We start from the raw sequence: 144,179 nt of genomic DNA, 5'->3' as shown, positions 1-144,179 counted from the left end.
GTGGCTGCCAGCCAGCCAGTCTGCTCAATCAGTAAGCCCCAGGTTCAGTGAGAGACTCTACCTCAAAAAATAAGATAGAAGGTAAAAAGAAACACCAAATATCACCTCTGGCCTACATGTATATACATGCATACATACATGCACACACACAATCACACACAGACGAATTCCAAAAACCTAGAAATTCTCATCAAGCAGTTTCTCCAGTCCCCACAGACAGATAGATAGATGGATAGATAGATAGATAGATAGATACATACATACATACATACATACATACATACATAAACACATACATACAAAGATACATAGATAGATAGATATAGATAGATAGATACATACATACATACACATAGATACATAGATACAAAGATACATATAGATAGATAGATAGATAGATACACACATACATACATAGACACAAAGATACATAGATAGATAGATATAGATACATAGATAGATACACATACATACATACATACATACATACACACACATAGATACAAAGATACATATAGATAGATACACACATACATACATACATAGACACAAAGATACATAGATATAGATAGATACACATACATACATACACATAGATACATAGATACAAAGATACATATAGATAGATACACACAAACATACATAGATAGATACAAAGATACATAGATATAGATAAATAGATAGATACGCATACATACATACACATAGATACAAAGATACATAGATTAGATAGATTCGATAGATAGATAGATAGATAGATGGATGGATGGATGGATGGATGGATAGATAGATAGATAGATAGATAGATACACACATACATACATACATACACATAGATACATAGATACAAAGATAGATAGATAGATAGATAGATAGATAGATAGATAGATAGATAGATATTTTAAATTAATGAAAAGAAGAACCTGTTGACCAAACCTGAAGGTTTTACTTTGCTTTGCTGGGTTCTTATTATAGCTGCCGTTGCTATCTGTATTTTACTTAAAGACAGAGCTTTGCTACGTACTCCAGACCAGCTGCGACCCTCCATCCTCCTGCCTCAGTCTTCTGAGTGCTGAGGTTACATGAGCTTGCCCAGCTTCTAACGAATTGTAGAAGACATTTGTTCTCGTCTCCTCTGACGCCCGACCTCCTGGTTGATTACAGCAATTTGTATTTGCGAGATGATTGTCATGCCAACATGCAAAGACAGAGCATCTCATTTACTGTGAGCTTTATAACCCTCTTGTGTGATCCAGATCCTCTCTGCGACTGTTACCAAAGAAGGAGCTACAGCTCAGCATGTAGTGTTTGCCTGTAGTCACCCAGCCATTCGAGTCAAACTCCAACCTGAGTCCTCTGACCCTGGAACGGGGCTTTTCAGAAGACCATATGGAGATTCCATATGTAAAACCCTTTCCCAGATGGACTGTAAAGATGTTTAGTTAGTAAGGAGCTTGCCATACAAGCATGAGGTTCCAGGTTTAATCCCTAGCATCCACATAAAGAGCTGTGTGTGATGCTGGGCAGTGGTGGTGTATGCCTCTAATCCCAGCACTCAGGAGGGAGAGAGAGGCAGGCAGATCCCTGTGAGTTCGAAGTCAGCCTGGTCTACCAAGTGAGTTCTAGGACAGCCAGGGCTACACGGAAAACCCTGTCTCAAAAACAAACAAACAATCAAACAAAAAGCTGGGTATGATAGAATGAATTTATAATTCCAGGACTGAGGAGACAGAGGCAGGAGAATTCCACTAAGTCTAGCCTCCTTGGTGAAGCAGTAAAGAACCCTGCCTCAGAAAGAAAGGGGGTAGGGTGAATGATCTCTTAGGTTATCCTCTGGTTTCCCAATGCATGTGCACACATCCATACACTCACTCACACGCAGACACACACATGCAAACTAAAATGAACCACTGTCCCAGAAAGGCTCTTCAATTATTTAAATGAAGATGTCAGCGCATTTATTCCACCCCATTTACCAAAGTGGACATTTTCAATATGCATCTGGAATCAGGGAAGGCACTTTGTCTACAATAAATATACAATAACTCAGACCTTTAGACCAAAAGGGTTTCAGATGAGTGCTCAGTAAATGAAAACCAGGCACCCTTTGACTCCACCCCCATTTCCTGAGCCCTCTAGATCTACAGCATAATTAGTAGAATTTCAGTTTCTACCGAATGTGCTCCCTGAATCTTTAACTATTCCAGGCATTTGTCTTTTGGAATGAGGACTGCTTCTTGTACCTGCCTGATCTGACCACAAACAGCACCTCTCACATAAGGGAAAACCCTTCCAGACATTCCCGATTATCCTCCTTCACAATTTAACCCTCAAGGGAATAGAGCCAAGGGTCCCTTCCCTCCCTAGTGCCCCCTCACAGGGACTTCAGTAACTTATTTAAAAACATGGGCTGGGGCATGGCTCAGTGGGAGAGCCCCTGCCTAGAATCCCCCAGTGAGGGGCTGGGGTGTGGCTCAGTGGTAGAGTCCCTGCCTAGAATCCCCCAGTGAGGGGCTAGGGTGTGGCTCAGTGGTAGAGCCTCTGCCTAGAATCCCCAGTGAGGGGCTGGGGTGTGGCTCAGTGGTAGAGCATCCGCCTAGCACATATAAGGCCAGAAATTGAACTCACAGCTCGAACACACACACACACACACACACACACACACACACACACACACACACAATTTTTTCCCTCTCTTTTTGAAAGAGATCAACACAAGGAATAGCAAATTCCAACTGAATCTCTACAGCCCAGCTAGTCACAGTAATGCTCACCAGTAATCTTGTCACTTGGGAGGTAAGAGGAGGAGAAGCCTGAGTTCAAGGTCATTCTTGGCTACATAGCAAGTTAAGGGCCAACTGGTTTACGTGAGGTCCTAACTTTAAATAAATGGCAAAGAAAACCCTAGAGTGTGCTGCTGCACTTTCTGACATGCTTCTCTGCTCCTTGCATCTGAGAGGCCGTATGAAGAGGCGCTCCCACTCCCAGACCTGTCCTCTAGGCTGCAAGGAAAATCTCATGCAAAAAAACCCAGGCAAGGGGCCACCATGCTTTCTCTTTCTTTGAGGCAGATTAATGGTACCCAGGACACAGTGATCCTCCCGCCAGCCCTGGAAACCCTCTCAGGATAGGGTGAAGGTTCACTCCGCCCATAAACCTGGCTTCTATTGTGCCCACCACCTGTTCCTGCCAATCCAGGCACCTCTGTCCCTCAGCACTCAGAGGTGGCAACCTGAGAAGGTTCCTCTATCCACTGACCATCCAAGCCTGGCTATTAGGCTCAGACCTCCAAACTGCTGAGGAGAAACAGGATCAGAGCTCTGTAATCCTCAGGGCTCCATCCCATCCTGGGATTGTACAGCAGTTTCCTTTGAAGTGAAGAGAAAAGAGGAGGCTCATAAACCTCAGGGAGAAGATAAGCGTGCGGAAAGCTGTAACTTGCAAGATTCAAGATGTCCTCTTCCCGAGGTTGTTGAAGCAGTCAATAACTACTGGGAACCAAGACCATCCCAGCTGTCACGGGGAGAGGCCGGGGAGAGGCCGTCCTATCCAGACGCCTGTAAGACAGGCAGAAAGCTACATGCAGGGAGCTCCTGGGATGTAGTTTCTGTAAGTTGCCATGTTTTCCCTGATGCAGCTGGCTTTCTTTGAGTCATCTTTTTTTGAGTCATTCCTACTGCTTCTTATGAGTTTCTCTTCACTCACAATCCTGTAAGTAACCCCCTAAAAACCACTATTGCTTGAGGCTGGAGAGATGAGTCAATGGTTGAGTGCTCAGTGCTACTGCAGAGAACAAGAGCTGGTTCCTCCTACTCACATAGGATGGCTCGCACCACCTGTAACTACAGATCGAGGCTCTGTCTAGCACCCTCTTCTGGCATCTACAAGCACCTGCAACACACATGCACACACATACAGGCACACACACATGTATACAAACATACACATAATAAAAATAAAAAATAAATCTAAACAAAAACAAAGCCTCACAAAGTTGGAGTTTGGTAGAATTGTTACTTTAGTCTGTTGCAAGATCTCTGTCTGGGATGAATAGGTTTTGTGTGTGTGTGTGTGTGTGTGTGTGTGGTGTCTAACTAAAAGTCTCCTAAAACATGAAGGTTCCAGATGGGAGCCAGCACCTCCAATGCCCAACTGGGATCAATTTGGCAGAACCACACAGAGTGTGAGAAAGTAATGAGATCCGTTCAGCCGGAAAGTCAGCGGTACACAACTGTGCCCATTCCCGGGCCCCCAAGAAATTTCACACCTTGATGCCAACGAAGAGATTGTAGGAGAGAGGATTTAACATTAATTAGCCTTTCCAACCTCCAAGGGGGCAATGTGAAAATGTCCCTTCTTGCTCATTGGCTAAGACAGTGGCACTCTTGAGACACACAAAAGGAAACTTCCTCCCAAGGAAAATGTCTGCAGTGCACCTCAGAAGGACATTGGCCCTCAGTGACACCATTTCCTGCTTCTTGTGTCTCAGTCAGGATCTCATTATGGAGCTAGGGTGGCCTCCAACTCACAATCTACTGCCTCAGCTTCCTTTCTGCTGGGATTACAGAGACAAACCACCATGCCCAGAAGAGGTCTACTGTTTGAAGGCAGGTCAAGAACGCTACCTCCAGGTATAATTCAGTTCGTTCTCCCTCACAAGCACTGGCTGCCCACGATACACATTTGATGGCTGGGTGAATGGGTGGGTGGAGAAATGTGCTACTCAATGGTCTCGTCTAAAACCAACACCCATTAAAGTCTTGCTGGGGAAGGAGGGTTGTTTATGGAAAAGGGCCAGAACCCAATTTGCAAAACCCCTCTGTTGGCTTCACAATAATTTATGCTCATCTGCGTCTAATAAAATATGGAAGCAATTTTACGGGAACATTTTGTGCTTTAGCGATTCATTTAACCATTTCCTCCAGGGGGGCGAGGCTTATATTCTCATCCAGATGTGTGGGGAGTTCCGTGAATAAATCTGCAAATATCAGGATGAGATGCTCCCCCACCCCTGTTCCCACTATACCCACTGGGAGCCTGGCTGCGGTTAATGAGAGGACTGCAGGATTCAGCCCATCCTCTCTAACGAGTTTAGGCTGCCCGTTGCATTTGGCCCTCCATCCCTCAAGAATGACCTTGATGCTAGAGATGATTTGCTTAAGCTATTTTTCCTCAGAGAACTTTCCAGAACTTGTCAGGACCTCGGAGAGATGAACCACTTTCCACTTCTTCGCCTCCCCGCCTCCCCGCCTCCCAGCCAGAGAGATTACGCAAATGCTATGGTGGCTGCCCTTTGGCCCCTGCAGGGGCCTGTGCCACCTGCATGAGCTACCCCTAGTCTCCCTGCAGGGCTAGGAGTTGACGAACACCGATGAATAGCACCTGCCCCGAGCTGCCTGCTGCACCATTCATAACTCGATTTTCTGGGTCACCAATTCTTTTAATTAAACTTTTCATTTCGAGATGATTGTAAATTCATGGTTGTAAGGAGGGACTCTGAGAGCTCGTGGCTCCTTTTACCTGTTTGCTCCACAATGGTGGCATTTTGCAAAAGTGTAGCACAATATTAGGTCATCTGTGTGTGTGTGTGTGTGTGTGTGTGTGTGTGTGTGTATGTGTGAGGTCAGTGTCCAGTGTCTTCCTCAATCACTTCTCCATTTTTAAGAAAGATTTACTATGTCAAGCAGTGGTGGCGCAGCCTTTAATCTCAGCAGTTGGGAAGCAGAGGCAAGGGGGTCTCTGTGGGCAGGCTTGAGGACAGTCTGGTTTGCAGAGTGAGTTCCAGGACAGCCAGGGCTGTTACGTGGAGAAACCTTGTCTCAAAAAAAAAAAAAAAGAAAGAAAGAAAGAAAGAAAGGAAGAAGGAAGGAAAAAAAGCAAAGAAACAAAAAAAAAAAAAAACGAAGATTTATTTCTTAATTTTTATTTTATGTGTGTGAGCGGTTTACCTGCATATGTGAGCTACAGTTACAAGTGGTCTTGAGCCACTATGTTGGTGCTGGGAATTGAACCTGGGTCCTCTACAAGAACAAGTACTCTTAACTGCTGGGCCAACTCCCCAGCCCCGTCGTTGCTATTTTTTTCTAAGTTCAATCTCTGTCTCATAATGTTGATAAAGGTAAATTTAATCCAAAATGAGACAGGTTTGGGGTTTTTGGAGGCAGTATCTCTGGCCAAGCTGCACAGCCTGGCCTTGAACTCACTACTGCAACAGACAAGCTTTGAGTCTGTGACCTAACCTTGTGGCTTCCCAATAGCTGTGAGTACAGGCTTGTTCCCTGTGTCCTGCTTGCGGTGTGCCCTCCCTCTGCTTAAAGCTGTGCAGTATAATTTTCATGGATATTTCTGTGATTGTCCTTATGTCATATGGAGGCACAGAGAGTTCAAGCTTGTCCTAAATCACACAGCTTGTAAGTGATAAAGCTGGGATTCAGATCCAGGCGGTGTGGAGAGGGGTTAAACACTGTTTGACAACATGTGACAGTCACTGAGTCTCTACTGAACAATTGAATACCACAGAAATGTGAGAGGAAATAAAAATCAAGAAATCCGTCTTAGTTAGGGTTTTATTACTGTGAAAAGACACCATGACCAAAGCAAGTCTTATAAATAACAACATTTAATTGAGGCTGGCTTACAGGTTCAGAGGTGCAGTCCATTATCATCAAGACAAGAGCATGGCAACATCCAGGCAGACATGGTGCAGGAGGAGCTGAGGTTTCTACATCTTCATCCAAAGGAAGCCAGGAACAGACTAAGCATCCTCAGGCAGCTAGGAGTGTCTCCAAACCCACCCCCAGAGTGACACACTTCCTCCAACAAGGCCACACCTAATAGTGCCACTCCCTGGGCCAAGCATATGCAAACCATCACAAAGTCCCCTCTTATGTCTTCCCCTTACACACTGAATCACCCCAACACTTCTGCTCAAGGATTGGGGGCTCCTGAGGGATATATCTGAAAGAGAATCAAAGCTGCACCTCGGAAGATTCTAGAATGGGTGCCAAGTACTCTACCTCTCAGCTGAGCTGCTGGAAGGGAGGCTTCGGTGTCTCCCAGTACTTCCATCTTCCTAGGCTCTCTGCGCCTGAGCACCAGCCTCTGGTTATAGCTCTCCTCCCCCTTCCCAAGAGACTGACTCTCTCTCTCCTCCCTCTTCCCAAGAGCCTGGCAGCAGGCATTGCTGCCAAAAGGGATTCTTTTCTCTACCGTATTTTTCTGACGTGTTTGATAAATGTGAGCACTGTGACGTGGTGTACTGCAGTGGCCAGCCCTCCCAGGAACTAGAAATGAAGTGGGGAACAAGAAATCCTTTGGCAGGGAGATGAGACAGGATCTCACACTGTCCAGACTGGCCTCAAACTGACTTGTAGCAGAAGACAACTTTGAACTCCTAGTCCCCCTGCCTCCACCTCCCAAGAGCTATGATCACAGGCATGGACCAGCACGCCTAGCAAGAATACAGCACTTAAAAAGAAACGAAGTATGACAGCAAGCTACCCTCAGAAAGTTCCCAGAAAGGAAGAAATTAGAGGATGCTGGGTATGGAGCCCGCAATCCTAGCTCCTGGGAGTCTGAAGTAAGAGAGCCCAACCTGGGCTTCTTAAAGGGGCAGGGAAGAAAGGAAGGTAACGGAAGAGGGAAGAAAGACAAAGAGTAAAGGGGAAGAGGAACAAAAAGAAAGAAATTAAAGGAGAATGAAGTTAGGAAAATGCTTGGGGAAAGGGAATTTGCCTGGAGAATAGCAGAGAGCCCCTGCAGGGACAGAAGTCGCTGTGGGATGGGGGTAGGGGTAGAATGGGGGTCTGTGGGGGGAGGGGGCAGAGGGAACACCACCTCTGTCCCTGGCCAGCTGCCTCTGCATCCGGTCCTAGCAGCTCTCATCCCAGCTCAAGGCCTCAGGGTCAACTCCAACGTGATTCATGTGTCGATGGATTTTTTTTTCTTAAAAAAAATGTATGAAATAACTCCTTGGTTTCCTCAGCAGCCTTCTGCTCCCAGGCACTTGTCTCCGCCCCTAGAACGCTGTAAACACAGTTTATGGCTGCAACCCGGTCTGCGTTTGAAGTCTTAGGAGACTGCGGTTCCGGTTTGTTGCTAGGTAGCATTGAAGGTGAGCTCTTGAGCCGCGAGCCGCCTTGGTCTCCAGAGGTATCAGATGCCAGAGATTCGATGCTAATGGCAGGGAGTTTTAGAGAAATGATTCCATCCATCTGGGCCATGGATATACTACACAAGAAAAAAGAAAGCTCGCCCCTGGTTCAATTCCAGGTGTGTAAGGAGGTCTCTTCTACCTCATACATAGCTCCTCCCACCAAAGCAATGACCAGGGGAAAAAAGTTCCCCAACCGAAGAAATCTTCAGGAGTTTGCATTTCTTTTTCTTCCTGGCTCTTTTAAAACTCGGTCATTGGAATAGGAGTGTAATTAAGTGCCTAGACTCCTCCGGTGAGCATGGAGGTGTGGCTACATGTCAGAAACTTGCCTAGAAGCCCCCAGTGAGAAGACTGGCTGTGGCTCAGAGTAGAGCACCTAGCCGAAATCCCCCAGAGAGGGACTCCAGAGGTAGTGTGCTGCCTTAGCATGTAGGTAGGCCCTGTGTATAACCCTTAGCATTAATAATGATGATGATGATGATGATGATGATTACTATTATTATTATTATCCATCATCTACATTATTCTTTATGATTTATAAAGCTGTCTTGTACCTCCACAGCCTGCCTATGCTCAGGTCAGGTTCATTCTCAATGACAAGACTGCTTTGGCACCCACTGCCTAGTCAGTAGGACCATAGAAACAAAAATGCTACAGTGTTTTTTTTCTTTCTTTCTTTTTGCAGTGCCATAGATTGAACCCAAGATCTTGTATATACCATGCAAGTTGCTTTACTTTGGAGTCACATCGTCATCCAGCCCCTCACTGGGGGATTCTAGGCAGGGGCTCTTCCACTGAGCCACACCCCAGCCCCTCACTGGGGGATTCTAGGCAGGGGCTCTACCACTGAGCCACGCCCCAGCCCCTCACTGGGGATTCTAGGCAGGGGCTCTACCACTGAGTCACACCCCAACCCCTCACTGGGGGATTCCAGGCAGATGCTGTACCACTGATTCACACTTCCAGTCCTTGGTTTTTTGAGATAGAGTCCTCTTATGCATCATAGGCGGGATTTGAACTCATGATCCTTCTGCCTCAGCCTTGAATGTACTAAGACTATAGCCATACACTGATACTCTTGGTTTGAAGGCTATATGTATGTTCTTAAGAAGTTCTCGTCTCCTTTGAGATAAGCTCCTGTGGATGGTGTGGTAAATAGGGGCAGCCTAGGTCTTGATGAAACATGGGCCTGGTTAATGCTGTGTATGGGCTTCCTCCATCCTACTGTGATGCACAGAGGTCAAGCCAACCCTCTTTGTTCTTTCTTCTCTCCAGGGTCAGTTGGGCTTGCAGTGGAGTCTCAGATACTGAGATCATGAAATGGAAACGTGTAATTTCTTTGTAAAATCAGTTACGTGAAGGAATGTTTCACTGAAGCAGACACACGTGAAAGGATGTTTTGCTAAAGCAGGAACACGAAAGGACATGTGATGAAGGATTCCTCACTAACTACACACATGTATTGGTTTGCTTTGCATGCCTTGTTGTGTTCCATTTGTTGTGCCTCCGTAGACAGGAAAGCACCTCTTCTTGTGGTTTCCACGGACTTGGGCTGACTGGCCGAGTGATGTCAGCTGATATGGACTCACATGGAGTTTTGCTAAGACAGACTCACATGCTGAGGCAAGACACCTAGTCAGGCAAAACCAATGGAGGACACGCGATGTTTGGAGGAAGTATAAACAGGACTTAGTGGGCAGTAACAGAGGCTTGGCTCGCTTGCATAGCGAGCTTTGAAACGCTTCTTGGTCTCTTCACTGATCTTTGCTTCGCTGAGAGGCACAATTGAGAACTTCTCCTGGTGTCCCTGCTGGCCCTGGTCCCTCCTGCTGACTCATGCCAATTTGTCTGAGGCCTGCCTGTCTCTGCTAGGTAGTGCCACTGCTGCCGATTCATGTTTGCCATCTTGACTCTACCAAACTGGGCTGCTGGTATATTTGTGAAGTGTTGAGAATGGATGGAGCTACAGCTGCTGCCCTGTGAGCTGAACTGCTGATTTCCTCACAGCTCAGATGGGATTTGCTCCAAAGAACCATTTCTAACCAGGTCCACTTCCCCTGTATCCTAATAACCTTTCTTTTCCTCTACCTCTGGTGAGGGTGGTGAGCTGGATGTAGGATTTGAAAACTGAAAGCCTCCAGACCGGAATGTTCTGCTCCATCTCCATTTCTCTGTTTACAGCCATGTTAGGAGTCATTGGTCTTCTAACCAAAGTCCCTAGATCTAAGGAAATAAGGACCTTTGTGAAGTCCAGTTCAGACAATGAAGCTTCAGCACTAGGATTTAAGACCCAAGTTCAAAGACACTTTCTCACTTAGGGGCAATGGCAGGAAGATTGTGAGGGCCGAATAAGATGCTTGGTTTCCTAGTGCAACAGTCATGAAATGTTGGGTTATCTGCAGTAACAAATAGTGTCACAAATTTGAGTGGGAAAGGAAGAAAGCAAAAGAGAGAGGGAGCAGGGATGGAGGGAAGGAAAGAAAGAGAATGAACGAAGGAAGGAGAAAGTTTGATGGTAAGAGTGCTTGCTGTATATGCATGGGGACCCGGTTCAAATCCTTAGCACTCACATAAAAACCTGGGTGTGGTTTATGCACACCTGTATCTCCAGTGCTGTGGGGAATGGAGACAGGAGAATTGCTGGGACTTCCTAGCAGCCAACCTCTAGCTCCAAGCTTGTAAGAAACCTGACTCAAGAGAGTGATAGTATGGGACACTGGGTGCCCTCCTCTGGCCTCTGCTTGTGTGCCTGAGGCATGAACATTTGCTCATATATGTGCATATGTAAATATACCATAGGGGTGTTCAGGAGAAAAAAAGGAGAAAGATATAGAAAAAAAGGAAAGACTCAAGGATGGGAGAGGAAGGGAAGGAAGAAGAGAGGGAGGGAGGACGGGAGGAAGAGAGAGTGTATCCTGTTGTGTGCCTTTGTTACTACTGCAGGCCACCTACGGTTTCCTCTCTGCCCTCTTCATTCTAGGACCAGACCTCTAAATGACAGCCCCTGTTTAGAGCAAAGGTGGCTGCTCACAGCAGAATAAGACAATGGCTTATAAAATGTCTGCTCCAGTAGTACACGTGTCACTTCTGCCCCCATTGCTGTCTCAAGGCCAAAACTGTGGAGAAAGAGGTACAATTCTCCTGCAGAGGTAAGCTTCCAGGGAGCTGACTCTGTGGCCATCATTTTACTGCCACCCCTGGCCACAGTGCCAGCTCTCACTTGTGTGTCCACCGTAATAGCAGGAGACGCCAGGCTGCCACACAATAGTGGGTTTCCAACTTCAGAGCACAGGGCTGTAACCCTAGCACTCGGGAAGCTGAGCCAGCAGGATCACAAGTTCAAGGCCAGCCTGGGCCACATAGGGCAAGGGTGAAAATGAGAATAGAAGAAAGAAAAGGAATGGGGAAGGAAGGAAGGAGGGAGGGAGGGAGGGAGGGAGGAAGAGAAGGATGGAAAAAATCTTTTGTACAAATAATTGTTTGTGTCTAAATGCAATTTATCATTAATTAAAGAAAATTAACAGGGGCTGGAGAGATGGTTCTGCGGTTAAAGTACTTGCAATGCAGGTCTGAGGAGCAGAGTTTGGATCCCCAGAACCCACATAAATGCTGTGTGTGTGTGTGTGTGTGTGTGTGTGTGTGTGTGTGTGTGTGTGTGTGTGTGTGCCCATGTGTGTCTGTGTGTGTGCGTGCACACATGCACATGTGTATAGTGTATACACATGTGTAATCATCGCAGCCTCAGAAGGCTGAGATGGGATCCCTGATAAAGATGGCTGTTGTGGTTAGCCTCATCAGTGATCTCTGGGTTTGATTGAGAGACCATGTTTTGATGAATTAGGTGGAAAAGTGATCAAGAATGATTCTCTACATCAACCAGGGACTTCCACATGCATGTGCACCCACACATTTGTCCACATACATGAAAATACACACACAACAAAAATGGAAGGAAAACAAAACAAAACTATTTCTACTTTCTCATTCTATTGGAATCCAATAAAGTCAACAAATCAGATACTATGCCCCTTAAAGCTACGGAATGCTGGACCACACATTGAGAGGAACACAGTTCCTAGAAGGTTCTAGAAAGACCCAGCTTATCTACACCCAGCAACCTTCCTATTTTACCTTGCCAGCTGAGGTAGTCACTGTTAATTGTCAACATGACAGGACCTAGGATTATTTAGGAGATGGACCTCCAGGTACACCTGCGGAGGGCTATCTAGAGCAAGGCTAGCCTCTGGCGCTGTCTGTTAGGGATAACTGGTGTGGGAAGGACCCACCCACTGTGGGTGGCACCATGTCCGTGGACTGTCTTCCTCAACATTCTTCACATGAGTTTTTGAGACTGAGCCTGGAGCTCATTGATTGGCTAGAATGAGTGACCAATGAGTCTCAAGGAGCTTCCCATCTCCTGCTCTCCCAAGTGCTGGTGTCAAGTGTGTTGCTCTGCCTGTCTGCGTATGTGGGTCCTGGGGATCGAACTCAAGCCCTGTACTTATCCACAGAACAATTTACTAATTCCCTGGCTCCATCTCTGATCTTTCATGAGGCCAAATTTTTACCCTGCTCTCAATCGCCCGTTGGGTTTCCTTTTGACATCTAAGATTTCCTGTTTTATTTTACTTTGATATTTTGAGATAGCATCTCATTATATAGCCCAGGCTAGCCTCCAGCCTGTGCCCTTCCTGTCTCAGTCTTCTTGGTGCTGATGAATGGCTTATACATTTCCTCATCTTGAAGTTTGCTTTTTTTTAACATTCTTTTCCACAGCTAGCCTTCAGAATCTGCAAATAGCAGTATGGCTTCACCAGGTTAACAACAATGGCAGGGAATTACTGCCCAGAGATCCTTTGCATACCCTGTCCTTGAACCTTCTATAAAGATAACTCTTTGTGTTTCATTGTGTTAAAAAAAAAAAAATTACAGTGACTTGCTATGTTCCAGATTCATTCTGTGAAGAGATTTGACATTTGTCCTATGGCTATAAAAATGCAAGCGCTTAACTGCACACCAATGCCTGTCCTGTTTAAACTCCATTCTAATGAGAACGTCAGCCTCTGCTGTGTCTACCTAGGACGAAAAATCAAACTCATGGGGGAAAGTCTTCTCCTTAAGAAGGTTTCTTCAGACCTAGTTTATCGTAAGGGCCACTTCATCGTGAACTGTGCTTCCAGAAGGCATACCCTTCCCTCGCTGGCCCGTACTGGCTGTCTTTTCCCGTCACCTTCAGCAGAGAATAAACGGTGGTGGCCAGATCTCCAGGCTTCTCAGGAGCTGACTATGTGTTTCTATTTGATGGCGCCATGTTGCTAACTTGGAGTCAGCCGTGATGGGTGTGTCTCTGTCACAGCAACCAGCTGAACAGTTAAAGTGGTGTTTAGATGAGATGATGCAGCATTGGTTCAGCAGTGATTAAAATTGCATCTGCAGTGATTAAAATTGCTTATCAGCTTGACAGAGTCTAGAATTACCTTGGAGACAAACCTCCGTGAGGGACTTTCTAGACATCAGTCAGGGAGGAAGAGCTGTCCTAGAGGTGCTCAGCACCGTCTCATTGCCTGGGGTCTCAGACTACATATGAGGGAGGAAGAGCTGAGCACCTGCATTCATCTGTCTCTTGACTGTGGATGCAACATGACCATCTGCCTCAAGCTACTGCTACCATTTTTTACAGCACTGGGCCCTCAAGCTGGGACTCCAAACAAACCCTGTGGTCATTTCAGTGAGAACGGTCCCCTTAGGCTCATATATTTGAATGAGTAATCATCAGGGAGTGGGACTCTTTGAAAGGATTAGAAGGATTAGGAGCTGTGGCCTTGTTGGTGGAAGTGTGTCATTGGTGGTAGGCTTTAAGGTTTCAAAAGCCCAGTCTCTCTCTGTCTCTCTCTCTGTCTGTCTGTCTGTCTGTCTGTCTCTCTCTCTCTCTCTCTCTCTCTCATGTGTCTGTCTGTCTGTCTGTGTGTGTCTCTCTCTGTCTTTCACTCTGTGTCTCTGTATATATGTTTGTGTGTCTTATCTCTCTCTGACTCTCTGTCTCTGTGTGTATGTCTCTCTCTATCTCTCTAAGTTTCTGTCTCTCTGTGTATGTATCTGTGTATAGGGTTAGTGTGGGGTCCTATGTCTGCTCTGCACAGGGCACGGCCACTTGGGGAGTCTGAACGGAGAAGTTTGACCTATGTTGGTCGCCAGCTGGTGTCAGGCTGAAAGGAAGCCACAGGGCACACACAGCTCCAGAGATGGGGAAGCATAGTCCAAGGCATGCAACAGCCAGAGCTGGCTCAAAAGTCCCCAGCCTACGTCAAGGCCAGGGTCATCTCACCTCAGGTTCCCAGACACCCAGGTACCACTGGATGCTATAGAAGAGATGGAGTGGGGGCACCATGGGCTGGATCTACCTCAGGGCTGAGGGAAAAAGAGGGGCAGCAGCTGCAGCTGGTCCCTCAAGGGTATAATTTTTGGCTTAAAGGTGTTGGGCTGAAGGCTAGGACTTGACTTGGTGTTGGCTGCGGCTGGGAGTGCAGAGAGGCCTTGGGCTTCTCTATGGCTCCCCAAGGTGGATCCTGTCCATGGTTTTAAGATATTTATTGTCATGGAGGGAAGTGGATGGGTAAAATCTACCCCACTTCTCAGGGTGGGCCTGAAATTAAACAGTTTTTGCAGGGAGGAGTGTCTGGAAAGAAAGGCTAACTGGCTAAGCCCTCCAGGTCTTTAGTACCTCGTTATAATGGAGATCTGCCTTGAGCCTATGTGACCTGTGGAGGAGCTTGTGACTGATGACCACAAATCTATGGAGGGCTATAGCCAGTAATGAAGGGGCAGGGCAAACATCTACCATCCCTTAGGGTCACTGGGGTTTCTAGCCTTAGCTCAACCAGGAACCAGGCTGCCTTTCACGACCCAACATATGTGTGTCTCTGTTTCTCTCTGACTTTCTCTGTCTCTCTGTCTCTGTCTGCCTCTCTGTTTCTCTCTCCCATCCCTGCCTGAGAATCAGGATGTAGCTACCAACTACTGCAGCACCGTGCCTGCCTGCCTGCCTGCCTGCTGCCTGCCTGCTGCCTGCCTGCCTGCCTGCTGCCTGCCTGCCTGCTGCCTGCCTGCTGCCTGCCTGCCTGCCTGCCTGCTGCCTGCCTGCTGCCTGCCTGCCTGCCTGCCTGCCTGCTGCCTGCCTGCTGCCTGCCTGCCTGCTGCCTGTCTGCTGCCTGCCCACCTGCCTGCCTGCCTGCCCACCTGCCTGCCTGCCTGCTGCCTGCCTGCCTGCCTGCTGCCTGCCTGCTGCCTGCCTGCTGCCTGTCTGCTGCCTGCCTGCCTGCCTGCCTGCCTGCCTGCCTGCTGCCTGCCTGCTGCCTGTCTGCTGCCTGCCTGCCTGCCTGCTGCCTGTCTGCTGCCTGCTGCCTGCCTGCCTGCCTGCCTGCCTGCCTGCCACCAAGCTTCCCTCCATGATGATAATGGACTGACCCTCTGAAACTGTAAGCAAGGCCCGATTAAATGCTTTCTTATAAGGGTTGCCTTGGTCACGATGTCTCTTCACAACAAAGGAACATTGACAGAGACAGTGTTTTTTCACAGCAACAAAAATCAAACTAAGACAATTTTTTTTCCTCCTCAAGTGTTTTAGCAGAGAGAAAGGCAACCAACAGAACCCCCATTCCAGAGACACCTTCCTGGTGAGGTCCACAAGAGACTCCAAACAGAAAGGGACCCACAGCATCCCAGCACACAGCAGTGTCTGCTCATTCTCTTGAGACCAGGAAGCCACCACTAGATGATCCAAATCACACTGGCAATGGGCAGTACCCATGGTTTTTTTTTTTTTTAATGTAGGGTTTTACATGTCATAGGCTGGCCTCAAAGTCAGCTGAGGATGACCTTGAACTTCTGTCTCTATCTCCCTGGTGCTAAAATCACAAGCCTGCACTACCACATCCAATTTAGGCAGCTGTAGTGATTTGAACGGTGACAGTGGCCCCCATAGGTGCCTACATTTGAATGTTTGGTCCCTGACTGATGGTGCCATTTTGGGAAGGACAAGGAGGTGTGGCCTTGCTGGAGGTGGTGGAAACTCTCAGCTGCTCCAGCACCTTGCCTGTACACCTGTGTCTGTACCTTCAGTTACAATGGCCTCGAACTGACCCTCTGAAACAGGAAGCAAGCCCCCAATTAAATGCTTTCTTTTATAAATTGCATCTCTTTACAACAAAAGAACAATAACCAAGTCAGCAGTGCTGGGAATAGAGCCCAGGACGTCATGCAAAACAAGCAAACATTCTACCAACTGAGTTACATCCCAGGAGACGGGAAGATCCCCAAGGCTAGTTGACCAGACAGCCAAACCTAATCAGCAAGTCCCAGGTCTCAGCAAGAGAACAGCCAGAGGTTGCCTTCACATAGATGTGCACACACACACACACACACACACATACACACACACACACACACACACACACACACGTGAATATTAAAAAACACATACAAATACCAGTAGCAACAACCAAATGAACCAGAGCAAGGAAAGGGTTAGTCAGTGAAGAGGGGTAGGTAAAAGAGCCAGGACAAATGGAGTAAGGGAGGGGACTGGCTGAGATACGTTTATAGACCACGGCCAGACCATACAGGGACAGTCATGGGAAGAACTGGCTGAGTCACTGGAGTGTAGAAAGGTCACTAGACATACGGCTACCAGGTGATAAGAAGCCAGGAATAAAACAGCCCATCCAGAAGAAACCAGTTCAACAGCAAGACTTGGGGGAACAGCTGGGTATGAAACGAAAGGGATAAATTTAGATGAAAAATAGACAGTAATCACTCAGAATGACCACCAGTGTGGCTCAGGATGTAGATTGTTTGCTTTGGTTTTTGTTGTTTTCTTTCGTTTGAGACAGGGTTTCATGTTTGGCTTCAAACTCTTTATGTAGCCAAGGGTGCCCTTAAACCCCTGGTTCTCCTGCCTCCTAAGTGCAGAGACTTAGGAGTCTTACTACACACCCAGTTTAACATTGCTAGGGCTCAAGCCCAGGGGCCCAATACGCTTAGGCAGAAGCCCTATCAACCAAACTGCATCCCTAGCCTATGGTTTGTCTGCTGTTGGTTTATATGCCTATATATTTGGGTGTGTCTTTGTAATTGTTTGCCACATGTGTGTTGGCACTCTCAAAGACCATAAAAAGTTGTTGGATCCTACGGGACCGAAGTTACAGGATGCTGTGAGCCACCTGGCATAGGGGCTAAGCACTTGGAACTGAACTTGGGTCCTCTGGAAGAGTCAGTACTCTTAACCACCGAGCCATCTTTCCAGCCCTTCTTAGAATGAGAAAAGAAGGTGATGTCTTAGAAAAGACTGTGGGGATCAGGGAAGATTCTTGGTCCCACCTGAAGCTGTGCAGAATGTGGGGTATAATAAAAAGGAGGGACCTGTTGCAGTGTGAGGACTCCAATGGGAGGCTGATTTTGAAATCTGTACCGCTAACAGTCAAGTGGATGAAGGTGAAGATGACCAGAAGCTTAGCTAATCTATGTTGGTCCTACTGGGAATGGAAGGAGGGCCCGTGGTGCAGCGCCCTGGTTCTTTTGTCGGGTGGGAGTGGGAGTGGTTTGGCAAGTGGAGTGAGACATGGTGGGAACAACGCTGGGAGACCTCCGAGAGTCATTGCAACCTTTTCAACAGTGTGGGAACATCAGGTAACTGTGGAGCCATTGTTCCCCCTGGTGGTCAAAGTACGACATGACAGATAAAAATTCTGCCTCTGCCTTCCCCTTGCTCATCACCCAAACCCAGGTGCCCTCTGCCTACGGCTTAACAGCACTAGCCCCAAAAACACTGTAACCCATAGCTGTGGTCATGGAAAAATCTGAGCCCACAAGTTTATTGTGAAGATGAACCAGGTCTGGAGTCACGCACCTGTCATCATCTGAGAGGATCAGGAGGATCAAGAGCCCATCTCTAGCCTCTGCCAAATGATGAGATGCGTCCAGGCTATATGAAACCTTGTTTCAACCAAAACAAAATATAAAGAACACAGAGGCTTTGTGAATGGCTCAGTCAATAATTGCTTAACGTGAAAGCATGAAGACTTGAGTTGAATACACAAAACCCACATAAAAACAAGAACAACAACCCAAAACAACCAAATAACAACAAAGAAAACAGTTTGGACCGGAGAGTTAGCTCAGTAAGGCATATGCCATGCAAGTTGCGAAGACTTCCCAGAATCACATAAAAAACTAGGCAAGCATGGAGGCTGAGGCAGGAGGATTCCTGGGGTTCACTGACCTGTCAGCCTGGCCTGGTCGAAGAGCTCCAGGTTCACTGAGAGACCTCATCTCAAAAATAAGGTGAAGCCCGGCTGAGGAACACACACACTTGCATGTGTGGGTGTGTGCACACACACACACACACTCTCATATACACACAGCATGCGTGGGCATGCAAGTGAACACTCACACAGAGAGACACACACAGTCCCACGCACACAAATTTTAAGAATTTATGAATTAATTATGACACGCATTAGGAAAAGAGCAAGCCTGTGCATGCTTATCATATGTTATTTAAACTGCTTCCTCTGTAAGTCAATATAAGTTTAAACAAGAAATTGATTTAAACATCTAGTGTTGACAGGTTAATAAAACAGAGGCTCAGAGGGATATGGGAAAGTCAAGGTGTATGAGCCTGACTGAGGTTTGGGAAACCTGTTTCCAGGGATTCCAGGGTGGGGGGGAGGCTGGGGAGGTAAAAAGACTGTGTGTCTAAACAGGAAACCATGAGCCAGGGCGGTGGTTCAGCAGGTAAAGGGCACTTGCTGCTGAGCCTGGTGACCTGAGTTTAACCCTGGGAACCTACGTGGTAGAAAAACAATGGACTCTCACAATTTGTCCTCTGACTTCCGTGCACACATTGTACGCACACATGCACACATAAAATCGATAATAAAAAAAAAATCCAAAGAGGAAACTCACACTCTTTTCTTCTAAGCTTTAAATGGTTATTCCAGGACATAAACTCGATGTTTTTCACTTTCTTGCTTTGCGACTTATTTTGCATATTCTTCTCAGTACCCTACCGTAGAGCCTGCCTAGTTCCTTTAAAATATGAGAATTTATATAAGCGATGCATTTTAGAATGTGATTTTTTACAATGTTTTGGGACTAATGTTCTTTCTCCTAGAGGGACTTATCTTCAATTTTATAATGAAAGTCAGTTGGAATATGAGATTCAGCCTATATAAAATTACCTTTGAGGCAAATTTTCAATATCTTTTTATTTATAAATGAGTTGTGTTGTTATTAAAAAGCAATTTTATTCAATTATGTTTCTTTCTTTTTCATCCTGTCTCATTCCATGTAGATTTGAGGCAAGTTAAAACAAGGAAACCTATAATAGAAATAAAACTTAAAACTGTAGTTGCTAAAAGTTAGAAGCTACATAGGGCTCAGTATTGTGACTCTAGGGTCCCAGCAATTGGGAAGCAGATGCAGGGAGATCATGAGTTCAAGGTCACAGTCGATGAGCTTAAGGCCAACCTGGACTGCGTGAAACCCATTTCAAAATAAAAGTTGTTTTTGTTGGAGTGAAGGAAAGTAAATTAAATACACAAAACTGAGCAACTCAGTTTCCAGCTTAGGTCTGAGCTCCCCAGCAACCAAAGAGAAAAGAGATACATGACCTTCACATATGTTTAAGGTTTATTTTTGTGTGTATCTGTGGGTGTGTATGTGTGTGTGTGTGCGCGCACACACACACACACATGCACCAGGTATGCCTGTAGAGACCAGAAGTTGTCAGAGCCCCTGGAACAGAGTGATTTAAACTGCCTAGCTTGGGTACTGGGAACCAAACCTCATCTTTTCCATGAGTGGCAGGCACTTCACCTGCTGAGCCACCTTTCCAGCTCCTCTGTATGGATGTCTATAAAGATTTATTTTCATTCATTTACTTGTATGTTTCTGTGTCCAAATGTGTGTGGAGAATGTGGTGGTTTGAATAAGAACAGTCCCCATAGGCTCAACTATTTGAATGCTTTGTCACTAGGAAGTGGCACTATTTGAAAGGATTGGAAGGATTAAGAAGTGTGGCTTTGTTGAAGAAGTCTATCTCCGGAGGTGGCCTTTGAGGTTTCAATAGCCCATTCTAAGCCTAGAGTACATATCTCTGCCTGTCACTCAGGATATAGTTCTCAGCTACTCCTACAGTGCCTGCCTGCCTGCCTGCCTGCCTGCTGCCTGCCTGCTGCCTGCCTGCCTGCCTGCCTGCTGCCTGCCTGCCTGCCTGCTGCCTGCCTGCTGCCTGCCTGCCTGCTGCCTGCCTGCCTGCCTGCCTGCCTGCTGCCTGCTGCCTGCCTGCCTGCCTGCTGCCTGCCTGCCTGCCTGCTGCCTGCCTGCTGCCTGTCTGCTGCCTGCCTGCCTGCCTGCCTGCTGCCTGCCTGTCTGCTGCCTGCTGCCTGCTGCCTGCCTGCCTGCCTGCTGCCTGCCTGCCTGCTGCCTGCCTGCTGCCTGCCTGCCTGCTTGCTGCCTGCCTGCCTGCTGCCTGCCTGCTGCCTGTCTGCTGCCTGCCTGCTGCCTGCCTGCCTGCCTGCTTGCCTGCCTGCCTGCTGCCTGCCTGCTGTCTGCCTGCTGCCTGCCTGCTGTCTTCCTGCCTGCTGTCTGCCTGCCTGCCTGCCTGCTGCCTGCCTGCCTGCCTGCTGCCTGCCTGCCTGCCAGGATCATGGAGTAAATCTCTGAAACTCTAAGCAAGCCCCCAGTTAAATGCTTTCTCATATAACAGTTGACCTGGTCAAGGTGTCTCTTCACAGTAATAGGACAGTGACTAAGACGGTGGACCAGTGTACACAACAGCCAGAAGATGGCATTGGGTCATTTGGAGCTGGAGGTATAAGTATTTGCCAAAATCCCAGCTTGTTACATGGTGGCTGAGATCCTGAATTCTCATAATTACACAGCAAACCCTAGAACTACTGATGTCTCTCTGTGTGTCTGTCTCCCCCCCCCCCTTGCTCTTTCTACTTCCCTCCCACTTTCCCTCCTTCCCTCTCCGTCTCTCCCTCTCTCCTTCTCCCCCCTACCTCTCCCTCTCTTCCCCTCCCTCTCTGTCTCTGTCTTTCCATCTCTGTGTCATGGTCTCTGTCTTCCTGTCTCTGTCTCTGTGTCTCTGTCTCTCCCCCATCTCTCTGACTCCCAGCCTCTACCTCCTGAGTATTACAAAGCTACAATTCCTTTTTTCTTTTTAACTTTCTTTCTCAGTAAATAGGAAGCTTGTCAGTCGGTTCCTTGGGGAAGACAGAGCTTTTTCAAGGACTTAACTAAAGAAAACAAACCAAAATAAAACGACTTGCTCAAAAGAGAGGGACCATTGCTCAGTGTAAGAGGCAGCATCCTAGACATTCTGTGTGTGTGTTCATGTGCGTCCACGTGACACACTTGTGTGTGCACCCATGTTGGGGCAGAGGTCAAACTTGGGGGCATCTTCTTTGTTTGCTCTTTATACTGGTTTTCTGTTTGTCTGGTTGGTTCTTGGTTGTTTTTGGTTTGGGGGTATTTTGTTGGTTTTTTGTTCTGACACAGGATCTCCCACTAATTGTCTATACTGCTGTCCAGCAAACCCAGGACCTCTGCCTGTGCCTCCTCAGTGCTGAGATAACTATTCTGCCTGGCTTTGATTTTTTTTTTTTAACATGCCTTCTGGGGACCCAGATCTTGTTTTTGCACAGCAAGCTCTTTACCAATTGATTCAGCTCCTTGGCTCGAATACTTTCCCTGATGCTGTCAAACACACTGACGGGCTAGCCAGACCGTTTTCTGTAATCATCATTTGAGCTCACAATCTGCCCCGAGCATTACGTTGCTTTTGAAAGTCTCTCTTGAAAACGAATAGGGGGGTGTGTTTGTATATTTACTTATTTGCTTATTTGTGAATGTGTGTACATGCAGGATCATGCATGTGGAGGTCCAAAAGCAAACTAGGTATTTAGCTCTCTCTTTTCACCATGTAGGTATCAGGAATCAAACTCAGGTTGTCAGGCTTGGTGGCAAAAGCCTGTATCTGCTGAGCCCTCTCGCCAGCCCTTATGTCTTCATAAAAAGTTGATCTATGTCTTAGGCTTTCAATTCCTGCACAAAACATCATGACCAAGAAGCAAGTTGGGGAGGAAAGGGTTTATTCAGCTTACACTTCCACACTGCTGTTCATCACCAAAGGAAGTCAGGACTGGAACCCAAGCAGGTCAGAAAGCAGGAGCTGATGCAGAGGCCATGGAGGGATGTCACTTACTGGCTTGCTTCCCCTGGCTTGCTCAGTCTGCTTTCTTACAGAACCCAGGTCTACCAGCCCAGGGATGGCTCCACCCACAATGGGCTGGGCCAGGGATGGCACCACCCACAATGGGCTGGGCCCTCCCCCTTGATCACTAGTTGAGAAAATGCCTTACAGCTGGATCTCATGGAGGCATTTCCTCAACTGAGGCTCCTTTCTCTGTGATAACTCCAGCTTGTGTCAAGTTAGCACAAAACCAGCCAATACAATCTATAACATGGACTTTTTCAAATCAAAAGCCCATGAATAGCATTTATGTTCCTTTGTCCTTTAAAAACAGCAAGAACAACAACATTTGTGTGTGTGATGTGGATGTGTGCTCCTGTGTATCAGTGCAGGCCATGTGCCCCACAGCATGTTTGTGGAGGTCAGAGGAGGAGCTCACATGTCAGTCCTTGCTCCTTGACTGTGTGAGACAGGGGCTCTTGCTTGACACTCCATACTACAGGCTAGATGGCTCATGTGCTTCCAACGATTCTCCTGTCTGTGCCTCCCATGTCTTTCTGCATGGGAATGCTGGAATTACAGACCTGTGCTACCCTGTCTGGCATTCCATGGGGATCCAAACTCCGCTTGTACAGAAGCTTTACCCACTGAGCCACCCACTGGCACCACAGTTTTATATTCTTAATCAGTGTGTATTTGTCGTACGAAGTAACAACTCTGCTGATCCTCACCGGTCTCTTCTCTACCCTTCCTCCCCCATGTCTCGCTTCCTAAAAAGTCAAATTCTGCACATGACACGTGTCTTTCCAAGCCTGACTCGTTTTGCTTAATGCAATGAACTCCAGTCCCATCCAGTTTCCTGCAAGTGACATAATTTCATTCTTTATGCCTGAATAACAGTCCATTCACAGCCATTTGGGAGGCAGAGGCAGGCAGGTCTCTGAGTTCCAGGTCAGCTTGGTCTACGGAGTGAGTTCCAGGACAGCCGGGGCTACACAGTGAAAACCCTATCTCAATAAAAAGTCCATTCGATGGATCATACCATATTTCCTTTACCCATTAATCTGTGGGTGGACATCGAGGCCAATTCCACAACTTGCCTGTTGTGAATAGGGCCACAGCAAACATGGCTCTGTAACTTTTACTTTTTAAATTTTTAATCATGCATAAATGCGTGGTGAGGGTGTGCATTTCTGAATGTGCATGCAGTACCCACATACTCCAGAAGAGGGTGTTGGGTCCCCTGAAGCTGAAATTACAGGCAATTGTAACATTATTACATTGCCACTGCTGTGGGGGCTGGGAGCTAAACTCCAGTCCTCTGCAAGGGTAAGTATGTGCTCTTGACCACTGAGCCACCTCTCCCGCCCCAGACATTAGGCTTTTACATCTTTCCAACCAAGACTCCCAACTTTATCATCTCCAATCTCCAAGTTTCTTATATGTCCCAGTTTCTTCCACATTGCCACCTCAAACTTAACAGACATCTAAACTCCCCCAGCTGTGACTGCTCTCTGCCCTCCTAGCTTGAACCCGCTCCATAAGCCACCCCACTTCACCTTCCCCCGCTGATGACAAACCCATCCACTCATTTGATGAAAGCAAAAGCCTTGAGTTTAAGCCGTGCTTCTCCCAATCAGTCCTGGAAAGTGCTTGGTTCTAGCTTTAAAATGTAGATTTATTCTTCAGGTCACTTTTGGCACTCCTGTTGTCATGGCTCAGTGACACCCAGAATAGGCAGGACTGTCTTAGTCAGGTCCCTGCTTCCATGTTGCCCTATTCCATCATTTCCAAATCACAACAACTCAAAAACATAAGTCAAGGCTGAGCATAAATAGAGCATTTGTCTAAAATCCTCTAAGGAGGGCCTGGGGTGTGGCTCAGTGGTAGAGCCCCTGCCTAGAATCCCCCAGTAAGGGGCTGGGGTGTGACTCAGTGGTAGAGGCCCTGCCTAGAATCCCCCAGTGAGGGGCTGGGTGTGGCTCAATGGTAGTTTTGCAGAGTATGCACAGGGTTCTCAGCTTCATTCCTAATACCAGAGTGGGGGGAGGGGGAAGACCATCATGTCACGTTTGTGCTGACATCCTCATAGCTCTCGGTGAACATGATAAAATAAGACCTCATGTGAGACTTAACAATCCTTGGCCTTTGTCTGACTTCACCTTTCCCTCTGTCCCACTAACACCATCTCTGCTCTGTGCTTTGGACATACAGCTAGTCTGTCCTGGCTGTTCTCTTGACCCAGACATCTGTGTGCCTTGCTGTCTTTCCAGAGACCATCCTAAGCCTGCCTTGCTTCCTCCATTAAAAAATCCTTCTCCTCCTTCATCCACTGACTCCTCATCCTCTGGGTACCACTCATCCACATCATCTTCTTATTAGTTCAGTTTGCTTTAGGACATTCCACACATGTAGGAAATTCCACACCTTCTCCCATTCAGCATTTTCTTTTTCTTCGTGTGTGTGTGTGTGTGTGTGTGTGAGAGAGAGAGAGAGAGAGAGAGAGAGAGAGAGTGTGTTGGTGTGTGTGCCTGTGTGCACATGATATGTGCATGCATTTGTGTTTGCTTATGTGTATGTGTGCATGTGTGTTTTTGTGTGTTTGTGTGTGGTATGGATGGGTGGGTATTCATGAGCACTTGTGTGTGTGTGTGTGTGTGTGGTATGGATGGGTGGGTATTCGTGAGCACTTGTGTGTGTGTGTGTGTGTGTGTGTGTGGTATGGATGGGTGGGTATTCATGAGCACTTGTGTGTGTGTGTGTGTGTGTGTGTGGTATGGATGGGTGGGTATTCGTGAGCACTTGTGTGTGTGTGTGTGTGTGTGTGTGTGTGTGTGTGTGTGTGTGTGTGGTATGGATGGGTGGGTATTCGTGAGCACTTGTGTGTGTGTGTGTGTGTGTGTGTGTGTGTGGTATGGATGGGTGGGTATTCATGAGCACTTGTGTGTGTGTGTGTGTGTGTGTAGTGTCCTGCTGAATCTGGAGCTAGGCTGACAGTCAGAAATACCCTGTGGTCTTCCTATCTCTGCCCCCAACAGTATTATGGTTACAATGATACTGTTACAGTGATGTGCATGGCTCGCTGGGGATTCGAACTCAGATCTTCACCCAAGTGCAGCCAGCACTTTTACCCTCTGCATCATCTCCCCAGTCTCCTCAAGTTTTCATTTTTCCTATTGCTTGGATCTCCTACTAGCTGGCTATATAGTCACATCATAGTACATGCTAAACAGGTATAAACCAGTTGGAGCAGATTATTCTAAAGTAGAAAATACCCCTAAAATTCATTTTTTAAAATGTGTATCTGGGTGTAGTAGCTCAGGACCATAATGTCAGCAGTGGGAGGCTGAGGCTGGAGAATCCCTTTCAGGCCATTCTAGACTCCCTGGTGAGACCCACCCTCAAAAAATGCTAACAGATTGTGGTGGTTTGAATAGATGTGGCCCCCACGGACTTGTGTGTTTGAATGGCTGACCCATGGGAAGTGGCACTATTAGGAGGTGTGGCCTTGTTGGAGGAGGTGTGCCACTGTGGGGTGGGCTTTGAGGTCTCCAAGCTCAGGCTCCACCCAGTGCGGATGATATCCCCTCCCTGGTTGCCTTTGATCGAGATGTAGAACTCTCAACTCCTCCAGCCCCATGTCTGCTGCTGCCATGCTTCCTGCCATGATAATGGACTGAACCTCTGAACCTGTGAGCCAGCCCCAGTTAAATGCTTTTTGTTATAAGTGTTGCCTTGGTGGTGGTGTCTCTGCCATAAAACCTTAACTAAGACACAGATGGTCCTCAACTTAGGATGCTTGACTTTATGACAGAGCAAAAGCAGCATGCCGGGTCAGCACAGTGGCTCAGCAGATGACGGTGCTTACTGTGGAAGAATGACAGCATGAGTTCAATCTCCAGATCCCAGGAAAATGTAGAAGGAGAGACTGGCCTCAGAAGATGTCCTCTGACCTCCAAACATGTGCCATGGCATGTACTTCCCCCATATAATTGTCATCATCATCATCACCATCATCACTGAATCACCACCATCACAACCATCAGCATCACAACCACCATTACAACCATCAGCATCACAACCACCATCACAACCATCAGCATCACAACCACCATCACAACCATCAGCATCACAACCACCATCACAACCATCAGCATCACAACCACCATCACATCCATCAGCATCACAACCACCATCACATCCATCAGCATCACAACCACCATCACAACCATCAGCATCACAACCACCATCACAACCATCAGTATCACCAGCATTATAGCAATAACTACTATAATAAGTAAAGCCTTTTTGTTTGAGACCTGGTTTTTCTATGTAACCCTGACAGTCCTGGAAGTCATTATGTAGACTAGGCTCCAACTCACAGAGATCTACCTGCCTCTGCCTCTGTCTCCACCTCTGTTTCTGCCTCCCAAGTTCTGAGATTAAAAGTGTGTCCTGACACACCAGTTTAATCTTTCTTTTTTTTTTTTTTTTCAGCTCAATCTTTCTTAAGGGTAATAAATGTTCAGTAGAAGCTGTACCTCATGCCAGGCACAGGTTACCTTCCTATCAGCCATTGGCCAGGGAGGTCCAGAGGCAGCTGTTGCCTTAGACCTTTCCTCCCTCCAAAATAAGATGGTAAGACTGTTGCTGACACCCGACCTTGGGTGCCTATGATAGAGAGAAATCAAGCTGGACCTGAGCTCAAAACTTCCTCCCTATCACGACTACTACTAGCCTTCATAGTACCAGAAGGTGCTGTGGGGGAGAAAAGCCACCAAGGGTATCCCTACAGCCAACCCAATATGCTACAATACAACCTTCCAGGCAAGATGTTCTCCTGGTACAACAGGGGCATGAAGGTTATAGGAAAGACCAACCATGTTTGAATCAGATTTTGAGGCCTGCTCTACAGGAAGAAATTTGAGGCTAGTACTATAAAGCTGGTCAAAAGCCCATGCTTGGGAGGTCAGAGGACCTGGGGAGGGACCTGTCACGTTTTAAACATCCACAGTTGTTCCTGTAGATGAGTGTGGCCCTCCACCTTGCCTGAGAGGCTTCTCTGTGCAATGGTCAGCAGTGAATGCAGACTCATAACCATTTAAAGTGCTGAGAATAAAGTGAGCATCGAATGCTCAGTCCTGAGTGGAACATCTGTATTACACACCCTGCCACCAAGCTCAGGGGACACCATGGAAGACAGGGTGTGTGGTGGATGGGATATGCTTGGCCCAGCAGAGCAGCACTATTAGGAGGTGTGGCCTTGTTGGAGGAAATGTGTCACTGTGGGGATGGGCAATAAGACCCTCCTCCCAACCACTCAGGGCCAGTTTTTTCCTGTCTGCTTTCAGATGAAGATGTAGAAGTCAGCAACAAGGTCTTCCAACAAAGTATTCCTATTAAACCCCCAAATTTAAAGTCCCAGAATTCTCATTCTTCCAAACAAAATCATGGTCAGACCTATCAGAGCAATACCCCAGTCCTTGGTACCAACTTCTGTCTTTAAGATTTTGCTGCTGTGAACACAGACACCAGGACCAAGGTAACTCTTATAAGGGCAACATTTAATTGGGGCTGGCTTATAATTGGAACATGGCAGCATCCAGGCAGGCATGGTGCAGGAGGACCATCTTCATCTGAAGGTTGCTAGTGAAAGACTGACTTCTAGTCAGCTAGGATGAGGGTGTCATTGCCTGTCCCCACAGTGACACACCTCTCCCGACAAGGCCACACCTCCTAATAGTGCTACTCCCTGGGCCAAGCATGTTCAATCCACTACAGAGTGGAAAGAATTTAAAAGCCAGACTGTGGAGACCGGTGTTTAGAAGTCTCCCGGACATGACGTGATTACCACAGCTATGGTCACCTGCACAAGATCAAGCCAACAAGATTAGTCAGAATCCCAGCAGGCAACAAATACCAACAAAATATTAACAAAAACTGGAAAGGACACAAAGTGAGAACTGGAATGCATCACAAGTGTCTAGGGAGTAGACACACATACACCCTCCCCTCCCCACACACAAGTGAATGAATAAATCTACAAGCAAGTGAAGAATTTTTAAAAATTCTTTTGAGTGTGCATATGGATTGGTGAGTTACATTCCTACCTACAATAGAAAGCTTCAGGTTTAAAAAACATCCCCAAATCAAATTCGTACACAGAACACACATGTCACACAGGCTGAGTCTATTGATGGAGAATTTTTGAGACACATGAATTTTCTTTCATTTTTTCCCAAGGAGCAGGTTCTATAATTTTCACTACACTTTCAAAGACATCTCTAAAACAGACCAAGAATAAATGATCCAGGGTGTGGCCGAATTGGTAGGGTGGTTGCCTCTCAAGTAGAAGATCCACTCTGTAGCTATAACCAAGGAGGACTTTTGGGAGGAAGTGGAGGGCTGACCCTACTTAATAACCATCGTTAATAACCATCGTTAATAACGACGATGATGTCTGTCGCGGGCTCAGTGTGGAACGTCCCCCACTGGCTGATGTGTTTAAACATTTGGTCCCCAGCTGGTGGCGCTGTTACGGGAAGTTGTGGAACCTTTAGCGGGTGAAACATGGAAGCAGAAAGAGGTCACTGGGAGTGGCTTTTGGTTAGTTGGATTTTTGAGACAAGGTTTCTCTCTATAATAGCTCTGGCTGTCCTAGAACTCGGTTTGTAGACCAGGTTGTCCTGGGACTCTCGGAGTTCTGCCTGCCTCTGCCCCCCAAGTGCTGGGCCACTGTGCCCAGCTCTGTACACCTTTATAAAAACTGTCATAATTATCACCACCATCATCACCACCATCATCACCACCACCATCACCACCATCATCATCACCATCACCACCACCACCATTATCATCATCTAAGGTTCAGATATGTAGCCCATAGGCAGTATTAATTAGGTATTAAAGCAGTTGTGTGGCCTCTCCATGCCTCATTGTTCTGTGTTTCTTCAGTCTGGTCTGCAGTGCTGGTCACATAAACATGGCAAATTAGTCCAAAAACTGCCTTTGTCTTTGGGGGTACGTTCAAATGCATGTACACACTCATGCATGCATGTACACGGCCAGAGCACTATCTAGCTACTATATGGGGCAATTTACATAGCTGTGCATACACCTAATTCTCTGCTGGGTCCCAGGTGACAACTGGGACTTTGTGAATGCTCAAGGGCAGGCTGAAGAGCAAGACTGGGTTGGGGCGTGTCTCAGATAGGGTTTTACTGCTGTGATCAGAATCCATGACCAAGGCAACTCTTACAAGGAAAGCATTTAATTGGGGCTGGCTTTCAGAGGTTCGGTCCATTAACATCAAGGCAGAAGCATGGCAGCATCCAGGCAGGCATGGTGCAGGAGGAGCTGAGAGGTCTACATCTTCATCTAAAGGCTGCTAGAAGAATACTGGCCTCCAGGCAGCTAGGACAAGGGTATTAAACCCACACCCACAGAGCCACACTTACTTCAACAAGGCCATACTTCCTAGAAGTGCCATTCCTTGGACGGAGCTATCACCGGGCCTTTCTTTGAAGGTCAGCGCGGACCTGTTCCTGCTGTACTATTCCCTTCCCTCCATCCACAGTTCTGATATACTCATGACACCTGGAAGAGGTGTGGGAGAAATGAGATTTGACAAGTGTCCAGAACAGTGCTGGGACATGCCTGTAACCCCAGGACTCAGAAGGTTTGAGAGTCCCAAGCCAGCCTGGGATACCATAAGATCTGGTCTCAGAAATAACTGAGGGTTAGGGACATAGTTCACTAGTAGCAAAGCCCCCATCCAACCCCTGACCCACCCCAAAACACATGAAGTACTAGGTTCACACTCTAGAACTAATGAGGAAAAACAGTTGGACAAGTGTGTCTTTCAAGCCATTGGCTTAGAGTAACAAACAGCTCAGTCATCAAGAGCTTCAACATAGACTCAGACAGCAAAGGTGCTGTGACCAAGCCTAACAGCCTGAGTTCAACTCCTGGGACCCACACAGGAAAAAGAGAGAAAGAAGTGACTCCCGAAAGCCATGACACTGGATGGTTTTTTTCATCAACTTGACACAAGCTGGAGTTATCACATAGAAAGGAGCCTCAGCTGGGGAAATGCCTCCCTCCATGAGATCCAGCTGTAAGGCATTTTCTCAACTAGTGATCAAGGGGGGAGGGCCCAGCCCATTGTGTGTGGTGCCGTCCCTGGGCTGATGGTCCTGGGTTCTATAAGAAAGCAGGCTGAGCAAGCCAGGGGAAGCAAGCCAGTAAGTGACATCCCTCCATGGCCTCTGCATCAGCTCCTGCTTCCTGACCTGCTTGAGTTCCAGTCCTGACTTCCTTTGGTGATAAACAGCAATGTGGAAGTGTAAGCTGAATAAACCCTTTCCTCCCCAACTTGCTTCTTGGTCATGCTGTTTGTGCAGGAATAGAAACCCTGACTGAGACAGCCATCCTCTCATTTCCACATGTACCTTAGAATGCACATGTACATGCAAACGTGGACATGTGTGTGTGCACATATACACACACAGAAATTGTGTTAAATCCCTTTTCAGTTTGTATTATATTTATTTGTGTGTATAGGCATGTGGGTGAGCATGTGTGAAGAGGCCAGAGATCAGCTTCAGATGTCACTCATTAGGGGCCATCCTTGTTTTCTGAAACAAGGTCTCTCACTGAACCTGGAGCCTACCCAATAGGCTAGACAGGTTAGACATCCAACTCCAGAGATCAGTCTCTCTACGTCTGCAGAGCTGTGTGTAACCACCATCTTTTTACATGGTGCCCAGGGTCAAACTCAAGTGTCCACGTTTGTGCAGTGAGCACTTAACCAGCTGACCCGGCTCCAGTGTCCCCTTTGTATTTTAACAAAGCAAATACAATACAAAACTTCCACAATAAACAAAGTATCCAGTTCCTAAGTGAAGGCTTCAAGTTTCCATCTGTCTTGTCTCAAGCTCCATCGTGACTCGAAGGGCACACCACACATCCTGTGCCTCATCAGCCTGTCCCTAGAGGAACAACGGGCACCTGGCACATCACCCAGGGTGGCCAAGCTAACCCAGTCCTTGAGGTCCAGGCAGGATTGACAGCCAAAGTCCTGGGTACATAAATGGCATCAGCCCATCCGATTCCATAATGCAGTAGGGTGGACAGGGACAGACCCCTGGTCATTCTTTGGCTCCTTCTGGGATGCTGGCTATGAAGTGAGGTCTGGGACCTCAGACCGTGCAACTGTACAGAGCTGATGAACACCTACAGCAGCTGCCCATAGGCTGAGACCTTTGCTAGCACCATGCGGCCCTGTTTTTTATTTGTTTTAATTTTTAATTGCATTTATTTAGAGGAGTCCTGTGTGAAAGTCAGAGACAACTTACAAGAGCAGGTTATCGCCTCCCATGGTATGAGACCACATGGCTCTAACTCTGGTCATCATGCTTGGTGCCTTCCCTGGCTGAGCTGTCTCAATGACCCCCTACCATAGTGAAGCAAACCATTTGAAAATGTACAATTCAGTTGTGCTTATGTAGTAGCACGTTAGTCCCAGAACCCCAGACGTGGGCAGATCTCTGTGAGTTCAAGTCCAGCCTGGTCTACACAGTGAGTTCTAGAACAGCCAGAGCTACATGATGAGATCATGTCTCAGAAGAAGAGGAAGAAAAGGAGGAGGGAGAGGAGGGGAAGGAGAAGATGGGGAGAAGAAGGAGAATAAGGTAAAAGGAGGAGGAGGGGGAGGAGGAAGGGGAGGAAGAAGAGGAGAAAGAAAGTGTATGATTCAAGCCAGGTGTGGTGCTAAGCTCCAGAGGTGGAGGCAGAAGCCTTACAGATTTGAGGGCAGACTGGGCTTTAGAGTGAGCTGAACGGGCTGGAGAGATTGCTCAGTGGTTAGAGCACCGACTGCTCTTCCAGAGGTCCTGAGTTCAAATTCCAGCAACCACATAGTGGCTCACAACCATCTGTAATGAGATCTGATGCCCTCTTCTGGTATGTCTGAAGACAGCATAATCATATACACTAAATAAATAAATAAACAAATAAATGTACAATAAGTAGAGTGAACTGAATACTCTGTCTCAAAGATAAAAATAAAAGGTTGTAGATGTATCTCAATTAGTATATGTAGTATAAACCCAGGGTTTGAGGACCCCATAGCCAAGGCATGATAGCACACACCAGTAATCCCAAAACCAATGAAGGAGATTTTTGGGGACACGTGTGCACCACAAAACAAAAGCAAGCTCCCTAAAATGGTGGCTTCTTGTTCCCAGAACAAGAAATGCCAGGAAGGCTCAGGGACAAGTGTCTAGACAGAACCAGTAGTGGAGACGGAAGACCCAGAGGCCCTATAAAATACTCAAGCTATAGTCTGCCCCACGTAATGGACTTCCAGCCTTGTTTCTCCCATCCCAAAATATAAAGCTCTTTCCTTCCCCTTTTCTGTAGCTTGCTCTTCTGTCTTTCTAGGTCGATCAATTCTTTGTTCCTGCCAAGGAACGAGCTTAGCAATGCCCCAGACTACTTCCAACACTCCTGTTACACTGGGAGGTGGAGGCAGGAGGGTCAGAATACTACACTGCAAGTTTGAAGCCAGCCTGAGATGTCCCACTTACCTCAGGCGCCTCAGGACGACCTGTTCTAGGGAGAACGACACATCTGGCTTCCAGAAGCACCCACACTCACACAGACACAGTCACAGACATAGTTCAAATAAATGCAAATCTTAAGAGAGAGAGAGACACGGGTGCCAATCACATGTCTAGGATATCCCCGGTATTGTGCAAACCTTACCTAAAACCTGTTCAGAAGCCCTTTTGATGTCTGGAAAGGAAACTCCATTCTCTCCCCTGTTGTGTAACAAAGAATTACATAATCCTGAAGTACATTGCAGAGCCTGAGAGGGACTCTTGGTCTGCAAAGGAGAAAATATTGATTTGAACAGTACACGGGGACAGAGGAAGGCAAAGAGCTAAGGGACAAGGGCACCCTTCAGCTGGGCAGATAGTTTTGTCTGTGTTTGTTCCTGATGAGGTCTACCTATGATGCACCAGTTGGCTTCAAACTCATGATCCCTCCTGAGCAGTGGGTTTACAGGAGACCAACGTGGACTGCTCACTGTGATGCTAACCTTTGTTGTCAACTTCACTGAATTAATAATCACCATGGAAACACAACTCTGCATGTGTCTATGAGACCACCATCAGAAAGGTAGGACCAAGGAAGGAAGACCCACCCTGAATGTGAGTGACACCCTCCCATGGACTGGAATGACTGGCCAGCTAACTTCCAGATGTTTCCCTGGCTCTGCCTCCTAACATTTTATTCTCTGCTGAATAAAATGGAGAGATTGACGGCTGGAGAGATGGCTCACCGGTTAGAGCACTGGCTGCTCTTCCAGAGAATCTGGATTCAGTTCCCATCAGCCACATGGGGGCTCCCAACTGTAACTCTAGTTCCAGAGGATCCAATACCCTCATTTGGCATTCTTAGGCACCAGACATGGACATGGTGGACAAGCATACATGCAGGCAAACATATATTTTTATATATTTATAAATAGATGTTTATATATTATAGATGTATATATATATATATATAAGAACTGTATATGTGTATGTGTATATGTATATGTATACATATAAAAGACAGCTGAATACCAACATGCATCTCTTTCTGCTTCCTGCCTGGGAATGCTTCTGCCACCATGCCTTCCCCGCCATGATGGATTGTATCCCCTCCCATCATGAACTCAAATTAACCCTTTCTTCTCTACGTTGCTTTTGCGATGTATCTGATCACAGCAGTGAGACAGGAAACCAACACATCCACCGAGTTTTAACTGAGACTTTGACTAACAACTGGCAGACCATTGGGAGACTCTCTAGGTGGTCTCTGAAAGACACCAACTAGGCTGAGGATATGGCTTGATGAATATGCTCTTGTCATACAAGCCTGAGACCCAAGCTGGAAGTTCCCAGAAGTCATGTAGAGCCAGACATGGGTGTCTAAACTCCCAGTGTTGCATAGGGAGGTGAGAGGCAGAGACAGGAAAACATCTGGAAGCTGGACCAGCTACCTTGCAGATGCAGCCTAAGGCCCTGTCTCACACAAGATAAAAGTCAAGGACAGACACTATTGGTTGTCCTCCGACATCCACAGGTGCATTATGGCACTGGTGTTCCCAATCTTACAGGCATGCATTCATCAGACACACACACACACACACAGTAACAGCCCAGGGGAGATAGAGCGCATGCTGAGAACAGCAAATCAGCTAATAGAGCCATTGCTGGAAGTCTGGTTCCTGCTGTAGCCAAGGACACACCTTTCCCCTCCTGATTACTGCAGCAGAGCAGCAGGTTGGTCCCGAAGGACTTTTCCTTGGTCGCCTTGCTGACACATCATCACATAAAGTTACCTAACATTCACAGGTCTGGCGTCCTTCACCCTCCACATAGGGGACTAGCCAGAGACGTTTATCTCTAAAACAAACAGAATTGTACCCAAATCTGTGAGTGGCTGTATTTGCTGATGATGTCATATCTGTCCCGGGTTTTCTGATCAATGTGACTCAAGGGTGAGCGGCTGGCTAGTCAGAATGAGTAACGTGCTGACCTGCCCAAACCGGTAACAAGGTGACCCCAGGGTGACCCAGGCCTTGGAGAACGAAGTAAGAGTGAACTTGACAGAAGAGACTTGGTTGCTGGTTCCAAGAAATACCAATAAAGGGATTTTTAGTGTCCCTTGTCTCACACAGCATCACCACCCCTAACAATTCCACAGGGACAAAGCTTATCGTATCTCGCTACATTTCGGAAAGTCAGGACCGTTGGGTGTTACGGCTCAGAACTGTAACCCCAGCTACTCCAGAAGCTGAGGCTGGGGGATAATCCACACAAGCCCTGGATAACCTGGGCTATGGAGTCAGTTCAAGGGCAGCTTGAGCTACAGTAAAACTGATTCTAAATCTGAAAGAAGAAAAGGGGAAGAGGATAGGAGTGTGACCCAGTGATAGAGTGCTTTCCTAAAACTTGCCAGGCTGGGGGTTCAATACCAACCAATACTGGAATATTGGGTGACAAAATTAATTCAACACAGGAAAACACTTTGAGTGGAGGCAGCAAATCAGGCCAGGTGTAATCATCAAAAACAAGAAAAGAAAAGAAGAAAAAAATTCAGATACAAATGCATGCGAACTGCTGAACCTGCAGAGGTAGAAATACACCCAGACTACATTCTCCAGGGACGAAACTTGGAGGTGGGGGTAGAGGAGTGCTCAGGAGCTCCCCCTTTGAGTTGCAATCTCCACTAACAATGGAGATCAAAGGTAACCCCAGAAGGGACAGACAGGGACAGCTGCAGGACCTGTGATTTTCCAGGACCTCTTCCTAGCCAATAGCCCCAGCAGCAGGGAGAGGAGCGACCACTTGACTTACCTGGCAGGTTCCAGGGGAAACCCTGGCATTGAGTCACATGGTAGCCTGAAGCCTGAACAGCTGTATCAAGAGACCTGCCCTAAAGGAAAGGGTGACCTTTCATTATCCCCTCAGGGTCATTTGAAGTACTGCCCTCCCCCAGTCCTAGTGACTGACGCCTGGGACAAGCTGTGACTAGCCCTGGGGTCACAGGGTCATTTACAGGGAGAACTGTGTTTGCCAAAGTGTTGGGTTTTTTTTTTTTATATAAGTAAAAAAACACTGGACATGTTCTAGTAGCTTGTTCCACTATGATAGCAGCAGTAATGTTGTTAATGGTGGTGTGTTCGTGTGTGTGTGTGTGTGTGTGTGTGTGTGTGTGTGTGTGTGTGTGTGTGTTCGTGTGCAGGTGTGTTCACCAAGTCACAAATGGGACAAATCCTACACTCTGGCTTGGGGAAACTGGTTTTTCTTCCTTTTAAGAATGTATTTAGTCTTTCACAATTGCATGCACACGTGTATTTATGTATATAGAATGTGCGATTATTATACCCCCCACCTTGTCTACTCTTAGGTCCTCTCCTTCCTCCTCAACTCTTTCATCTCCCCCAAAACTCATCCTCCCTACTTTTTTGGTACCCCACTGCATTTAGCTAGAGTTGCCTCCATGAGCTTGGGTGGGGTTATTTACTTGAGCAAGGGCAATTTACCAGTGGCTATCCCACTGAGCAATATGACACCCCCTCCCCTAGTAATTGGACTAGCTCCCCAGGGAGGCCATGCCCCCACCCTACCCTGTCCCCTCCTGTGATAGACAGTTGATGGGCCCCCATCTTGCTCAGGCCAGCAGTGCTGTTGTGAGCTCATGAGCACAGCTGCCATGCCACGATTAAAAGATACTACTGCATAGACTCCTGAGGGCAGCGGTTTCTTATCCTAGCCACACAGCTTGGAAAGATGGGTGCAAATACCAACCCAGACGCTATGCCTCTATAGAATAAGTCCCTGATTCTAGACCCTGGACACTGATGAATCCTGAATCAGTCAACTCAGGTACAGGGAAATGTAGACACCCAAGAATTCATCACCTTTGTGTCAAACATCGTAATGTCTCAAGACCTAAGGAGCTCTGAAGGCTGTTCTGTGTTAGAAGCTGAAGCCTTATCTACTGGGGTAAGGAGATGGCCCAGTGTGTCGTGTAAGCATGAGAATCAGTTTGATCCCCAGCATTCACATAAAGCTGGGTTCTGCTTTATGTGTTATAATCCCAGCACCAGGGAAGTAGATATCGGAGACTTTTCTGGAGCTTGCTGGCCAGTGAGACAAATTGAATTCAGGAGATTCAGGTTCATAAGCGAGATCCTGTCTGAAGATACATGGGAAGCAATTGAGGAAGAAACCCAAGGTTGTCCTATGGCCTCTACATACCAGGGGCATGTGTACATGTGTGTACATGTGTGTGCAGGTGAGTGGACATATGGGGGTGTGCACATATGTGTGGGGGCACACACATACACAATGGTTTTCAATCTGTTCTTTTGTTTTCAGAGGAAAGTTACTACAGCAAGAGGTCTCTTCCGAGGATCATGAACTAATTTAAGGGGCCAGTGTCATTTCACCAAATAATACTCTGTAAGTATCCTCCTATCTGAGAACTTCTAGGAGGAGTATTGTTCTTATTGCTGCTTTGTGGCATATCTTGCAGCCTTAATGAGTAAACAATTTGAAACAAAGTGAGCGACCTTTTTTACAGAAGTTCTAGTTGCCAACTGGTGAAATGGCTCCGAGATTCACTCACTGGAAACATGGATGTAAAAGGATGCCCATCGATTACAATGAAATAAAAATACTTTTGGGGGAGTAGCTTAAGGATATGAGCTCAGGGCCAGGGAGGGGGTCCAGCGGGTACAGGGATTGCTAAGTTTGAGTCCCCGGAACTCAGGAGGTGAAATGATAGAATCACCTCCCACAAATTGTCCTGTGATGTCCATCTGGGAGCCATAGTACATGCGCACCCACATGCCTACACATAAATAAATAACTAAAATAAGTTTTTAAAGAGAATATGAACTCATGGACAATGCAAGAATTTTTTCCAGGATTAGTCACTGCTTTTGTGTAGCTGGTCTTTGCTACTTTGTGGGTTCTTCTTCCCCCATACACATACCCTCCATTTCATTCCCCAACACTAGATGGGGCAGAAATAAGGAGAGAGGGAAAAGAGGAATTAGGGAAAACCCCCAACTCTAATTTCTTTCTTTTTGTTTCTTCTTTATCTAACAAACCAAAATCAATGCCCTAAATGACAAACAACCACCAACCCTAACTCTCAGGGTCTGAAACACTCCCAGAACTACAAATGTCACACAGTTGCAGAAACTATCTGCAGCTAGCAACACCACACCTCTGCTAGAGCATGAGGCAAATCATAACCAACTGCTTCGAACAGTCCGAAGCAGCCCCAAGTCCCCATACCTGAGATTAAATGAAAGCACATTCTTATCATGTTTGTGGTTTTTAAGGAAGACAAAATACCAGAATTCTCACTACATCTTTTATCATATCTCGCTATCTCAAAATGTTGCCTCAAACTGAATATTGTCCACTATCAACCTCCAAAGAACCAAGATTATACAAGAGGGCTGAGGTTACAGGTGTGAGTCACCTCAGGTTGAGCCAACACAAACCCTCTGTCTTGGTTGGCGTCAGCTTCACCTTGACACAACCCACTTGGGAAGAGGAAACCTCAAGTGAAGAGTTGCTTCCATCAGATTGGCCTGTGGTCATGTTTGTGGGGCATTTTCTTGGCTACTGACTGATGAAGGGGGAACCAGCCCACTGTGGGTGGTTCCATTCCTAGGCTGTTGAAGAAAAGGAGCTGAACAAGCTAAGGGGAAGCCAGCCATTAAGCAGTGGTCCTCCAAGGTCTCTTTCAGTTCTGCCTCCAGGTTCCTGTTGTCCTTGCCCAGATGAGGAACTATGACATGGAAATGTAAGCTAAGTAGACACTGTCCTCCCTCATTTTTGGTCAGTGTTTTTATCACAGTAACAGAGGGGCAAACAATGAACATTCTTCCCTTCCCTTGCTTTTGTCAGGCACTATTTCGTTACATCAGTAGGAAAAATAACAAATGACTAATGTATAGATTTTTTTGAGTATTCATGATGTTTATCTGTGTTGATTCCAAGCTAATCGCAAATGCTTCCAAAGTTTAAGAGCAATACACTGGACCCTTGGAATTCTTCCACACCCTTGGAGTCAACCAAGCATAAATTGAAAACACTCAGTTTATACTACATCTGTCCAGAATATGCACAGACAGGTTTTTTTTTTTTTTTTCATTATTCCCTAGGTAGCTCAGTTCCTTTTCCTAGTGCTGTGATAAGTTTACTCTGGCAAAAGCAACTTCAGGAAAAAAGGTCTTGTTCTGACTCACAGTTCAAGGGTTCGGTCCATCATGGTGAGGAAAAGCCACAGGAGCATGAGGCAGCTGGTCACACCATAGCGACAATAGAAAAGCAAAAGGAGATGAATGCATATTGCTCAGTTCCCTTTCTCCACCTATATAGTCTAGGATTCCAACCAGGGAATGGTGCCACCCACAGTGGACAGGTTTTCCAACCTTAATTAACACAATCAAGATAATCTTCTCACACATACCCAGAGGCCCATCTCCCAGGTGATTATGGCATACTAGATACTATAGTATGATATATTTTTACTAATTATTCATACCATGTTAGGGATTATACATTATCTAGAGAGCATTTAAAGTATAAAGGAGCAAGCTGAGGCTGGGAGATAGTTCAGCTAAGAAAATGCTTGCCTAGCATGCCCAAAGCCCTGGGTTTTATCTTAGTACCAGGTAGTATACACCTGCAATCTTAGCACTGGGATGTGGAGGGAGCTCAGACGTTCAAGGTCATCTGTGGCTACCTAGAGTTGAATGCCAGCCTAGAATACATGAAACACTAGAAGAAGAAAAGAAGGAAATGAAGCATGGTGGCTCCTCTATCATCCCAGCACTTGGGAAGCTGAAGCCAGGAACTTGGTGTATAACAAACAGATAAATAGTAAGTAAAATAAACAAAACACTGCCAGTATCAAAGAATAAAGAAAAATACAAAAAATAATAAAGTAAGGCCAGAAATACAGCTCAATGAGTAAAACCACTACTATATAAGCCTATAACCTTAAATCAATCACCAAAACTCACAGGAGAGAACTGCCTTCCAAAAGTTGTCTTCTGACCTCCACATATGTGGTAGCATTCACACACACACATACACACATAGAGACACACACACACAGACACACACACACACACATGTAACGTTTATAAAATTAACCTTTATTTTTATTTATTTGTGTGTATAGACATGTGAACATGTATACACTCCACTGTGTGGGTCCAGAGAATGAAACTTAAGATGTCTGATTTGACTTTTTTTAAAAGATTTTTTTAAAAAATTTATGTATGTGTGAGTACACTGTAGCTGCCTTCAGAAAAAGGTGTGGGATCTCATTACAGATGGTTGTGAGCCACCATGTGGGTGCTGGGAATTGAACTCAGGACATCTAGAAGAGCAGTCAGTGTTCTTAACTGCTGAGCCATCTCTTTAGGCTCTGATTGGACTCTTTAGAAAATTATTTAAAAGAGCTGGGAGGTGGTGATGCACGCCTTTAATCCCTGCACTCAGGAGGCAGAGGCAGGAGGATCTCTGAATTTGAGGCCAATCTGGTCTACAGAAAAAATTCCAGAACAGCCAGAAGTTTCACTTCTGTGTAGCCATAGACACACACACACACACACACACACACACACACACACACACACACAAAATCCTGCCTTATAAAAAATAAAGTATAAGTCTGTGCAAAGACTATATGCTTACATAAAATTAGAAGTTGAATGTACAACAGTGAGGGCCAGGTCTTCACCACTGGGACTCAGGATCTGCCCCACAGGAGGCTGAGCTCCCAGATCAACTGCACAGGTGCTTTTCCACCTGGACCAAGGGTTAGCCTGAGGCACAGGCCCACCACTGTCCTTCGAGGGAACCCTGGGAATTCTCGGAGCACAGGGAGCTGGTGCTCTCTGGAAAAGAGTCCTTTTTGGCCTAGAAAAAGAACCAGGTCTCCGCCATTAGGACTCAGGACCTGTGGGCAGAGTGCTGAGCTCCCAGAACAGCCTCTCAAGAGCTCTCATACCTGAGGCCACAAAGACAGAACTGAGTCACTGCCATCAGAACTCACTGCCTGCCCACAAAGAGCCAAACACCCAAGAGCAATCTACCTCCTGAGCCAAGGGGCCTTCAGACCCACAAGAGAAACAAGCACCAGTCAGAAACAAAAAGATGATCACCTATAATCACTGACAAGACGGCAAGAGGAAAGTACAAGAACCCAAGCAATAAAAACCAAGACAACCTGGCAACACCAGAACCCAGATCTCCCACTACAGCAAATAGTGAATTTCCCAACACTCCAGAAAAACAAGATTTAGATTTAAAATCATACTTCATGATGATGATGGAGATCTTTGAGAAGCACATGAATAACTCCCTTAAACAATTATAGGAGAACCAGGAGAAATCACTCAAAGAACTACAGAAAAACACAAACAAATAGGTGAAGGAATTGAAAATGGAAATAGATACAATAATGAAATCACAAAAGAGACAACCCTGGAAATAGAAAAACCTAAGAAAGAAATCAGAAGTCACAGATGAAAGCATCATCAACAGACTACAAGAGGTGGAACAGAGGATCTCAGAGGCAGAAGACAATGCAGCAAACATAGACAAAACAGTCAGAGAAGATGCAAAAACCAAAAAGCTCCTAATCCAAATGTCCAGGAGATCCAGGACATAATGAGAAGACCAAACATAAAGATAATAGGTGTAGAAGAGAGTGAAGAACATCAACTAAAAGTCATAGTAAATATCTTCGACAAAATCATAGAAGAAAATTCCCCTACCCTTAAGAATGAAATGACCATGAACATACAGGACGCATACAGAACTCCAAATAGATTGGACCAGAAAAGAAATTCTTCCCGACACATAATAGTCAAAACACCAAATGTTCAAAACAAAGAAAGAATACTAAAAGCAGTAAGGGAAAAAGGACATGTAACATATAAAGGCAGACCAATCAGAATTACACCCAACTTCTCAATAGAGACTATGAAAACTAGAAGATCCTGGACAGACATCATACAGACACTAAGAGAACACAAATGCCAGCCCCGGTTACTATATCCATCAAAACTCTCAATGACCATAGATGAAGAGACCAAAATATTCCAAAAAAAAAAAAAAAAACACCAAATTTAAACAATATCTGACCACAAATCCAGCCCTATATAGAATAATAGATGAAAAATCCAACACAAGGAGGGAAACTACACCCTAGGAAAAGCAAGAAAATAATTATGCAAGAAAACCAAAAGAAGAAAGACACACAGGCACAATTCTACCTCTAACAACAAAAATAACAGGAAACAATAATCACTATTCCTTAATATCTGTTAACATCAATGAACTCAATCCCCCAATAAAGAGAAATAGACTATCAGACTGGATATGTAAACAGGATCCAGCATTTTGCTGCATACAGGAAACTCATCTCAGAGACAAAGACAAACACTACTTCAGAATAAAAGGCTGGGAAAAAAAAATCTTCCAAGCACATGGTCCCAAGAAAAAGCTGGAGTAGCCATTCTAATATTGAATAAAGTAGATTTTCAACCAAAAGTTATCAAAAAAGATAAGGAAGGACACTTTTTACTCACCACAGGAAAAATCTATAAAGACAAATTCTTAATCCTGAACATCTATGCTCTAAATACAAGAGCACCCACATTCATAAAAGAAACCCTACTCAAGCTCAAAGCATATATTGCACCACACACAATAATAGTGGGAGGCTACAACACCCCTCTCATCAATGGAACAGATCATGGAAGCAGAAACTGAACAGAGACAGAGTGAAACTAGCAGAGGTTATGAACCAATTGAAATTAACAGACATCTACAGAACATTTCATCCTAAAACAAAAGAATACGCCTTCTTCTCAGCACCTCATGGTACCTTCTCAAAATTGACCATATAATCAGTCACAAAACAAGCCTCAACAGATATAAGAAGATTGAAATACTCCCATGCATCCTATCAGATCACCATGGACTAAGGCTGGTCTTTAATAACAACAAAGACAACAAAAGGCCCACATACACATGGAAGCTGAACAGTGCTCTACTCAACAATAACATGGTCAGGAAGAAATAAAGAAAGTAAGGATTTTTTAGAATTTAATAAAAATGAAAGTACAACATACCCAAACCTATGGGATATAATGAAAGCAGTACTAAGAGGAAAACTCATAGCTCTGAGTGCCTTCAAAAAGAAACTGGAAAGCACATACACTAGCAGCTTGATAGCATAACTGAAAGCTCTAGAACAAAAAGAAGCAGATACACCAAAGAGGAGTAGATGGCAGGAAATAATCAATATCCATCAACATAATCCATCATATAAACAAACTCAAAAGGAAAAAAAAAAACAGATGATCATCTCACTAGATGCTGAGAAAGCATTTGACAAAATTCAATGCCCTGTCATGTTAAAAGTCTTGGAAACAGCAGGAATCTAAGGTCCAGACCTAAGCATAGTAAAAGCAATATACAGCAAACCAGTAGCCAGCATCAAACAAAACAGTGAGAAACTTGAAGTAATCCCACTAAAATCAGGGACTAGACAAGGCTACCTACTCTCCCCCTACCTATTCAATACAGTACTGGAAATCCTGGCCAGAGCAATTAGACAACAAAAAGAAGTCAAAGGGATATACATTGGAAAGGAAGAAGTCAAAATATCACCATTTGCAGATGGTATGATAATTTACTTAAGTGACCCCAAAAATCCTACCAGAGAACTTTTACAGCTGATAAACAACTTCAGCAAAATGGCAGGATATAAAATTAACTCAAACAAATCAGTAGCCTTCCTCCACTCAAAGGATAAACTTGCTGAGAAAGAAATTAGGGAAAAGATACCCTCACAATAGTCACAAACAACATGAAATACCTTGGTGTGACCCTAACTAAGCAAGTGAAGGATTTGTATAAGAACTTCAAGTCTCTGAAGAAGGAAATTGAAGAAGGTGTCAGAAGATGGAAAGATCTCCCATGCTCATGGATTGGCAGGATTAATATAGTAAAAATGGCCATCTTGCCTAAGGCAATCTACAGATTCAATGCAATCCCCATCAAAATTCCAACTCAATTCTTCATAGAGTTGGAAAGAGCAATTTCCAAATTAATCTAGAACAACAACAACAACAACAAAAACTAGACTAGCAAAATCTATTGTCAACAACAAGAAAACTTCTTCGAGAATCACCATCCCTGACCTCAAGCTATATTACAAAGTAATTGTGATAAAAACTGCACAATATTGGTACCGAGATAGGCAAGTAGATCAATGGAACAGAATTGAAGACCCAGAAATGAGCCCTCACGCCTATGGTCACTTGATCTTTGACAAAGAAGCTAAAAACATTCAGTGGAAAAAGGACAGCATCTTCCAACAAATGGTGTTGGTTCAACTGGCAGTCAGCATGCAGAAGAATGCAAATCGATCCTTTCTTATCTCCTTGTACAAAGCTCAAGTACAACTGGATCAAAGATCTCCACATAAAACCAGGTACACGGAAACTATTAGAAGAGAAAGTGGGGAAAACCTTAGAACATATAGGCACAGAGGAAATTTTCCTGAACAGAACACCAATGGCCTATGCTCTAAGATCAAGGATCAATAAATGGGACTTAATGAGATTGCAAAGTTTCTGTAAGGCTAAGGACACTGTCAAGAAAACAAAGTGGCAGCCAACAAACTGGGAAAGGATCTTTACCAATCCCACATCTGATAGAGGTCTAATATCCAATATATACAAAGAACTCAAGAAGTTAGACTTCAGAGAATCAAACAATCCTATTTAAAAATGGGGTACAGAGCTAAACAAAGACTTCTCAACTGAGGAATACCGAATGGCTGAGAAGCACCTAAAGAAATGTGCAATGTCCTTAGTCATCAGGGAAATGCAAATCAAAACAACCCTGAGATTCCACCTCACACCAGTCAGAATGGCTAAGATCAAAAACTCAGATGACAGCAGATGCTGGCAGGGATCTGGCAAAAGAGGAACACTCCTCCACTGTTGGTGGGATTGCAAGCTGGTACAACCACTCTGGAAACCAGTCTGGTGGTTCCTCAGAAAATTGGACATAGTACTACTACCTGAGGACCCAGCTATTCCACTTCTGGGCATATACCCCAAAGATGCTCCAACATATAACAGGGACACATGCTCCACCATGTTCACAGCAGCCTTATTTATAATAGCCAGAAGCTGGAAAGTACCCAGATGTTCTTCAATAGAGGAATGAATACAGAAAGTGTGGTACATTTACACAGTGGAGTACTACTCAGCTATTAGAAACAATGACTTTATGAAATTCCTAGGAAAATGGATGGAACTAGAGACTATTATCCTAAGTGAGGTAACCCAGTCACAAAAGAACACAGATGATATGTAGTCACTGATAACTGGACACTAGCCCCAGAAAGCTCTGGATACCCAAGAAACAACTCACAGACCTTATGAAGCTCAAAAAGAAGGAAGGTTAAAATGTGGAAGCCTCAGTACTTCTTAGAAAAAGGAAAAAATATGTATACTCATATTATTATGTAACAAATTTTGTGAGCTATAATAATATTTTATAAAATAAATAAATTTTTAAAAATAAAAAAAAGAAATTGAATGTACACAGGAATCCTAGGACCAATTCCCACAGCTCCAAAGAATAGTAAGATGTGTCACTTAGGAATATTTTAGCTTTAAAGAATTGAAAACTCAAAGCTTACCGTATGTGGGACTCCCTGAACCCATCTCTCTAATCAGCTAGCTAGTCTCTACTTCTTTTGTTTCATTTTTCCAGTGCCAGGGACTGAACCCAGAGACTTGCAAATGATAGACAAGTACTTAAATCTGAACCAGTCCCAAGCCCTTCGCAGAAGGATTCTAGGCGGGGGCTCTACCACTGAGCCACACCCCAGCCCCTCACTGGGGGATTCTAGGCGGGGGCTCTACCACTGAGCCACACCCCAGCCCCTCACTGGGGGATTCTAGGCGGGAGCTCTACCACTGAGCCACACCCCAGCCCCTCACTGGGGGATTCTAGGTAGGGGCTCTACCACTGAGCCACACCCCAGCCCCTCACTGGGGGATTCTAGGCAGGGGCTCTACCACTGACCTGTATCCCTACCCTGCTAATATCTCCTTGCGTTTGTGCTTAATTTTGTTTATTGCTTGGGGCTTCCATAGGGTGACTACCGCTTACATGCTCACATTTTCTAGAAAGACCTAGAAAGCAGATCACTGTTGACCATCTCTTTGACTAGATGCATCTTAGAAGCAAGGAGACCAGAAAAGCACATTATTTTTATCTCCACAGTAGAACAGATGCACCTCCTATTCCTGCTTCCGATCGTACTAATGCTACAGCAACAAAAAGACTCTAAATGACTTCAAACGCCACCAATAACGCACGCACTGCGTGCCTGCGATTGGTGAATACATCTTAGTGATGGGTATGAAAATAGTAAAGTTCTTTCCTCTATGAATTTATGGCTCCTATTTCTGGCCCCACAGTACTTCCTGACATTATCGCCAAACTACTGCTAAAACTTTTATAATGATCAGATAGATGGCAATGGGACAATAATTGGCAAAGCCCGTGTGCGTTCGGCTAACTCCTACTCAGCAGAGTCTCCATTGATTCCTAAGAATCCTTGCTCTTCTCGGTCAATGTCAATATGTTGGGGACTTTTAAAGGAAACACATAAATTGCGACTCAAGGTTTTGCTTAATTATTTATAATCATATGCATTCGCACTAATGGGGAAATGTGTGTTTTCTGCTGAATTACAAGATCCATGGGGGTTGGTCTTTTCTCCCCCTTTTAGCAGAATGTTCACTTGTTTATTGCCATTATGGGTTTGCAGAAATTTTGAGTCAGAGTTGAGGGGTGTTGGTGCTCAGGGCCATAGTCCCTGGAGAAATGAACCCTCTAAAAAGGAATTTGCCAGAAATGCCAATGTCTAGCTTGAAAGAGAACAGCCTGGTGCATGAACACAAAGGTAGTTTTGAGGGATTTTTATTTGTTTGTTTGTTTTTTGGGGTTTTTTTGTGGTGGGGATTGATGAGACATATGTGTATATAACCCTAGATGATCTTGAACTCTTGTACTTTCTGTCTGCATCTCCCAAGCGTTAGAATCCTAGACATGTACAACCACAGGCCATGTACAACTACAGATGAGTCATTAGGTGGGTGACAAATGGAACCTCAGTGACTCCTGTGTCACTAGTGTTTGCTTACCTTGAAAAGCACACTAAACAGGGTTTGGGAGATGGCAAGAGGTTTGCCAGGAAAAACGTGAGGACCTGAGTTCAGATCCCTAGAGCCATATAAAAACTGGACAGCGCATGTCTGTAACTCAGAACTGTAGGAGTGGGAACAAGCAGATCCCCGGAGCTTGCTGGTCAGCCTAGTCAAGTCAAGGAGCTCCAGGTTGAGCAAGAAACTCTGTCTCATAAAGTAAAGTGGAACTGGGCGCGGTAGCAGTTGCCTTTCGTTCTGGCATACAGAAAGGGAAAGAAGGTTGGCTGTTTACCTGGATCAATAGATTTCTGAAAAATAAAACGTCATGTCATCATTTTTCATGTCCTTGCTCATTGAACATGGTGACACACACCTGTAATTCCAGCACTCCAGAGACTGTGCTCTGGGAAGCCAAAGACAGTTGTGTCAATCAAAATCCCACTAGAGATGCAATCGCTCCAGAACTTACTGTTCTCAGTCAGCTAGGAAAATTAAAAAGCGCATGTGAGAGGTTGTAAGGCCCCGCAGGAGAGTTTACAAGAGTTGAGCAACCTTTGGAGCTTGATAAATATAGAACACATATTTACTTAGTAGAAAACGTCTAGAACTTTCTCCTTTTTTTTTTTTTCCCATGCGGGGGCGGGGGACTGATCTCAAGACCAGGCGAATGAGGTCAAGCCTCGAAGATTGGCTTCTACACATTCAGGAAGCTGTTTCCCTACAAGATAAAGCATAGAGCGATTGTCAAGAGAGACCAGCTCCTCTCCCTCCCTGACCTTGGAGGAGCTGAAGAATGTCCAGGTTATCTTGCTGACTCTTCTCATGAGGTCGGCTGGCAGCCGGAGACAAAAGACTTCCCAGTCAGAGCTCCGCACAGGAGACTAAGAAGAAAGAAAGAGTCAGAGAGGAAAGAGCAACATGAGGACCAGCTGCTTTATTTCAGGAGTGAGAATCTGAAGATCAAGAAGTGAAGAATCCTTTGCCTGCTGCTCTGTCCTGAGAAACACACACTAAACCCGACCCCTCAGCTTCGCATTCTGGACTTATCACTCCGCACACCACCTCCAGTGGAAATAACAAGGGCCCTTTCAGGTTTCTGGCAGGCTAGACAGTCCAGAATTCTTCTGGTGACAAAGATTTGAGGTAATGGACGGAATGGCTCAGAAATGCTTTAGTGGCATGCCTGAGTTTGGAAATGGATACATTAATAAATGGATACGCTAAGGAGAGGTCTCGGCTGATTACAGTGCAAGCATGAAGACCTGAGTTCAGACTCAGCACCCAAGAGAAAATGGGAATGCTGTGGGGTGCACATTCAATGCTGCTGCTGGGGAGGCAGAGTCGAGGGCACCTGAGGGTTGTGGACCAGCCAGTCCAGCTCAAGCTGTGTGGCCCATCACAGAAAACAAGGTAGTGAACAACTGGGGAAGACACTCAGTGTCAACCTGAAAACACGGTAGTGAGCAACTGGGGAAGACGTTCAGTGTCAACCTCTGGCCTCCACGTGTGCACACAGTGTGTCCGTACCCATGCACCAGACATACACAGGCATGTCATGCATGAGGACCTCACTTTAGGCTCCTCGAGATTCATGTAAAAGAGGCAGGCATGGTGGTGTGCACCTGTAACCCCAGTGCTGGGGGGAGGGGAGAAGAAAGGTAAATTCTTGAAGGCCACCCAGTCTAGGCAAATTGATAAGCCTTGAATCTGGTGAGACTCCAAAGAAGCAAATCAGTAAATAAATCAGTAAATAAATAAATAATGTGGAGACATTGAGGAAAGACACCTGACACTAGCTTCTTGCCTCTACACACAAGGACACACACATACATGCACTCCTATACACACATGAGCACACATTCATACTAACAAGTGCACACTGAACACTCATCATGTTTGCAGAGCACTTTTTGTCACAGTGCTTTTGTTAACATTGACCCAGAGGATTCATACAGGGACTTCTTTGGGGAGTACGTTGTCACCCAGCCTGTCCCAACTTGAGATCATCATTTTCAGAATCGAAATCAAACATTCTGTTACTAAAGGCCTAAAATACTACTTCTGGGTGAATGGTCAGGGATGGCCTCTCTGAAACTGCATCTGGGCAGAAATCCAAATGAGCGGAGACAAGGAGACCAAGGCGGAGAACAATCCAGGTGAGGAGAAAAGCTAGTGGAAACCCTACAACAGGAACAAGGTGGGCACATTGAAGAAGAGAACACACAAAATGGCCAGCCCTTCTTTCCAAGAAAATGGCAGTTTTCAACTCTTGTACAGAGGCTGCTTCCCCACAGGAGCTCACCCCTAACCACTGTGCTCAACAGCAATCTCTCTGGTTAGAAAGCCTTGTGGAATTAATTCTACACTGCACAAAACTCCAGAGGCAGAGAGGCCCTGCGCAACTGTGCAGGAAGTTTAAGGGAAGCCCAACCAGCTTGTTTTGACTGCAGTGATCAATATTTGGTGGTCTAGGCTGGAGAAATGGCTCAGAGTCTTTGCTGCTCTTACAGAGGACACGAGCTTGGTTCCCAGCACCCACACCAGGTGGCACGTAGCCACTTATAACTGCAGTTCCAAGTTACAACTGAAGGCCTTCAAGGGTAACCCCACATACATACATATAAATAAAAATAAAGTAATTTAAAAAGTCTCATTGGCATTGTCACTTGCACCTGTATCTTTAGAGTGAATGTCTGTTGTATGCCTGTGTGTGCATGCATATGTGGGTATGTATACCCACATGTGCAGATGTGGACGGCAGAGGTTGACATCAGATGTCTTCCTCAAACAATTTCCACCTTATTTTTTGAGACCAGGTCTCTCACTGAACCTTGACTTTGACTTCAGCTAGGCTTGCCTAACTAACCAAGGAACCCCATGAATCCTCCTGACATTCTTCCAACCCACCCCTACCCCCGAACCTGGGATTACAGACATTTGACCCCACACTCAAGTTTGGCTTGTGTGTGTGTGTGTGTGTGTGTGTGTGTGTGTGTGTGTGTGCATGTGTGTAGGTGCCAGCTATCCTAACTCAAATGTTCAAGTTTGCAAGATGAGCATTTTACCCACTGAGCCATCTCCTAGGTCCAAAGATTGCATCTTACAAACTATGGCAACATAAACAGGACACTTGATTACTTAACTGAAGCAAGAGCCAGAAGAGGAGGCAGTGGTTCGCTGACCCTGGGGACGTGTTTTGCTAAGACAGTAAGAGGCTAGATGGCTAGAAGGGGGAAGGTGGATTTCTCAGCACTTAACTGTACTGAGAAGCAATGCAGTGGTGCCCAGTATGCCTTCCTTACCTTCTTCTGAGTCAAACCATTCTATCGATCCACTTTCTTCCATTCTCGATGAGCACCTAAAGTCCAAAAACATCTAAGAGCTCATGGGCTCTCCAGGGTGTGTGTACACCTGTACTGAGTCCAAATGGAGGTTTTGAGATTGAGCCCACCTTTTCGCCTGTGGACATGATCGAGCTCTATTACAGCTTTCATCTCAACCCTTAATTCTGCCTTCTGCACTTGCATTAAAAGATGAGTCCAGGGTCTCATCAACCCCACCACTGCCATGGACACATATACTTAGAATATCTGGCACTAAGAAAAGAATTGATTATCCACTTGCTCTTTTGTTCCACAAAGACCTCCGAGGTATTGATGTGCCTAGCCTGGAGCTGGGACTGCAAGCCTTATGCTTGATGCCTGAACAAATTTAAAACTGACCTTTCTTACTCCAGTTATAGCTTTGTAGTTAAGTACCTGCCCAGCCAGAATCCCCCCCCCCCATGAGGGCCAAGGGCATGGCTTAGCAGTAGAACATATACCTAGCATTAGCAAGGTCTTGGGTTCTATTCCTAGCACTGTTAGAGAAAAAAAAAAAAAAAAAATATATATATATATATATATATATATATATATATATATATATATATATATAAACTGGCCATTCAAAAAGGATTTTCAGGAAGCAGGAAGATCATAAGTAGGAAGTTATTTCCATAAAGTTAAGTTTGATAAGGCCAGATAATCAATGCAAAGATTTGCATACAATCAAGAACTCCAATCTCTGATCAAATTCCAACCTCGGAGATCTAACTGGGCCATCTGAGATCCTCACTGGCTTTATGAGGGCTTGTTAAACTGTCTTCTCTGGCTTGGAGCTGGTGCTGCCAAGCTGTGGGGTGTTAAAGGTTAAGCCTCTGCTCTCTTTCCAGCTCCTCGGATGACTGCCTGGCAGTGGAGGGTGAAATGACCTCATTCATCAGAAGGAAGACACAGAAAGAGGTTCTGAGACCAAAAGGTGATCTGCCAAGGAAACACAGGAAGTTTTCAAGTTCAAATGAAAGCCAGCAGACTCACTTGGTGAACCCTAATATGTAATGACGATAATTATAGAGTACTGCTTACCACCCCATGTATGACAAGTGAACCCCAGTTGGCACATTTTCTGAGCCAGCCCCTGAAGATCCTTTAAAGAAATGGGTAGCTTCTCCCACTGCCTACAACCTAGGCTGAGGTGTTATTTCCTCCAATACGTAACACACACCACCATTTGGTTTCCAAGCCAGGTATGTTTTATAGCTTGCAAAACATGATAAGACTGCCCCAGAGTCCAAGTGCTTGTGTCTGTTCTAAGTCCAGAGGCATCCCATACTTTCAGTGTTTCCATCTGAGGCACAGTGTTTTCTTTGTGTGTATTTCCCAGTGAACTTTATCCCAGAGCAGTTTAGAAGCTTCATATCCTAAGAACTTATAAACAAAGCTATTGTACTTAGACAGCTCTTAAAAGTTAGGCCTCGCCCACTCTTGCCGAGTCCAAGTCTTGGATGCTGAGTGTATGCCCTGGTAGGGGAAATCTGTTGTGGCCCTGGAGTCTGGGTCACCTCAGTCCTAGATATGCACTGCAGGACATGTCCAGAGCTGAGTTGGGTGTGACTGGGGTAAACAACAGGTAAAGAACAGGAAGCACCAGAAGGGGCCGGAGAGATGGCTCCGTAGTTAAGAACAATAGCTGTTCTTCCAGAGGACCTAGGTCTGTTTCCCAGCACCCACACAATGGTCACAATCTTCTGTAACCCAAGTCTCAGGGGATCTGGAGCCCTCTTCTTATGTCTGAGAGCACCAGGCATATACATGCAGTCAAAGTAGCTTACTCATAAAATAAAAATTTTTAAAAAGTACAGACATGCCAGGAAAGACAAACCTACATAGCCTCTACAAGATGGAAGGACAGACATCTTAAATGCCTCAGCTGACCAGGGGTCTGAGGAAATGGGTCAGTCTGTAAAGCGCTTGTGGTGCAAACATTGGGACCTGAATTCGATCCTTAGAACCCATGTAAAAAGCTACATATAACCAGATATGCTCTGGTAATTGGGAGACAGGTGGATGAATCCATGGGGCTTTGTGGAGACTTGATAGCTATCAGTCTATCCTATTTAGCTTCTTCGGTGAGAATCTGTCTCAAAAAAAAAAAAAAAAAAAAATTAAAAGTATATCGGCTGAGAAATGACACCAAGGTTTACTTCTTATAACACACACACACACACACACACACACACACACACAGTCTTGTGATTTACACATTTGTAAGGCATGGGATTTTAACTTATTCTTAATGTTCTGTTATTCCAGTAATCAGTTCTGGACATTAGTTACCTTTTTTTTTTGACACCCCGGAACTTTCAAAATCGTACCTTCAGTCAGGGAAATTGATTCGTATGAGGTATGTGGAAGTTGCTCAAAGGCAGAGAGCTTGGAGGATTCACCTGTGGAGGATGTGGGCCTCGAGCTTTCAGGGCCAGCACCTTGTGGTGGACACTAGACCTAAGACCTAGAAGCTCCAGATCCTCTTCTAAAAGACACCACAATGTAGGGGGCTAGACTGGAATTGTGGGAGGGCCGGAAGAGGGCACATCAAGGTATTACCTCCATCCCCAAGCCTTAGGAGAGATGGCCTGGTCCATTGGGCCCACTGGTCCTAGAACCTTTTCGAGGGTACACTCCACCCACCTCACTGCTTCAGCCTCGCCCACCACGAGGAAGACCCTGGGGCTGCCCAAACCACTCCATCCTCGCTTCTGCACCGCCCATCAGTAGGCTGGACCGCGCCCACCGGCTCAACTCGGCCGGGCCACTCTAGCCGACCCAGCTAGAGCTACTTCGTTCCCTCTGTCCCATCTGTTTCGGCCACGCCCATCCGCCATCTAGGCCACGCCCACCAGCCCATTTCAGGCGAGGTAGGGGCGCGTCCCCTCCACTTGGCTTCTCCCTCCCGTTGGCCTCTCAACCCTCACCCCGGCTCCACCGCCTCAGCTGGGGCCAATCAGTCCTGTGCGCTGGCCGGGCTTCTGCTCTGCTTAGCAAGCCTCTAGGCCACGCCTACCTAGCGCAACAAGTCTCTTCCCTGTTTTCCCCCTCACACCCCCCCACCCCCACGTTGCCCGAACAGATCGTCCTTCCCACCTCTGCCCCGCCCACTCCAGCTCACTCTGCCCAAACCCCGCCCACCTCAGGTGGGGCTGTCCCGCCCTCTGGCCGTTCAGCCCCGCCCACCCCGCCCGCCTCAGGTGGGGCTGCCCGTCCCTTTGCTAGTCCCAGGCGCGGCAGGCTACGTTTACCTCACAGCTTCTCCCAGACCGAAGCGCCGCAAAGTTTTGACATTTTTGGCAGCGGAGACGCGCACAGGCTCTCTCCGGCTGACAGCTGTGGCGGCGGCCGACTCCCGAGGGCCGCTCAGTCGCAAGTCCTAGGCGCTCCCGCCGCCCGGAGGGACGGCCACGAGGCCCCGCCGCGTAGTCCCGCGCTCGCCCTCTCGGAGGCTGCAGCCATGTCTCGGGGGCCGGAGGAGGTGAACCGGCTCACGGAGAACACGTACCGGGTAAGTGCGGGACTTCGCGGAGTTCGAGACCGGAGAAAGGAGGTCCGGAAACCTGTGGTTCCAGGCTGAGGGCGGAGGCTGGGAGGCCCAGAGACCTGGGGACTCCAGGATTCGAGGCCAGGAACGTGAGCCCCGCCAAGCAGCTGACCATTGTCGCCAGCGGGGTAGGCGATTCGAGACTCTTTTTCACTTTTGAGATAACGTGGGGACTTTACAGGATAAGGGTCTCCCCTTTCCCCTTGGGCTCTCGGAGACTCCCAGGGACCCTACATTCCCCGTGTTGGGGGAAGGGGATTGGAGACGTGGACGGCAATCTGCGAGGTCCAGGAGAGGTTCTTGTCCTCCTTCAACTTCTCTTTGTAATCAGTGACTGTGCTGGTCTGACCGCTGGGGCTAAATCCTCCCCAGATCAGAGAGAGAGAAAAAAAGAGACAAGCTCGAGTTTCCTCGGAGAGAAGAAAGCGCTCAAGAATGTAGGGGAGAAACTCCTCCGTAATTAGGAATCCATCGCCAGGTGAGCCTGGCTCCCTCGGCTCTGGGAATTTTCTAAGCTGCTAGGGAATCTGCTCTTGGGAAGACTTGAAACGCCTTCCCCCTCTTGGACTCTTTCGTACAGTAGCTTTTGAATTCGATTTGACTTTTCCCTTGATTACCCTTTTTTTAGTGTTTTGACAGTTTTATACATCTCTATATATAAACATGTTCGTCCGCAGTTGGACTTTTTCTACGTTGATGATTTGGGGAGGTTATTGGAGTCAGAGAGCACTGAGATTTTAATAAGGATTGACTTAAGCTGACAGAACCTGTGGTGATTGGTTGCTTAACTTGCATGTTATGTGAGAGAATTTTTCCAGAAACAGACATGGGATTAATGGCCAGTTTAGTAAGTTTAAGTACTTATAAATGAATTCCATTTGAAATGAGATATGTGTTTAATCATCTGCTATTAATAGAATACAAAACAACTTTTGTTTTAATTCCACTTAGGTCTATTGAACCCCTGAGATTTAAAGTTCTCTAAATTTATTTGTAGTCATGATTAAAACCCACTCTTTGGTCATTTCTCTAGATTCCTTCCCTCCACCCCCACCCCCCCAATTGAGTTTCTAGATTTGCAAGGTCTGAGTTCCTGAAATCAGAGTTGCTGGAAAATCATTTTAAAGCAGTATGAAAATATTTTCAGAATCCACTGTGGCTCCAAAATGTATCCACCCCTCCATGTGTACTATAACACTTAGTCTAGATAGACAAAGTAGACTGTGTTATGATTTTAGAAGCTCACAACTGTGACCAAAACCTATTCCTATTTGGTGTGTTTCCTTTATTAAATGACAATTTTTAGAAATGCTAGGGATTTGAATGTAAGCCTTATATTTGGATTGGCATTGTTCGTACTTAAATGATCTGAAGAGGGCGGGACTGGATGGAGGTGTGGGGTGCTAAAGTGGGGAAACAGAATGCTGTAGTGTGGAAGAGACAAAGGTACTCAGGTGATAGTCAAGGGGAAGTCGTAACTGAGGAATGGAGGTTATTTATTGTAGCTCATGTGTGGAATCCGAGCATCTGCTTCAGTGGAAAACACAGGCGCAGTAAAGTTTCTCAAACACAACTGATTGTTTATCTTACTGGTCTGGGAAGAGAATGTCAACTTGAGACAAGCAATCAGATGCCCTAAGTAAACTGCTCTTTTTCTCACCTCTGGTTGGGGTGTGGGCAGGCAGATTACAGTACCACAAATATGAGCCACCTTGGCAGGTCTTTTTACCCACAGAAATGAAACAAGAGGAAAATTGTAGATTTTGTTGTTTTGGTTACCCGCATAGTAAGTCTTTTGGGGGATGTTTTGTTTTTCTTTATTTAGAGACAGGGTCTCACTATGTAGCCCTAATTGGCCTGGAATTTGATAGGTAGACCAGGTTGGCATCAGATTCAGAAGTCCGCCTTCCTCTGCCTCCTCCCAAGGGCTGGGGTTAAAGCACTACAGATGTTTGTTGTTTTCCCTTATTCTTTTTTTCTTTGAGACACTTGTGTATGTAACCTAGGTCAGCTTCCCCGTGAACTCACTATGTATCCCAGGCTGGCCTCAGCCTCCCCAGCGCTGGGATTGAAAGTGTACACTACCATACTAGTTCATTTTCAGTTTTGAAAAGTTATAATAGATTGAAGGTCGGAGACCAGTGTGATTTTGGTTTCCATTCCCAAGTGTTGAAACATTTCAAAAGCTTGCTAAATGTCAAATTGATTTTAACCAGCATTTTCTTGTTAACATCTTGGGGTCAGGTTTTTTTATGTGGAGTTAATGGGATTTAAGAAAATCATAGCACTAGACAGGAGGTTTCTATATCTATAAAACAAAGTGGAGGCTTCTAGCCCATAATTTGACTCTAAGGACATGCACACTTAAATTTACATTTATGGGGGAGACTGGAAACCTGAAAAGTCTTTTATTATAATCAAGGCTAAAAACAATTTAAGAGCAATATTACAAAAAATTCTACTGGCAAGGTTGGTGAATGGCATTCTTTTAAAAACAGATTTCTTTTTGTTACCCGGCAGTCTACAATATTTTACTCATAGAAACACAACCAAGTGCATTTATAAAGGCCACCCGCAAATGAGATTTCATGTCTTGCCTCTTTGAGTTTTAGTTGTGTGTGTGTGTGTGTGTTGTTTTTTAATACTCAAATGTCTTTTAAATAAAGGAGTAAATTCTTTGGGGCGATGGGAGGTTGGTAAAGCAGTATCAGATATCCTAAGGCATATATTTATTCACTAGCGTAGTTTTTTAAAAAGTGTACTTAGACAAATGGTTACCAGATATCCATGCTCACTCTCAGAAGGATGTTATGCTGTACTATTTCATAAAGAAATAGCATAATGATGATCCCAGAAAGAAAAAGTACTGTTGATAATTTGAGTTTAGTCAAAGATACCAATCTCCTTCCCAGGCTTAGTCTGTAGTGTGCCTGTAATTTGCCCTCAAAAGCTTTCTTGTGATTTTTGCTTGCTTTTCTGATAAGAGCATGCTTTAGTGGATAAGGATGAAGTAAAGTTCAAAAACCTTTGCTTAAGAGGAACCACAACCTTCCTAGCAGTTAGGATTTTAAAGTCTTAGGGGGTTAAGAAAGAATAGGTGTGGTATCACTCAAGGATACCACTACCTGTGTTATGAGTGAAGAAGGAACAGGACATTCTCAAAGGAAAGAGGGAAAGGACCACAGATACAGTCTTTATCCAGTGGCACTAACATAGAGAGATACGTTCTATTAGAGAACTAGGATGTAGTGTATACAACTTAGGGAAGCTGGAGAGGCAGGTCAGCATTTACTGCTCTTCCAGAGGACTTGAATTCTGTCCCCAGCACCCATGGAGGATGGCTTCCAGGTGCCTATATCTCCTGATGCTTCTGGTCTCTGAGGGCTCATATGCACACATAGGTACAACTTAAGAGAATGAAAAGTAAATGATAACTCTAGAACAATCAAAACCAAATATATAATAGATTTAAAAAAAAGAACAGACATTTAGCATCAACCATAATTTTAAAAGTTCTAAGATTGTAATTCTTTTCAATCTTCACAAAATACCAGGAAACAATTGAAAGTGGCGCACGTACATACGTGTGTGTGTGTGTGTGTGTGTGTGTGTGTGTGTGTACACGTGTGTACAGGTGTGTAGGTGGTGGAGAACAAGGGGCTGCATCAAGTGTCTTCCTCAATCACTTTCCACCTTATTTTTGAGATATGAACTCTCGCTGAACTCTGAAAGTTTACCATATTGGCTAGACTGGCTGGCTGGCTAGTGAGCCCCACATACACTCCGGCCTTTGACTCACCAGTCCTGGGATCTCAGGCACACACTGCCTCCTCTAACTCTTTACATGCTTGCTGGGAGTCTAAAGTTCTCATTATGCTTGTAGAAAAACACTTTGCCACTGAGTCATTCCCCACCCCCTCTGACTCAGGAGACAGGGAGGCAAATGGATCTCTGTGAGTTCAAGCACAGCCTGGTTTGTAAAGTGAGCTCAGGGCAGTCAGGGCAACACAATAAGACTGCATCTCAAGGGGGAAGATAATACAATGAAATGTTTCATATAAAGCAGTCAGGAAATGTCAGTGTTTTCAAGAAGGGCCATTCATTTAACTCTCTTTAAATTACCAATCTGTCTTCGAGCCCCACCTTAAGCTACTTTGCCTTTTCCCCCATAAAATTTACAACTGTAAGATATACTGCATGATATGTTTGCTCATTGTGTTTGTTCATCTCTCTTCCCCAACGGGAATGTGAGCTGCTCAAGGTAAATACCTTTGTTTTGTTGTATTTCAAGCACCTAGAACAGTTCCTGGTACGAAGGTGCATTTGTTGAACCACGGCACATTTAATCAATTTAAGTGTTTAATCCTGTGTTCGGATCTCTGCTCCCTCCCTTCACCACATCTACCTCCACGGGTAGACATGGATTCTTTATTACTATGTTTTAAAGATCTATTTACATTTCATATTATGTGTGTGAGTGTTTACTTGCTCGTATATCTGTGCATCACATGCATACCTAGTGTCTTAAGGCTAGAAGATGGTGTCAGAAGTTACTGGCAGTTTGAGCTCCCTTGTGGATACCTGGAGTTGAGCCCTGCTTGTCTGCAAGAGCAGTGAGTGCTCTAAACTGCTGAGATTTATTTTTAATTTCAGGTGTATTGCATGTATGACTGTGTGAGAATGTTGTGTTAGAGACAGTTGTGAGCGACCATGTGGGTACTGGGAACCAGGTCCTCTCGAAGAGCAGCTGATGCTCTTAACCTCAGCACCAACCATCTTAAAATTGAGAAACAGGCCTCGAGTCTGAGTGACCAGCTTCAGCCACTTATTCCCTTAGCCTCTGACTAGAGATTCAGTTTCTGGTGACCAAGAGATGTACACAACAAATCCACTTTGATAATTTACTGAAATTTTCTCTTTTCTGGAAATTCGTTTATCTTAGACATGTTTCTTGAACAAACCTTAAAGTAAGAAACTGAGATGCTTTTGTTCTTTTGCTGAGTAGAGCAAGCCATCAGGACATGTGCTTCCTTGTTTTTCTTCTCAGCTTGAGTTTAATGGGGGTTGTGTAAGGGAAAGCAGGTCTCCAGAGTGTATAGTGAAATCCACATGTAAAGCTTTGAAATGCCTTTATAAGGACCCTTCCCAGTTGAGTGTACTGGGCTATCCCTTTGAACACAGCATTTGGGAGGCTAAGGCAGGAGAACTGCTGTGAATTAAGAATAGCCTGGGCCAAAGAGTAAGACACTATCTCAGAAAAGTAAAAAGCAAGTGCTGTAGAGATGGCTTGGCGATTAAGGTGTGAACTGCTTTTCCAGAAGACTCAAGTTTGGATCCCAGCGCCCATGCTGAGTGATCACAACTGTCTGCAACTCCAGCTCCAAGGGACCCCATGTCCCCTCTGGCCTCTTTGGGCACCTGCACACACACACACACACACACACACACACACATACATACATACATACATACACACACACACACACACACATATACCATATAAATAAAAGTACATCTCTTTTTAAAAAATCAGCTGTTTTTAAAAAGTAAAAGCAACAACTGATCTCTGAGGTGTATTTGTGTATTTATTCTCAAGTTTTTACACTATTTGGCATGTCTATCTTTTCCTATAACTTTTTCCAGGTATCCTGAAGATAGAATGAGATTTGCAGAAGTCTAGACAACTTGCCGTTAGTTATCCAGTGGCTGAAAAGGGGGTGTCAGAACACTGTGCCAGGGAACAGCAGGAAGAGCTGCCAGGTGTCAAATACAAATGGGAATGGTCCAGCGATCTCATGTGTTGTGTGGTTAAGAAAAGATATAAAGCAAACAAGCAGTAGTTTGCTTTTTGCTATTAAAGCACTTTTTTGTTGCTAAGCAGTTTTGCACCCATGCTAACATGGCTGTGCAGCATCCTTTAGTGTGCAGCATCCTTCAGTGTGCAGCATCCTTCAGTGTGCAGCATCCTTCAGTGTGCAGCATCCTTCAGTGTGCAGCATCCTTCAGTGTGCAGCATCCTTCAGTGTGCAGCATCCTTCAGTGTGCAGCATCCTTCAGTGTACAGCGAGGGAAGCTGGGCCCACTTAGACCAAGGGCACCCTCTCTGAGTTTCAGTTAGCTTAAAGGTTTAGATTTGTGAATATTTTTCAGCACTTAACATTAACTCTGGCCTTGCACAGACCTGCAAAGGAAACCTACTGTGCACAAAATTGTAAGGACTTGGTTTGTTTGTTTCTTCAGCATTCTATGTGGATATTTATTCTATAGTTGCCAAGTAAAAACTACATCAACATTGACGTAACTTACCTGTGACACCGGGAAATACATTTATTTGTAAAACTTTTATTGAAGTACAATTTATGTAGACATATATGTGGTTGACTTGATGTGGGGGGGGGTAGCTCCCCTTCTCAGGAGAAGGGTAGGGGGAGTAGGGGAAGGAGTGGAGACATATTGGGATGTGAAGTGAATGGAAATGTGCTTCAGTGTATGTAGTGCATGACACTGAATAAACTAAACACTATGTAAGCAGCACCCAGATGAAGAAGCAGACTCTGATGAGCCGCACTGGACTGCCCTCTGCTTCCTTCTGTCACCGTACCAGTGTGGGTACCACTCTCCCACCTGTAATGGTCTTTGCTGTTTTCTCTGCCCTTTACCCAGCATGGTTATCAGATTCATCCACGGTGGTGGTAACTGTTACTCATTCTTGTTGCAGATTGGTATTTTACCATCGAGACATATCACATAAAACATGTGGGTTGTTTTCAAGCTTCTCCAGAATGAAACAAGTGATACCTTACAACACTCTGGTCTGTGACTGATAGCCACAGGCCCTCATATCTCTTGGGTGTGCACGCAGGAGTACAGGACTAAGTGTAAAGCATTTGGATCTTGAGATTTAGTAAGAAGTACTGAGCGATTCTCCACAGTGATTGTGCTAGCTGACTGCTCCCAACTTCCCTTCAAGCAGCCTATGATATCGCTGTTGGTCTTTCTTCATCTTTACTCTCCGATAGGTGTGTGTAAACGAAAAATTGACTTTCAATATGTTTGCACCAGGCCTGCTGTTGATCTGTATAGATCATCAGCCTACAGCCTCCTATGGAACTGGTAAGGGGACACATTGTCAGAGACAGAATCAGGATCTAGGGATTCCAGGTCTCAGGATGTGTCGTTATGGTTGTCACTGAACCAAAACTAACGTTATTAGACTCTACACTGTCATGGCGAACACTTTAAAAAGTTTTATTGTGGAAGAGATGTCCAAGACCTAGATAAGTTCTATTTAAATGCACTGGACTACTTGGAACAGATTTAGAGTTACAGTCAATTGGGTTTTCTTGCTAGTTGAGTTTTAGTGAGAGTTCCTTTTTCTTTCTGTGTAACTTTCCTTGGAAATGTACAGACTTTATTTAAGACAGGGTTTCTTGGGGCTGGAGAGATGGCTCAGTGGTTAAGATCACTGACTGCTCTTCCAGAGGTCCTGAGTTCAAATCCCAGCAAACACACGGTGGCTCACAACCATCTGTAATGGGATCTGATGCTATCTGAAGACAGCTACAGTGTGTTCATATACATAAAATAAACAAATCTTTAAAAAAAGAAAAAAAAGACAGGGTTTCTTACTAAACCTGGAGCTCACTGATCATGTTAAATTAGCTGACAAGTGAGCTTTAAAGACACTCTTGTCCCTGGGTCTCCACCTCCCGAACTAGGTTTATAGACATGGCTGCCACACTTCGTGTTTACATGGTGCCAGGGATCCCAGCTCAGGTTCTCATGCTTGCTGGGTAGTTACTGTACCAAATAAGCCATCTCTGTAGTCCTGGAAATGTTTTGCTTGGTGGCAGGTTGTTTGCTTGCTTGTTTTGAGACAGTCTCACTGTGTAATCCTAGACAGGCCTAGAATTCCCTGTGCAGACCAGGCCGGCCTCAGAATCGGAGATTAAAGGCATGTGCTACCACACCTGGCCAGAAATGTTCTTTTTAATTCTAGTCTTTATCCTGATTGCACTGTAATTGTATATGCTTGAGAGCAAGTCCTGAAAAGTATAATTTTCTGCATTTCCCTCAGTGTTTGTATATATTAGTCAACTTAAAGGATTTTGAAAATAATTTTTCCTCTGATGGCAGAATATTTCCAAAATTTTTATGAGACTTCTAATAAGTCATATCGAATCTCATGATGCAGAGAGAACACTAACTCTTGTAGTCAACTCTTCTCAGTACATAGTTCCATGTCAGTATTTGGTGCTTCACCATTTTGATGACTCCGCAGTATTCTAAAGCTCTTCATCACAAGTTATTGATCCAGCCCTGCTGTTAGATATAGATCATTGCCAGTAGGTTGCTATTAAGACACTGCAGTGGCTGCAGATAAAGCTTTGCCCCAATCCAAGTTGATTTCCGAAAGTTAGATTCCCAAAAGGAAGCTGTGGTCCAAGGTTCGCTGCATTTTAAAGAAAATATGCGCCAAATAATAATACTGAAATTTGCATTGTATGAGTACACCTTACACAGAACTCTTAGCTAGTTACAGAGATATTTTAAAACCACTTCCTTTTTTTTAAATTTTTTTAAATCCAGAGAGATTTCATGTATTTGTAGCAGAAAAACATACCTATCAACAATGTATAGATTATGGACATTGTCTAGAACACCTGAGATCTCATGTCTACCATTATTAGTATAATTTATAATTTGGAATTTATGAGTATTTAGCAGAGTAATCATGGCATTGTGAACATTCAGACCTGTATGCTTCTGTTCTTATTTTCATCAGGCTTAATTCCGTATTTTCTGTTTCTCTACTTTCTCTTTCTGGTTAGTCAGTAGTTGTAACAGTTAACTCTGATCTTTGTAGATAAAGGTGAGACCAGTGCAATGAGATAAAATGTTGCAGTTTTCTCTTTAGGAAAAAATGTTGCCAGTAAGTTCCCAAAACAGGGAGTAAAATAGATGAGCAAACCTTAGAGCTCTAAGCGGTTGTTTACAGCCTGGGGAGCTGCACATTTGACCCTAACAGCAGGGGGTTGAGATGCCTCCTGTTTGTTTCTTCAACTGACTTATTTATTTGGTTCTTTGGAGACTGAACATTCCCAAGCAGTAACAATCCCTGGGCTGGAGAGAAGGCTCAGAAGATAATAGCAACACTGTCCTTCCAGAGTCTTTAGTTTTGGATTCCTAGCTCCCAGGACACAGCTGCCTGTAACTCCAGTTCCTGAGGAGCCAACAAAATCTTTTGGCTCCATAGTCACTGCACTCACATGTACATCTGCGCACACACACACACACACACACACACACACACAAATACCTCTTCTGGATTATTTACTTTGTGTGTGTGTGTGTGTGTGTGTGTGTTTGTGTTTGCAAGCGCACTCAGACTCAGAAAATGTCAAGGTCAGAAGGCAACTTGTAGGAACTGTTTCTTCCACCATGTGGGACTAATTTTGGCTTGGGTTAGGGTTAGCAGGCTTAAAGGCAAAGGCCTTTACCGACTGAACTATCTCTGTAGCCCTGAAGTTGTTACTTTTATGTTTCACCAAAAATAAGCAGAAATGGATACATCGATTCCATTTCAATTAAATATATTAGAACTGTAGTAAAACTTGGTACTTGCTCCTGTTTTGCAAGTTAGCCTTTAAAGGTAAAGCCTTAAGATTTTTTTCTCTTAAGTTTCACATACAGGGATGCATTTGCTATGCCTACTAATCTGAAACTACAGTTGCAACAGAAATTAAAACACTGAAAAACACTCAAAGTACAATTCTTGAGATTGTCTTAAGAGTTTTCCTGTTGTCAGCAGTTGATTCCTTCCTAGGTTCAGCTATGTCCTGGACAGATTCAAAGCTAGTGATAACCTGTAAAAAAGTATGGGGAAGTTCATCTGATTAGAGCACACCACCCAGGGTGGTAAGTGTGTAGGTGAGGACAGATGACAGGCCAGACAACCGATGCTCTAAGTGCAGAGCGGACCCTCTGGCTTACTCAGAAAGGTACAGACATTCCTGTCCCTTTCAGATGCTTATCAGACACTGACTCCTGAGACTGTGGGTAATGGACAGTTCACTACTGAACAGAAAATATCCTCAAATGACAAAGTAGGAAAATAGGGGACTGAGACAGTGGGGACAATAAACAACTGCCTTGTTTCAAGCACCTGTTATCCGCTATGCGTCGGCCAAGCTTACCACGATCATCCATACTTTCTTCAGCTATTTTCTGCAGTCCCACAGCTGTGCCCAGGCTCTGTGGTCACCACAGAAACCACAGTGGAGAATAAAGCAGTGTGGTCTGTGTACCTAACGACAGAACAACATTGCCAGTATGTCACTCTCCCAGCCTCAGCCCTTGGCCATCTGTGGTTTCCTTGACTTGTCCTAGAGGGGCACTGCCTTTCTGTTCCCTTGTTTATCTTTTTCTTCCTTTCGATTTCTTCAGTACTATGGATAACCTGACAGCCTCATCCATTCTCAGCAGTATTTACCCCTGAGTCAGACACTTGTAGCTCACAACCACCTGTAACTCCAGATCCAGGGGATCAAACAACCTCTGATTTTTGTGGTAGCCACATTCACATGCACATGCTCACACTCAGACACACGTGCATGCACATACACCTAAAAAAAGCATATATTTTAAAGAGATTCTTATTTCTCGTCCTTCAGTCTGAGAATATAAGTAAAGATCATAAACTGACTTATTTTTCTCTAATTACAAGGAGTACAATTTCAGTGCACATGAGAATGATCTTCCTGTTTGATAGGGACTCACTAGAGTTATTTCACAGATAAAAATGGTATTTGGAAGGAACTGGTAAACTTAAAACAACAAACAATGCTTGTATGAAATGAGCGTACTTTGATCCGATAAAGTTCCTGTTGCTGTTAAGTATTTTAGGGGAATTTCTAAACAAATTTCAGCCTAGCATATAAACCAGCCTTTCCTGCAGATCTATTGTTTTTAACTGTCTGCCTTTCTTGCTGGCCTGAAGGTCACAGAAATCCTCCTGCCTCTGCCTCCTGGGTGCTGCCTGGTTTATTGCTTGCTTTTTAATCCCAGGACATACCTTCTAAAACCAATAAGCAGAAAAAACAAGCAGCAAGCATGCAGGCTAGACCACTTAACCACATGGTCTAGGTACTTCTTCAGAGTATATTTTCATTGGCAGTTTCTCTAAACCCAGGAATTATTCAATTACTATTCCTTTAATGTCTACCTTTTAATAAATTATTTGGGGGTATATGCATAATGCAGTGACACACTTTTAGAGGTTAGAGGGTAATATTCTAGAGTTGGTTCTCTTCTTCCAGTTTGTTGGTCCCAGGGATCAAACTCAGGGTGCCAGGGTTATCAGGCTTAGTGGTAAGCCCCTTTACTGGCTGGGCCATCTCACTGGCTCCATATATACCTTTTCTATATAATGAAATTATATATTTCAAAACAATATGCATGCCAAAATGATATGAGAATAACACTTAAAATATTTGTGTGTATGCAGTGTGTGTAAGCTTGGACCTGTGCACGTGAGTGAGTCCAGTGTGTGCCTGCCACAGCACACATGGAGATCAGAGGACAGCCTCCCATTTGTCCTGATCTTTCACCTTGTTTGGGACAGGTCTTTGTTGTTTTGCTACTGTGTAGGCCAAGCGAATTGTCCTGGAAGCTTAAGAAACTCTGTCTCCTAGGAGAACGCTGGGATTGCAGATGCCCACACTGCACAACTGGCTTCATGTTGGTTTCAGGGCTTCAGACTCAGGTCTTTCTTGCACCACAAGAACCATCTCCCAGCCCAGCACTTGCTTGTTTTGTTTTTCTCTTCCATCTGAATTGCCTTTGTGTTTTTAATGCCTGTCTCTCTATCAAGCAATGCAACTGTCTTCGCTCTTCCATCTTTGTAGATGAATGGACCTAGCATAGGGCCAAGCTCGGTGTGGGCTAATAAAGGGTACACGATTGCCTAGTTTTTAATGATGTTTTAAATATCTCAGTGGGAGAACTTTATGGAGTAGCAGAATGAAATTTAAGTGCACACATTCTCCACAGTTTTGCCAGGATCCCTTCATTCCCGTTTCTCTGGAAGGTAGCAAAAGCAAAGGCATACTTTCCAATGTTCCTTTCACATTTGAAGTTGTCTGACTGACAGTACTGTACTTTAGACTAGGAGGCTGGAAACTTTCATTCTTTCAAACAAAACAAACCTTGGCAAGTCAGGCAATAATAGAGACTACTATTGCAGTTGGAATTTTGAGTCCTTTTTATTTTAGGCATAGATACTACTAGCCTTCTCTGAAGTTCATACTCTTAAAAGTTGGCTGAAGTCTGGAGCAGGGTTCCAAAATCCCTGTCCAGTGGGCCAAATATATAGTTATAGTTATATGTGGTTACATAGCATTATTGAATCTTCCAAACTAAAACTTAATATAACCACCTGTACTTGAACCATGGGGAATGAAGCTTAGAATAATTCTCTGACACAAATATTGAACTCTAATGTTTACAGTAGAATGCAGTTTTCCAGTCTTAGAATGAGGTGTCAGTCATCTTTTTATTCTTTGCTTTACCTCGGATGGCTATGAAATCAGAATACCCATGCATGCCTCTCCAAGTTACGTTGGTTATTTAATTTTTGTTTCGGGGACTTGGCTTACTAGCCCAGGCTGGCTCTGAACCACATGCATGCACCACCACAGCTGACTCTATATCCTTCCGTGTTTGTCTGTTTTTCTGGTTGTTCCTGTTTTTCATTTAAATCATATGTGTGAATAGAAGCATGCCACTGTGTGTGCATGTGTACGCACATGTATGCATGCACGTGTATGTGTGTGTTATCAGAGGACAACCTCTGGGAGTTGTTTCTCTCCGTGTACCATGTGGATCCCAGAGGTCAAACTCAGGTCTTCAGGTTGTAAGCACCGTTACCTGCCCAGCTCTCTCACCAGCCTTTTTCTTTCTTTTTAGCCAGGGTCTTACTATGTGTTCCTAACTCCTGGAACCTACAGTATATAGAAATGCAGCTTTGAGCTTGCCATGATTCTCTTGCCTCCTTTACCTCCTTAGTGCTGGAATTACAGATGCTCACCTCCACATCTCCCATGGTTTTGTTTTTGTTTTTTTAATAATTGAGAACCTAGGTTATAGCATGCTGATTTTAATGCTCTGTAAAATAATGCCTCCACTTCCCAAGTGCTGGAATTATAGGCCTACACCACTCCACTTATGCTGTGTGGTTGGACAAGGCATGGTATGCAAGCACTGTACAGCTGAACTATATACCCATCCCCCAAAGTTGTTTGGACAGTAGAATAGTAGTTCATAGAAACTGGGTCGAGCCTTACAGTATTGACCTTGTGTTCTGGGTGATCACACTGGCTTCTGATTTTTTGATTGATTATTGGGGATCACAGGAATTAATAGGTACTTCCTTAAGTGCCAATCTACAACCAACAGGGCTGTCCACTGTCCCAGTAGCTTCTTGTCACTCGAGCTATGTAGCTAGGGACAGATCCGTGTGAGCCTATAGGCCCTCCTACATGACCTTTGTACTCTAAAGAATTACTTTGGCAGAAATAATTCTGTGTAACCAAAACCTGGTCTATGGAAGAAGGGAAAATGACATTGAAGTCATAATGAATGAGCAATAGAGGATTTTCTTTGGGGCTGGATATTTCCTATGGAAATCCCCTTTACAGAAGGACACATAAGGTTTTATTTTCCTGGAAACAAATGTTTCTCCACCCTTAGCTGGAAAGACAGATGCTAATCCAGCAGATCTGTCTCAAAATGGATGTGCTATCATTTTTTGCTAATGGGCCAAATTGATTTTTGCTCTGGCAGAGGCAATTGCTGCAGAGATTGACATGGGCATAAACACTTTATAGACTGAAAATACTTTCTGTTCATCCTAAACCAGTGTTCACTAAGGATAGCAGGTGACCTCATCTTGAGACATCTGATTTGAACTGTGGAAACAGCTCAAAAGGCAAGCTTGAGAATCTAGGTTTGATCACCAGAACACACATTAAAGAAAAAAAAAAAAAAAAATCAGGCATGGTGGCCCATACTTCTAATGCCAGCACTGGGGAAGCAGAGACAGGTATATTTTGGGTGCTCTCTGACCAACTTTCTAGCCTGATCATGTGCCCCAGGCTAGTGACAGACTGTATGAATGAATGAATGAATGAGTGAGTGAGGTGGACAGCACCGAAGGAATGCCTGAGGTTGTTCTCATGCCTGTGTGCCCTCTCTCTCTTTCTCTCCCTCACACATTGCTCTCTCTCACATACACTTCACACACACACACTGCTTACTCTCTCACACTGCTCTTCTCTTGGGAAACATGAGATCCAAGCCAACCTGGGTTCTATAGTGAGACTGTGCCTTTACTTCATATAGAATCTCTGTCACTGGTCATCTCATACAAATGGCAATGTCCCCGCCTCCTTCTCTTTTTCTTCTGGTGCTGCAGTCTGAAACCAGGGCCTTCATGACAGACAAATGTTATATATACCACGAAGCTAACTCCCCAGCTCCCAAGTGTTTTGTGACTGGCTTCTTTACTGAACATAGTAGAATTCATCCATACTGGAGTATATGTCTTACATAATACCTTTTAATGGCAAAGTAATATTGCATTGTATGGAAATACCACATTTTGTTTTTATATTCACTGGTTGATGGACATTTGGATGCTCTTTTTTAAGACACACGTTATTGCCTAAATAATAAGGTGATTTAAATGACATCTAGGATGGACACAGGGTTTGGAAGCAAAATTCAAGAAAAACTCTGAGATTTTCAGATTTTGTAAGCCTGTTAAACCTTAGCAGACAGTGGGCAGAGCCTTGTAACTTTTATGATTCTCTAGTGAAGCTTTTACTTTGAGTTAATGAAGTTGCAAGCACTGGCCCCATTAGCTCATGCCTGATCTTCATGGCTAATTGGCCCACTGGGCCTTTGTGTCTGTACCAGTGTGTTCAGGTGTATCTGTGGAGCTGAAGGGACAGCCAGCAGCATATCCAGCATGAGCACACACATATATATATCTATATACAGACTTCCAAAACTTCCACCTCATTCACTGTGGGACATTGACGGTTCGCACTGCTCCCAGTCCCAGTGATAGCATTAAGTCTTTGACCTTAATTCACATGCGCTTTCAAATAAGGTGTCAGGGGGAGTAAACAGGTCGCGTCAGCAAGCACTTGAAGAGAGATCAGGAACACAGCAAAAGCAAGGAGAGAGGGAGGCTGCAGTTGCTGCCTGTGGGAAGAAGAGGGCCGGGGTAGGTAGCTGAGAACTGAGCTGAGACCCAGTGGGCCTGGTGTCCAGAGCCAGAGCCTTCAGCTGGGAAGAGCAAGTAATATTCCCCATGGAGGGACGGATTTGGCCCTTTGAGATTTGCAGCTTATGAAGGACCTGGAACACGGGCTGGGGGGGCAGTGTGTAGTTCAGTTGCAGGGAATGGGCCAGTTTGAAGTATCCCCTTGCTCAAATCATGCTAAAAAGACAAAAATCAAACATAAGAACTGGAGAGAAATTTATTAAATTTTACCAGGATCTGATTTATATTGTGTTTCTTCTTCTGAATGGATGTTTTTGGATGTGTAGTCTGGGGGGGGGTTGTATTTTTTTTTTTTTCGGTGCTAAGATTCAAACCTATTACCTCAAGGCATGTAAGACAAGTACTCTATTGAAATACAACTTCAACCATTAGATAAATAGACTTTTAATTTTGGAACTAGAAATAGCTTTTGGTAGTTTTGTAGAGGTGTTGCCCTTTACCTTTCAAGTAGACAAACAGTGTAATAATAAAAACTATTGACAGAGGTGTTTGGATTAACTAGTTTTTGTGTGTGTAAAAAGTTATGGGAGTATAAATTGCTGCAGCCTTTCTGCTTTGGTGGTATGTAATAAAATCTATCATATACTCTGTGTCTCGGATACTCTATTTTCAGATAAATTCTTACCTCTGCATATAGGAGGAATTCGGTTTATTACCACATGATTGATTGATGGTTGCACAAGCTTTTAAGAATCAACTTTCTCTCAGCAGAGAAATAGATGGACAAAATGTATGCTTTTATAAGATGCATAAGTATACATTTGTATGTGTGTCCATTAAGATGTGCAAAACGTTAGCCAGGCAGTGGTGGGATGCTTTTAATCACAGGTCTTGGGAGGCAGAACCAGTCAGATTTCTGAGTTTGAGGCCAGCCTGGTGTACAGGGCAAGAAATCCTGTCTCCAAAAACAAAAACGGAGAAGAATTGTGTGACTGTGGGAATTAGGAAGAATTAGGAAGCTGATTTGTGTGACTGTGGGAGGTGGTGAGTGAGTACTGTGTCAGGCTGGAGGGTAACAAGGTTCCCAAGTAACCACAGGGACACCTCGGGTTTGTTCAGGCCTTTCAGCTGATTCGATGGCATCAACCCACCCAGGATTGCATTTGCCATCTGTTAGACGATATAAACAAGTTCTGAAAAATACTTCTGTGTCAGTTTCTCAGAGTTGACTAACAGTACTGTAGCTCATCCAGGGGACAGCTAACACTGTAATAGTGAGATGTTGTTTGTAAGAATAAGCTCAGTCCATGTATATCCAGGTCTCAGAAGCATAGCCGTTAATAAAAAGGAAAAGAGAAGAGTGAAATGAGTTGGTCATACCACAAATGTTTCTCATGTAACCTTTGTTTCAATAAAGCAAAAACATCTCAGTCGGGACTAAATGTGTGTGTATATAAAGGTATAAAACAGATTAGAAAGTCCTTGGTAGTCCTGATTACAGATTCTCTGAGGACTAGCTTGGTGTCTCTAGGGCACGCAGTGATCTTGTCTGCAGTAGTGCAAAGCTTTCTGCCAGCAGACCCATCGTCTCAGTCAGGGTTTCTATTCCTGCACAAACATCACAACCAAGAAGCAAGCTGGGGAGGAAAGGGTTTATTCAGCTTACACTTCCACATTGCTGTTCATCACCAAAAAAAGTCAAGACTGGAACTCAAGCAGGTCAGGAAGCAGGAGCTGATGCAGAGGCCATGGAAGGATGTCACTTACTGGCTTGCTTCCCCTGGCTTGCTCAGCCTGCTTTCTTATAGAACCCAGGTCTACCAGCCCAGGGATGGCTCCACCCACAATGGGCTGGGCCCTCCCCCTTGATCACTAGTTGAGAAAATGCCTTACAGCTGGATCTCATGGAGGCATTTCCTCAACTCAGGCTCCTTTCTCTGTGATATCCCCAGCTTGTGTCTAGTTGACACAAAGCCAGCCAGTACACCCATGAATACAGTTGTAGTTAGTAATTCCTGTCAGGACAAAGTGATTGTGAATTCTTCACTTTTCTGTGGTACTTTAAAAAATGTGTAGTTATCTGGACATGTGTGCATGCGTGTGAGATTAGAGGACAATTTACAAGATTCAGTTCTCTCCTCCTACCCCGTGAGTTCTACAGCTCAAATTCTGGGCAGCAGGCTTGCCAGCAAACACCTCTACCTACTAAGACATCCTGCTGGCTCCAGAGTCTTCTGTTTTCTTTCTCCTCTTGTTCTTGTTCTTTCTTTCTTTTAAATAGGAGACAAAAGTAGGAAGAGATCAGAAATAACTCAAAAACTATTGGAAGGTTACAGTCACAAAAAAGGGTAGTAAGAATCTAAGGAAATATTTAAAAACTGTAGATATTTCCTTAATTTCTTCTCATAATGCAGTGCTCTGACAGCACTTATCCCAGTGTGTGTCACAACACACCTGAAGAAGTCATTGAGCTACCATGGTGAATGCAAAGGTTGGTAGTGAAACCTCTTGTTGCCCATTGGATGTTTACCAGGGTTCAAGATGTAATGCCTCAGAGTTTCTGGATCTCAGTAAAATGGGGTAACTAATAACCATCAGTTAGGACCACACAGGATCCAAGTCAAATAAAACTCCATGAGCATTAACAGATCTTCCAAATCTAAACAATTAATAAAGGAATCAAGATCTCTCCGATGAATAAAGCAGATAAGATTTCATTTATCTTTAACTTTCTGTGGTTGGCTCCTTCTCTAGATATTTTGTGGTCCTGACCTCTCATCCTGATAATGACATTTTGAGGTAGGAGAGCTGATCTATTTGTTTCCGTGTTACCTAGAGATTCTTGAGTAAACAGGAATGGCCATCTGTTTGAATATGACCAATATTTTAGAGCTCTGCTCTTGCAATATTAATTACAAATGGTTTAGTGTGTACCAAGCATCAAGTATTATAAAGAGTGTGCAAGTGCTCTCTAGAGCTGGGGTGGGGCTTAGTGGCAGTGTTTGAGTAGCATGCTGAAGGTTCTGGGTTTGATCTCAGAACTGCAAAAATAGATATGTAATAAAACAGGACTTTTATAATGCTAGATTATCATATTTAGCCTTCATACTTCTTAGAAAAGCAGACTAAGGCTTACAGAGGCAATGTTAATAACCCAATTATTCAAAATGGACCCCGACATTTGAAGTTCCATTGCTCCTATGATGGCATGTTACCGATTACAGACAACACAAATGACATACAATGCCATTTGATAGGTAATGTAATAGATAGTATAAATTTGTGGGAGCCAGAATGTTCTGTTTGTTCATTTGGTGTGTTATTTTGTTTAGAGACAGGGCTTCTCTGCATAACAGCCTTGACTGACCAGGAACTCACAGAACTCTGGCTGCCTCGGCCTCCCAAACGCTGGGAATAAATGCTGGAATAAAGGTGTGCAGCACCAAGCCCAGCACCAGAGAGGAGTTTTGAGTTAACATATTTGAATAAAGTTTTGTTTTGTTTTGCTTTGCTTTTTGAGACAGGATCTAGCCTGGCCTCCAGCTCTCAATCTTCCTGCCTCAGCCCCCTAAGTGTTGGAGTTACAGGCACGCATCAGCAAAGCTGGCTCAATAAGTATTTCTGGTCTAGCTTAATGCTCAAGAAGGCCCATCTCAGTTCTCCACATTTCCTTAACCAGGCTTGTGTTCCACGTCCATGATGAGTATGAACAATGTGACTCCTGTGGCCACCTGTTGGCCCTCAAGCAGTTGTCCCTCTGCCAGATTTGCTTCTAGTACTTCCCCCAAGGCCAAGGAGGTAATCAAATGTTGGCAAGGTTAGGACAGGAACAGCGGCTTCCAGCAACACTCAAGGAAGAAGGAAGCAAAGCTTTCTTCAAATGGAGCCTGTCGCAGAGAATCCTCAGTTAACTCTTGTCACGGATGTGCCTGCCACACAGCTTTAACTTCTGTCTCAGTTCATACAAGGGGTTGTATAAAATGACAGAAAATTCCAAGCTGTAGAACTTGGCATTTGTTTAGAGACTTGTAAATCACTTAAGATTATCTTCTGTAAATATTACTCACATTTTTAATTACAAAAGACAAAGTACTGAAATATCGATTTGCCCTTGCGTATGTAAAGAACAGCCTTAGAAATCTTTCTCCTGAGATGGTTTCTCTGCGTATCCTAAAACTCACCAGACCTGGCTGACCTTGAACTCAAGAGATCTGCCTGCCTCTGCCTCTTGAATGTTGAGATTTAAAGTGTGTGTCACTACCCTCAGACAATTTTTCTTATTTTAAGGCACAGTCTTGCTAAGTTGCTCAGGGTGTCCTTAAACTGCCTGTGTAGCTCAGAATGATCTCCTGACCCTCCCTCCTGCCTCAACCCCCCAAGTAGCTGGGACTGCAGATGTGTAACATCACCACAGTTTATCTCAAATGGACAGCCCCTCTTGCTTCAAATCTGCTGAGGGCTTTTTGTTTGATTGGTTTTGTGTTTTTTGTTTGTGTTTTGTTTTGTTTTGGATAGAACTAAACCCTCTTCACATCAGCTTGATCACAAGCAGAATTATACCTCCAATAATTAACCTAGACTTTATTTTGTCACAGTAGGTATCTATACTTACTAAGTGGAAAAGAAACATTCTAGCAGGAACTGGTTTGATGATTTATACTATTTGGCAGGTAGAAACTGATGAATACATACTAAGCTTTTTTTTTTTTTTTCAAATAAAAGTAGTCTTTCTTGGCTGGTTTGTATCTTTTCCATCCATTTCATTCTTAAGTCTTCTGTTTTTTTCTCTCCACACTAGAAATGGAGCTGATCTTTCCTGCTAATGACCTCCAGTTGTAGACAGCACCATAGCTCAGGTCATAGCAAACCTGGCCACAGCCCCAGCCTGTGATCCAATGACTGCCTTCCTAAAACATAGGGGCCATTCAACACACAAGCGCATGTGCTACCTGCTGCTGTAACATCTTCCAGACTTCACGCTACAAAGGCAGTGTTGATTTTTTGTTCTTCGGTTTAAAAATAACTTGTACTTCAGCTAAAATAACTAGATTCATGGCCAAGAGCCAGTATAGAAATGGATTTTCCATGGTTGAAAGGGGCCAACATTTCTGTAGCTAAACCTAAATATCAAAGAGCTAAATAACATGTTGAACTTTTCTAGCATAAAAACTCTAGGTTTCTTCAAAGCTGATTGTATAGTCTTAAGTCTCAGTTAAAATATGAATTATTTAGAGAATGACTCTCATTTCTTGGCCTTTTAGTTAAGACTATGTGTGCTCAGGGATTTTTATGTTGTATTCAATGCTCATTATAAGATGTTAAAGTTAAGTATTTCAAAAGTTTTTTAAAATCAAATTATGAGCCAAATGTGTGTTATATACACCTTTAATCCTAGCACTTGAGAGGCAGAGGCAGACAGATCTCTGAGTTCGAGGCCAGCCTAGTTTACATAGTGAGTATCAGGCCAGCCAGGGCTATATGGTGAGACTTTTTTAAAAGAAAAACAAATTAAGAGGCTAGAGGAGAGTGTTAGTAACAGCAGCATTCACCAACTGTCAGACATGCAGATGCTTGGGGCTTGCTGGGCAGCCGCCCTGGCCTAATAGACAAGCCCTGGGTTCCAGTGAGAGACTCAGCCTCAAGAAGCAAGGTGATATAGCTCTTGAGGAAAGGTGCCTAAGTTTGACCACTGGCCTCCACATGCATGCACACATACATCCACCTGCACAAGCAATACACAGCCAAATTACACTTTTTCTTATTTTATACAAATAATATACTTAGAACAAATCTAGTTTTTGTTTTGTTTCATTTCGTTTTTATATGACTGCTTGTATGCTTTAGAACAGGTTAGCTCTGTAATGGTCTCCTCTAATTTTTACCATATATACCCAGCTGCATAAAAATATTACAGGAGGGCTGGAGAGATGGGTCAGCGGTTAAAAGCATTGACTGCTCTTCCAGAGGTCCCGAGTTCAATTCCCAGCAACCACATGGTGGCTCACAACCATCTATAATTGGATCCAATGTACTCTTTCTGGTGTGTGTCTGAAGACAGCCCACAGTGTACTCAAATAAATACAAATAAATACATCTTTTTTTTTAAAAAAGAATATTATAGGAACTTTAACCTGCTGCCTTCAAAATAGTTTTATCTTTCAGTTAGGAATTGACTGTTTTCTAGTGAGGGTTTTGTTGTTGTTTTGAAACAGTCACATTTCAGCCTGGCTTCAGGCCCCTGTATAATAAAGAATGGCCTTAAACTTGTGAACTTTGGATCTTCTGCTGCCTCCCAAGTGCTGGGATTGTACATTTGCATTAGCATGCCCTGGTTCTGTAGTACTGAAGATAGAACCCAGGGCTTTATGCTTACTAGACAAATGCTCCACCAAGTAAGCCACATCCCCATGAAATTATTAGATTTTAAGAATCACTGAGTTCTCCTACATTGCAGGGATGGCAGAGTGGCCCAGCTGCTTTGCCTGCAGGCCTGGCAGCATTTCATAAAGTTAAACATACACCTCCCCTGTGACGCAGTGGTTGAACTCCTGTGTATTTATCCTATAGATATAAAAGCTTAGCTCACACACAGACCTGTACATAATTGTTGTTCATGTCAGCTTTAGTTTTAATAGCTCTAAACCAACAACAACCCAAATGCATAAATTGATAAGCAAAGCCTGATACACCCATGCCCCGAAACACAGCTAGCACTGACAGAAAAGAGGACTTGCTGTCCACACACCTACCAAGTCAGGTAAAGGCACCGTGCTGAGTAACAACTCTTCTTACAAGGTGGAAGACTACGGAACTCCATTTGCATAACATTCTCACAAGAACAGACTTAGAGTGCTCTGGATGATAGGGTAGGACTGACTAGAAAGGGGCTCAGAGGAGATTTTTGTGTCGATCGACAGACCATCCTGTGTTATGGTTGAGGCGACAGCTATGCAGATCCATATACAAGATAAAATTTTATACAGATACTCCTCTCTCTGAAAGCAATAAGGGATACAGAGACTGGCAAAAACCCTGAGGCCGGAGAGATGGCTCAGCAGTTAAAAGCTCTTACAAAGCATCCAAATTTAGCTCCCAGCACTTGTGTTAAGTGGCCAATATCTGCCTCTAACTCCAGTGCATCTGACGCCACATGGTCTCTTCAGGCACCTACACTCGTGTGCATAACCCACACACAGACACACAAATGCACATAATTTGCTCGAACCAGGGTTCCTATTGCTGTGACAAAACACCATGACCAAAGCAACTTCGGAAAGAGAGTTTATTTGGTCTACACTTTCATATTACTGTTCATCCTGGAAGGAAGTTAGGACAGGAACCTGGAGGCAGGAGCTGCATTGAGGGGCGCTGCTAACTGGCTGTCATGACTCGCTCTAACTGCTTCTTATAGAACCAGGACCTCCATCCCAGGTCCTACAATGGACTGGGCCCTCCTTCAGCCAATCAATCACTAACTTAAAAAATGCCTTACAGCAGTGTTTCTCGACCTGCGGGTCATGACCCCTTTGGGGATTACATATCAGATATTTACGTTACGATTCATAACAGTGACAAAATTACAGTTATAAAGTTGCTGGGGATTTTTTGAACAACTTTATTTAAAAAAATAAATGTACAAATTTAAGCATTTTTGCATAAAAGTATACGAATACATTTTGTCAGTGCTTGGTTTTGTTTTTTTTTTTTAAAGGTTTGATAGTGTGCATTAAGATCTTACTAGTTATAATGAGCATAAAGTACATGTAAAACAGGATGTAACCTGGAATTAGTCAAAGTTTTCTTGGTGTGTAAGGATTAAGCATAATGGTTTTTTTCTTTTCTTTTTTTTTTTTTTCTTGAACTTCATATAGTCTGTGAGTTGTTTCTGGGGTGTTCAGAGCTTTCTGGGGTTAGTATCCAATTATCAGTGACTGTATATTATGTCTGTTTTTTTGTGACTGTGTTAAGTCACTCAGGATGATATTCTCTAGATGCATCCATTTTCTTAAGAATTTCATAAAGTCATTGTTTCTGATGGCTGAGGAGTACTCCATTGTGTAAATGTACCACAATTTTTGTATCCATTCATCTACTGAAGGACATCTGGGTTCTTTCCAGCTTCTGGCAGTTATAAATATGCTGCTATGAACATTGTGGTGCATGTATCTTTGTTGTATGTTGGAGCTTCTCTGGGGTATATGCCCAGAAGTGGAATAACTGGGTCTTCAGGTATTATTATGTCCAATTTTCTGAGAAATCGCCAGAAGTTGCTGTTTTTTAATTATTTTTAATTTCATGGTTGGGGGTTACCACACATGAAAATTGCATTAATGAGTCATAGCATTAGAAAGGTTGAGCTCAGACCACTGCCCTAGAGGCTCGCCTACAGCCTGGTCCTGGTCTTATGGAAGCATTTTCTTAATTGAGGTTCCTTCCTCTCAGGTAACCTTAGCTTGTGTTATTAAGTAAAAAATATCCAAATAAGGTCACTGTCAAAATCCAAGTAAAGTCATAGCCCATACTTGTTGTACAAGTAGTTATTTAATGCATTGGAGAATGTACTGTGATTATAGAAAATGTTACTGTGGGAGCTAAGGGGAATCACCTCATCTAGGAGCTGTGTGTGTGTGTGTGTGTGTGTGTGTGTGTGTGTGTGTGTGTGTGTGTGTGAGAGAGAGAGAGAGAGAGAGAGAGAGAGAGAGAGAGAGAGAGATCAGAGGGTAACTTTCAGAGGTTGCTCATCTTTCACCCGTTCTAGGAGTCACCCTCAGGATGTCAGCTTGCAGACACCGTCACCTGCTGAGCCTTTTCACCAGCATTCCATGTGCATATCTCCTTTTTGATATCTCCTTAGGAGACCTAGCCTATTTTACAACTAAGCTTAAGGGGGGGGGCTTAAGAAGAGACTAGAACAATAGTAGCTGTGTCTACAGATATTCAATATTAGGTACTGAGGGCTCATGAAAAGAATGAGGGCCAGAAGCTTTGGGGGGGGGGTTCTTGGTCACTTGTAGACCTAAGACCTGATATGAGATGGATGAGCTCCCAAACAGAGTCACCCTGTGCTTTTCTTTCCCTCCTTTTGAGAACACACTGCCATGGTGGCAGTGTAGAGTAACACATCCCTATGTACAGTGCAGAGAGCTGAAGGGGAAACACTCATTGACAAAAAAATCTACAAGTGTGGGTGGTGTGGTTGGAGATGTAGCTCAGTTGGTAGGGTGCTTGCCTAGCACGCATGGAACCTTGGGTTCTACCCCTAGCACCACGTAAGCTGGACGTCGTGATAATGTATGCCTGTAAGCCCAGCACTTGGGAGGTCGAGACAGTGGGATCAGCAGTCCAAGGTTTTCCTTTGCTGCATAAAGAATTTGAAGCTAGGCTACATAAGACGTGTGAGGGAGAGAAGGAAGGAAACAAGTAAAGAAACATCGTTTGAGTAATAGAGGAGTGGTGGCTGGCTTACATGTGCCCAAAGGATCCATAGAGAAATATTGGAGATAAGTAAGCCATTCACCCTAGGACCTCAACAGCTAAGGGCTGGGATGGAAGTGTGTATACATGCGAAGTGGTTCAACCACCAGGTTCCCTTCCCTATCCCAGTTGCCACTGAGAACAAATCTCTTCTGCCTACAGACAAGAGGTAAAAGTGCACAGGGGAACTTGGTGGACATGGGTTCAGTATACTCTGGCTCCCAACCTCCATTCCTGACTAACAGAAAGGCCCACCATCTGTTGGGTGTTCTTCTCTGCCATCTACTCAGTGATTGGGAATTAGGAATGTCTTGTAGAATCAATGCCCCTGAGGGCTCTCCATAGTCAGGCTCCCCACGGACTTGCTGTCTAGACAGTGTGCTCACAGCCACTAGCAGCAGCCACCCAGGACCCACAGCTCTGCAACAGCTAGAAGGGCTTTATTTGTAAATATGAACTGACTTATTAAAAAAAGAAAAAGTGTGTGTGTGTGTGTGTGTGTGTGTGTGTGTACACCACAAGTGCAAAAGTGCTGACAGAGACCAAAAGAGGGCATCGGATCTCCTAGGGCTGGAGTAACCTGCATTTGTTCCTGCCTGGCGTAGATACAGGAAACTGTTTTGAATACTCTGTAAAAGCAATACATGTTCTTAACCACTGAGCTATCTCTCCAGCCCCCAACAACCCCCTTTAAAGATCACCAGAAGTGGCTGAGCATGGTGGCATATGCCTTTAATCCCAGCATAGAGGCAGTCTGATACACATAATGAGTTGTAGGCCATCCAGGGTAACATAGTGAGACCCTGTCTTTTAAATAAATAAGTAACCACCAGAAGTCAGGCATGATGCTGCACACTTATAATCTTGGCACTCTTGAAACTGGCACAGGATTGTGAGTTTGAAGCCACCCTGAACTACTTTGAGAGACCTTGTCTCAAACAAACAAATGGGCTGGAGAGATGGCTTAGCAGTTAAGAGCACTGGCTGCTCTTCTAAAGGACTGGAGTTCTGTTCCCAGAATCCACATGGTAGCTCATAGCTGTCTATCTCCAGCTCGTGGGGGTCCAACACCCTCTTCTAGTCTCTGTGAACACCAGACACACATGTGGTACAGAGACATACATGCAGCCAAAATTCCCATGCACATAAAACAGTAAGATGCCTTTTTAATTGAATAAACAAAACAAATAATAATACCAGAAGCTGAATTAAAAAGGCTTTATCAGAGGGATAGTTTAGAATATATCTAATTAGGAGATGATGGCATGGGGAACTGGAATAGAATACTTAACACTCTAGAATACTCAGAAAAGAGTATAAACACGTCCATAAACGAAGGCCAGAATGCTGATTTTAAAAAGGAAGAGTTAAGATACTAAAGCACTCAGAAAAAAATGACATATACGTAGTATGTGTGTAATTAAAAACACCAGGTAGGATGACACACACTTACCTATAATCCCAGTACTCAGAAGGCTGAGGCAGAAGGATTGTGAGTTTGAGGATCATGAGTTTGAAGCCAGCCAGAGCTACTTAGCAAGACCTTTTCTCAAAAGAAAGCAAAAATCAAAAGGAAAAAAAAAAGAGTTAGGATGTAAAGTTGAGAATGTTTTTCAGATGTAAAACATAAAGACAGAGTAGGAAAATAGAGAAAAGGTACAGTTAGATAAATCTAGGAAGCATAAAACCTTCATCTGAGCTCCGAAAGAAATCAGAAAAAAGTAAAGCAAGCACTTTCCAGATCCGACAGACTGACTCTTCACATGGCTAGAAGCTACCAAGGACCTCATAAAATAAATGGAGAAGATACTCATGGTGAGAAGGACCACTGTTTGATTTTACGACATAGGGATAAAGAGATAGCTTCTAAAAATAAGCTTTAAAGAAGGGGAGAGTCTGAAGCTGGGAATATGGTTCAGTCAGTCAAGTGCTTGCTTGCAGCCATGGGTACCTAAGTTTGGATCTCCAGTAGCCATAAAACCCAAGCACAGCTGCAAACACCTGTAGCCCAGTGCACCCCTGGGTCTCACTGCCCAGCTAGTCCAGATGAATTGGCAAACTCCAAATTCAGTAAGAGATCATGTCTCAAAACTATGGCATCCACACAAGCATGCACACAAACCTCCCAAAAGGGTCGGGTATGGGGAAGTCCGTTGACTTGAGGAAAAGTGAATGCAAAAGACAGGAGAGCAGCATCTTAAATGTTCTGAGGAAGACAGGTGGTGTGTTATACTGTCCAGCAAAGCAGCAAACGAATGTGAAGGTAAAAGTAGTTACAGAGGATAGTGAGAAGGCACTTGCCACCCAGCCTGATCACCCATCGTATCAGGGAGAACAGACTACCCCAGATTGCCCTCTGTTGGTACGTACACATTCCCCCTCTCCCTCCCTCCTGCACACACACAATAATAAATAATTTAACGTGTTTACGTAGTTTCAGATATTTGGGGGCTCGGATACTCATGCACCATCATTACGTCAGTTTTGGAGACTCATCTCCAGCAGAGGGAAGAAAGTGGACGGTGAGAATGGGAGCTCTCAGACAGACAGACAGACAGCTGGGAGCACGCACGGGCAGCAGCCTGGCAGCCTTCGGTGGGGCTGAGAGAGAGGACAGAGCCTTTGCAAGGGAAAGTGAGAAATAAACCTGTGCTTGATCTGACGCTGCATGGGAAAGGACTTAAGGTAGACACGTAGAAGCAAGGGGGAAAAGGGCAAACCAAACATTAATTCCAGGAAGAACAAAAAGGCTTTACTAAGAAAGGAAATGTGATCTTAAGTACATTCTTTGAATTGTAGTAACCAATATTTACAGTCAAAATGAATACTGTTAACTGACAAAGGGGTCAATCACATAGGAAAGATGGGGTATCAGAGAGAAGGGGGTCCTCCTGAATTTTAATTGGCATCCAAAAGTTACTCTCTAAAATTGAAACTGAATAGTCAAACTGGTGGTACTAAAAGGGAGGGAAAGCACGTGATTGGAAGGGTCTTTGGAGTAATTGCAAAACTGTATTTTGTCATTCATCCTCTATTCCCAGTTACTAACAGAGAGCCTCTTTTTCCTATGAAGGATGTGTGTAAAGCATCTGATGCATTGAATGTTGGCTCGTTTCCCATCCTTTATCATGTGGCCATCTACAAATACATACGTGGAAAAACAGGTAGAGAGACCTGAGTGGTCCATTTAGAACGATGAGTATGAGGCACCTTGTTGGTCATCATGCAGCAGACATCTATAGTCACCATGTTGATGTGTTCTTAGTTATAACGCCAGCACCCTGGGAATAATCCTTGTTATCTGTACTGTACAGGTTCAGGCAAAATGAAAGCAAGATTGCCCTGAAGTTTCTAAATACTTGATAGCCAAAACATTACCTTTAATTATAAATTAAGTTGAGGTAGCTGCTTAAGCAGACTTTCCTAATGCTAGAGTGACAGCCACGAACAATCTACAGGTACCACAGAGAGTTCTTTGGCTTCCAGGCTCACATTCCTCATGGGGCCTGGGAGGGATGTAAATGGCTCCTGCTTGCTCCATTTCTAGCAGATTTTAGGCAGCCCTTGGGTAACTGAAAACTGCCGGGTTATATCCACCTTGCTGCCTGTTCATTAGGTCAGACAATCAAGGTTATTGGGTTTTTACATCTGCATTTTTTATGGGCTGAGGACTTGACTCAGCATACATGAAGTCCTAAGTTTGATCCCCAAAATTGTGTGAACCACACATGGTGACAATACACACCTATTATTCCAGCACTTGGGAAGTGAAAGCAGAGGGTCAGAAGTTCAAGGCCATCTTCATATCCATAGCTGGCCAGTCTGGGCCTGAGACCCTGTCTAAAGAAATAAATAATAAATAAATAATATATAAGCAAGCATTTGAGTCTTTGTTACCTATAAATAGGCTATCTAGGAATTTTAGATCTCACGGTGACAGAATGTTGATATCCTCCCTCTTTTGTTTATTAATTTGTTTGTTTTTGTGTGTTTGTTTGTCAGAATGTTATGGAGCAGTTCAATCCTGGACTACGAAACTTAATAAACCTAGGAAAAAATTACGAAAAAGCAGTGAATGGTAAGTCTTGATTTTTCTTAATTGATTACTATAAAGCACATATGAAATCTTATTTATCTTTAATACTTAACATTGCATTTAAGAATACCTATAAATGGAAATTTTAAGTAAGCAGCGGTGCAGGATGGTCCTGGTGCGTCTGACGTGAGCACTTGATAATAGTGAGGCACCACAGGCGACATGTTCTAACTTCCAAGTTGTGCTTTCTGATTACACAGACTTAGGCTTTTATATCATTTTCACGAACTTTTAAAATTTTTAAACAAATTTTTGTGAACTAATAATTCATATGTATACTTAAAACATTTGAATATGGCTAGATGTGATGGCACATTGCCTCTAATTGCAGCACTCAGAAGGCAGAGGCAGGTGGATTTCTGTGAGTTCAAGGCCAGCCTGGTCTACATAGTAAGATCCAGACCAGCCAGGGCTACACAGAGAAGAAAACCAAACAGCAATACATGAGAATCATTCACTTAACTATCTATAGAAGAATATCTTGCCTTTAGTTAGATTATTTTTTTTTTTTGTTTTATTTTGAGGCAGGCTAGCCAGCTTTGAACTCAGAGTCTCTTCCCACCCTCCAAGTGCCAGGATTACAAATGTGAGCCACTCTAACACTTTGCTGATGTATCATGTTCGTAATAACATGAGAAATAATATTTTAAATCTTAGTGAAAGAACATCTACGATAAAGGTAAACACTTCATTGAAACCGAATGTGAAGCCAGGCTGGTGGCATAAATCTACAATCCCAGCAATTTGGGAATCTGCCGTAGAAGGGTTACAAGTTCTATGCTAGCTTGTGCAACGTTGCATGAACTTTTCTCAGAGACAGTGAGAGCAAGAGAGGAAAGATAGTAAGAATAGAGAAATGGGAAAAGGGAGGGGGGAGACTTCAGGCAAGCATCCACCTAGCTAGGTGTGCCTGTTGTGTACAGGCTGGAGAAGTTCTTGTCTAACATTAATGAGGTCTGAATTTCAATCCCCAACAAAAATAAATAAATAAATTCAACCATTGGCATTTGCCTGTCTTTTGGGACCCAGGTTGCTAGCTATCTTGAAAAGGTTTTCACTGAGAAGCACTCCTGCATGTACTCCTACTAAAACTGAATGCTATTAGAATGCATTGATAACCACCCCATAACATGGCCTAGGCAAGACAGTGCACTGTTTGGGCCCTAAGCTATGGATGACAAGGAACATGGTAGTTGCAGTCACTGGGAAAGTAGAGTCCATGGCTGTACAATTTCACCTGCAGCTTTCAGTACCAGGAAATATAGCAGGTGAGGGGACTTGCTTCTCTGCCCAGCAGTGCCCTTGACAGTCACAGGCACCTTTTCTTCTTGGAGAGCAAGAGGCCAGCCTTGTAGCTCTCCCTCCGTGATTGCTTAATCACTGGGCCACAAAGCCACTGCTGTCTCTAGTCCTCATGGGGAAATATCACTATAACCTGTAGAACGTTTCCCCCTGTGTAGCCTGAACTACATTCTGAGGCACTCATATACTAAGAGTGATACTTGCAGCTTAGCCTCCTGTTAACACAGCTTCTCCCCTGAGGGTTCTTACTACTTTACCACCTCCTAGACATGACTCTGTACTTCATAAATATTCCCAGAACTTCTGCAGGTCATCTGGACATAGTTTTAGTGAAGCCACTGATAATGTTAGCTACATTTGTAAAGCCCTCGGTAAGAATTTGGGAGTAAAGATGAGGAAGTCAGTCAACAAAGATGAGAAGTGCAGTCAACAGATTACCATGTGGATGAATGGCTGACAAAGAAATATAGATCATTGATTGTCACAGGGATCTGAGCTATAGTGATTGGTGTGGACTGGAGCAGCAAGAGACTGTGCAAGAGCTCAAGCTAACAGATAAGGGATATTAGCACAGACACTGCTTCAAGCAGAAAAGGTGAGCCCTGGGCACCACACTAACCTGGGGAGAAGCTTTGAACAAGTGGGACCAGACAATGCCAGCTTGGCTACGTGTTGCACTGTGGCACCAGCTGTTGTACTATTACACAAAATGCTGCAGCTTCTCACAGACTTGAAGGCTTAAGACACCACCTTCTGTTTCCCCTGTAAGGCATGATAGCTCTCTGCAGCTCAGGGCTCACTCTGCTTCACACAGTCTGTCCTCAGGTGACCTTTCTCCATCAAGACCCCACTGGGCCTTACTATAGCGTCACTTAATGGCCTAGCATTACTAGGTTCCAGCGCAAGCCATGCTTGCTGGTACTGCACTGGCCAAAGCAAGTTCTATGACTGGTCTCAGGGAACCACCGACTTGAAATCTTAAGGGTGCAGTTCACTGAAACTGTTATGAAAGTCTCTCATGAGCATGTGGAATATGGATTTGTGGGAGAACCATGCAGGCGTTAGCAGAATAGGAATCCAGTGAAACCCTTCAAGAAAATCATTAGCCTTTAATCCAACCACTTGAGTGCCCAAGGCAGGAGGAGCTATGTGAGTTCCAAGCCAGCCTGGTCTCCATAGAGTGCCCCAGGACAGCCTGAGCTTTATATGAGACCCTATCTCAAAATCAACTAAAGCTTATCCATAGAGGTATGTATGTAGACGGCTCTAGATTGAGGAGATTATTAACCAATCAGTAAAATAGAATTTCATAGGTTTCCTTAAACAGTAAGAAACAGAAACTCTCACAAAGCAGGGCAAAGTTATCAAAATACTGTTTTCTTTTTTTATTAGTTCTGGATCCGTTGTATAGTTTTAAAGTTAATTTAGCTTTACTATAAAAGCAAAGCTATTTTGAAAGACTGAGGTTACATGGTTTTAAATATAAGTCAACAGTTAACTTTTCAAAAATCCGAATTTAATGTGGGTGTAAACCAGACATTTTAACTGTTGTGCAATCCTAATGCGCCCTTCAGTTTATCGGTACTTTACAGTTTAAGCCTTCCATTGGAACACCCTCTATTGAGCTGACAGTTTGCTGGCAGCACACTGGTTTTTAGGTGGAGTTGCTTTTTCTTTAGTTCCAGCTAAAGCACTATGATTTAGAGCTGAGGAAGTGAAGTACCTCAGCAGGAGATGTGTACACTGTGGCTGACTCACACTGACCTTGGGGACAGTCTGAAATGTCTCTGCTCCACTCCCTGTAGCAAAAGGAGCTGATAACATTACCTTCCCTTGTCCTGACAATGCTGGGTAGGTTAGCTAAGTGACCGGGAAAGCCTCTATGAATGCTGTCTGATTAAGTGTCCTGTGAGTTCTTTTCCATCTTACAAAGCACTAGGATAGCAGAACATTGCATTTATAGTTCTTAAAAACTCTATAGTAAATGCTGAAGACAATAAAATTACAGGGGCAGGAATTTGGCCTGTAATGCCTTCAGCTACCCCTATACATAGTAAGTTCTCTGGTCTTTTTCTATACTTTCCCTTAAAGGTCCACCTTTGAGGTATGGGATGTAGCTCGGAGGTAGAGTGCTTCCTAAGCATGTGAGAAAAATACGAATAGGGTTTGGAGACATGGCTCAGCAGTTAGGAACACTTGCTGGTTGTGCAGAGGACCAACCTGAGTTTTTTAACTGCTGAACCATCTCTCCATTGAAAAATATTTTTTAATTATAGAAATAAATATTTTAGGATGATGAGACCTAGCTTCTTTTGCAATAAAACCTTTACTTGTTTCTGCTGGAAAGACAAGGAAGGAGAAAATTCAGGTTTTCTTTTCTTTTCTTTCTTTCTTTTTTTTTTTTTTTTTTTTTTTTTTTTTGAGTAAGTTTGTAATTTTCAGAATGCTAATGTATTTCAAACTTAATAGAATTTTTTTTTAACCTCAGTAACCAATATGTTGATTGATTATGACTCAGATTGTCTTTTTTCCAGTACTGGGGATATAGTGCTTGCTAGGCAAGCAGTCTGCAGTGAGTCCTGCCCTCAGCCCCTCACCAGGGGATTCTTCATAGCCTTAGCCTGAGCTCCATCAAGCTCCCCTGGCTAGCCTTGAACTCACACTGTAGCCCAATTCCTCCTGTCTCAGGCTATTGAGTAGCTAAGATTTATAGGCCTACACCACCAGACCTGGGTTGTGTTTTATTGAAACGAGGTTTCTCTTGTGTGGCCCTTGCTGTCCTGATCTATAGACCAGGCTTACCTTGAACTCAGATCTGTCTGCTTTTACCTCTGCCTCTGGAGTGCTGGCATTAAAGGCATATGCTAGCCACCACCACCCAGCTTTCTTTGTTTAATAGAAAAATTAAGTGTGCATCTATGAAACAGGTTCCTAGGCCACAGCACCCAAAGTCTTTGAGTAATGACGTGGCCGATCTGCTCCCTGTGACCGTCTGGTATCAGGAACACATGCCCTGGAACTAGGAGCAGGAGGGCCTGGTGAATGTCACTGAAACAGTCTGCTCTAGAACTTCCTGTAGCCAGGGGCACACTGGGATGTTGAACCTGTCTCAGTCCCTCCTTTCCTTGTCTGAGTAATGATTTTTATGCATCACATTCCTGTCTAGCTATGATCCTGGCAGGAAAAGCCTACTATGATGGAGTAGCCAAGATTGGTGAAATTGCCACCGGGTCTCCTGTGTCAACAGAGCTGGGTAAGCTGACCATCCATTTCTACAGAAACCTAGCTGCTGTCCTAGGAGATTATGTCAGGTGACTCCATCAAGAACACAACGTTGGACACTGTAGTTTGAGTTCACTTTTGCACATGAAAATAGAGTTTTTTGGAAGGCAGTCTGGGGCTCAGGAGCAAGGTGGAGGCCCCTTCCCAGACCTCTTAGGAACTCTGCTCCTGCCTCTGCTGCCTGGTTTCTGGCCTGTCACCTCAGATCTCTGAAGTTCTAGCTTGGAGAACTGTGACCTACATTTTGAACCAAGGTGGGTGAGAAAGGCCAAGTTCTTGTGATGACTCACCTTGTGGAAAATGACTCCTTGACTCCTGCTGCTGTATACCCTTGGCTCCCACTGCTTCCACAGTTGCCTTTGGTTGTGATTTTTCCGGTTTTGCTGGTATGAATGGATCCCCTGTGCAGGCAAGGAGGATAGCCACACCCTGGGCAGCCCCCGGCACAGCCAAGGGAAGCTGGGCTTCTATTTACAGAGCTATGCCACTGCGCTGCGGTCATCTCCTGCAGGGCAGGGCCACTTTGCTAATAGACCCACAGGCCACTCTCATCTTTAAAGTTTGTGGACTATGTTTTATTGTGTGGACGCTAAGAATTCTGCTTTAAGGATTCTGAAAACACAGTGAAGAGTGTGTGTTTAAAGAATGACATATCCATCTCTACTCAGTGTCCAGTAGTCTGAGAAACTCACTGACCACGTTCAAAGGCTGGAACAAGTTAAAGGCTTGATGCTGGTGGCAGGGGGCGGGACAGGTTGGGTTCGTGTTCTCTGGATGCTTTATGCCTAAAACAGTGGTGAAGCAACTTACAATAGACACTGTATATCTGCAGTGATGTCATATGAGCTCTAGCAACACTGTCGAGTTTAATGGAATCGATTGCATATGGTGTTTGAAAACCCAGCTCGTGCTCTGTGGGGTTTTCCCAGTGTCAGGATGACCAGATGCAGCTCTGAAGCACCATGGGTTTAATGACATGTCGCCAGCCTCATGTAGCAGGTAGTAATATTTTAGACATTTGGGGTTCTGGAAGCAGCTAAGCTGATAACAGGGTTCCAAAAATAAGATTTAATTAAGAAGAAACATCCCATTGTGCCAGGCATCAGGGGGAAAGGTCTGGCCCTCTCATTAGCACATATGGCACTCTGACTCAGGCCATTCAGCTCTCCGTTTTAATGTTTTATGGGTCTTGCCACTGTTTAAATAGGACTTCTGTTCCACACCTTACTTTATTCAGCTGCAAGTTGGTAACATTGAATCAACTGTTTCCACAGCAACAGTGTTGTTATAAACACCGCCCTGACACTCCCGTTTCAGTGCGGAAAGTATATTGGGAAGATGAAGGCTCCCTCTGTGCAGAGTAGTGCAGTGAAGCTCCTTCCGAGTTTCACTTTGTTCCCATTTGTCCATTTGCTTATGTCCACTGTCTTAGAGGTTTTTACACATTGACTTACTAGTTTGTTTACCCGTTTACAGTGTTTTCTCTAGGTTAAAAAGTTCACTCAGTAAGCCTTGCTTTGGGGGTCTTAATAATAACTTCTTTTGACTTTCATAGTTTTTCTTTTGGTACTGTTTAAAATACCCTACTAAATCTACTTAAGACTTAATCCAGATGGGGGAATAGCAGTCAAGTCACATATCTTTTTAAAGTAGAAGAGGAAGAAGGAAGAGAAAACCGGGCTGGAGAAATGTGAAGAAGTACTTGGCACCAGCATGAGGACCAGAGTTCGGATCACTAGCCCTCATGTAAAAGCAGAGTGTGGTAGCACATGCCTACAGTCCCACCACCAGAGGCAGAGACACGAGTCTCTGGGCCTCAGTGATCAGATAATCTCCTGAATAAGTGAACTCCAGATTCTGTGAGAGACAGTGTCTCAAAAAGGAGGCGGGAAAGCTAGTTTATTAATAAAGACATCTGACATCGACCTGTGACCTCCACAGACATGCATACGTGTTCACAGGTACCCATACACCTCCTACAAGGAAGGAAAAAAACCAAAGGTAGATTGTATTTCCTTCCTTTTCTAATACTTTGTGTGGCTTTGGATATACTGGTACTCATAACCTTATGAAACATAAAGTTTATTTAAGCCTGTCTCAGTTTGGTTTCTAGTTCTGTGATAAAACACCATGGCCAAAAGCAACTTGTGGAGGAAAGAATGCATTTTGCTCACACTTCCATACCAGTTCATTATCAAAGGCAGTCAGGGCAGAAACTCAAACAAGGCAGGTACTGGAGGCAGGAGTTGGCACAGTGCTTACTGCCTGGCTCCTCATGGCTGCTCAGCCTCATTTCTTTTCACCGGAGACCACCAGCACAGAGATGACTCCACCTGCAGTTGGGCCCTCCCACATTGTCAGTGAAGAAAATGCCCCAACTAGGTGGTATAGTGGGCTAGCCTGTGGTGCATTCTCTTCATTGGAGTTCATTCCTTCCAGATTACCCTAGCCAAAGGCAACATGATGGCACATGCTTGTAATTCCAACCCTTTGGAAACCAAAGCAGAAGAATCTTACCGTCAGCCTGGACCATAGAAAGACTGGGGCTAGTAAAATGGCGTAGCAGTAAATGTGCTTGCTGCTGGCTGACAGCCTGAGTTCACTTCCAGGGACCCATTGGTAGAAGGAGAGAACTGACTCCCTAAAAGTTGTCCTGTGGTCTGCACACACATTTTATTAACGCATTAGAAAAACCTTTAAATGAAGGACGGTACAGCTCAGGGGTACACTACTTGGCTAACACACAAAGAGCTCTGATTTCCATCCCGGCACACAGACTACAGTATACCGGCAGTAAGACCGTGAATCATGTCAAATTCTTTATTCAGTGTGTCTTTTGAATCTGTTGGTAAAGATGGAGTGGATTCTTAGCTATAGAAAGTTTCCATTTGGGCAATCTCACCTGGCATCTGTTCATCTGCTGCTCTGTGGATAATTTAGTACACTTCTGCTTAAATGTAACAAGATGTCCAGCTTACAGTGCTTTAAGCAATAGGCACGTTTATTGTTCCATGTAAAGCCTGCTGAGTCAGTCCTCACCAAGGATTCAGACTCCATCTTTTCTTGTCTTCACACACATTTCCTCATGCCAGTCTGATGACCACATTTATCTCCTCATTGTCCCCAAATACAAGGAGTAAAATGTCTTCCCAGGTGTGTCCTGTTGTAGAGGAACCATTGCCCAGAAGCTCTAGAAACACCTCCTCTCTATGCTCCATAACCCAGGTTAGGTCATCTGGTCCGTGCCCAGCTGTCAGAAAAGATTCCTTGGTGTGGCCAGCCAAGGACTGCAGAGGAGGAGGAACAGCTGTTAGGACACAGCCCTAGTATCAGGCATCTCTGGCATTAATGATCTGTTTTCAATGGTTTTGGGTGAAGGGCGGGACATCACACAAATGTTCCCTGCAGACATTTGTGGTGCTTCTGCATTTTTGCATGCGTCTCTGATTGGAGCGGCTTCCCCACCCCCTACATGAGCTGGTATGCATTTGCCCAGCATTTGTATATATCAGACCTTGTCACCTGTTCCCACGGGTCCACTGCACTTTTTTTTTCAGATGGCTGCAGCTGTCCTTCCCTGTCCAGTCCTGTTTAGTGACAAGAATCTAAGCACAAAGAAAGCAGCAGTGGGGACTTTTTGTTTCTTCCACCCACTGAGTTTTATTGCTCACCTTTGATATCTCCTGACCTGGGTTGGCTTCCTTCCTCTGCTCAGCGGCTGCTTTCCTGTGTGATTCCTACAGCCTTGTGATTGGAAATTAGGGCACTAGAGAGAAATCAGGCTATGACTGTGTCATACTTACCTCACCGTGTACCTGTACAGTCTCTTCTAGTAAGTGCCATTAGACACTGCCCGCTTTTGTCTAGCCACTGTCTCCCTCATTCTATAAAATAGCCTAAATACTTGCTGTGAGCTGGGCCCATGCCCAGCATTTCACATAGTTACCAGGTAGTTCTCACGGTAGGCCTGAGTGGTGGGCACAGGTGCCTTCTATCTCACACAGACAAGGCAGCTTGTCTCAGATCACTCAGTGGGTAGTCTGACTTTAGAATCTGATTTCCTGACCTTTGCACTGTCACTGAGGCAAGGGGGAGTAGAAAGAGCCAGCCAAGGAGCCTCTGAAGCCTCAACCGTAAGGGCCTTCTCAGGAAGGGGATGAAGCCAAGCCTGTGATCCCAGCACTCAGAGCCTGAGTTCGAGGTTAGGCTGGCAAGATGTACTGGCCATCAAGCCTGAGGACCTGAGTTTGCTCCCTGGAACTCACATGGTAGAAAGAGAGCCAGTTCCTAGACATTGCCTTTTGACCACCACATGCAAACACACCATCGACAGTACTGCCCATAACCCAGCCTCCCAAATTTTTATGTAATTTTAAAATTAAAAAAAGAAAAAATTATTAAAGTTGATACTACTGGCAGGGCACGCCTGGCCAGTGTATTTGGCGGAGATCAGTTCCCCTTGAAGACGATGGTTTCCCTCAAATGTCTGCTAACAGCAGGATTCAAAAAGTTAGTGATATGAAAATACAGATAAGTCACATAAATGCACATGCACACGGGGTCTTAACTGTCCACCCACATTTGAGTCTCATTAAACCCTCACTGAGAATGTGTGGGGAATGCTCCCCTCCCCCCACCATCACCCCTCCCCCACCCCCTGAGATCCTTACTCATTCCATTCATTCCTGGGCAGTGTTGTTCTGTAGGTTCCCAGTTCCCTTAGGGGTGGCTGCTAGGCTTAAGAACAAACAGTAATTACCTCCTTTGCAGAGGGAAGTGATAACCAATCAGGACAAAGCAAGATTTAAGAAGCCTAAGATCCCTGTGGAGGTGGGCAGGTCTACCTGTCTTCCTTCCATCAAGCTCTAGCCCAGGACAGTGGAGCCAGGCAACTGCTGACCACCCCGAGACAGGCTGCCTGTCACTGGAGAGACTTCCACAGAGGAGGTGGTGTCTGTTTGCTGGGTACAGCAGAGCTTGGGCAACACTTGGCTTTTGTGAGTGGGTTGGGCTTGCTTAAAGGAGGTGAAGGTCACGACTGACTTGTAGGCTGTTTGAAGAGGAAATGAGATAATGTGCCTCCCAGCTTCTAAAATATCAAAAGACTATAAAGATGCCTCTAGTCTCCACTTCACCGACATTTGGGAAATTAGCAAATACTACTGGTATCCTTCCTAGACATTCTTTCACTCACAAAGTAGGTGATGTGGGTCTGTAAGAACACACATTTTCTACAGCGACGCTTGGTTTTCGTCAGTCATTCCATTCTCTATCATTTCTTTGGTTTGTTTTCCATTCCTTTTCTTCTGTTGTTCTTTTTCTATTTCGGAGCTGGCGTAATTAAAACGTCCACTTTAAACATGTTAATTGCTTCACATGGTAATAATACCAGAATAATAACTGTGTAGTTGAAACCAACTGTCATCTTAATATTCAGTGAAGAAAATTGTAATTGCTGTGGGACTTTTAAGAAGGTGGATCTCTCTGAGTTCAAAGCCAGCCTGGTCTACAGGGCAAGTTCCAGGACATACAGGGCTCCACAGAAAAATCCTATCTTAAAAAGCAAAACAAAACAAAAGTTTGGGTTGGGAATGAATTTAGTGGTTAATTAAATTAACCCTGGCCTAGCATGCTTGAAGTCCTAGGTTCCATCCCCTACCTTGCAGTAGGGAAAAAATTGTTAAAATTCTCATATTATCCAGTTATGGTGACACACACCCATAGTCACTTGGGAGCCTGGAGCAAGAGGACAGCATCACCATGCAGGTGCACACTCATGCACACATGTGAGTGCATGCGAAAAGAGAGCGAGATTAAAATAGAAAACTGAAAAACAGTAGCCTATAACAGAAGGCCAAAGGAATTGATAAGCGTAGCTGACTGAGACAGTTGCCTTGCTCACATTCAGCAGACTCTGCATATGCAACCACAGGAACTAAAGGGAGTCCAGATTTATTGGCATAATTGAAGGAAGTGGTTGTGATGAAAGGATGAAGATGTTTCTGAGAAAATGATGCCAGCAAAATCCTTTCACATGAAAGAAACTCCTTAAGACATCTTGCAACACCACAACCACAAAGGGTAGAACATTAGAGGCTGTGAAGTGTATTCTTGATCTCTGTCCAGATCACTAGCACAGAGCTGCTAACCTTTGATACGTTGGCTCTGGAGGGGTAAGTCTTTGTATGCCGAGGGACTGACTGACAATTGGGCACCTGAGGCTCAGGATGGGGCTGTTTGCCAGCGAGTGGGTAAACCAGTCATGGCTTTTAGACGCTTCTGTGAATACTCATTGGTTCATGGAACATAGTGCACAGGGAGAGAATGGAAGCCTGTCCCCATGCCTCCAGACTCTAAATAGCCCTCTAGAGTCTCTGTCCTCCCTTTCTTCCTTCCTCCCTTCCTTCTGTCCTCTCTCTTTCTGGTTTTTGTTTGGGGTTTTGTTTGTTGTTTGTTGTTTTTCAAGGCAGTTTCTCTGTATGTACCCCTGGCTGTCCTAGAACTCGATTTGTAGACCAGGCTGCTCTTGAAGTCAGAAATCCACAGGCCTGTGCCTCCAGAGCACTAGGATTAAAAGCATGTGCCACCATCACCCAGGACACCATCCGGAGTCCTTTCTAATGAACCAGTAATGGTTACCTATTCTAAAAGATTCCCTTAGCCAAACCCATGAAGGACAAGGTGAGAACCCCAGCTTACAGCTGACTGGTGAAAGTAAGTCATGATCTATTTTCTACCAGATGTGAGTAGGAACAACCTTGTGAGACTGAGCTCTTTGCCAGCAGGATCTATCACCATCTTCAGATAGACAGTGTCAGAATTTAGTTTGAGGCCACGCAGTTGTCATCTGGTGAGACTGCTTTCTGGGTATGTGTGAACATGATAACAGAGGAATTTGAGTTTGCCTTTTCCTACCTTGCTCCTTACATTGGGAATTAAACCCACAGCTTTGCGTATGTCAGGCACCACTGGTCTGCATTCTCCACCTTTTTCATACACGTCTAAGATCTAAACTTAGAAGGGATGTGACAGTTTGGTAAAGCACAGAAAAGGGGTTTTAGGTCCATATATAAAGTTATCTGAGAAGCCATCAAGCACTGTTAAATTATTCTTGAGAAATTGTTCTTGTTTGATTTGAGACAAGGTCACTCTATGTAACCCAGGTATGTGCCACCACACTTGGTTTACCCTAAAGCATCTTTGACAAGAGAAGTCAACTGGTATGGTGGAACCCACCACCTAAGTACTCAAAAGACTAAGGCAGAAGGAGCACAAGTTTAAAGGCCACAAGTTTGAGGCCAGCCTGGGCACACGCCTATAATGCCAGCACTCTGGTGGGTTGTGGGGTTGTGGCTAGGTAGGAAGATCATATACTCAAGGTCATTCTTAGCTACATGATGAGTCTTCAGGTCAGCCTGGGCCAACCACTTGAAACTTGTCTCAAACAACAACAACAAAATTCTTAATATCATGTAAGTGATTAAACATGAGTGATCTTGTTAGAGTTTGATAGGAAAAACTTGTTTCTGGCTGAGTGTGGGGGCTTAACAGACATTATCAACATGACCCCAACAACCACAGCACTCTAAGGAACTCAGTCCTTTACCCCTTGGTCTTGTTGGGATTAATAGACTCAGAGCTGTGCAGTGCTATAAACAGGGTTCGGCAGATAAAATGGTCTAATCCATTGTGTTTAACTGTTAAATAACTCACAGGGCCAAATTCATGGCCACAGGCTGCCAGGGTGTGACCTGTAGTCACACACATAAAACTTCATGCCATGTCCACAGCTCAAGTTGGCATCATGCTGACCCCCGTCCAGCACATAGAGAAGAAGCTCAGTGTGAGAAGTTGGGCTTGGCTCTAAAGCAAGCAAAACTTAAGTTTTTTAAACTTAGGAAGTACTGAAAAGTTGAAACAGAAAACAGCCAGGAGAAAATGTTTTAGAAAAATATTTCAAAGAGCTTCTGAATCACTTTTTTTGATTATTTAAGCAGGAAAAAAAAGTTGTTTGCATTTATTTATTTATTTAAAAAAAAAAAAAAAACAGCCTTTCTTCTGGGAATTTATAAACATGCTTTGATTTTTTTTTTTTTTTTTTTTGCTATCTTACCATTATATAAATTTAGGCAGTGTTATTCTGTTCCAATTTAATAAAGCTGTTTCATTATTTTGAGTTAAATATTTAATTTCTTTTTACACTGTGTGTGTGTGTGTGTGTGTTGTGTGTGTGCATGTATACGGCAGTGCTTGTATGGGAACAGAGGTCAACCTGGAAGAGTCAGTTCAGTTCTCTCCTTTCAAAAGGTTAGGGACTCAGTCTCTGCAATGCACCAGGGTGGCAGGCTTTGTGGCAGGCACCTTTACCCACCGGACCACCTCCCCAGACTCCAGACCAACTTCTTAAGTGGAAAACAAAATATATTCTTTCTGTAACCTAAAAAATTCCATGGATTTCCCCCTTCCTCTACCCCTTTCCCTTTCTTTCTTGACTTCCGAGTCATCTCCTGTAGCCCCAGCTCCCTCAAGCGCACAGTCTCAGCTTCTGCCTGCTGGAAATACAAGCATGTGCCAATGCGCCAGTTCGTTTTCTCTTACTGATTTCAGATAGACAGTCTTTACTCTTAAAAGTAAGAACAGAAAAGGGTATGAAGGAATATTTACGCCAGGCTAGGAGTATGGCTCAGCGGGTGGAATGCTTACTGTGCGGTGTAAGGACCTGAGTAGGATTCCAGCATCTGCATGGAAGCCTAGCATTGGGGAGTGTGGAGAGCAGGTGAAGACAGCTCCTGGCTCAGTGAAAGACATGTCTCAAAACAGGGAGCCGAATGTGGTCCTAGCACTTCTAATCTCAGCACCCAGGAAACAGAAATGGAGCTCTGTGAGTTCAAGGCCATCCTGCTCTCCATAGTGAGTGAGCCCCAGGCCAGCCAGGGCTACATAGTAAGACCCTGTCTCAACAATGATGTGGACAATGACAAAGGAAGACATTCAACATCAACCTCTGTCCTCCACACAATCATTCGGACATGCGTACTGATTACAGAAGTGTGGTTATTACATTCATATGACGTAAATAAAACAAAAGAATTCAAAGCAGTCCGTGACAGGGACAGCAGAGCCAAACCAGTTCCGGCCAACCCAAGTCATGTGATCGTTAGTTACAGGTTAGGCTCCTTTTAAGGAGATTACCCACAGCAAATAAGAAATAGTGAGATGTTCATCGGTTTACCTGACAGTACCAGCCACATGCCAGGCACTGAATACACACTCACTCTGCTGTCCCTGCGACAACTCTATGAGAAGTAATCAGTAACGCCACATCCCTTTCACAGAGGTAGACATAGGTCAAGGAGTCACTTGCCCCATAGCTACCAGTTGACTAGATCTAGGCTATGTCCTGTTGTGCCAATTTAATTTTCGTGCATGACAAGACACACTTTTCTGACGTGCCTTCTCATACGGCTGTCAGATTATCTTGCTGCTGTCACTCAGCAGATTAACGCTAGCGTTAACCGCGCAGCCTCCGTAAGGCAGAAACAAACTCAGGTGAGTGAAGTCTCCATTTTCTGTTTTTCTCAGATACCATTTCATATTTCATATTAGGTACATTGTGTTTACTTTGGGACAATTTACAATATGACTGCTTCTTCCAGCCTGTGTGTCACACACGCACACACATGTGTATTAGAAGCCAGAATTCAACTTCATTGTTCGGGATCAGGCAGTGTTCCCCTGGAGCAGTTTTTTTCTTTTCTGAGACAAGCTAGACTGACTGGTCATCAGGCCCTAGGGTTCTGTCTCCACCTCCACAGTGCTGGGATTACACACATACCACCACTACCACACCCAGCTTTTTATAGACGTGCTTGGGTGTTGAACTCGGGTCCTTATGCTTGTATGATGGAGCCATCTTGCCAGCCTCCTATCCTAGCTTTTAGGAAAAAGATTATTCCCTTTCTAATTCATTTAATGAGGGTGGGAGCACAACATACGTGCCATGACATGTGATGGGGGCAGAGGAATAGTTGATTCGCACCTTCCCATGTGATGGGGGCAGAGGAATAGTTGATTCGCACCTTCCCATATGGGTCCCGATCACTGGACTTGGGTTGTCATCTCATAGGCCCTGTAACATTTTCATTACCTGATTACAGTTTAGAGCAGGGCAGGAAAGAAATATTTAAAAAAACAAAACAAAACAAGAGTTTTTCCTGGAATAGTCATACTGGTATAAATATGTGTACAGTCCTAAGGGTTTAAAATGCCCTGTGTTGTAAATTATTCACTTTACTGAAGTAACAACGTGTTCACATATTTATTGTACTGTCACCTGTCACTCATAAAGACCTCAGTTACGAGATGTATGTCATCAGCATCCTATCCCTTTCACAGATGTGGAAACAGGTTCAAAGAGAGTCACTTGCCCGGGTCACATTGTTAGTAGACTAGATCCCAGATATGTGGCATATTGTGACAATTCAATTTTTTAAACTTGTGGCTTTAAAATTACCTTTTAAACTTATTTGACTGAGGTTGGGTGTGCAGATATGTACCGTGGCGTGGGAGAGGAGGCAGAGGGCAGCCTGGAAGAGTCAACGCCCTCCTTCCCAAGTGGGTCCAGGTAATCAATCACTCGGGTTGTCAGGCTTGGCAGCAGGCCTTATCACAGTGTTAAAACAATGGACACATGCAACTTAAAGGAGGAAGGGTTTTCTGAGGCTCACAGGCGTTGTCCATCGTTTGAGGAAGCCCGGTAGAGTTTATAGCGGTAGGTGAGTGTGGCTGAGGCACTTTGCTCCACATCTTAGTGGAGCAGGAAGCAGGGAGCTGAGTGAGACCTTTCCAGACCCACCGCCAGAGAAACATTCGCCCGCTAGGCCCCTTATCCAAAAGGTCCCACAACCTACCAAAACAGCACCCACGCAGGGGACCATGTGTTCAGATGCACACGCTCGTGGGAGATATGTCATGTTTGAATCATGACAGACCCCAGAGAGGTGAGATTGTGAGATTTTTATTATTTAATGCTACCTGATTCCTTGGGCACATCCTACGTATGACTCTGAAATACCTGTTTTTATTCACACTTTCCCCATCCTCAGAATCTTTGAATTTGGACATACACAGACAGAAAATTATCCTGTTTCAGCCCATTTTTCACAGTTCATTGATCTTTTTTCTCCTAGAAGAAAATCATGTGTTCAAGCAACTCAGGATAAGGGAAAAAGGACTGTAGAGATAATTCCATGGTTAACAAGACCTAAGTTCAGTTCCCAGCACCCAGGCTGAGCAGTGTACAGCCACCTACAACTCCAGTTCCAGGGGATCTGATCCCCTCTTTGTACTCCTAAGGCACATTGCACACATGTGTGCATAAACACACACATGAATATTAAATAGCATTTTAATTTCTTAAAAAAGGAAATGGGTAGGTACCCTGGTGCTCAGTTGTCCAACTGACTGGGGCCAAAGCAATGTCATATCATGTTGGAGGATCAGTGGCAGGGACCCAGGAACTCTGCCTCAGCCACTGTCATCATCCTTGGTGACGAGAGCTTCTTGTACCCTGTTATGAATGATTGCACATTTCTTAACCTGTTGGCAGCACTGTCAGCCAGGGGAAAGCAGGTTCTAGCACACAGGAGAGAGGCATTTGAGAGCACACCAAGGACAATGACTGCGCAAGCACAGGAACAGAAAGGGGCAATGAAGAAAGCAAGGCCCAGCCTTCTCCAGACATTTCCCAGCATACTGTAGGGATGACAGCTCAGGTAGGGACACCAGGAAGATTCCTTGTTATACATGTGGAATACTCTCTGGGTTAGGAAAGGCAGAAACACAGAAAAAGATACTGGGAAATGCAAACCAAACCACAAGATAACCACTTCACACCCAACCAAGCAGCTGCAACTAAAAAGGCAGCGAAGACCCAGCAAGATGGTTCAGTGGATAAAGTACTTGTCGCCAGCCAGATAACCTGAGTTAGATCCTAAGGACCAATATGGTGGAAGGAGAGAACTGACTTTTACAAGCTGTCCTATGACCTATACATGTGCGCCATATTTGTGTGTGTGTGTGTCTATATATATATATATATATATATATATATATATATATATATATATATATATATGCATACATAAAATATGATTTTAAAATGTAAGGTTTATTTATTTACGCAAATTCATGTATCTGATTGGCCTGTCTGCATAGTAGTGTCCCATTTTTAGGTAGTTGTAAGCTACCATGTGGTTGCTGGGAATTGAACTCAAGACCTCTGGAAGAGTAGCCAATATTCTTTAACGGCTGGGTCATCTCTCTAGCCCCTAAAATTATTTTTTAAAACAGTCAATAACAATAGTAGCAAAAATGTAGCAAGCTAAGTATGGTGATACATGTCTTTAATTGCAGGACTTGGAAGGCAGAGGCAGGCTAATCTCTGAGTTTGAGACCAGCCTGGTCTACACAGTGAGATCTATGTCAGCCAGGAAGACCTTCTCTCAAGAAAATAAAATGCAGAAAAGCTGAAGGCTTCATATATTGTTGGTAGGGGTGTAGCATGGAACAGATATGTCAGGAAACACCCTCGGTTCCTTAAATTCTCTTGTGACATCACATACTCTTAAACTCGAGCATTAATTATAGCTTATAATTAGAAAGTCAGTTTATGATCTGTCCCTATAATGAAGTGTCATTCAGCCATGAGAAAAAGGAGTGCTGATGCATGCTGCTACACAGCTGAGCCTCTAAAACATGGCGAGTCAAAGGAGCTAAATAAAAGGGCCCGATGTCGCATGATTCCATTTACTGACACATTCAAAGACTTTAATAAACACAAAGCAAACTTGGAAGTTTAAAGGAGACCAAATGAGGATTGGTTGCTAGTGAGTGACTGTTTTAGTGTGGTTTAAAAAAAAAGATTTTGTGTTTAAAAAAGACAGTGGTATGGGTTACACAGCATTGTGAATATATATACTAAATGTTACTATTAACACTTAGGGCCACTTTACTGACAGCAACAACAAAAAATAAGTTGGGCTGGAGAACACTTGTGGCTCCTGGAGAGGACCCAAGTTTAGTTTCTCGAACTCATAATGGTGAACTCACAACTGCCTAGAACTCCAGCTCCAGGGGGAGCTGAGATCTCTAACTTCCACAAGCACCTGTACTCACATGCACATTCCCTGCCCACAAATGTGTGTGTGTGTGTGTAAAAGAGTGTGTGTAAGAGCTGTCAGCAGGAGGTACCAGGAGGATGGGACAGAGAGGTAGCAGCATGAGCCAGTCTTACTGTCCCAGCTGAGCCCGTTGCTGCAGTGAGCTCACATGGGGTTTTGTTCTCATCCAGGAGTCAGTGCTCTTTGAAACCATGACCATCTTTTACAGCAGACCCGGTCTTCACCCATAACACAGTAAAGAGACTATGAAACTGGAGATATACACAGTCTGATTTGGGATTGGCACTGAGCAAAGGGGTAGTAAGAGCTACAAAATTCATGGGAAAAAATCTCACCTACAAGAGGATGGCAGAGAAGCTGCAAGTCTGAGGATGGCTACACGGGAGGTTGAAGAACCTGTGCTTTCTCTTAGGAACTGAGGCTGTCTTCACTTACCTGGGCTTTGGAGCATGTGGGGAGGATCACAGGCAATGATGTGCAAAAGAAAAATGGACCCTTGTTTCTTGGTGTATTGGTGTGTGTCATTTCAGATCGAGGAATTAGCATTATTGGCACTAAAGGGTTGGGAATTATTAGAAGCTGACTCATACTTTAGGAGCATGGGTTCAGAGATACAGTACTAATTACCAGATGAGCAAGGAGGCACCTTGAATGACAGGCATTTACAACCATGACCTGCACTTCAGAGGCCAGCAGTCCATCCTATGACTCTGCAGGGCCCCAGGGCTGATGAGTCACTCAGACACAGCTTCCGCCTCAGTCCTGATGGGGTTTAAGGCACACTATCATTTATTCATGCATTCGTTCATTCATTTTCTCTCCTGATTTTTCACCTCTGTTCTCACTCTACTCTGTTGTTTTTGATTGTCTTTTTAAAAAACACATACATGTGCACATGTGTTCACATGTGTACTGGGTATGGTGATGGTGCATGCCTTTAATCCCAGCACTTGGGAGGCAGAGGCAGGTGGATCTCTGAGTTCAAAGCCAGTCTGGTCTACAGAATGAGTCCAAGGACAGCCAGGGCTACCTGGGGGAAAAAACAAACCTGCCTTAAAAAACTAAAACAAGCAACAACAACAACAAACCCAGGTAGATGGATGGGTGGATGGATGGATGAATAGGATCCCGGGTAGTCCAGAATGATCTCAAACTCTCTATGTAGCTGAGGGTAACTTTGAACTTCTGATCCTCTGTCTTGTACCTCCTGAAAGCTGCAATTACTAGTACATACCATTCCTAGCTAATGCAGTGCTAGCAGTGGAACCTGGAACCTTATATATGCTAGGTAAATACTCTACCAAGCGAACTACATTCTCAGCCTCTGGCTAGGTTATTTGAGCCAGTCTTCTATGTAGCCCAGGCTGGCCTCAGACTTACTACATATCTGAGGAAGACCTGGAGCTCCTGATCCTCCTGCCTCAACTTCCAATGCAAAGATTGGTTTCTGTGCTGCTAGAGGTTTGATTTAGGACCTCACACATGCCAAGCATCAACTGAGCTCTCTCCCCAGCACTTCTCTAGCTCAGAGTACCTCAAACTCAGAACCCTCCTACCTCACAGTCTCCCCAGTTCAGCCTGAACCATCATGTGTCTCTTCTTTTGAAGTTTTACTGTCATCTAATTAAATATTTTAATTTTATTTCTTTTATTCTGTACTCAATCCAGCTTAATTTCCCATTCATATTAATGCTGTATAATTTACAAGTCCTCTGAGATGTTGAAAATGATATACTTTGATTTTGTAATGAAAATTAAAACTTACATTCTAAAAAAAAAACTTATCTTGACTGAAAAATGAACCTAATAAATATCAAATTTCATTTTTCTCTTTATTATCTTAAATTGTCTATTTTTACATAATTAAACCCTTGGGTGTAAATTATTTTGGCCAGTTGCCCATCCTTCTTTTTGAGATTACGTCTTATGTATTTAGGCTGTCCTCAAACTTGCTGTGTAGCCAAGGATGACCTTGAATTTCTGATTCTCCTGATTCCACCTCCCAAGTGCTTGGATTACAAGTGTGTGCCCCTGTGCCCTGTGTAATTCTGGGGACCTGAGCACATGCTAGGCATGTAGTTCTATCACTTGAGCACACTTCTTCAATGGGAGAAAGATCCACTTTGACGTTTCTAGAACTTAATTTTAAACTTCTCATTAATAAATTTTTTGATGCTGGTGCTCGAACTCAGGGCCTCACACTGGTGCTTGGAGTGAAAATGAGTTGTTGTTACTTGTTCATTCTTTGGCCATTCCCAGGGATTAAACAGAAGGCCTCATGCACGCTGAGCAAATGCTCTGCTACTGAGCTACATGGCTGTCTATATTTCTCTGTGCATTTTCCTCTCCTGGAGCTGGGTGCTGGAGAGGAAGAAAACAACGGTGGTGCTAAGGAAGTTTGGGACTTCTTTGGTTTTGGCTTTCAGAGAAAGCTGAGCAAAGGAAAATTAATTATTGGATATTCCAAAAAGCCAAGCTATGTATACCTCTCAGCCAAGCCCAGGAGTCCGGTCCTCTCTGAAAGACCTCTCTCTAGTGAGACTGCAGAGCAGACAGCCATCATGAACCCTGCTCTACCTGGTTCAGGGCTTCTGTGTGTGTCTGTGAGCCAGGACCCTGACTGGCTTCCAGCGGAGCCTTAGAGAGGAAATTCTGCCATCTCAGCTTTATCTCCTGTGTAGTCCATTCACTCGATGAAATAGCTTCAAGGACCAGCCCGATCCTTAGGCTGTGTGTGCCTCTATGGTATTTTCTATTTTTAGACAAGAATTCAAATTTTCTTCTAGTGCTTTTATATTTTTATTATATTATGTCTTTGTACATGTCTCTGTACATGCATATATGAGTGTGCCATGGCATGCATGTGGAAATCAGTGGTTCTGTTCTAATATGTGAGTTTTTACATCACCGTGCTTGGTGGCAAGTGCCTGTACCCACTGAGCCATCTCATGATCTCACCAATCCAGAATGTTCTGGTATTGACGGGACTTTTGCCTCCCACATCCTGAGCATCACTTCAGCCTTGTGTGCAGCATTGGTTACTTGCACGGCATACTGATAGATTCCTAAGGCAGTGCAAAAGGAAGGATTACTGACTTGGGCTCATATTGTCAGGAGTGCTGGAGTGATAGTCATGAAGGAGAAGGTGTAAAAAAGCAGAGTAGGCACACCATGGCAACCCAGAAGCAGAAAAAAGAATAGAGAAAACAGGCCGGGATATACTCCTCAGACACAGTCGCAGGTGCAAGACCGACTTGCAGGCCCCTGGGCCCACTTCTTACTTTCCTATCTCCCAGTGCCGTCCTGGAGTGCTTCCATTGAGGGATTAATCTTCGATTAAGTCAAAGGCTTCCTGATTTAATACTCTGGAAATGTTCTTCCAGACACCCAGAGCATGAACAATCACTGGTACCCAGCAAAGCAAACCTGACCCTTTCCCCATGAACTCTTGACTCATAGTTGAATCAAGGACACTTAGAAGTCAGTATCACAGCGCAGGGTCAGACACTGGTCTCATTCTCAGTAGATTCCTTCTCAAAAGCTCGATAAATCCTCAGGTGCTGGAGAGATGACTAAGCAGTTAGCAGTTCTTGCTACCCCTCCAAAGGACCCAAGTGCTGTTCTAAGCATCTATATTGTCCATCTGTAATTCCTGCTCAAGAGGATCTGATGCCACCAGCCACTGTCTAACCGACACAGTTCACGCACACACTAACACATAAAATTAAAAACAAAAACAGAAGTGTGTACAATTCCAGATGTACCATTAAGTCTTGAATGAACTACAGTTAATCGTCTGCACATTCAGAAATGAGCCACTGTCACCTCATTCATGATTGATGGCTGTGGCACGCCTGTTTTCATTGTCAGCATCACGGTAGATGTATTTCAGTAAATAAGAAAAATGAATCATCAAAGCTCATTTCACCTCACTTGAAGTTATTTGTAGAACACGCTAATCTTTTAATGCTATATTTTACTTTAGAATGTAAAGAAAACAATTATCATTTCTATATGAGAACAAAATTGATGTTTCTTTTATGTGATATACAGTTGATAGATACATTTGAATAAATTAAAGCGTTCTTTTGGGCCAGCAAGATGGCTCAGTGGGTAAAGGCAGTGGCTTGAGTTTGATTCCCCCAAGAACCCACATAAAAGTGGATAGAGAGAATTGACTCCAAGTTGTCCTCTGACCTCCATTCATGGCATGCATACCTTCATACTATGCACATACAGTAACAGAAAACTACAGCTTTAGCTCAAATAAAAAAACAGTCCATTAAAATTCAACTAGAGGTATTCATCTGGCAAGGTGGTTCTGTGGATTTGAGTTTGGATCCCCAGAACCACGTATGCTGGATCTGGAGTGCCGGATAGGGGCAGAAGCAAGCTCTGGAAGCCCCGGTGCCAGCTAGTCTGACATGTGCAGAACGTGGAGAGAGCAGATTCGATACCTGAGGCTGTCTCTGATCTCCACGTGTACATGCTTGCATTCACATGAACACATATATAGACACATCATACATCAAATAAAAACACTTTAAATAAGAAACTTACCTTTAAGTATTATCACAGGTCCTGTGTTGAGTTTGCTGTAATTGTGACAGCAGGTAGGCTAATTGGCTTAATTGTCAGTCAAGAGTCAGGTGGGAAATGACATTCAGTTTGCTTTCAGAATCAGTTTCTCAGACCAGTGACAGAAATGTCACCTGGTTTAAAACTGGCTCTTGATTTTTGTCAAAGAGGTACACCACTAGATCCCTAATATCCCCCCCCCCCCACAGACCTGGTGCTGTGTTGCTGGGTTCCACACCTCACTGAGAGTTTATCTTAAAACACCTCTCCATCCACCCTTATGTGGGTTCTTGGGGATCAAACACAAATACAGTAACATTTGTTAACACTCTGCCTTCTTTCCCTTTCCGCCTGTTTTTCAGTGCTTCAGCCTTACAGAGTGAGGGGATTTTGAATTGTATACCCTCTTTCCCTCCACCCAGGCTCCTCATTTCCAGTACCCTGCTTTGTGAGATGGGTGAGGGTAACTGGTAACAGTACTGGAAACCTATCATTCAGTAAAGACCCCAGTCTAATGGAGACTGGTTCCTGCTGCATTCTGTTAATCTGGCAAGTATGTGATGCCTTTCTGTCACTACCCACAAGCCCCCGGCACTGATGTTCTTTCTCTCCTAGAGTGTCATGCAGTTGGGATCATGGAATAGTTAGGTTTTGTGGTCCACTTCCCTTCACGGAACAATGGGCATTTAGGGTTATCCATATCCAGGTGTTTCCTTTTGCCACGAGTAACTGATTCAATCCTGACCTTCCACCGTTGCCCCATATCACAAGGAAGTATTGTGCCATATACCACTAGCCCAGCAAAAGACCAAAAGTAAAAACTCAAAGTACAGTTTCTGTTGAAACACGTAGCACAGTTCTTTCACACAGTTAAAAAACGAGACAGCCCTGTGTGATGACACACACCTTCGCTCCCAGCACTTGGGAGACAGAGTCGGGCAGAGCTCTGTTAATGCAAGGCCAACCTGGTCTTCAAAGCAAGTTCCAAGACACCCAGGATGGTGGCTGTTATACAGAGAAACACAGAACAAACAAACCGACAGAAAACAGAGACCATTTCTGTCCAGTAACCGGACTTAGCAGCTTCTCCTTTCCAACTGGGAGGCACTGTTGCTAGAGTTTCATTGACCACAGTTGAGCCACTCAGCCACTGTTTCTGTCACCACTGTGCAGTCACTGCTCACTGAACTAGGGATTGTTGGGGGGAGGTTAATCTGAGACAGGGTTTTAGCTTTGGTTTTGTTTTTTTAGAATAACAAAAAAAAATATTTTACTGAAAACTAAGATTTACTGAAGTTTCCAGACAAGCCATACAAAACGGTCAAAGCTTTTCCTTCATCTTTTGGGGTGGGGGTGGGGGACAGAGAATCTCCACTTGACAGAAAATCACAGTGTTATTAGCGAGGGCTGTGATGTTTGTTTCACGTGTCCATTCTGGTTCAGACAATCAAGCTTGTCCATCTACAGCATCTAAAGTTAGACTTGGCTAGAGAGCATATTCTAAAAAGCTGGGTAGCTGCATTTAACCACTGCAGTTAGATCCCTTAAGGGGGAGGAATGAGACCATAAAATTAAATTAAAACCCCTAAAAAATGAAATAAATGAAAAGACCCATACCCCTGGCAGCTAACCCTGATAACTACCTTCATCACAGTGCCTTGTACTTAACCCATGGTGGGAGGGGTCAGCGCAGAGAGCTCTGCTTCTCAGCATCTCTCAAAAACCCAGGAGATACTTCTAGCCTCTGCTTGTGCTTCTGACAGATTTGCTGATGTGCATGGGGTCACCAAAGATGAAGATGCCTGGGCTTTCGTTCTGTAATGTCTCTAAGACTGTGTCCATTAAATGCAAACAGAAAAGGAAGACGTCTTGGCAGAACAGAAGCGGCGCACACTTGATGATCTGATCGACTTAAATATTGTTCGTGGCGTAGAGCCTAGGCCGGTGTTTCTATGGCTTGGGCTTCGTTGCTCTTCCACTGCTCGGCTACATCATTTGCTAATGGAACATCCGGATTAGGAGCACTTAACAAAGCCTGGATGGATGGCAGAACTGTGCAGATCTGCAGTGCTGGGGACCACTTATCTTTCAAAATATCTAAACATAGTCTTCCCAACTCGTCTACATTAGGATGATGAGGTTTGGTCATGAGACATACTTTAGGTGCCTTTGGGTATTCTTCTGGAAGAAACAGTTCAAGTTTAAAAGTCCCTCCCTCAAAGGGGGAATCCTGGGGGCCAGCAATGACCACATGAAAATAGCAGGCGTTGCTCTCATCTGGTTCTGCTTTAATGCCAGGAACGGGTTCTGCCAGCAAATGCTGGGCTTCCTTGATCCTGTGGGGCAGCCCAGCCATCTTGTTGGAGCCCAAGCTCAGCCTCTTCTCTTGTCTCCAGCTCCACTTGACTCATACTGAGACAGGGTTTTATGTGGAACTGTAGCCCAAGTACAAGGCTTCTTTGTTAAGCAAGTGCTCTACCTACCAACTGCCAACTGAGCCATATCCCCAGACATTTGTGTAACCCGGGCTAAGATAGGAAGGTATGGATTCGAGGACAGGCTGGACTAAAGACTGACACCCTGTCTCAAAAAATTTTTTTAAAAAGAAAGCAGAAGAAACATTTTATTACCTTTATTCCTTGAATGTTCTCCATTCACTAAGTGTGGGTTTTTTGTTCTGTTTTATGCAGCTCTGAGTTTCTGACATAAAATGTGTCTCTGAAAAACCTCTTTTAACATTTTCTGCTGCAGAAGCCTACTGGTGACAGATGTTGTCTGAAAAAAACTCAGTGGGGCATGGTTAACCCAGCACTCAGAGGCAGGTGCAGCTCTTGGTTTAAGGTTAGCCTGGTCTCTATATGAAGTTCTAGGCCAGCCAGGGCAACTCTCTCTCTCTCTCTCTCTCTCTCTCTCTCTCACTCACTCACTCACTCACTCACTCACTCACTCACACAGACACACACACACACAAACATACTCATGGTCTTTCTCTTCCTTCTCCGTGTGTGTATGTTTCCTGTATATTTAGAGGATAGTTTTACCAGATAAATACATTAGGTTGGCAAGTCTTGGAACTCTTCTTTTACTGTCTTGGGTATTTTATAGTTTGCAAAGCCTTAGCTGACCTGCCATTTTACTTCATAGCCCAGCTAGCTTTGCTGGCAGTCTTACTTCAAGTATTCTGAGTTCGGATTACCGCTGCAGAGTTATGCACTACCATGATGCTTTGCTGGTCTTCCCCCCCCCCCTTTGGTGGTGTGAAGAACAGGTTGTACTGCATAGCTTAAGATATACAGAATATGCAGTCCTCTTACCTCTACGTTGAGATTTCGCACTTGCACCACCATGTCCCACTTTACACTCCCTTCCGTGGTTTATGAGAGGAAGTCTGATGTAATTCTTATCTAGTTCCTCTCCAACCTGGGCGGTTCCCACCCTATGGCTTCTTCAAGAATGACATCTTTGGTATTTTGCAGTTTGTGTATGATACACTGAAGTATCAGTATTTCAGTGTCTATTCTGGGCTCTCTGAGCTTCCTGGGTCTGTGAGTGAATATCTGCCATTGCTTCCAAATCTGCCAGGTTTGGAAATAATCTCAAACACTATCACACCTTTCTCGCCCTGGTTTTCCCTTTAGGGATGTTGCTCACAGTTCTTGGATATTTTGTTTCTTTTTTCTTTGTTTTCTTTGTATGTCAGTTTCTGAGGTTTGTAGTAACATCTTTCCTTGGCTACATCTAGTCTCTGGAAGAGCCAGAGGGTCAGAGGCAGTTTGCATCTGTTTCTATCATTGTCTTTGATTGTTCATTTGAGTTGAGTCTGAGTACACTGCTCATCTGTCCTTACATGTTCCTCGTTTTCCCTGGAGGATTCTTGCGTATTAATCATAGCTCGGTTTCTTTGGGGGGTTTTGTTTGGTTTTGTTTTGAGACAAAGTTTCTCTTTGTATCCTGGCTGTCCTGGAACTCAGTCTGTACACCAAGCTGACCTGGAACATCTTCCTCCCAGGTGCCTGGATTAAAGGCAGGTGCTGCCTAGGATGTTTCAAATTCTTAGTCTTTTTGTTTTGGGCTATGACCGACTCTTACTGTGTAGCCCAGGTTGGTCTAGAATTATTACTGTTGGTCAGGCTGTCTCCAAACTGGCAACCCTTCTGTCTATCACCTTGAATATTAAGATTACTGGTGGTCATTATTACATCCAGTTAAATTATCAGTTTTGCATTTTCAAAATCTCCACCATATCCAAGTCTGGGTCTGATGTTTGCCTGGTCTCTTCAGATTGTTTTTCCTTAGTGTGTCTAATTTGTTAGTGAAAATTGAATATAATATACTAGGTAAGAGGAAGATAGTCTTTTGGAGTATTTTTTTTTTAATCTGGCTAGGAGTTGAGATATATTTAATGTTGGGTGTAGCTATAACTGTGTCGGAGGCTTTGTCCTTCTTGCTTGTCATTCCTCTGTGGAGCCCGCAGCTGTAACCCAGGCCCGTTCCTGGCTCTCTGTTGATGACTTGTGCAATAAAGTCTTGGGAAAGAAAAACTTCCTTCCTTTGTCTTCAGCAGAATCTCGGGTTGTTTTGTGGAAGTTTCAGACAACCCTGAATCTGACCTCTGGGAGAACTTCTTAGCCTTTCTTTGCCCTTTATGAGAAAGCTTGAGAGGACCTGAGATTAATTGCTGTTCCCGGATCAGATAAGGTTTCATTGCTGTAGCTTGTGCTTGAAGACCAAGGGTTCTGGTCTTATTTCACAATAGCTGCCTATCTCTGTTGTTGGAAGCCTGAGGGGAATTTTTTTCTATCTTTATAGAAAGTAACCTTTGGAACTCTGAAAGGTAAACCTGGGAAGTAAGGGGGACTCCTTAATTGTACTAAGGAACATATGGTGTGCCAGATGCTGAGAAGCTTGGCTGGGGCCATCTCTCTGCAATGCTTTGAGCTGTCTGTGGGGAGTGATGGTCACAATACTTGCTCTTCTCAGCCTCCACCTTCTTCCCAATGAGGTGCTACAGACTTACACAGAAATCAAGTTGCCTTTGTTCTGTTTTGAGTTTGCTTGTTTGTTTGGGTGTTGTTGTTGTGGTTGAGACAGGGTCTCTCTTTATAGTCCTGGCTGTCCTAGAACTTATTACGGAGACCAGGCTGCTCTTGGACTCAGAGTTCTTCCTATCTCTGCCAAGTGCTGGGTTTAAAGGCATACACTACCAACATCCAGCTATCAAAAAGTAAGTTTTATTTGTCCAGTGTCTTAAAGAGACACCTCCAGGAAAAAGAAAAAAGGTCTATTTATAGTTTTTTTTTTCAGTTTTTTGAGACACAATTCTATTATATAACCCAGATTTGTACTAAACTCAAAAATCCTCCTGTCTCAGCCTCCAGAATTCTGGGATTAAGGTGTAAGCAACCACTCCCCACTCTGACTGCACCCTTTTAGAATTAATTTCTAAATTATTATTTTAAATTGTATGTATGTGTTTGGGGTGTGTGAACATGTGAGTGTAGGTACCCACAGAAATCAGAGACCTCAGATTCCCACGGAGCTGGAGTTAGAGGAAGTTATGGATGGTGGGAACCGAACTCAAGTCCTCTGCAAGATCAGTAATTAACCCTTGAGCCATCTCTCCAGCCTGTAGCTCAAACTTCTGTTTGACTTAGAGAACTGGTCGCTTTCAGGTCTTTGACTATGCTGATCACTTCCTAAGGAGGAGGTTGCCAGAGATCTCACTTTAAGTACAGTAGGTATCACCTCACCTACCAGTTCACCTCTTCGTCTTAACACTGCCTCCAGCAACCAGCACTGGACTCCCCAGGATTGGGACGAAATAATCTGCATCCTCTTCCCTTCGTCCTCGTCATCCTCCTCTTCTCCTTCCTCCAAAACTAAATAGATAAGTAAGGGGTCACTGAGATGGCCCAGTAGGTAAAGGCCTGTACTGCTGACCCAAGTTCAATCTCCAAAATCCACATATTAAAAGGAGAGAACAAACTCCAACTGAGTATCTTCTGACCTCCACATGTGTGTGCGTGCGTGCGTGAGCACGTGCACACATCCTGAGAAAATCAATGTAAAAATTTGAAACGGAATAGGTAAATATGTTTCACTCAGTTCAAGTGTGGTACTGTAAACCTGTTTCATAAATACTAAGTGGAGGTGGGGTTTGGGCCAGGACCTTGAGGTATTTTAGATGCCAGATCTTTGTCCTCCCTAGAATACTATCCAAGCCGTTTTGTATCAGGTATCAAATGTGACCATTCTGGTCACTTTTCTCTCATCTTTGATATAAAGGCACTGTCTGCTTTCTAGTTCATTTTGGATTTTTAGAAACATTTCTGTCAACAAGAATCTTGAAGGGGCTGGAGAGATGGCTCAGTGGTTAGAGCACTGACTGCTCTTCCAGAGGTCCCGAGTTCAATTCCCAACGACCACATGGTGGCTCACACCATCTGAAACCCGATGTCTTCTTCTGGTGTCTTTGACAGCTACAGTGACAGTGTATTCATATAATTAAAATAAATAAATCTTTTTAAAAAGAATCTTAGAGGAAACTTCCAGGCTATGCAGTAGCTTGTTCCTCACCTAACTTTACATCATTTAATGATTTTTTTCTCTCTAACCAGTCTTTCCTATGATGGTGGCAAAATGGTGATTCCCCAAGTCTGGCAGCCTCCCTCACGGACTAATTGGTACTTAACATTTTCCTTTCAGCAGGAGCATCTATTGCCCCCCAACACGATGCATTGCTGGGGACTCAGGTCCCTAGACCCTTTAATGATGATCTGTAGTTTATTGTGTCCTTCGCTGTTTTGATGCTCAGGTTAGAATGCCCCGTGTCTGACAAGCTGACTCCATGTCATTTATTTGTTTATTTGGGGGAACACTGGCAGGATAATTATATGATGTTACAAGACATTAATTAGAACTGTAGCGCTTCAGTTGGTTAAGTCACGAATGAGACCCTCTAAGCTCTGTTGCACACATGTTGCTATTCGTAAGGTTTTTATTTCTGTTGTTGCTCATTTGGTTGAATTGTTGGTTGGGATTTTGTTATTTTCTTCTGGATTGTTTCGTTTGTTTGTTTTTTCAAGACAGAGTTTCTGTGTAGCCTTGGCTGTCCTTGGACTCAGATATGCCTGCCTCTCCCTCCCAAGTACTAGGATTAAAGAACTGATCAGAGGGAGCCACTGGCCTGCCTCCAGGGACTAAGAGCCCCACTGAATGGCAGGAGATCGTCTGCGTGTACTCCCGAGTCTGTGGTTAGGGGTGGGCGAGGTGGATCTTCAGCACACACCTGTTAGTGCAGCAGTACATCTGTGGCTTTGCTTTTGCTTTCACTGCACTTATTAATTTTTTATTGTACTTTATTTATTTTGCATGTGAAAGTCAAAGGAAAAGCTACAGGAGTTGCTTCTTTTCACCAACTGGATCCAAGGGACTAAATTCAGTTGCCAGGCTTGGCAGCTAGAGCGTTTACCTTCTAAGCCCTCCTTTTAGCCCCCATTGTAGTTTCTCCTCATCACATGTGATACCTGTAAAACTGCCAGAAAACACCCCGAGCAGAGGTGGCACAGGACTTCATTCCCAGTACTCATGAGGCAGAGGCAGGTGGATCTCTTGAGTCCCAGCCAGCCAGGGATACATAGAAAAACCCTGTCTCCAAAAAAAAAAAAAAAAAAGAAAAGAAAAGAAAGAAAGGTAGGAAGGAAGGAAGAAAGAAAAGAAAAAAAAAACTACTCGGAAAACCTGAACATTTTCCCAGCGACACTTTTGGTCATTTTTACTTCGGTCCAAACAGTGTGTCTTCAGGCCAGTAGTGGGTTGGTTTCTACATCGTCATTTTATTATCTGATTTCACTTGTAGTAACATGTAGGAAGTGGCATGTGACTCACCCATTACTCTGTACTCTCTGGAAATAACAAATGTGTTGTGATTATCTGTGACCAGATATAAATGGAAAGAGCTGGGGGGTTGGTGTCTCTCTCTCTCTCTCTCTCTCTCTCTCTCTCTCTCTCTCTCTCTCTCTCTCTCTCTCTCTCTCTCCACATTCTTACTGTGAATTGGTAAAGACTTATCTCACTAAACGTTATTAATAGACCAGCTGGGTGTGGTGGTGCATGCTTGTAATCCCAGCACTCAGAAGGTAGCCGGAGGAGGACTGTAAGTTTGACAACAACCTATTTTACAATAGTCAGAAGCTCTAGTGGAGCTGGGGTGTAACTTAGAACAGTACTTGCCTAACAGGCCAGGCTGTGGGCTCCCTCTGCAGTGTCAACAGCCATATTCAGACAAAAAGTATCTCATACCAGTTATATTGTTTGTCTTGTTAATTAACATTGTAAGGACACACTGCCTACTGGTGACATGCATAGATAGCCTTACGTAGTATTGTTTAAAATACAGCCCTAAAACCTAGAGTTAGGCTGCTGTTGCCACTCTTGCTGTGAGCACTGGCTTAGTTGAGGTCACGAATTTGAAATGTGTGCATGTTTACATAAATCCCTTTGATCTAGCGAGCACTGTGGTACAGCACTTACCCACATGGGTGAATACATCTACAACACTGTAGTTCCATCTACAACACTGCAAGGATTTTTAATTTTAATAAAATATTTCCTGTTGTTGCCCTGCCCCTTAACCTAATTTATTTCGATTGAGTCACATGGTTATAATGATGTGAATTTCTTCCTGAGATGTTGTCTCCCAACGTGAAAGGAGAGGATTGGTGCATCCTGCATGGTGAGCTTCCTGTCGGGGCTAGCACTCCCTTCTGTGGTGTGTGCATCTGGGTTGGGCTTTCTCAGCTCCTCCCTCAGTGTCCTCTGTCTTTTTCTGCTCACTAAGACGTCCGCTAGCGTAAAAGAACACAGAAGCAGACTGTTTTCAAACGAGAGTGAACGTCTGTGGCCTGGACCTAAAGGCAGTTTTGTGTCCGTTTCAAGGTTTGCCTTGGCAGGTTGCACAATCACAACTAAGGTGTGTTCCAAGGAGGCCAGCTTTGAATTCCACAGACCGTGAGGACCAAGACTAACCAGGTCAGGGTTTCCCATCCTGCCACTGTGAATGCACATGTCATTGACCCTGTCTGCAGGGGCAGAAGCCGCACAGATGTATGACAGTGGGAACCCACGTGCTGAGCACACAGCACAGCGCTGAGGCCTACATTTGAGCGGGTTTTCGGAAACACAGTTCAAGAAGGGTCATGTTAGAAAGAAATATGACTACTTGCTTTCCAACAGAATTCTGATGGTTTCAGCCAAAATATTTTTAGTTTTTTTTTTTCCTAAAATGTGACTTGCCAAGAACTGAGTGCTTAGTTTTCAAATAATTGAAGTGTATTTTATTTGTTTTTTTAAAATCTCCAACAAGGGATTGTTTTTGTTTTAAAATAGATCTAAAAGTAACTCTGAATGTTTCTATATCTGAAATGACATAGTAATGTAGTTAGATTCTTGGCCAGGTTGCAGGCTTCTCTAGTTTGTTTTTATATTGACTTTGGAAATTTTAGATGGCATCATTCTGGTGGGAAGCTGATGAACATGATGGGTTAAAAAAACCTGAATCCTTTCTGCCATAGCTCTCCTCTATCTGGCACATTGTCTGACTGGAACTTCTTAGGTTCACAAGCTTAGGGGACAATGTGTGTCGTTGGATCCTGACGGCCTGTGACTTCTCCGAGTTATGTATGTCTCTATAAGTGGTTTTCAGTGCCCACCATACCCAGGGTTACAACAGTTGTCTGTGGAGGCCTTCAGCTTACAATTCACAAGTCTGTTTGTCTGGGACACTGTAGGGAGAACAAGAAGGCTGCCTGTTCTTTGCTTTTAGAAAAACCTCTGGCACCATATAAAGTTGACCCAAGAGAGAACCTACACCAGAGAAAAGGACATGAGGCAGACAGGGATGGAGTGGAAGAGACGTAGCCAGCTGGATCTGTGTGTGGACCGTCTTCCCACTGCTGTTGAGTGGACTTGGGAAGCATGTGTCTGTGACTTCACAATTTGTCTAGATTGTCATCTTCTCAGAACAGGACAAGCACAGATATGGCTGAGGAAGGTCCGTGTTCTTCCTGAGAGGTGGCTCATTTGATGGCACCAATGCACTGTTGATCATGGGCATGACACATAGGCGAGAGGTTTCCCACCATGACTGGCTGGCTAGGGTTAGGGATTAGGAGGCAGGGTGCCGGTGAGCTCACTCTTACACATAGAGCACCCCAGTCTGGGCGCACACTGGATTTCTGAGATGGAAGATGAGGGAGGAGCAGGGCGCCTGGCAAGTCTAAGAAGCAGATGTCTGCAAATGTTCTTGAAAGTGTGGGTGAGTCATTTGTACACTTGACAGCTGAAGCCGTGGGCTCTGCACTCATTTTCCCTTTCCACTGACTCTACCAGGATCTTACTGTTTCATCCTTTCTCATCCACAGCTGTTTAGCTTGACATCAAAATCCCTTGGGGTCTAGCTACTGACCTATAAATCAGTCCAACGGTACATTCTACTGTAGCTTCGTATGGCAGTGGCAGCCAGCCATTCCAAATGAGTTCCTAGTTTCCTACTCGTATTCCTAAGACCCGTGTGGTTTCTGAGTGGGTAGGTTGACAGAGACATTCTTGTCCACCTGTATCAAAGGAAAGTGGCGAGGCTTAAGCACAGATCCCCAAGTGTAGGAGAGCTGGTCTTGCAAACCAGGAGGTCACCCTGCTGCTTACTGGAGGGAGGCTCCCTTGCTCCGGCATAGACTCTGTTCTCCAGAGCCTCCATCTCCTCCCAGGAGATCCAGGGCAGAGAACACTGTCTCCGCTTCGGTCTCCCCTGGTGCTGATATTTTCTGAAACAAATACAGGAACTAAAATGAGAGAAGGAAAATTATTTTCTCTATGGTTATCAGATAATCAGATTACTCTGGGGGCTAGATAAAAAATAAATCTTCTGTTCCTATAATTAGTCACTGTGATGGCTGAGTTAATCATTTGTAAGATAATTTCAAAGTTAAATCACTGGGCTGGAGAAATGACTCAGTGGTAAGAGTGAGTACCAGCACTGTCCTTTCAGAGAACATCGTTTTTCTTAGTACCAGCCTTCAGGTGGCTCATCAGGTGTTCTTACCCGGGGAGGAAGTTAGTTCACAGCCTTCTCTGCACCTTCCCTGGGGATCCATCCTTCTCTCCACTTGTCTTGGGGTTTGGGGTGTAAAGCCCCCGAGGGCAACCTTGAGCCTTCGCTTCCTCTACTTGTTTCTATTTATTGCAAAACCACACAGTGGTTTCCCCTTATGGTTTTATCCACAGGCCATGTTCTCATAGAGATTTCCAGCACCCACAAGAAACTCAATGAAACTCTTGATGAAAATGTAAGTGGACACTTGCTATATTTTAAAAATGCATTTTAAAATAAATCTAAAAAAAAAACAAATGGCATTTGTTTAAAAAAAAACATTGACTACAACTCAAATCAGATATGACTTTTTTTTTTTTTTTTTTAATTTTCATCTTGTCAACAGTTCAAAAAATTCCATAAGGAGATCATCCATGAGCTGGAGAAGAAGACAGAACTTGATGTAAAGTATATGAACGTGAGTGGGCTTTTCATCCACCCTAGCCACCGTGTGTGTGTGTGTGTGTGTGTGTGTGTGTGTGTGTGTGTGTGTGTTGTTGTTGTTGTTGAAGAAGAATACAGAACTTGATGTAAAGTATATGAACGTGAGTGGGCTTTTCATCCACCCTAGCTACCACCTGAGCTCTCGGCCTGGGAGAATGTTATACACGTGCATACCAGTGTGTGTGTGTGTGTGTGTATGTGTTGTTGTTGTTGTTGTTGTTGTTGTTGAGGATAGACCTTGGCCCTGACATATGCTAGGCGAGCACATTACCACTGAGCTACATCCCCAGCCCGTTTACATTGTTGTGTATTCACCGAAGCACTGACTACCCAGTGTCTAGAGCCCTTTGAGAAAATAGGGGATGCAAAAGAAAAGATAGTCGTAAGAATTCGGGTTGGATGGAGGAGACCCTCTGGGGCGTAGCTACGGGAACAGTATGGCCGTCACTCTCAAGCCCCAGACGGAGCCGAATGAGTGTGAGGCGTCAAGGTCAGTCAGCCACACACACTGGAAGCGTGAGCAAAGATGACCCCAAGACAGCTTGCACAGCGCTCAGTGAGACATCGTTTAACTTACAGGCCACTCTTAAAAGATATCAAGCAGAACACAGGAATAAGTTAGATTCTTTGGAGAAATCTCAGGCGGAGCTGAAGAAGATCAGAAGAAAAAGTCAAGGTGGACGGAACGCACTCAAATATGAACACAAAGAAATCGAGGTGAGCGTTTCGGCTATGTGTTCCTCTCTCAATCATGAATGTACAGCTTAAAGGGAGCTCACCTTAGCCAGCTGTACCCTGTCACCTGTCCTGTGCTACCGCTGAGGCGGAGCAAAAGTATCCCAGCTGAGTACAGTGGCATGTCAGTCATTCCAGCTCTCTCAAGGCTGAGATGAAGGGTCTGAAGTCCTAGGCTAGCCTGTGCTGCGTAGTCAGACCCTGTCTCAGAGAAAAGAAAAACAAAGCATGCATAATCTAACTTTGTAGTGCAGCATTTTGCAGAGTTAAGGTAATGACACTTGGTACTTAGTGGCATCTCCCCTTAACTCAGAGAAAAGAAGGGGACCTTTGGGATTTGCTTGTCTGTCCCTCCTGTTTGTTTGTTTGTTTGAGATAGGACCTCACTGCTTGGCCTGGCTAGCCTGAAACTCTCTATATAAACCAGATTAGTCCAGGACTCACAGAGACCTGTCTGCTTCTGCCTCTCAAGTGTTGCTGTTAACGGCATGCACCGCCACGCGAGGCCTCACTACCCTCATTTTACCATGGGGAGCAAGGCTTAGGTTAAGTCCCATGATTAGCACCTGGAACTCTGGTCAGGCCTGAAACTTTCTAAGATGACTCTAGTCATTCCTGGAGTACAGAGTATTATGTCAGCTGCCCCATGGTAACCTTTCTCTGAATGAGTCAGTGCCTTAATGATGGCGGTGTCCTCTCAGGCCAGGTTACAAGTATTGTCTAGTGTCTGCCTTAGTGTTCGCTCCATAACCAAACTAAACTGGGTAGAAAGGTGGCCTCGGAGAAGGGCCATGCCGTGTAGCAATGAGATGCTCCCGTTATCTTTATTATTTATGTCCATAGTATGTGGAGACTGTTACATCTCGCCAGAGTGAAATCCAGAAGTTCATCGCAGATGGCTGCAAAGAGGCGCTGCTTGAGGAAAAGCGGCGCTTCTGCTTCCTGGTGGACAAGCACTGCAGCCTTGCCAGTCACATACGGTACTATCACCTGCAGGTGAGTGTGCGACATTGCTCTGTGTGCTGCAGTAGCTTTATGTTGTACTCAAAAGTCCTCGGATGCCTATTCTTACAGATTACCAAGGTACAAGGGAAATAAACGGCCAAATATCCACTTAGCATTAATTTACTAACTTATCTATATTTAAAATCCTCTTTCTAAAAAGGACAGATTTGGGGCAGCGGTTGAATCTCAGTTTGCCCAGCATGCACTGGGTTTGATCTCTGTCACACCTCATAAATTGGGTTCAGTGATGCACAGCAGTAATCCCAGGAAGTGAGGCCAGGAAGGGTGGAAGTTCAGAGTCATCCTAAGCTATGTCGTGTGTTTGAGGCAAGCCCGGACTACGTCTCAAAAACAAAAAGACACAGTATAAAAAAGTCAACGTCTGTAGACTCCTGTGCATCCTGGTGTCACTGTCTTGACCAGCCCCAGTCTCTGGGTGGTTCTAGATGAACATGGATCTATATAGGATCCCTGGCCGTTCTGCCCAAGGCCACAGACACCTCCCCCCGACTCAGACCCATCAAGGCATTGAGTTTTGTTATTTTTTAATTCTTGTTTACAGTACCCACTATGATCACCTCAACCAAAAGGCTGGCTTAGTTCCTCCCTTCTCACAGATGCAGCTGTTAGAGTAGAGCCCAGGAACACTTACATGGCATGCTCAATTTCCCTTACTCTTTTTTTTTTTCCTTTTAATTCTCTTGAGCCTTTGTAAGCATCCCAAACTAGCATGATTGAGGTCAAACATTCACTGTTGTTCATAAGCAAGTGACTTAAGACAGTGTTCCAAAATAGAAGTTCTGCAAGAGCTGGAAAATAAGCCAACTCTTTCCCGGGGAGAAAACCTGCCCTTTTATGTGCATGTGTCACACATTCTGTGTGTTTCGTAACGTGAATATGCAGCTTCTTAATTCAGATGCTTAGAGGTTTAAATGGTTATAATGAAAAAGAACGGCTGTCTTTGGTGCTTGCTTTTGTGTCTGCCCTGGTGTATATGCATCTGTAAATGCGACAGTGCAGTACCTGTAGAAGTGTTTGTGCTCCCATGATGAGGGCCTCCAGCCGCAGCAGAACGGCAGGGTCACAGCTGCAGGGGGATCCAAGCAACCTTGAGCTTTCTTCCTACGGCAGTGCCCCTCTATGTCAGGAGGTAACCTGGGCTATCTTCGGGAAGCTCTAGTTACTAATAGTGTCTTTCTTTCTTTTTGTACCAGAAGCATCTTCAGTTCTGAAAGCTGCTGTGTGCTCCCCTTGTTGCAGTTAGAGCATCCTTGTCCTCTAGCCGGCGCTAGCCAGTGGTCCTCAGTCCCCCTCCCCAGCGAGTCAGGGTCAGAAGTGTGTAAGCTCGAAAAAGAATACCAAGTGCTGTTGCCAGGCAAAGTAGCTTCAGCGAGGGAGCCTTGGTACAGGAGCAGAGCCAGGCTGTGGGAGCAGGAACATGCAGTGTCTCCACTCTGCCCCTGTCTCTCTGTGTGCCACCCGTCTGTGCCTAGCCTGTTAGACTGACAGGAGCGCTGCTTGCACAGCTCCCCTACCTGCTCTTTCCCACAGATGGACTTCCGGGAACACAGTCTGATTCACTCACCTAACACTGTTCTTCTTGGGCCTCTACCACGATAGGCGTGTTGATTTTAGGACTGGTGGGGAGACAGTGATGGTCAATTCCAGGGACATCTAGAGAATGGAAGAATCATACTAGCTGCTCAGCTCTTCCCTTTTAGCTTTTGAATGGCTGCTGTTGTTTTTGAGATGTACATGCGTGCATACACGTGCGCACACTAACCATGCACTCATGTATGGTCTTGTGTTACCTGGAAATTCTGTATTTATGCTGAGGAAGCAGGTAAGTTCCTTTAGGTCCTCAGCCTGCCTCTTCAGCAACTGAGACCCAGTAGATATTCATAGCTGCTTAAACTTCTTGCTGAATTAGACTCCGAGCCCCCATGCTCGGGGGCAAATCAGTAATACATCAGTAGAGATGCTGTTCGAAGTGGTCTTTATCAGCTCTTCTAACAATGCGCCTTTGTCTTTAATTTTGTTTCTTCTGTATTTATAGTCTGCAGAGTTACTTAATTCCAAGCTGCCCCGGTGGCAGGAAACCTGTTGTGATGCCACAAAAGTCCCGGAGAAAATCATGAACATGATAGAAGAGATAAAGACGCCCATCTCCACCCCAGTGTCCGGGACGCCACAGCCATCCCCCATGCCCGAGAGAAACAAGATGGTAAGATCAGTCTCCTTTCTGCATGCTTACTTGTATGAGTTAATTCAGACTGACTCAGAGGACCAGGACTGACCTCAACAGACACACGAGCCCTCCTTTCCTATTCCCAGATCCTGACTCTAACCTTTCCCCGTCTCCTTTACAGTTAGAATTGACCGTGCAAATATTTGATGCTCTGCTTGGCTGCGTCACCTTTGCTTTAGAAGTGGTATTGTTACTGTAATTCCAACATCATAAGTTTATCCCCAGTTGGCAGGCAGGCAGCAGCGGGAGGATCATAAATTTGAGGCTGGCCTAGACTATATATTAGACCTTTCTCTAAAAGAAGAAATGATATGTTTAAGAATTGCTTCAAAATAATGCAGACCTGACTTGCAAATCTGGGTGATGGTGTATATGAAACAAGATTAGGCATAATTTGATTGTCATCTAAGCTATGTGCTAAACAAGTTCATATAATATGTTCAAAAAATTATTTTGAGTGTAGACCCCTGTGGCCAAGTAGCACTTACGAGGGAGCCCACCTAGATGTGATGACTTACACCTGTAGTGCCAGCACTCAGGAGGCAGAGGCAGGCAGCTCTCTCTGAGTTCGAGTATAGCTTGGTCTACACGGAGAGTTCCAGGCTAGCCAGGACTACATAGTGAGACTCCTTCTCTAAATAAATAAAATTTTAAATGAATACTTTTGAATATTCACAACTAGGGAAGTGGGGTTTCTGCCACATGGTAAGAATCATTCTGGAAATCTGTATTCTCTCACCATGCTAGTCTAATATTAGTCTAACAGAGATTTGTTTCTACAGCTTGGGAAAGATTATGACACCCTTTCTAAATACTCACCAAAGATGCCTCCCGCTCCTTCAGTCAAAGCCTATACCAGTCCTTTGATCGATATGTTCAATAACCCAGCCACAGCTGTACAGAGTTCAGAAAAAACAAACAACTCCACAGGTAAGAGATTTAGTTTCTTTTATGGAAGCTTAAAAAAAAAGTTGGTCTTTCTATTTAATTTTTTGAAGATTAGTGCTCTCAGGGACCAGGAGCTGGCACTGGATTCCCTGGAGATGGAGCCGCAGGTGATTGTGAGCCACTCAGTATGGATGCTGAGAACCTAACCCAGGTCCTTTGCCAAAACAGGAAGTACTCTTAACCACTGAGCCATCTCTCCAGCTCCCTTTTTACACTTAAAAAATAATTTGTTAAATAACTTTTTGATGATGAGGGAAAGGCATACACACAGGTCTAGTAGATACATACAGCCCTGGCTTTGAATAACTTATACCTTAAAGAAAACATTGGAGCTGAGTGCAGCTACATAGTAGGGCCTTAGGTTCCACTCCCAGTGTGGGAGGGGGTGGGGGTGGGGAGAGTAAGGGAGACGAACTAAATAAGATCTAATCTAAACCGTAAGACATTGGATAGGCGACGTTTCTGAGCACTGGTCTGTCTACTGGTAGATATCTACAAAGTAAATATTTTGTTGAAAAGAATGTTTTAGATTTTCAAAAAATTATTTATTTACTTATTTATTATATGTGAGTACACTGTAGCTGTCTTCAGACACACCAGAAGGGGGCATCAGATCTCATTATACATGGTTGTGAGCCACCATGTGGTTGTTGGGATTTGAACTCAGGACCTCTGGAAGAGCAGTCATAGTATGTGCTTCTGCTTCTGTGTGGGTATAAGCACTTATGGAGGCCAGAATAGGGACCGATGCCTTGTAACTGGAGTCAGAGGCAGTTGTGAACCACTGGCCATGTGCACTGGGAACCTAGTTCAGATCCTCTGCAAGTGTAACGTGTTCTTAACCACGGAGCCATCACTCCAGCTTGAGAGGTATTGTAATTAAACAGGATAGAAAGTAATAAATTAGTTTCACAAAGCATTCCATATCTGAAAGCTCCCTCAGTACAAATCTGGTGGTAGTCAAGTTGTATGTACCTTGGAGAGAACCAAAGATTATAGTATTCAGCTGGAGGGGAAGGTGAAAGATTGCAAAAAAAAACAAGCGAGATTGCTCAGCAAGAAAAATAATAGCTTGTAGATATTTGCTTTTGAAGAAAGGTAAATAAAGCATACAATGCATTTAATAACTTTGGTTCCTTCTAGTAAAAGCCAAGTGAAATTTTCTGGCAGATTCAGTGTTGGAGGCAGAGACATGTTAAGAACAGCAAAATTTGTATTGTATTTGTTATGGAGATTCAGTAATAAGGCGGGTATTTAAAGCCCCAAGCCAGTTCCCCATTTCCTGGAGTAGCGCGTATCGGCTTGTGTTGAAGTTGAGAGACCACAGTGGCATAGTGCTCCAGAGTAGAGCCTGTGGGCTCAACTGCCCCAGTAGCTATAGCTGCCGTTTGCCAGTTGTGATCTGGACCAGTCTGGAAACTCTTGTGGGCTCAGTTTCTGTGTCCATCAGTATCTGCAGTCGAGGAGCCTTCCTCTGGAGGCTGGCCGGTAGCTGCACAGCATGTGCATGCTCAGAGAAGCCAGAACACCAGCATTTCCAGCTTCCTCCTCTGTCTTGTAACACAGTAAAGTGTGGGCACTTAACCTGCGAAAAGAGCTGCCCGGCTGCTATGGAACAGGTAAAGCGGGCTTGCTGAGCTGGCCTTCTCTTATTACAAGTGCTCGTGGCTGCCGGGCTCTTCTGCCGACTATTAGAGCCTCCAGGCTGAGGCATAGGTCTCCTCCTCATGGGCAATGTGAAAAGTCTGAAAATAGGCCAAAATTTAAGTTTCCATAAAAGGATCATGTAGGCAAGACACAGAAACAAGTGATTCCTGAAGTCGTTCATTTAAACTTGCCCGCCAAGTGTTGTCTGAATCACCGTCATGGCCTTGCTCACTTCAGCAAACACTGGGGAAGATCCCAGTTTACAGCGGTCGGTTTCTGTTGCAACTGGACTGAACATGATGAAGAAGCAGAAAGTGAAGACCATCTTCCCTCACACCGCTGGCAACAATAAGACCTTACTGAGCTTTGCCCAGGGGGACATCCTCACACTGCTCATCCCCGAGGAGAAGGACGGCTGGCTCTACGGGGAGCATGACACCACCAAAGCGTGAGTTGGCACCAACCCATCTGCATCAGGTTCAAATGGCCCTCGCCTTAGAGAGCTGCTGTCTTTCCTGTAAACATCGAGTTGTCTATGGGTGTAGAGCCCTTTGTACCTCTTTATAGTTGAGGCAGCTGCTGTTACTGCATCCCAGGCTGTTTGTGCATTTATATAGCTGAGCTTGGTGCAGGAATAGATCATCCGATCATATTATGTCCCTGCTCACAAAAGGCATAAATATTGTTTATATGTACTTACTACATATGTGCATGTATGTGTGTGTATGTAGCGTGGATGTATGAGGACAACCTCAGGGGATCGGTTCTCCCTTCCAGCACGTTGATTCCTGGGATCATCAATCTATTAGTGTGTGTGTGTGTGTGTGTGTGTGTGTGTGTGTGTGTGTGTGTGTGTGTGTCCTGAAAAGCCTCTATTTTATTCAGCCCCTTTGGGAGTGGCTAGCCTACCCCAGCTGTCATCAGGGTATCCTCAAGTGTGTAGGACTTATGTGCCTGCCTCAGGTATCACAGATGGGTCTTTCTTCTTTATCTTACCTTTAGGAGGGGCTGGTTCCCATCGTCATATACAAAGTTGCTGGAAGAAAATGTGAAGGAAGCAATGTCTGTCCCTACACCAAGGTAGGGCATATGACCCATCTCTCCCAGTAACTGAGCCTTACCTTGGCCCTAATGTCCCAGACACATTAGTTATAGCCGCATATGCAGCCACCCTGGGATTAACCTTCAGCACTTGGGTGACAGGAGCCAGTGGATGCTCCTCTGTGGTTTCAGTGGTCCATGAGCCTCCCCGACTATCTGCCATGATAAGACCCAGCCTCACTCCTCACCCTTCCCTGTGCCCACCAATTGCACATTAAGCCCACAGTGCACGGTCTCTTACCAGCAGCGGTAGCACTGTGCAGCTTAACTCTGCTGTGATGTTCTGGCCTGGTGCTGTTTTCTTTCCTCCCTGTGTCCCACTTAGTGTCCTTTGTGGGTCCCTTTATGCTTCTGTTATCTGTGTTTCCTGGGCTATTTCATCTATCCTTTTTACATTTTATTTAGTTTATTTTGGGGGAGGAAGCAAATGCCACAACACGTGTAGAAGTCAGAAGACAACCTGCAGAAATCGGTTTTCTCCTTCTGTCATGTGGGTCCCAGGGCTAAACTCAAGTTATCGGGCTTGGCAGTGGAAGCACTTCCCACTGAGCAGCTCACCGGCTGCACACATCTGCTCATGCGTGTAACTACGCCAGCCTGCCTCCTCTGTCATTACCACACCGATAATCCCCAGTGTTTCAGTGTAGGCTGTGACCATGAAAATAGCCATCTTGGAGCTGGAAAGATGGCTCAGGGTTTAAGAATGCTCTCTGTTGTTGTAGAGGATCAAATTCAGTTCTCAGTCAGGTAGCTCACAACTGGTAAAAACATACATTTAAAAACTTAAAGCACACCTGTAATGCCAGCACTCAGGAGGCAGAGGCAGGCAGATGTCTGAGTTCAAGCCAGCCTGGTTTATGTATAGTGAGTTCTAGGACAGTCAGATCTACACAGTGAGACCCTGTCGCAAATAAAAATAAAATAAATAAGATCCTTGCTCAAGGACATACAGCTAAGAGTTCAGAACTTTTATAGCCTGTCCAGGCTGAATATACATCCAATGTGGATATTTGAGGTCTTAGGTATTTCTAACTGGCTGTATAATGGACCCTACGGAATGACACATCCATGCTGAACTGGTCATCTTTACCATAAAGTCTCTCACACGTGCTGTTCTCTGACCTCTGACCCCTCAGTGCCAGCTCAGCATCCTTCAGCCCGTCTCCTCAGAAAGTATCTCCACGTGTTCCTCTCTAGTAGAGTCTAAAAATGCTGCCATACTAAAAAGGAAACCAACTATTTGGGGAGGGGTAAGAGTTGTTTTTTTGAGACAAGGTCTCAATATATAGCTAAAGATACATGCACACGTATGTAAACACTTAAGCATGTGAACTTGTATGTGTGTTTGTATGTATATATGTATGCAGCACAGTGTTATTATCCTCTATTCACCTTTTTTTCCATGTGTATTGTTTTGATTCATGAATGTCCATGAACCACATGCATACACAGTGCCTTCAGAGGGTACAGAGGGTACTGGATCCTGGAAATGGAGTCACAGATAGTTGGGGATCCCCATCTTGGGGATGCTGGGGATCAAGCTGGAGTCCTTTGGAAGAGCTGTTAACTGCTGAGCCATCTCCCCAGCTCCACTTCATCTTTACTGTCTGCCACCCTAGTCCTTGGCCGTGGCGTTTAGGGTATTGGGGTCCAAGTGGCCTGACCTTGTCTGACTTGGCCCCCTCACTCTTGGCATTGAGCCCTGCACCAGTGAGAAGCATCAGCACTGTGGATCTGACTGAGAAAAGCGTCGTCATCCCGCCTCCCGACTACCTGGAGTGCCTGTCCGTGGGAGCCGCCTCAGACAGGAGACCAGACGCTCCCAAGATGCCTTCTACGTCTACCTTCAAAGCCCCAGTGTCCAGACCAGATGCCTCATCCACATCTCCCGTGAGTGCTGGAGGGGTGGGAGGTGTTAGGACCTTGGGTTTTCTTCACACACACACACACTCTCACAAATTTTAGCCCACTTTTCTCTTTTGCTTATCTTGTGTAGGAGAGTGGGCACCATTAGTTTACTGGAGCGTTCCTATCTCCTTGCTTTTGTCTTAGTTTTTAAATTCTCTTAATCTTCTTCCTCTGCATTTTGTTCCTTTTTTGTTATTTTCTGAAAAGAAGAAAGACTGAGCTTAAAAATGGGGACTGCAGGGTCTGGGCTCCTAGATGCAGCCTTGCCCTTGGCAATGCAGGTGGAGTGTCTACAGAGTGCCTGGCACCTGTGAGCTCTAGACAGACAATTGAGGCCCAGGTTTCTTTGGAATCTAATGATCAGAAGCAGATAATAAACCAAAACAGGATAAAATCTCTGTTAAAAATGAAGGGGGTGGGTAACTAATGAATAGGAACAGTATCCTGGGTGGATGTGACAGGTTGGATTTGTTTAAACTTCAGTGTCCCAAGATGAAGCCCCAAGAAAGGGAAAGAAAAAGCCATTCTGAGTGGGGAAGCCTCCAGGGACCCCACTGAGAGTAGCATGCTGGGATGGCCTCCAAGCTGACTGCAGAGAATGGGCAAGGCCTTCAGCAGAGCTTGTTAGCAAGGGCAGCCTACTTAGATGCATTTGTGCATCTAAGAGTCAGCCCTTCTGTCACAAAGGACAGTGGGCAGCATATGTGGCTGTGGTCTCTCTGAAGTGACATTCAAGTTGTGACAGGGAAGGGTCACTGTGTAGAAGATACTGGGAGATGTTTATGAGGCAGAGAGCAGAAAGTTTAAGCATAGTATGCAATGTGCACACACAGGGCATGGACTAGATGTTTGGCTCTAGGTCAGGGGGACTGCTAGATAGTTCTCTTCAGGGAGAAGAGGAAAAGATAGAGAAAAGGAATATGGCTGAGGAGTCAGGGTGCAAAGAAGCCTGTGTCCTTTGTGTCCGGTCTGAAGAGATGGAGACAGAATTTCCATGAGTTCAAGACTAACTTGGATATGTAGTTATAGTGGGGAAGTTTGACTGTGCTCACCTGCTGGGCAGGTGTCTGGCTGTAGGGAAGCTGCAAGACACCGCTCCAAAGGTGGGAAAGTGCAGTCTGAGACTTGGGACAGCAGGAGCTGGTTGTGGGGAGAGGGTGGCATATTCCCTACTACTTGGGAAGCTACATCATGAGGATTGCAAGTTCAAGTCTAGCCTAAGCAACTTTGTGAGATTCCATTTTTGAAACCAGAAGCAGAGGTTGGAGTGTAGCTCAGCAGTGGAGTTCACACAGGCGCACTCATGAGACCTGAGCTCCAACCAACAACCACAAAACTCCAGCACTTTGTCCATGGAGTGCTCTCCAGGGGCATTGACTGCTTTTTTGTTATTTTGCTGACAGTTGATTCCAAAGCTTTCTGTTTGCTAGACATGTGCTCTACCACTGAGCTCCATCCTTATAGCTCTAAAATTTTCATTTTTCTATGTCTGATATTCATGTTCCACTCCTGTGTGAGTTGGTGCTCATGGAGCTGCGAGAACCAAACTCAGGTCCTCTCCAAGCGCAGCGAGTGCTCTTAACCTCTGAGCCGTCTCTCTCCAGCCCCAAAACATGTTTGTATCTTCATTAACCTTGCCACATGGACCAAGGGGTTGACAGAGAAATCCTCCTCTCATAGGATGGACAAATCGGCAAATCCAGTTTCAAAAATTAAATATTGACTCAAACAACAATAAGAAAGGATTCTCAAAAAAAAAATTTTTTTTTTTTTTAAATCAGAGTCTAAGTTTTGTCCCAGTCCTTTTGTAAATCTAAAATACCTAATAACCACATCCTCATCTACAGCACTCTTTGGGATAGGGGATAGCTTTGGAGTAGAGTACCCAGGTAACATGCACAAGCTCCTGGGATCCAGCCCAGCACACACACACACACACACACACACACATACACACACACATACACACACACACACACACACACACACATACACACACTTGTTAAACATGTAAAATTTTTAAAAATATGAAAGAGATTATAAAGAAATATTTAAATCAACAACAAAACCTCAGAGTCCCAAACCAACAGCGGTCATCATGCTTGTTCTTTGAAGCAACACTAACTCTGCAGCTTCCTGTCTGGAACTCCTGATCTGAGCTGGTATCAACTACACGTAGTGGCCTGTCTAGTGAAGGAGCAGTGTCAGTGGAAGACTGGCTGTCCTCTCTGTAGTCTGCCCAGGATCCTGAATGTATATTGAATATAATAATAATAATAACCACCACCATCATCATCTAGGGACGAGGAATATCGCTCAGTGGTAGAACAATCAACTAGAATGTAGGAAACTCTGAATTTAACCCCTAGCAACATTCAAAAAATAAAAAAAAGATGGATTTGATTTGGTTCCATTTTCTGAAAGCTAGAATAATGTTAAAAGAAAAATTTTAATAATGATTATATTTCCAGGATATAATTAACATTATGTTTCTTTTGATCCAGATTTTGATAAATATAAACAGATGGGTGGGTGGGTAGATGAATGATTGATATTCTCTCTATTTTTAAGATTTATTTATTTATTTTATGTATGTGAGTATACTGTAGCTGTCTTCAGACACACCAGAAGAGGGCATCAGATCCCATTACAGATGGTTGTGAGCCACCATGTGGTTGCTGGGTATTGAACTCAGGACCTCTGGAAGAGCAGTCAGTGCTCTAACCACTGAGCCATCTCTCCAGCCCGGATGATTGATAACTTCACGTCCAGTCCTGATGCGACACCCACACAGAATCATAGCATTTCTTCCTGCCACTACCAGCTGAGCTGCTGAGAACTGGTCTGGCTGGATAACTTAAGGTTGGAATGGATTACAGAACCGTGGGAAATAGAGGACAGAATGACAGCCACTTCCTGGGTCCCACAGCGGATCGGGGAATATCCCTGTAACTACATCTAGCAGTGGTTATCAGCACGATGAGAGGAGGGAGCTGGGAGCTCTGGCTGATAAGACGAATTCCACCGCCTTCTCAGATAAGATGCTGGATTGCCTTCCTGATCCAGAAGATAATGGGAATACCAGCAAGAAAAAGTCACCGGAAAATAATGGAGATGTAGCTCAGTTGTTAGGGTTCTAGCTTAGCATGATAAAGCTGTGGGTTCTATCCCCAGCACCACAGAAACCTAATAGTGCTGCTACCCACCTAAAATCTCAGAGGTAGAGGCAGGAAGATCAGGAATTCAAAGTCATGGCTAGCCCTGGCTACAAAAAGGCAATTGGCTTTCAAAATCCAAAGGCAGAACTATTTAAGAGTCCCTACCCAGGCTTACTAGGCTCCTGTTCTGGTCCCACAAAGGGTGTTTACTTACCGGAGGAGAAATAGACAGTGAACCTACACAAATGCAGGCGGCTTCCTGTCAGAGGGTCAGGTTACGTGACGGATTTGTACCAATTACAGAAAGATCTTGACACCTCTTGAATAGTTCAGGATCCTATGCCAACTACAGGGAGAACGACCAACCTTCCATTGACACTGCTCCTTCTCTAGACAGGCTCAAATCAGGAGTCCCAGGAGCAGAGATGGGAGGAAGCCGCAGTTACTGTGCTTCAAGGAGCCTTGAACACAATCTGCCCTGCCAGATGTAAAATGGCTTTCCAGATGCTACATTACAGACATGTGTCCCTACACCCAGGGAAATGGCCGTTCTTTTGACTTTAAGAAAATGTATTGCTATGAAGACAAGAGTAGCCTTCAACTCAAAATCCTCTTCCTGACATTACCTCCCAAGTGCTGAGATGTCAGGCATACGTCATCATACTGAAATAGCCATCTTTACTAGGTGTTCCAGGTCCCTTGGGCTTTCTCCGCAGGACCCCACCCACCCTGAGCCACATAGCCCTTTACTCCTATGAAAGTGTCTTCCTGCGTCCTAAGGAATGAGTTGTGTTAGGTTAAACTGAGACCATCTTGTAAGGGATCAAGCTCTTGGTCCTGTGCATCTCCACAAAGACCTCTGTACAGTAGGAAGGGGACAGTGGGACAGAATGCAAGTAACCAGTGTATGCAAATGTGTACGCCAGGTCGTCATTCTGGGAGTGAGCAGCATCACAAACTCCCACTCTGCCTGTTACCTCATGGACACAGACAGCCTCCTGTTGGTCATCTCCCTTTCCAGACCCAAGGCCACTGCTGCCCTGGTGCTGTAGGGCAAACTAGTCCACTCTCCTGATGGCCTGCCGGGCCCCATATGAGCACCTTACTGGAGATGACACAGGATGGGGAACAGGCCCTGCCTGTCTGCCATGGTACCCCCAACTGCAGGGAAGGGGAGTGGAGAGGACGGGTTTGGGGACAGCAGTCACTCCTGCCTAGGAAGTGGGCTGTATGCCAGCGAGATGGGTAAGGAATAATGGTGTGCTTTGAAGTCACTCTGATGGATGGCACTAAAAGTTGGTCTAGAAATTAGACTGCTGCTAGAGGGGTGAGGCAGGGGACTTGATCCGAAGGAAAGTTACACTTTCAGACCACTGAAAAGCTCCAAGCAGCAGAGAAGCTGCCTGAAACTCGCTGGTGCTGATATTTCTGGACCTTTGCTGTGGCGTTATCCTGAAACACCTGTTGGAAGTTGAAAGCACCTTGTCACCTAACGAGACAGCACTCTGCAGAGCGCCACACGCTGTCTCAGCACCACACCGAGCATCACTTTACTCTATTGAACGCCATCACCTAAGTCAGGGACCTGCCTGTACTTGGTTTTCAAGTCAACACTTTATTAAAGGATAACATACAAGTTCATGCACCTAACACAAGAATAGCACATAGAGTACACACCTTCTTTTTCATTTTTTAAAAACAAGATCATATAGCCCACCCTAGCATAAAATTTGCTGTGAGGCCAAGAATAGTCCTGAACTTCTGATCCTCCTGCCTCCACTTCCCCAGTGCTTAGGTTACAGCTTGATGCCACCATGACCAGTTTATGAAGTGCTGGGAATGAAACTCAGGGCCTAGTGAATACCAGCTGAACTACATTCCAGACCTTTGGGAATTGAGTCAGGGTCTCACTCTGTGGCCCAGGCTGGCCTCAAACGCTTCTCCTATCTTGGCTTCCCAAGTGCTAGGTGTATTTTCTTAAAGTGATTATAGAATCAGCAACAGATTAAGAAACAACATTCTCAGATACCCAGGACCCTCTTGTGTGTGCCCCATAGTCCTTGTTTCTTCTCTAAGGCCAGGATCTCCATGCCCTGTCGTTGAGATCTCACAGGGACAGACTGGATGAAAGTCAAGTGTTAGATTCTGTCGGACTTTTGGTTGTTTCTACCTGGAGCTATGAGAAGCCTGTTGAGAGTGTTGGTGAGGCGCCTTAAAATGCGCTTAGCTTGTGGTTTTGGGAAGGTCGGCAGCAGGTGCTGTCAGGTAGAGAGCTTTCTATTTTCCAGTTGAGGGTCTGGTACTGTCCTCCTAAGGCCACACAGGATAGGTCAGAAGGAAGTGATTTCCTATGGGAAGAGTCTGCTTATGGTCATCGAGACAGCCTCGGGCCGTGAGGCTGCATTTCTAGTTTGACTTCTGGGCACCAAGAGGCTCCTTCCCGATTGAGGCTTACTGCTCCAGGCAGTCCAATCAAATCGTGCTAGCAATTCAAGCAGGCAGTCGACAGGCTGGACCTCCTGATGTTCTTTAGAAAGAAATCATAAATTGACTCTTAATAATCCCTATCAAATGAAGTTACATCAGAGGTGACTTGTACCCACTAAATAAATGGAGTGCCCTGCAGGAAGAAGTCACTTAGCACCACTTCAAGCCTGATTAAGATGTGCCAAGCCAGGCAATCGCTTTGTGCTTCTGATGAGTATGGACCAAGTCCTGTGCTAGATGACTGTGGTGGCTCCAGGGAACCCAGCAGCTGAGGTCATGGCCCAGGTGCCTCCAGCCTGCCTCTGGCCGAGATAGTGTATCTATCAGGTGAAGTCCAGTATTCAGGAGATACTGGCCTGTGGGAGTCCTGGCCCGGGCTTCAGCCTCCGAACACAAACTAGCACATGAAGCACTTGCTTTGGAAGCTTTCTAGGACGCAGCTTGGCTCTGGAGCATTAGATGGTAGTCTTCTGCCCTCTGCTGGGTGGTGCTACATCAACCATGTCCTCAGAGTGATCTCAGAGGAACAGCGGAAAGATTCCGATTGTAAGATTTTTAGAATTCTAGAAAGATGACGCACCAGTCCCCCAGCCAACAGCCTAGAGGTGAATCGGAGGGAGGTGCTCAGCGCTCTGCCACAGACCTGCAGGGCTTGAACAGATCCTCAATTCGGGAGCCTCCACCTCTGTCAATCTCCCCCTTCCCTAGTATTGAACCTCTTACAAACTGGATTCTACCTAAGTGTTCTGCCAAGCCACGCCCCAGGTCCTCAGATGGCTAACTCTAGCAGTTAGCACCAGTCTCCCAAACTAAGTAACCTTCACGTCATTGAGGGTGCCACTTTAAAAAGGGGTGTGGGGCAGGGTCAGTTACAGTAGTGCCATGTACAAGTGTTTCCTTCCACGCAGTGCTCTGGTGTTGAGTTTAATTCTGTACGATCTGAATTCTCTGAGCATCCAGAATGTTTCACGCTGTGTGTGAACATTGTTGCCACACTTCAAGGCACCTTGCACTCCACTTTCTGACATGCAAAGGACCCTCAAAGTTCTAAAATGTTTTCCCTCCTTGGCTTATTCTTTTGAAATACTTTAGATCTGAGGCAGTCTCAATGTGAGATCACAAGATACTTTTAAACACAGATATCTTTATTTTTATTTATGTGTGTCCTTGAGCCCGAGAACAGATTCCAGGGAGCTGGAGTTAAAGGGCTGGGGAGCCAGTATGTGGGTGCAGGTGCTGGGAGCTGACCTCAGATTATCTACATGAACCCAGTCCCATGGGTAGCTTTAAACTTAACTTTGCCTGTCTTTACCTGTGTCTTATTTAGAATGTTCCAATTTCAAGCCCTCCGTAATCTTTCTTTCCCCAGAGTGATGCAAATGGGACTGCAAAGCCGCCATTCCTCAGGTATGTGTACCCCATGCACAAAGTCGGTACAGTGTTGTCCTGTCTGCCAGGAGTGCCCCACATGCCCTTCTCAGAGACGAGGGAACTGAAGTCACCCTTCCTATCACCCCAGGAATGGAGTGTAGGGGGACGGAGCAGCATGGTTCAGATCTAACCAGACAGCGGTCTGCCCACAGGGCTCCTTCCATCACACTGAAGCAGCCTCTTGTGTGACTCGTTCCCTAGCTTGGTATAGTGTTCACAGCGGGCAGCCCCGGGTCTGTATGTAATGTGTGTCTTTGCCACACAAGCATACAAAGGACCAGAGGGGAAGACAGAGTCTGGGTGCTCGACGCTCAACCCACAGAAACACTGAATTCAAATCTCAAATGGAAGGTGGAATTGAGAGAAGACTGAATGGCATCCAGCGTGCACACACCCCAAACACACACACACACACACACACACACACACACACATCTAAGTCCTGCCCTGGAGGAGTTTTCCTCTTTTTGGTCTAGTGTGTCTATTTCCGTGTTTTCCTCCCCTACAGTGGAGAAAACCCCTTTGCCACCGTGAAACTCCGGCCGACAGTGACAAATGACCGATCAGCACCGATCATCCGGTGAAGGTGCTGAGGACCCTCCAGTCCGTCCACCCGAGCTCGCACTGCAGGGCCATAGTACACGTTGCTGGAGAAGTGTGGGCACTGTCAACGCCCACAGACTGTGCCTGATTTCAGTGACCCCCACTTGAGCAAATCAATGTATTTTCTCAGTTTAATAGAGCTGGGTTTACACCTTTTTGTCTCTAAGGTAAATGAGTAGCTTAGTGAATAAATTAATCATTTTGTTTTCTTTTCTATTTAAAAAACAGTAAATTTGGTTCAAGTTCTTTTTAATTTTTAAAGAAATAGCCAGAATAAGGAATAGTTGGCGTATGCTTTTTGCCTGGCTTTCTGTAGCTGAATGCAAGTAAAACCAGTTTTATTTGATAAAGTCTGTGTTCTTAAGTAGCATTATAATGTTCATCTAAAAAATATTATGTAAGTTTGCATCAGATCATGCAAATCCAGTAAGAAATATAAATTATGAAACTATATTAAATATAATTTTTAATGACCCTATTTTAACCTTTTGATTAAACATCCAACCTCATTGACAGGCATTGGGGCATAATGCAAAGACAGCTGGTCCCCTTCAGGACACTATAAATTACCTCCAGGAGCTACTGAATTCAGCATTACAATGGTTGCCAGCAGGGGTCTCAGTACATCTGAGGGCTCTATACAAACTAGGTGACCAAAACTCCATTACTTCTACTGGCCAGTAAAAGGCAACTGTCCCACACTCAGACGAGACCAGCAAATGCTCAGGCCACATCACAGAGTCCAGTCTGTCCCTACCTGCCCAAGGTGTGGACCCTTTCTAGAACAGTTTCTTAGATCATTGTTCCCCAAGTTGCTAACTGGTCAGGGTCAGTGTACAACAAACACTGGGCCAAGCAGTGGCCAGCTCACATGGGAGGGCAAAGCTGATGTCCCCATCCAGAGCAACTTAGTGCAGGCCTACCCATGCCAACACCCGCCCCCAGAGTCTGGGTCATGCGTGTGGGGCTGTTCTATTACTATTAGGCAGGGATCCTGGCCTGAGAGGGCCAGAGTTCTCCCTGTGACCAACCTACATGCAGGATAAGGTGCAAAGCCAAGTGTGGCTTTCAGATATGTGAAGCAGGGGGAGTGGACTGAGCACACAAGCACAGGAAGCAGTCTGCTGCGGTGTGCCTTCATAGCCCTGGGTCTCCCTCACACGACCAAATGGTTAATGTGTAATGTTTATTAATAAAGCAAAGCTTGAAACACATTTCTGGGCCATAGTGATACCTGAGGACCAGAAGGTGGTCATGGGTGGCCTTTGCATGTGACATCTCCCTTGGCAACACTTTTTCATAGGAGCAGCATACTGGGCAAGCAGAACAAGCTACACAATGGTATGAATCTCATTTATTTAAAACAGTATTTCTCATCATTCTCAAATTGAAGACTGCAAAAAATAGAAGCAGCGCTTTATCCTCAGCCTTGGGAGCAGGCTGCTGCCTTCCACCTCTGCACAGCCTATGCCAGTCTACCCCACTGCACTGTACAAAACAGTCCTGAAGCTTAATCAAATAAAACTATTGTACACAACATTTACATTAGAAAAGATAGCTGAATGTAGGAAAACTGGGTGTGTTGTTCCCTTTAAGTAAAGACTGCTCCACAGTTGGGGCATCTTCGCTTCCTCAGTGCAAAGCAGCAGAGGAACCCAAAAGGAAACAGGACGATGGCCAAGAAGATGCCCAGGCAGGTGAAGCAGTATTCCAGGACGCCAACCCTGCAGAGAGAGAGGCAATCAAGTTACCTGACAGCCCACGGGACGTACGGAAGGAGACCACACTGACAAAGTGCACCTGCCCAACTTGCAGGGGAACGTGCTCTGGCAGCTGGCCCCACCTCAGAGCTGGCAAGCACAGAACTAGCTGGAACCAGTATAAACTGCCAGTGCTACCAAGGGCATCCTAGGCAAACTCAGAGAACACAGTGGAAAGTATCACCTAACGTGAAGAAAGGCAAGAACTTTGCATTAGTTACACACTCCTACAAAAAGGGGTGAGATGGGCCTGTGATGCCACAGAAACCTGATGGCCTCAATCATCAGGTTTTCAAGTTCAGCCCCCAGCTGGAGCCCACAGAGATGGAAGGAGAGAAGCAACTCCACAGACCTGTCCTCTGACTCTGCCTTCATACCCAACAAAAATAAGAGTGACCCAAGAGTCTATAAACATTCCTGCAGCTCCGGAAAAGACGGCACAGCCGCACTGAGCCCGCTCTGGAGTGTCTGCTGTGCTGGGGTCGGAAGCCAGAGCTGAGCAGTAGGCCAAGTCTCTGCCCACAGACCCAGCATGCTCCTCCAATGCTGAACAGTTTTACGTTTCTCTTCTGTCCTCTGTTTTTAAAGTGATCATTTGGTTGGTGTGGAGTTAAGGGAAACAGTCAGCCATGTTCACAAATGCAGAAAGTCACCTGAGAACTTTTAAGGCTTCCCATTAAGTCTACTTCCAACATGCATAGCGTGGAGCCCAAAGACTCAGGGATGACAGGCAAAGCCCGCATCATGCATGAATACAAATCCAGTGACCTAATGGAATCTCTTCTCCCCGTGTAACCTAATCAGGTTCAAGGATCTTTTCAGAAGTCCCATGGTGGGAAGCAAGGCTCCTCCGGAAATGTAGACACCAAGCCTCACTTCTACAAGACTCCCACAAGCTCCTCCCCAGGCTTTTAGCTCCCGACAGGGAGACCCCCATCCTTGACTCCAGTCACATGCCCATGGGCAGTGCATACCACTGGGACAAAGAAGCTGAGCCAAGCTCAAGAGAACAAAATGAAAAGAGGCTGCTGGAGAGACATAGTCAGAAGTGATGTCTGAGCTGGTCAGCTCAGGACAGAGGGCTCAGCAGGGATGCCCCAGGGTGCACAGCTAGCCTGGCTAGCCCTCTCCCTCCTCCCACTGGGTTTGCCTTTGTTTGGGGAGTGGGGGTAAGGGAGCTTGCCTTAGGAGTTCTTCCCAGCACCCTCTTATCCCTCCCTCTGGTCTCACACTGTAAACTGACCCTTTAGGCTACACTGACTGCTCCTTGTCATAGAGAGAGAGCTTAAAAAAACCAAACACACTGACAGCCAAAATTGAAGCCCTCACCAGGGGGAGTGGGCAAGGTCCCAGCTCTGACTTTCTAGGGCCATGACAAGTAAACCTGAATATTCTGGGAATCTCATTCTCAATTGCTTAGACAACAAGGCAAAGTCCATGCCAAGCCCCACCACTACCACCCAGAAGAAGCTGCCAGAACAGCCTCAACCCTCTGAGCAGTACCAGAACCCCAGCTAGCTCTCAGGTGAGGAGGCTCTAAACAGACGGCTCCAGGGAGCTTCCCACTCCACCTGGCACAATTTTCTAGCACCTGTGAGCCACAAGAATCAGGATTCCTGCATTCCTGTCAGCAAAGCTACCTCTTGCATGATTGGTGGGGGAATTAAAACAGGGTCTCTGAAACTCCCCATGTAACTGAGGATGACCTTGAACTTCTGGCCCTCCTGCCTTCACCTCCCAAGGTCTAGGATTATAGACATGCCATCAGGGCCTGTTCTGTGATTCTTATAATGTCCCTTAACTACCATAAGGTCACCAAGTCACCACACTTCCTTTGGCAGGACTCCTCCATCCCACTGCAGCTGCAGGGTGCACTCTAACCAGTGGTGAAAAAAAAACCCAGCTGCAAAGTACCTGAGGCTGCTCTTCTGCCCTCAGACAGCAGCTGTCCCCAGGCACAGGTGGGAGGGACCTGGCACTAGAGTGTCCAGAGTGGCTGCAGAGGGCCATGTGATCACGACCCATACAGGCATTTCTATCTGTGCTTCATCCTTCCATTTCTCCTAGCACCTTCACAACTGTCCAGTCATGAGGTAAAGCTCTAAGAAACGCTGGTCTGCATATTTCAAGTAGAAAATATATCATGAAAAGTGGGCACAGTGGTACACGTCCATAACCCAGCACTCAGGAGGTAAAGGCAGGAGTATTGGAAATCCAATTACATAACATGTCAAGAGGCCAACCTGGGCTACGTGAGAACTTAGTCTTAAAAAGTTAGGAAGGAAAAGAAAATGTCCCTCAAAAGCATTTGGTCATAGGAAGCAAATCTCGCTGACTGGGTCAGCAGGACCTTTGAAAGAAACCAGGGGCCTCAAGGCCTTTATTGCCTGAAACGAGCCCAGAAGGTGGCTGCGGCACTGTAGGATAATGCCAAGGTGTGAGGGCGTTGGGGTGTGTGGGCTACTGCTGTATTTTGGCACAAGCTTGTTTTGGAGTCCAGGATGGCAGGTCTGCTGCGTGCTCCCTCATGGCCTGCACGGCCTGATGCACACAGTTCCCAACTGTAGCAAGGCCGACATCTTAGCACAAGCAAAGCCTTACATCTTCTGTCCCCTTTAAAACTCTGCTCATACAGTGAGAGAGCCACATCAGACCTAGCTGACCTGTCACGACTGGGCCTCTAGGCACTGGGACAACTCAAAGCATTAGTTCTCAGCAAGCTACACACTTGCTCTATCAGAGTTCAGAGCTGGGAAGCAGTGCCATGTTCTGCTGACCCCACAGTCAAAAGTGACCAGACATGGCACTGAGAACCTTATGCTTCCTAAGGAGCCACCCCCTCAAGTTACTTAGGGCTGCTCACCTCTGGGAGGATTAAAAACCTCTACACCTCCAGCTGCTCCTTTAATCACATCATGTGGAGACCAGTCACCTAAGGAGGGTGGGACATCTGACAGCCATCAACAGTCTGTGAATGGAGACCACATACCCTCATCCCACCACAGCAACTCGAACTCCAGGCTCTATACAGGCTTCAGTGGATAGAGGATGGGAAAGAGAGAGACCTGCTCTGAGCATGAGAAGATCCCATGCCCTCAACCCACATGACCAAAGGCCCAAAGCTCTGGAAGCAGAACTTTTCCTAAATTCGGAGGAAACTCAACCTGAATGCGGTATGACCTGAACATATGCTGGGTGATTTATAGTCGTTTGTTTTCTGAGACAAGCTCTCTCTACATAGACCCGACTCTCTATGTAGACCAGGTGAGCCTCAAACTTAGAGATTCACCTGCCTCTGCCTCCCAAGTGGTGGGATTAAAGGCATGCACCACCTCCACCTAGCCTATTTAATCTTAATATATCCACTTAACATGAAGATGCACGTCTTACTGCAGAAATACTAATATTTTAACTTCAGCTCTGCCCCAGATCTCAAAGAGAACATTGGCAAAAGTTTTAGTTTTAAAAGCCAACATCTGACTCCAGAAACAGGATGTAGCCTCTAAGCCAACCTATAGTCAGCAAGACGCTAGAGGCGGCTGCCGTACTAAGTGAAGACCCTGCCCCAGGAAAACAGCTCCTGCCTTCCAGCTGCCCTGTCCCTGTTCCCAACACCTTACTTTCTCTATAACATCCAGAAAAGGCTTAACTCTGCCCGGACGAGCGTCAACTCTTTCAAATGGCTCAGAACTCAAACCTGGGCCGCCTCCACCCTGAGCAGGTCACTGGAAAGGGGAGGAAATAGTACAGGAAATTAGGAAAGTGGCTACTTTCAAAGCCTTTAACTTCTTTATCCCCCAACTGGAGGTTCCATAAACAAGTGGCCATTAGATCCCCACATCTGCCAGACAGGTTGGCCACAAGAGGGACAGAAGTGGACAGAGGAAGGCAAGAGGGAAGCTCTGAGCTACAGAACACATGGCGTCCTGGAGGGTCCCAAGACCAAGTCCTCATCTGGAAAGGCCTATCCTGACCCCTCCTGTGTCCTTACAGCACCCCCATTCCATAGGCATGACCTGGCCTCATCTTACAGGTAGATGAGACAGGAGCTGCACCTGAGCATCTGTGAAAGTGTGGCAGAGATCCAAGCACAGTCAGGCTCCCCAGGTCTGGCCCCAGCCCTCCTGCTGTTCAAGAAGCCCAGGAGCTCCAGGCACCATCCAGGCCTAAGAATCCCTTACAACATCCCAGATTGCATGCCTTCACCAGCACACAGCCAGTTTACCAGCCTCTACCTCCTGCTAGGCATGGCCAGTTCCTTCACCTCCTTCCTCAGCCACAGATAGGGCAGAGCAGCCCTTCCCCCACCCCATTATTAGAAACCCAGAGCTGCCACTACCCCACCTTCCCCAGACTCTCACCTCAGCCCACAGGGGCTTTCATAAACAGCCTTCCCACAAATGACCAGGTGCTGCATCCAGACCCCACCCTCCCTGAGTTTCTTCCTGTCTCTCCGATCACCTCCTAAACGAAATGTCCAGTAACAGTAACAACTAACCCAGCCAGTACATGAGGAGCCTCTGCGCTCACAACCATAGCACTCACCCTGTGCATGTACACTCCACTGTGACCTGTGCTCCCAGGGCATGCTGTCAGCCTCATCTGCCCTCATCTAGGGCAACCCACACCTGCCTCGGAGGCCCAGGGCCTTCATGGCCGCAGGTGGGGCACTAAAGCCTGGGGGGGCTGAGAGAAGCCCCATCCACCCACTGGGGGTGAGAAAATTGCTTCTTGCAAATGTCTATAAAAGGAGACGGAGCCAGGCTGCCTAACTTCGACTCAGACAGAATGGCAACGTGACAAGCGACACCGGCCTCTTATGCCAAGTCTCACTCAGAGGGAATCACAGACGTGTGACTTGGACAAATTCCTGCCAAGCCACTAGGGAGAGACAGGACAGGGCCTGGCAGGCTACATCTGGAAGGGAGAAAGCTTGGTCACATGAGAAGTGTCCTCTCTTTCAGCCCTAAGATGCCAGGCAGGGGTAGATTCAAATGTTCACAGGGGACACCTCTGTCCCAACCCCAGAAACACACTCTTTCCCTACATCAGAGGCAAAGCTGGCCCCTCCTGTGCTGCAGTCCTCCTGGAAAGGGAGCCCCCAACATCCTGCATGCCTGCTTTTGTAATGAACAGGGTCAGCTTTGAAGCCAGGGGCTAGCAGCAGGGGGGGAGGGGGGCACTGTAAACAAACCTGCAGGGATTCCAGGGGTGCAGCATAGCCTGCACCTCCCTGCCAAGACACAAGTGGCCTGGGAGGATGAGGCACCCCCAGACTTGTCCTCCGAGGATCCAGATTCCTTAATACTGGACACCTCCATCCACAGGCAGCACCACAAGAGCCCAAGACCTTCCTGAGAGGGCAGCAGCCACAGCCCGACCTTGTCCCAGATTCTACTGAAGAGCCCCATGAGCAGAGGCCACACACAAGCCTGCAAACAACTCACTTCTCCGCCCAACAGTGATCCTGACTACAGCAGCTATACCGCCCTGCTGCCCCACTCCCACGTTCAGTGGTCTGAGAGCCTCATGGGACACCCCCCCCCCCATCTACTGAGGGAGAGAGAAAAACCCAGCTAACCATCATAGGGCCAGGACCTAATTGCTGGAAAAAGCACACATGAAATCCTAGTGAGCCCTCCTCCACTGCCCCTCCCCATCTTCCTGCCTGCTTGCCGTCTACCCCATACCTCTCCTTAAACTTGAGAGATCACCTCATATTTGCCCCATCCTTAGGGCTGAGACTTCCCGTCCAGGGACGAGCCTCAAGGCCACAAAGGAAGTGTCCCATTTCCCACCTCCATACAACCCCTACTATCCCCAGTGGCTCTGCGCAGGAGACCCTGCACCAATCCCCTTGGCTCAACAAGCCAGGGCCGCCTCCCAGTCTATGCTCCCTCTTGTCCACCAGGTCTACCTGGTGTGCCTCAAGCCCTCAGGTGGAACTCCTGCAGAGAACTGCCCTCCGGAGGCAGTCAGCAAGAATATGCTATCAGAAAGTCGGCCCATCTACAGTTGGAGGAAGCAGCTGATTCCCACGCCACAGCAGCTCCAAAATACAAAGTCACTTAGGTCCCTGACAAGAACTCTAACCAGCCCTCAGCCTTCTTCACCAAACACAACCTCAGCTATCTCCTGTGAGGCCACTGAAGTTTCCAAAATCATTAACTTCCCCATGGCTCCACTCTAGAGCCTCTGAAACACACTTTTGAAATGAAAGCTAAGTCCAAACAAGGGTTTCTTAATTCCACCTCAGAGACCTCGAACTTGCCCCTCGAAGACAAAGGCTGAAACCCTGCCCTGCACGAGTCTCTACCTGGCCTATTTGGGTGAGTGGCAAGTCTAACTTGGAAGCTGAATCCTCAAAGCCTGCCTAAAAGGAGCCTGGCTGTATCTCTCTTACATAAAGTCCTCACAAAGTTTGTCAGCTCCAGTTTGAGGATAAAACAACAACAAAACCACTCCAGCCAAACAAAGAAGCACGGGGTTTCCTCCTGGGCCAGCTAGTGGCCAGGAGTTGTTAAGCCCTGGTCTGCATTCTGTACCCTCACAGCTGGAGCACTTGGATCTAAGTCCTTTGGCATACTGGCCAGCAGACTCAAGTCCCAATACTTAGTAAGATTCAACTGTAACAATACACTTGCGGAAATTGGAGGAGAAACAAAACAAAATAAACCCTGATTCGCTGCCGATCTCTGTACTAGGGAGGAAAGACCATCAAGTCTCCATTGTTAACATTCCTGCGTCCCACGCACTCCGGGTGCCATGCCTCCCAAATGCACTCAACTCCCCACAGGAAAGGGAACCCATCCTTCTGCCGCATAAAGTAAATTCAGGGCCAGGGCTGAGTGACCCCACCTTCTCCCACTGCAGTCCCTCCCATGCGGGACTTCCCTCTAAGACTGGAGCCAGGCTGTGACCCCACCCCATCCCACCCCCGCTGGGCTTTTGCAAGATTCCGGCACGTGCGTTCTCCGCCACCCCCCCCCCAAGGCTTACCTGCAGACCGGGCAGCCTCCGACCACGACGATGGAGTTGGCAGGATACCGGGTGACCGCTCGACTGTGGATGTTATAGACCCGGGGGTGGCTGGTGGGGATCCCTGTGGGAGCGGAGCGCAGATCAGCACCGGGCGACTCGGCCCTCCTCCTCTCCTCCCTCCCCTTTATCCCCTGTCCTCCCCGCCTCCAACGGGGCTGAGCGCGCCTGCGGGTGGGCTCTAGAAGCCAAGTGCAAACCCTCCGACACAAAGTTCACGGCCACCCGGGCAAGGCCTGGCCCGGCAGAGCGCTCCGGGCAGCAACTGCCCCCGGCAGGCCCGCGCCGGGACAGCGCGGTGCTCAGCAAGGAGGCCGCTCGGGGACCCCGCCGAGCCGTGGGCCCACCTGTGACGAGGTAGGGGTAGGGCGGCGGCGGGGGCGCGGTGGGGATGGCCCCGTAGCCGTGCGGGCCGCACGCGTAGTCGCCCTGGCCGGCCTCCAGGTTGTAAGCGGGCGGGCGCTCCTGCAACAGGGGCTTGTGGTCCATCGCGGCCCCCGGGGCCGCGCGCCCGCCAGCTCCGGCCCGGCTCGCTTCCTTCGGCCCGGCAGGGATGGCGGCGGTAGTAGCGACGGCCGTGTCCCGGGCAGCTCGGCCCTGTGAGGCGCGCGCCGGGCGGGGCTGGCGCGCCAAGGGTTCCCCGCCCTCCCGCCGGTCACAAGACCGGGGTCACGTGGGCGGGGCGGGGCGGGGCTTGGGCGGGGCTTGGGCGGGCGTCTTAAAGAAGCCCGGCTGCCGCTGGTGGGGTGTTGTCCTCATTCAGTCCCGCCCCCCCACCCCACCCCCGCCCCGATGGATCTTTGACTTCCAGAGAAGTTCTGACACCCTGCCACGGCCGGATACCCAATAAAACCCTGGCCTTCTTTGGGTTTTGTCTTTTTCTAAAAAAAAAAGAAAAAAAAGTTTGTTACATTTATGGGGGGTGTTTATGAGTGGGCACGCATTTGGAAATTTGAGAATAAATAACTTTCGAGAGTGGGTTCCTGCTTTCCACCTTATGGGTCCTGAGATAGATAGGTTGGCAGGTTCCGCAGCAAGCGGGCGCCTTCACCGCTGGCCATCCCGCCGTCCCCGCCGCTGTTTTTTCTTTTTTTTCTTTTTCTTTTTTGGACATGGGCTCATGTGACTCAGGAGAGCCTGGAATTCT

The 144,179-nt window shown here is 45.2% G+C and overlaps 3 protein-coding genes across 3 annotated transcripts; 1 reads left to right on the top strand and 2 right to left on the bottom strand.

The window, feature by feature from the left end:
* Positions 1 to 53,911: 53,911 nt before the first annotated feature.
* BAIAP2L1 (BAR/IMD domain containing adaptor protein 2 like 1) lies at positions 53,912 to 134,517 on the top strand. The gene is made up of 14 exons (XM_080940536.1): positions 53,912 to 54,132; positions 82,934 to 83,009; positions 87,496 to 87,582; positions 116,654 to 116,715; positions 116,866 to 116,937; positions 117,543 to 117,680; positions 118,542 to 118,694; positions 120,760 to 120,927; positions 121,734 to 121,881; positions 123,784 to 123,994; positions 124,549 to 124,626; positions 126,348 to 126,537; positions 133,570 to 133,607; positions 134,140 to 134,517. The coding sequence occupies exons 1-14, from the start codon at positions 54,082 to 54,084 to the stop codon at positions 134,213 to 134,215; spliced, it is 1,548 nt and encodes a 515-aa protein (XP_080796662.1). The 5' UTR covers positions 53,912 to 54,081; the 3' UTR covers positions 134,216 to 134,517.
* On the bottom strand, positions 107,307 to 107,726 carry LOC308438974 (ubiquitin-conjugating enzyme E2 N-like; the record flags this gene model as incomplete). Its single annotated transcript, XM_080940538.1, has 1 exon — positions 107,307 to 107,726. The coding sequence occupies one exon, from the start codon at positions 107,724 to 107,726 to the stop codon at positions 107,307 to 107,309; it is 420 nt and encodes a 139-aa protein (XP_080796664.1).
* Positions 134,518 to 135,566: 1,049 nt separating the features above from the next.
* On the bottom strand, positions 135,567 to 143,657 carry BRI3 (brain protein I3). Its single transcript, XM_080940795.1, has 3 exons — positions 143,380 to 143,657; positions 142,994 to 143,096; positions 135,567 to 135,958 (listed from the first exon to the last, which is right to left on the bottom strand). Exons 1-3 carry the CDS (start codon positions 143,519 to 143,521, stop codon positions 135,826 to 135,828), a joined length of 378 nt encoding a protein of 125 aa, XP_080796921.1. The 5' UTR covers positions 143,522 to 143,657; the 3' UTR covers positions 135,567 to 135,825.
* Between the last annotated feature and the right edge of the window lie 522 nt (positions 143,658 to 144,179).

Source organism: Micromys minutus, assembly GCF_963924665.1.
Source record: "Micromys minutus genome assembly, chromosome: 29".
Taxonomy (NCBI): domain Eukaryota; kingdom Metazoa; phylum Chordata; class Mammalia; order Rodentia; family Muridae; genus Micromys; species Micromys minutus.
Note: the sequence above shows the minus strand (reverse complement) of the source record. Positions and strands in the feature narration are given on the sequence as shown.

Coding starts and splice junctions, on each gene's coding strand:
- BAIAP2L1 (XM_080940536.1), top strand. CDS start 54,082: ATGTCTCGGGGGCCGGAGGAGGTGAACCGGCTCACGGAGAACACGTAC. Junction 118,695..120,759: donor TACGGTACTATCACCTGCAG/GTGAGTGTGCGA, acceptor CTGTATTTATAG/TCTGCAGAGTTACTTAATTC. Junction 133,608..134,139: donor GCAAAGCCGCCATTCCTCAG/GTATGTGTACCC, acceptor CCTCCCCTACAG/TGGAGAAAACCCCTTTGCCA.
- BRI3 (XM_080940795.1), bottom strand. CDS start 143,521: ATGGACCACAAGCCCCTGTTGCAGGAGCGCCCGCCCGCTTACAACCTG. Junction 143,097..143,379: donor CTACCCCTACCTCGTCACAG/GTGGGCCCACGG, acceptor CCGCTCCCACAG/GGATCCCCACCAGCCACCCC. Junction 135,959..142,993: donor GGAGGCTGCCCGGTCTGCAG/GTAAGCCTTGGG, acceptor CTCTCTCTGCAG/GGTTGGCGTCCTGGAATACT.